General features: G+C 44.7%; 3 protein-coding genes across 14 annotated transcripts; 2 read left to right on the forward strand and 1 right to left on the reverse strand.

The window, feature by feature from the left end:
* The first annotated feature begins 13,507 nt into the window (after nt 1-13,507).
* Nucleotides 13,508-42,346, forward strand: RAD21L1 (RAD21 cohesin complex component like 1). The gene is made up of 14 exons (XM_003273450.2): nt 13,508-13,568; nt 15,818-15,993; nt 17,275-17,404; nt 18,933-19,026; nt 21,492-21,598; nt 25,438-25,608; nt 26,712-26,807; nt 27,721-27,831; nt 30,024-30,250; nt 30,501-30,600; nt 31,450-31,574; nt 33,613-33,708; nt 36,016-36,093; nt 42,114-42,346. Exons 2-14 carry the CDS (start codon nt 15,850-15,852, stop codon nt 42,300-42,302), a joined length of 1,668 nt encoding a protein of 555 aa, XP_003273498.1. The 5' UTR covers nt 13,508-13,568; nt 15,818-15,849; the 3' UTR covers nt 42,303-42,346.
* A 9,572-nt stretch (nt 42,347-51,918) lies between these two features.
* Nucleotides 51,919-93,680, forward strand: SNPH (syntaphilin). 12 transcript variants are annotated; one of them, XM_030826625.1, is made up of 8 exons: nt 51,925-52,025; nt 52,282-52,388; nt 80,249-80,276; nt 81,074-81,215; nt 81,623-81,719; nt 82,351-82,557; nt 85,853-86,002; nt 89,223-93,680. In XM_030826625.1, the coding sequence occupies exons 5-8, from the start codon at nt 81,670-81,672 to the stop codon at nt 90,400-90,402; spliced, it is 1,587 nt and encodes a 528-aa protein (XP_030682485.1). In that variant the 5' UTR covers nt 51,925-52,025; nt 52,282-52,388; nt 80,249-80,276; nt 81,074-81,215; nt 81,623-81,669; the 3' UTR covers nt 90,403-93,680. The 12 variants fall into 12 exon arrangements, with proteins under 12 accessions (XP_030682488.1, XP_030682485.1, XP_030682479.1 ...); XM_030826619.1 differs by having other exon boundaries at nt 81,074-81,719; XM_030826623.1 differs by having other exon boundaries at nt 81,074-81,719; nt 82,450-82,557.
* Nucleotides 93,681-94,326: 646 nt separating this feature from the next.
* SDCBP2 (syndecan binding protein 2) lies at nt 94,327-113,596 on the reverse strand. Its single transcript, XM_030826632.1, has 9 exons — nt 113,553-113,596; nt 104,630-104,702; nt 103,861-103,930; nt 102,583-102,683; nt 97,662-97,820; nt 96,909-97,084; nt 96,659-96,830; nt 95,155-95,246; nt 94,327-94,860 (listed from the first exon to the last, which is right to left on the reverse strand). Exons 2-9 carry the CDS (start codon nt 104,681-104,683, stop codon nt 94,806-94,808), a joined length of 879 nt encoding a protein of 292 aa, XP_030682492.1. The 5' UTR covers nt 104,684-104,702; nt 113,553-113,596; the 3' UTR covers nt 94,327-94,805.
* Nucleotides 113,597-143,522: the final 29,926 nt, after the last annotated feature.

Consider the following 143,522-nt stretch of genomic DNA (forward strand, 5'->3'; position numbering starts at 1 on the left):
TAGTGGAGCTAAGTTGCCCCCCAAAAAACACAATGAGTAAATGGCAGTAGCGGCATTGAATCTCATTGAATCTCAGGTCTATCTCCTGCCTAAGCAGGGCTCTTACTATGATATGATGTTGCTCTTCTGATCAGCCACAGTGGGGGAGGGGTGCCATGAAGAGAGGAAGCAGTCATGTCAGGCTCATAGGATCCCTGCTCCCTCCTTCTGGCAGGGTCTGGGGCAAGACGGTCTCTTAATGTGTGTGAAGGCAACTCTAGGACAACACCTCTGTTATCTCTCCGGTAAGCAAGCAGACACAGAATCTGGTGACCCCAATAATGCACACCCATCCCTGCTCCCAGCATATCTTGAGCCCCAGCTCTCTCCTGTCTCTGCCACCCTGCTTTGTTTTGCCCAAACCCTCCCCAGGTCATGGGGACAGCTCCTGTTTCACTGGGCTGAGGTCAGTTTCACTGGACCAAAATCAAGGTGTTGGCCACACTGTACTCCCTGCTGACTCTAAGAGAGAATTCCTTCCTTGCCTCTTCCAGTTTCTTGTGGCTGCTGGCAGTCCTTGACTTAGGCTGCATAACTTCAGTTTCTGTCTCTGTCTTCTCATAGCCTTTTGCTCTGTGAGTGTTAAATCTCCCTCTGTCTACCTCTTATAAGGAATCACATGATTGCATTTAGGGCCCACCTGGATAACCCAGGATAATCTCCGCATGTCAAGATTCTTAACTTAATCACATCTCTAACGGCTTTCACCTGCCTTTCTTTCCATATAAGGTAACATGGATTAGGACGCGGAGGCCATTTTTCAGTTTACCACAGTAGGTGATCAACAAAAGGGAATTTCCCTCTCATTCCTTCTGGAAAGCATTCTCTGGCCAATATGCAGGGCTAAGAAGAATCTCACATAGCTGCAGATGACCTTGGTCGCTGTCAGAAGAGCTTATGTTTGTTGAACACCTACAATGCACAGGCATTGTAACAGACCTGACCAGTGAGTACGTGTTAATATTTCCATTTGACAGCGGAGACAACTGTGACCCAAGGAAGCAAAAACAGGACAGTTGCAAACAGATGAAACGGAAGGTTCAAAGTTGGGCTTCTGACAAATGTGTTTAGGTTTCGTACGTGAGCCAGCGAAGACTAGGGTAATTACGCTGTGTTTGGGCGTCACCTAGTGGCCATACAGAGCAATTCTTCCGTGATTCAGCCCGTTCCGGGTTGCAGGACTGGCTCCCTCACTATCAGCTTTCCCATTGTGGGTCATCTTACTGGGAGGACCATGGACCAAGAGGCTTTCTGGCCCCAGAGATCTGCGTTTGAACTTTAGCTCTGCCATTGACACAGTGATCTGGGGCCTCCTTCTCTGATCCTTCACTTATCCTTAACTCTAAAATAAAAATGACACCTCTCAGAGCTGTGGAGAGGATGTTGGAAAGTGCTTTGTAACAAATTGGGAATAACTGGAGAGAATGGAAAGAAACATTGTCTGCAGTTGACCAGGCTTGGATTCATTTAAAAATACTTAATGTGCACCTGCTGTGTGCCAGGCACTGTTATGGATGTGGGAATGTCACAACAAATAAAACAGACAAAATTTATGTTTTTGTGTGGTTAATAGTCCAGCATCCCAGTTTTTGAGTCATTCATTCATTCATTTACAAATATGTTTCTGGCACTCCTGTGTGCAGCACTTTCCCAAGCAATGGTCACAGAGGATATCTAATATGGCTGGAACCCAGGAAGCCAGGGGAACGGGATGGAGCGAGTCCAGCTTTGTGGGGCCTGAAGCTTATATGATTTAGGGTATCAATCATATACCCTAAGAGAAAGAATGCAAAGTCAGAAATACAGAATTAGGCTAGAAAGAGTTTTTTTTATAATGAGAGATGAATAAACTTTAACTGGCAAAAATCACAAAACATAAAATCTAGAAAAATAGCACAATGTTAACTGCATGATATGGCTCCATAATAATTTTCTCTACATTTTTGTCTGTATCTTCTTTGATCATCTAGTCATGACAACAATTTTGTTATTTTATTTTCTTCCAAGAGACTGTGGAAATAATTCAGTCTCTCCTCTACAAGATTAATTTTTTTGTGTGGGAACTTTAAACAATTTAAACGTTGTAAAAATGCCATGTATATTTTTAGGATTATTGTCAATTTTGGGGAAACCTCTATGTTCCTTTTATATATGAGCTGTAAGCCTTCTTGTAAAGTGACTAATTTTAACTAGTATTTGAGTGGATGGTACATTAGCCAATTTATTGTTGCTGTCCCTGTAGTAGGGGTGTATTAGGAGTTCTACATTTTCTTCCTGTATGTCAGTATTTCATGTTAAATAATTGAGAAATTAAAACTTTCCCAATGTATTTATATGATCCACTCCTTTTAATTACTTAGATTATCAAACAATCTATGTCTATTAATTACTTTTGTTGCCAGAAAAGGGGGTCTTGATCTAGACCCCAAGAGAGGGTTCTTGGATCTCGCACGGGAAGGAATTCAAGGACAGAGGGCACTGAGAAGAAATAGTTTTAGTGAAAGCTACTCAGTTACAGAGTAGGGCATCCTCAGAAAGCAAGAGGAGAAATACCTCATCTCTAAGTTTTTCTTATAGAGGGGACTTATCTATGTAAAGGCTAAGATATGTCTACATGCTGGTGGACTAACAGCATGACAAAATTTAGTACTTTGTTGATTTAAAGAAAGTTATCCTTGGCATTTTAATGTATACATCCATCAAAATGACTACAATCAAAAATGTCCATCAAGACGACTATAATCATCTTGAAAGCACATATTGTTATGGATAATGGAACATCTGGACTTTCCGTTGTTGTAAGAGTGTGTCCTTGCAGGTATCTTTAAGTTGTTTTCTCAGCTGTAAACGTCTTATGAACATGGGTCATGACTGGCCAGGAATGGGTCTTGCTAGCTTTACAATGGAGTCAATTTTAAAATGGTGTAACCCTGGCTCTCCTATGCTCCTGTTTCCTGACACTTTGGTTTGAAATGTATCTATTTCTCTTAATGAATCACTACTTTTGTTATGATCTGCAGGCTAGTTCATCTGTAAACACCTGACATCGCGAAGGCAGAGATGGCCAAAGAAGACATGAGCCAATACAATGAGATCATAAACATGCAGCTTCACACATGGATGTACTAGCTGTTTACAGCACTGCCGCATGTTTGTGCTCTGTGAACACAAGACTCTGATATCTTCTAGTTTGCGCAATTCCTATTAGAAAGGAAGAAAAAATGTGCAGTGCATTTGTAATTGCATATGTTGTGTTGTCAGACAGATTTCAGGTAGACAGATAGACAGGAAAGAACTTCTGCTTTAACTGGGCTTTGATGAGAACCAAATCCTCTGCTTATAGTTTAATATGTCTGATGATTGGAAGAATTCTTGATAGACTAGTTTCTGACTCTATATGTTTCAAATTTTGTTTCTTATCCAATACATATGTACTACTGATGCTATGCATTAAAACGATTTATGGCCCTGTACCTTCATGTCACAGTGCAGGATGAGGCAGCATGATGGGCCGTAGATGTGTTCCTGGAAGCCATTCCTAACTAAGATAGATAGCAATGACTTGACTATAGATCAAAGTGGCTGTCAACCACATAAATTGATCCCTCTGAACCTGTATTAAATGTACATGTAACTCAGCTCTGCTTCAGCCGCACCCCTCAGCTACTCCATTGCCACCCACACAGTGTGACAGGCAGAGAGTTAAAGTGGAAAGAGACATCCATCTTCAAAGATTACGGTAAAATATCTTATTTTTGAAAACTTTACAAAAACACACACCCATATGAAAACACTGCTGTGCTTCTCCCAGGGCTTTGGGGGAGGGCCTTGCAAGTGAGGGTCCTGAAACTGAAGATTCCTAATTGTTAAGGTAAACCCACCCTCGTGAAATGAAGCCAGAATTACAAGTAAGGGGAAGACCATGTAGGGCCTTGTAGTTGTTAAGAGGAAGTTTGAGTGTTATTCTAAGGACAACAGGAAGGCTTAAAAGGCTTTAAAAGGGAAACCCACTGGTTGTGGGCAGAGGATTACCTAGGTGCCGAGGCAAGAGACTGAAGGCACAAACTGTTTCAGTACAATAAAGATAATAGTTAGAATAAGAATAGTCATAATACAAATTAGACATAGGTAAATAAACAATTACAATCATTATTATAAACATTATTAATCATTAGCTTTTAATATTACTCTTTGTTGCATTACTAATATAACCTAGGAATAACCAGTGGGTATAGGGTCAGGTGCTGAAGGGACATTGTAAGAAGTGACCTAGAAGGTAAGAGGTGAGCCTTCTGTCATACCCGCATAAGGGCCGCTTGGTCAAGCGGTAACGCCAGTGTCTGGGAAGGCACCCGTTACTTAGCAGATCGCGAAAGGGGATCTCCTTTCCTTGGAGGAGTCAAGGAGCACTCTGCTCCACCGGCTTCTTGTGGGAGGCTGGATATTGTGCAGGCCTGCCCGCAGTCATCCGGAGGCCTAAACCCCTCCCTGTGGTGCTGTGCTTCAATGGTCATGCTCCTTGTCCGCTTTCATGCTCCTCCCACACTCCTGGTTCCTCTTTGAAGTTCATAGTAGATAGCGGTAGAAGAAATAGTAAAAGTCTTAAAGGCTTTGATCTTTCTTATAAGTGCAAAGAAGAAAACGCCGTATGCTGCCTTCTCTCTCTGCTTCGGCTACCTAAAAGGGAAGGGCCCCCTATCCTGTAATCACGTGACTTGCTTCATCTTGTCAATCACTTAGAAGATTCACCCTTCTAATACGGTGGCGCCAACCTGGCTGAATAGGAACAGCTCCAGTCTGCAGCTCCCAGCGGGAGCCACACAGAAGACGGGTGATTTCTGCATTTCCAACTGAGGTACCGGGTTCATCTCACCGGGGCTTGCCAGACAAGTGGGTGCAGCCCACGGAGCAGGGCGGGGCATCGTCTCACCTGGGAAGTGCAAGGGGTCGGGGAATTCCCTTTCCTAGCAAAGGGAAGCTGTGACAGACGGCACCTGGAAAATTGGGACACTCCCACCCTAATACTGCGCTTTTCCAACAGCCTTAGCAAACGGCACACTGGGAGATGATATCCCGCGCCTGGCTCCGAGGGTCCCACACCCACGGAGCTGAGTCTTGAGTAGGTAAACAAAGCGGCTCGAACTGGGTGGAGCCCACCGCTGCTCAAGTAGGCCTGCCTGCCTCTGTAGACTCCGCCTCTAGGGGCAGGGCACAGCTGAACAAAAGGCTGCAGAAACTTCTGCAGACTTAAACGTCCCTGTCTAACAGCTTTAAAGAGAATAGTGGTTCTCCCAGCACAGAGTTTGAGATCTGAGACTGCCTCCTCAAGTAAGTCCCTGACCTCTGAATAGCCTAACTGGGAGGCACCTCCCAGTAGGGGGGCGACTGATACCTCATAAGGCCGGGTGCCCCTCTGAGATGAAGCTTCCAGAGGAAGGATTAGGCAGCAACACTTGCTGTTCTGCAGCCTCTGCTGGTGATACCCAGGCAAACAGGGTCTGGAGTGGACCTCCAGCAAACTCCAACAGACCTGCAGCTGAGGGTCCTGACTTTTAGAAGGAAAACTAACAAACAGGAAGGACATCCACACGAAAACCCCATCTGTATGTCACCATCATCAAAGATCAAAGGTAGATAAAACCACAAAAATGGGGAGAAACCAGAGCAGAAAAGCTGAAAATTCTAAAAATCACAGCACCTCTTCTCCTCCAAAGGAACGCAACTCCTTGCCAGCAACGGAACAAAGCTGGACGGAGAATGACTTTGACGAGTCAAGAGAAGAAAGCTTCAGACAATCGGTAATAACAAACTTCTCCGAGCTAAAGTAGGACGTTCAAACCCATTGCAAAGAAGCTAAAAACCTTGAAAAAAGAGTAGACGAATGGCTAACTAGCATAAACAGTGTAGAGAAGTCCTTAAATGACCTGATGGAGCTGAAAACCATGGCACAAGAACTACATGATGCATGCACAAGCTTCAGTAGCCGATTTGATCAAACGGAAGAAAGGGTATCAGTGATTGAAGATCAAATGAATGAAATGAAATGAAGTGAGAAGAGAAGTTTAGAGAAAAAAGAGTAAAAAGAAATGAACAAAGCCTCCAAGAAATATGGGACTATGTGAAAAGACCAAATCTATGACTGATTGGTGTACCTGAAAGTGATGGAAACAATGGAACCCAGCTGGAAAACATTCTTCAGGATATTGTCCAGGAGAACTTCCCCAACCTAGCAAGGCAGGCCAACATTCAAATTCAGGAAATACAGAGAACACCACAAAGATACTCCTCAAGAAGAGCAACTCCAAGACACATAATACTCAGATTCACCAAAGTTGAAATGAAGGAAAAAATGTTAAGGGCAGCCAGAGAGAAAGGTCGGGTTACCCACAAAGGGAAGCCCATCAGACTAACAGAGGATCTCTCAGCAGAAACTCTACAAGCCAGAAGAGAGTGGGGGCCAATGTTCAATATTCTTAAAGAAAAGAATTTTCAACCCAGAATTTCATATCCAGCCAAACTAAGCTTCATAAGTGATGGAGAAATAAAATACTTTACAGACAAGCAAATGCTGAGAGATTTTGTCACCACCAGGCCTGCCTTACAAGAGCTCCTGAAGGAAGCACTAAACATGGAAAGGAACAACCGGTACCAGCCACTGCAAAAGCACGCCAAATTGTAAAGACCGTTGATACTAGGAAGAAACTGCATTAACTAATGAGCAAAATAACCAGCTAACATCATAATGACAGGATCAAATTCACACATAACAATATTAACCTTAAATGTAAATGGGCTAAATGCTCCAATTAAAAGACACAGACTGGCAAATTGGATAAAGAGTCAAGACCCATCAGTGTGCTGTATTCAGGAGACCCATCTCACGTGCAGAGACACACATAGGCTCAAAATAAAGGGATGGAGGAAGATCTACCAAGCAAATGGAAAACAAAAAAAAGCAGGGGTTGCAATCCCTAGTCTCTGATAAAACAGATTTTAAACCAACAAAGATCAAAAGAGACAAAGAATGCCATTACATAATGGTAAAGAGATCAATTCAACAAGAAGAGCTAACTATTCTAAATATATATGCACCCAATACAGGAGCACCCAGATTCATTAAGCAAGTCCTGAGAGACCTACAAAGAGATTTAGACTCCCACACAATAATAATAGGAGACTTTAACACCCCACTTCAACATCAGACAGATCAACAAGACAGAAAGTTAACAAGGACATCCAGGAATTGAACTCAGCTCTGCACCAAGCGGACCTCATAGACATCTGCAGAACTCTCCACCCCAAAACAACAGAATACACATTCTTCTCAGCACCACATCACACTTTTTCCAAAATTGACCACATAGTTGGAAGTAAAGCACTCCTCAGCAAATGTAAAAGAACAGAAATTATAACAAACTGTCTCTCAGACCACAGGGCAATCAAACTAGAACTCAGGATTAAGAAACTCACTCAAAACTGCTCAACTACATGGAAACTGAACAACCTGCTCCTGAATGACTACTGGGTACATAATAAAATGAAGGCAGAAGTAAAGATGTTCTTTGAAACCAGTGAGAACAAAGACACAACATACCAGAATCTCTGGGACACATTTAAAGCAGTGTGTAGAGGGAAATTTATAGCACTAAATGCCCACGAGAGAAAGCAGGAGAGATCTAAAATTGACACCCTAACATCACAATTAAAAGAACCAGAGAAGCAAGAGCAAACACATTCAAAAGCTAGCAGAAGGCAAGAAATAACTGAAATCAGAGCAGAACTGAAGGAGATAGAGACACAAAAAACCCTTCAAAAAAATCAGTGAATCCAGGAGTTGGTTTTTTGAAAAGATCAACAAAATTGATAAACCGCTAGCAAGACTAATAAAGAAGAAAAGAGAGAAGAATCAAATAGATGCAATAAAAAATGATAAAGGGGATATCACCACTGATCCCACAGAAATACAAACTACCATCAGAGAATACGATAAACACCTCTATGCAAATAAATTAGAAAATCTAGAAGAAATGGATAAATTCCTGGACACATACACCCTCCCAAGCCTAAACCAGGAAGAAGTTGAATCCCTGAATAGACCAATAACAGGTTCTGAAATTGAGGCAATAATTAATAGCCTACCAACCAAAAAAAAGTCCAGGACCAGACGGATTCACAGCCGAATTCTACCAGAGGTACAAAGAGGAGCTGGTTCCATTCCTTCTGAAACTATTCCAATCAATAGAAAAAGAGGGAATCCTCCCTAATTCATTTTATGAGGCCAACATCATCCTGATATCAAAGCCTGGCAGAGACGCAACAAAAAAAGAGAATTTTAGACCAATAACTTTAATGAACATCAATGCAAAAATCCTCAATAAAATACTGGCAAACCGAATCCAGCAACACATCAAAAAGCTTATCCACCATGATCAAGTTGGCTTCATCCCGGAGATGCAAGGATGGTTCAACATACGCAAATCAATAAATGTAATCCATCATATAAACAGAACCAAAGACAAAAACCACATGATCATCTCAACAGATGCAGAAAAGGCCTTTGACAAAATTTAACAGTCCTTCATGCTAAAAACTCTCAATAAATTAGGTATTGATGGGACATATCTTAAAATAAGAGCTATTTATGACAAACCCACAGCCAATATCATACTGAATGGGCAAAAGCTGGAAGCATTCCTTTTGAAAACTGGCACAAGACAGGGATGCCCTCTCTCACCACTCCTATTCAACATAGTGTTGGAAGTTCTGGCCAGGGCAATCAGGCAAAAGAAAGAAATAAAGGTATTCAGTTAGGAAAAGAGGAAGTCAAATTGTCCCTGTTTGCAGATGACATGATTGTATATTTAGAAAACCCCACCATCTCAGCCCAAAACCTCCTTAAGCTGATAAGCAACTTCAGCAAAGTCTCAGGATACAAAATCAATGTGCAAAAATCACAAGCATTCCTATACACCAATAACAAACAGAGAGCCAAATCATGAGTGAACTCCCATTCACAATTGCTTCAAAGAGAATAAAATACCTAGGAATCCAACTTACAAGGGATGTGAAGGACCTCTTCAAGGAGAACTACAAACCACTGCTCAGCGAAATAAAAGAGGACACAAAAAAATGAAACATTCCATGCTCATGGATAGGAAGAATCAATATCGTGAAAATGGCCATACTGCCCAAGGTAATTTATAGATTCAATGCTATCCCCATCAAGCTACCAATGATTTTCTTCACAGAATTGGAAAAACTACTTTAAAGTTCATATAGAACCAAAAAAGAGCCTGCATTGCCAAGACAATCCTAAGCCAAAAGAACAAAGCTGGAGGCATCACGCTGCCTGACTTCAAACTATACTACGAGGCTACAGTAACCAAAACAGCATGGTACTGGTACCAAAACAGAGATACAGACCAATGGAACAGAACAGAGCCCTCGGAAATAATACCACACATCCACAACCATCTGATCTTTGACAAACCTGACAAAAACAAGAAATGAGGAAAGGATTCCCTGTTTAATAAATGGTGCTGGAAAAACTGGCTAGCCATATGTAGAAAGCTGAAACTGGATCTCTTGCTTACACCTTATACAAAAATCAATTCCAGATGGATTAAAGGCTTAAATGCTAGACCTAAAACCATAAAAACCCTAGAAGAAAACCTAGGCAATACCATTCAGGACATAGGCATGGGCAAGGACTTCATGACTAAAACACCAAAAGCAATGGCAACAAAAGCCAAAATTGACAAATGGGATCTAATTAAACTAAAGAGCTTCTGCACAGCAAAAGAAGCTACCATCAGAGTGAACAGGCAACCTACAGAATGGGAGAAAATTTTTACAATCTACCTATTTGACAAAGGGCTAATATCCAGAATATACAAAGAACTTAAACAAATTTACAAGAAAAAATCAAACAACCTCATCAAAAAGTGGGCAAAGGATATGAACAGACACTTCTCAAAAGAAGATGCTTGTGCAGCCAGCAGACACATGAAAAAATGCTCATCATCACTGGCCATCAGAGAAATGCAAATCAAAACCACAACGAGATACCATCTCACACCAGTTAGAATGGCGATCATTAAAAAGTCAGGAAACAACATGTGCCGGAGAGGATGTGGAGAAAGGAATGCTTTTACACTGTTGGTGGGACTGTAAACTAGTTCAACCATTGTGGAAGACAGTGTGGTGATTCCTCAAGGATCTGGAACTAGAAATACCATTTGACCCAGCCATCCCATTACTGGGCATATATCCAAAGGATTATAAATCATGCTGCTATAAAGACACATGCACACGTATGTTTATTGCGGCACTATTCACAATAGCAAAGACTTGGAACCAACCCAAATGTCCATCAATGATAGACTGGATTAAGAAAATGTGGCACATATACACCATGGAATACTATGCAGCCACAAAAAAGGATGAGTTCATGTCCTTTATAGGGACATGAATGAAGCTGGAAACCATCATTCTGAGCAAACTATCGCAAGGACAGAAAACCAAACACCGCATGTTCTCACTCATAGGTGGGAATTGAACAATGAGAACACATGGACACAGGAAGGAGAACATCACACACTGGGGCCTGTTGTGGGGTGGGGGGAGGGGGGAGGGATAGCATTAGGAGATATACCTAATGTAGGCCGGGCGCGGTGGCTCACGCCTATAATCCCAGCACTTCTGGAGGCCGAGGCGGGCAGATCACCTGAGGTCGGGAGTTCAAGACCAGCCTGACCAACATGGAGAAAACCTGTCTCTATTTTAAAAAAATACAAAATTAGGTGGGCGTGGTGGCGCATGCCTGTAATCCCAGCTACTCTGGAGGCTGAGGTAGGAGAATGGCTTGAACCTGGGAGGCAGAGATTGCTGTGAGCCAAGATTGCACCATTGCACTCTATCCTGGGCAATAGGGACATGGCTATTTGAGATGGAGAGTGAAACTCCATCTCAAAAAAAAAAGAGATATACCTAATGTAAATGACAGGTTGATGGGTGCAGCACACCAACATGGCACATGCATACATATGTAACAAACCTGCACGTTGTGCACATGTACCCTAGAACTTAAAATAAAATTAAAAAAAAAAAAGATTCACCCTTCTTATCCTGCCCCCTTGTCTTGTATGCAATAAATATCAGCGAGCCCAGCCGTTCGGGGCCACTACCAGTCTCCGCATCTTGATGGTAGCGGTCCCCCTGGGCCCAACTGTTTTCTCTTTATCTCTTTGTCTTGTGTCTTTATTACAATCTCTCGTCTCCACAAACGGGGAGAACACCCGCTAAGCCCTGTAGGGCTGGACCCTACAGCTGGTAATAGGATTTGATCTATATTTTGAGACAGAGTCTCTCTATTGCCCAGGCTGGAGTGTAGTGGCCCAAACTTGGCTCACTGCAATCTCTGCCTCCCCGATTCAAGCGATTTTCCTGCCTCAACCTCCCGAGTAGCTGGGATTACAGGCACCCACCACCACTCCCGGCTAATTTTTGTATTTTTAGTGGAGGCGGGGTTTCGCCATGTTGGCCAGGCTCGTCTGGAACTCCTGGCCTCAGGTGATTTGCCCGCCTTGGCCTCCCAAAGTGCTGGGATTACAGGCGTGAGCCACCACACCTGGCCATGATCTATATTTTTCAAAGACTCCTCTGGCTTCAGTGTAGAGCAGCGGTCTCCAACCTTTTTGGCACCAGGGACCAGTTTTGTGGAAGACAATTATTCCACGAGCCGGATGGGCGGGGGGTCATAAGATTCTCGTGAGGAGCGGGCAACCTAGATCTCTCGCATGCGCAGTTCACAATAGGTTTCGCGCTCCTTTGAGAATCTAATGCCGCCGCGGCTGATGTGACAGGAGGCGAAGCTCAGGCGGTGAGGCTCGCTCGCCCGCTGTTCACCTCCTGCTGTGCGGCCCTGTTCCCACCCCCCGGGGTTGGGAACCCCTGGTGTAGAGAATGGGCTTTAGGGAGGTGAGTGACAGGAAGGAGACCGCTCAGGAGGTTGGAGCTTTTCCAGGAGAGAGGTGGCTTAGACTAGGGTGGAGTGGGTGGAGATCTTGAGAAGGGATAGATTAAAGTCATATTTGAAGGTGGAGTGATGGGTTGGCATTAAAGTAGACATGAGGGTGGCACCAAGGGTGTCTCCCAGACATCCTCTTGAATGGCTGCAGTGACATCATTTCCTGAGGTCGGAAATTGGGGGCTAAACTTCAATTTGAATCCTGTCTCTACGATTCCCAATCATGTGACCCTAGACAGGTTATTTTTTCTCCAGCCCTTTCCTTATTCAAAAAGGAGAAAACCAGTAACTACTTTGTGAGATTGTTTGAAGAGTAAATGAGACAACCCATGAAAATGCCCAGCCAGGAGCCTGAACCTTGTATTGGATGCCATTGCCGCTCCAAGATTTATTAGTATTTACTATCAAACTCAAGAGAGGAAACCAGCCTTGCATCCTGATGCTCTTGCAGGATTTTTCTCAGGTTCTAGCACTTGGCCTTGACTACTGAGAACTGTGATATTCCAGGCTGGAAAATATTTGCTGTCCCCAAAGGGCAGGTTAGTGTGAACAATCTTTTTAATAATAACAATAATAATAATAGCTAATATTTGTAGAGCACTTATTATTGCTTGGCTCTTTACATGGTTCCTTTTATTTATTTCTTACAATACCCTACGGCGCCAGTACTTTTATTATTTTCACTTTACAGATGAGAAAATCTGAGGTTCAAGGGATTAAAGAATTTCTCCAGTGACCTCCAGCTAGTAAGTGGAAGAGAAGAGACTGGACTGCATCATAGGGATGTTCAGAGATCAGCCAGAAGGATCACCTTTCACAACAGGACTATGGGACCCAGGTTCCGTCCCTGTCATGCCCCTGCTCAAGTATCTCAGGTCCGAGCACCAGGACAAAGCCGGAGACTGCGCGCTAGGACCGGTGCGCCTTGCTCACTGTCTGCCTCTATCCCTCCTGCCCCGTCCACTGTCCCCACCAACGCCCTGCGCCCTCGTCCCTCTCAGTCCCGGTCCTCTCCACTCTAGCGCATTGCCCTACTCTGTCCGTGCCCCCAGCCCCCGCCGCCGCCGCGCCCAGTCCCTCGGTCGCTGCCCCGCCCTTCCCCGCCCCCTGCCGCCAGTCCCTCAGCCGCTGCCCCGCCCCGCCCCTCCATACCGCCCCACACCCCTTCAAGCCCTCCACAAATCCCGTCCGTCCGTCTCCATCCCCTGCACGCCCCGCCCCTCGCCCACTGCCCCGCCCCATCCCCTGCACGCCCCGCCCTCGCCCACTGCCCCGCCCCATCCCCTGTCAGTCCCACCCGTCACCCACTGCCCCGCCTTTTCCACGCCCCGCCCCGCGCCTGCAGCGCATTGCAGACGCCCAGCGGCGCCAAGAACCCGGCGTCCCGGACCCGACAAGCTGACTTGGGGACTCCTCGCAGCCCCTTCTCTGGCGCGCCACACCTCAGACCAGGCTTTGAAAGTAGGGCGCAGCCTGAGAGGCCGGCCGGACCCTAAGGGCTGTAGGCGGGCTGGGAGATGGGGACTGCCGCCACCCACATTCCCACACGCATCCGGCCCCGGCGCCTCACGCCCAGTTAGCTCGCGGCGCCAAGCCTGGAGGGTTCCGCCTGAGGAAGAAAGGTCGTCGCCCTCAGCCCAGCTGGGGCTGGAGGCGCGACCCAGGGTCTCCTCGCCCGCACGCGGAAGAAAATGGGCGTTGTGGCCTCAGTTTCCCTCTGTGAGCACCCGGCCCAGAACTCTGAGGAGTCGTCTGTGGAGGAGCCTTTGGCGTCCCCCTGCCCCTGAGGGTGGCCGTCAGCTCCTCCCAGCCCGGCACTTTGCTTTCCCCTCCCTCACCCCCCGAAGGGTCTCGCCCCCTCTGGCTCACCCCTCTCCTCTCTTCCCCACTCCCCTCCCTCCCCACTCGCCTCTCCCAGGGTCCCCGCCCGGTCTCCTTCCGACCCCTTCCTCCCTCCCTCCTCTACCTCCCTGCCACCACCGCCACCCTGCCCTTCCCGGGCCGGTTCCCACGGAGTGACCCCATCCCGTTAGCTTCACTTTGCACGAAGTCAGTTCAATCTGGAGACAGAAATAGCCTCCGGGACGTGGGGCAGGGGGATGGGGGGGAGTTTGTGTGCATATTTTGTGGGGAGGGGAAAAGGGGTAGGTAATATGTGCTCGGGAAAATCAGTGTCTCAGGAATAGTAAATCGCAGGGTTTGGGTTTTTTGTGGTTTTTTTTTTTTTTAAGAAGTCCATCACTTAAAAAGTACACTTTATTTTTCTGAGACGGAGTCTCCCTCTGTCGCCCAGGCTGGCGGCTCACTGCAGCCTCCGTCTCCCGGGTTCAAGCGATTCTCCTGCCTCAGCCTCCCAAGTAGCTGGGATTACAGATGCCTGCCACCGTGCCTGGCTACTTTTTGTATTTTTAGTAGACACGGGGTTTCACCATGTTGGCCAGGCTGGTCTCCAATTCCTGGCATCAAAGTGATCCGCCCACCTCAGCCTCCCAAAGTGCTGGGATTACAGGCGTGAGCCATTGCTCCAGGCCAAAAAGTACATTTTAAAAGTACCTCACACCACTGGGAGCCATTTAAAAAGATAAATAGGAATTTATTCAGAGATAGTGAAACACACAGACTAAAAAGGAAAGCAGTGGAACCAACGCAAGGCACAAGCCATATATATTAAAATCTCCAGCTGCCCCGTAGGGAAACATGTTTTGGCGGATTGCATCACCTTTAGTTGGGGGCATAATGATTGAATTCTTGGGGTACAAATGGACACTGATCGAAGTTTACCTGAGTTTTTAATTCTGTCACCGACTTTGTGTTTGTCTTGGCTCAGTTTTCTCTTTTATTAGTATCTTAAGTATAAAAGAAGCAAAATGAAGCTTCCATAGTGGCAGTGTAAGATTACTTATATGTAAGCAATAATTTGATTCTTCTCTAGAAGTCAACCAAAGTGCTATAACATCCCTTCTCATCTTTAGCTTAGTAATAGAGCCCTACGGTGTTACCAAGAATAGTACGGTTTGTAAAAATGTGCATTAATTCCTTCTCTTTGTTTTAATTGAAGGTTTTCTTTTATCGCTCTTATTTCAAAACATTTAAATTTGATTCTTGTTTCTTCCCTTGCCTTCTAATTATTTTCTTGTAGTTTCTTGTTTTCTTCATTTTTCCACTTTATGGAGTGGAAACTCCACTCCACTTTTTGGAATCCCATGATTTTAACTTCAAAAATTAAAATATTGTTGAATAAACCAGAGCATCTTGAAGAGGGCAATGAAATTCAACACCTGCATATAAATCAATAATCCAACCCTTTTTAAATTCTTAAGTTTTAGAAAAGAGGTGCCCTGTATTAGCTTTTCTTGGTTTTGTCTGCCTTTTCCTACTTTTGTTTCTTTCTTATTTCCATATCTTATATTTTCAGCCTTCCTCCTTTATTTATTTGACCACGTTCGTAAGAAGAGAACTCAAATCCTTTTTTGGATAAAATAAGTGAAATGTAAGAAGAAATCATTAATCAGGATGCATTTAAGCCAGGTGTAGAGGTGTAGTTCACAATTTACTAGAGCTTTGTCGTTAGGTTATAATTTTATATTCTAAATAAGTTTCTCTTATTTACAAGAGAATAACTTGTATTGAATATTTGAATTAGAACATAATCTGAATGTTATTTTGTAGAATTAATAAATTTTTTCTTATAAAATAGCAATAAAAAGTTTTTGTAATAAAATTTTAAATATATTTTCATGTTCTCTCTAGTTTGTTAAATACAAGTAAGGAACACAGGCAACATGTTCTACACACATGTGCTTATGAGTAAACGAGGGCCATTGGCCAAAATATGGCTTGCAGCTCACTGGGAGAAGAAACTCACAAAGGCCCATGTATTTGAATGTAATCTAGAGATAACCATTGAAAAAATTCTTTCACCCAAGGTATGTTACTGATTAAAATGATAGCTTGTATTTACCATGAATTTGGAGGAGGAAAGGCATTAAGATACACTTATATCATGAAATACATTTTCAAGGAAGTTTTACTTGTCAAATGCTCTTTCCTTTAATTCCTATAGCATTTACTGTTATAACAAACATATTGGTTTCTGTTGGTAATTAACTTTTTCATATATCTATCACAGATAGATTGGACCCTAAGGGATAAAGGCCATATTTTATGCATACTCATATTCCTTTCTTATTCACTAACAAAATACAGTAGACATAGTAGGTACTTAACAAGCATCTCTTAGAAAATAATGAACAAATGGGGAGGATAGAAAGAGGACTGGTTATAAATCCAAAAATATGTGAAAATATGTCATAAACAGTAAAGTACTATGTTCATTATAAAACACTAAAACGGTGATTAGAATTTGCATTACAGCATTTAATATTGTTATAAGTTAAGTATTTTTCAACTTTAGAGAAGAACAAATTGAAAGCCTATGGTGTGTTAGGCACTGGGCTGGACTTTATGCCTATAAGTCTATTTAATCTTTACAACAACCCTATGAGGTTGGCTTCTTTTAGCTTCTGTGAACTGTAGTTAGCATGTTTTGAGTTGGTCAAATTTATATTTAATTATTGCTTTATCACTTAATCATTATATTACTTTGGGCATCCTACTTAAAATATCTGAGTCTCAGTTTTTTCTTCTGTAAATAGAGATTGTTGTCAAAATTAAATAAATTAGTGTATGAAAAGCTCTTAGGACAATGCCTGGCATAAAATAAGTATATAATAAATTGTAGGGAGGCTGAGGCAGGAGAATTGCTTGAACCCGGGAGGCGGAGGTTACAGTGAGCCGAGATTGCACCACTGCACTCCAGCCTGGGTGACAGAGCAAGACTCCGTCTCCAAAAAAATAATAATAAAAAAAAGCTGTAGCCATTTTTATTAAACTGAAGTTCAGGAAGGTTAAGTGACAGCCTCAGCAACTGAACCAAGACCTGAACCCAATTCTGACTACAGAGTTTATATTCCTCTCATAATACCAATAATAGTATACTTCACTTAAACGCCATATTAGATTAACTTCCTTGAATAAGAATAAAAAAATCATTTTGCAAGGTGAGGTAAAAAGTTAAGTGATATACTTAAGAATACAAAATATCTGCTTTTTTAAGAGAACCAATTCTTACGATGTCAGTAACTTTCAAAGAATAGGATTTATGAACCTAATCTTTACTCTTCTAATACTTCAAAAATTATTGAAAGGTGAAAATAGCACTTCGAACTTCAGGACACCTTCTTTTGGGAGTTGTTCGAATCTATAACAGGAAGGCAAAATATCTTTTGGCAGATTGCAGTGAAGCATTTCTTAAAATGAAGATGACATTTCGCCCAGGTATACATATAATATTGATTTGTCTCCTTGGTTCCCTTTTGCATTTTAATTGGGGGTGGGCTCTTTTAATACACTTCAGGCTAGTATGGTGAACGTAAAGTTAGTTTTGAATGAATCTGAGTTTCCATGGTTGAGGATAAATTGCATTCATTTCCTTGCTCTTTTTCTATGCCTGCAGGAAAAGGTTATGCTTGCCAAAACTTGTAATGTTCCTGCATATTTATGGAAGACATATACTTAAAGCCACTACAATTGCATAAGAAACTCTGATATTCTGTTTTTAATGGGTCATTTAGTTTGTCATGCCTGTTTTTGCCTTTATAAGATAAATTAGAAATAGTATGATTGACAAAACAGAGATATCAGTAATTGTAATTGTTTTCAGAATTCTCAAGACTCCAAGCAGCTTACTACTTATGACATATCAAAAATTCCTAAGCATTCCAAAGTGCCAGAGATGTACACATGTCATAAATATAATGCCTTCAAAATTTATATGCCATCTATTTCACTTTAAAGACATTTTTTATTTTCTACCTTGTATTATGGCTACTTAGGTATGGATCTTGCCTCTATCACTAGTCTTCAAGCTTCTTGAAGGCAAGGTCTTTGTCATAATTATTTTCTGAATCTCTTCTAATATCTGTCTCAGTGCCTTGCACATACCATTTCCTCAATCAACATTTGTTGAATCAGGATTGACAGATTTTTTTTAATCTTCATTTAAAATATTCATATAATCTCTAGGTGGATTTATATTCATATCAAGTATGGTTCATTTGTTTGTTTATTTTTTTTTTACATATTCCACAAATATTTATTGATTTCATACTTTGTACCAAACACCATGTTAGGCTCTGGGATATAAAGACAAACAAGATAAATAAGATCCTTTTCAGTCAGGTGAGGAAATCAGATAATTAAAGTATTTTTAAAACATTACAGTAATTGTAAATTGTAATTGTGCTATAAAGGAAAATAAACAGAGTGCTACAACAGAAAATAACAGAGAAGTCCACTTTAGTTAAAATAATTGGGAAAAGCCTTTCTGAGAGGACAGAATTTAAGCTCAGACTTGAAAAATGAGAACTACCCAGCCATGTAAAAAGTCCCTGAGGGAATAGCATTCTAGGCAGAGGAAACTGCAAGAGCAAAGGTCTTGAAGTGGAAAAATGCTTGACTTTTTCAGGGAACAAAAAGTCTAGTATGGTCAGTATGGTGAATGTCATTAGATGATGCCTCTTAGGTTTTTAGGGTTACAGAGGCTCCAATTAAAAATTTTGATTTTATTAAATGCACTGGAGAAGTCACTAAATCATTTTAAGTTTTAGAGGCATCTAATCTGATTAGTTTTTTAAAATATTTCTCTGTCTGCTTTATAGAGAATGGACTACAGAAGGGTAGGAGTAGATAGAGGAAAACCAGTTAGAATAAGCAGTAGTCCAGTAAAAGAATATAGGGTTAGTTGGGAGTTCTTTGTTTTATATAGCATTGTTGCTTATTGAGTGTGGTTTTTGATTCTTTTCAGGACTGGTTGACCTTCCAAAAGAGAATTTTGAAGCATCTTACAATGCTATCACATTGCCAGAAGAATTTCATGATTTTGACACCCAAAATATGAAGTAAAATATTTTATTTATTTTCCTTCTATTTAATTTTCTTGATATTTGTTTTTATATTCAAATTTCATTGAGGCAAATGGAATGTAGTTAACAACTGAACAACTATAGATGTAATTGATAAAGACTTATATTTGGTATAAAATCCCAAAGTACAACAATAAAAGTGTGTCATTTTATTTATTGAATATAGTTTGCAATATTGACAGTATATTCATCTATTCATTCAGTAAATATTCACTGGGTGCCTTCCATATGCCAGAAACTGTTCTAGGCACTGAGGAGATAGCAGTGAATTAAACATAGCTGCTGGCCTCATGGATCTTAAATTTTAGTTGGGGTAGCTAATAAATAAACAAATAAATATATGTCAGGAAATGATCACCATTGTGAAGAGAAACAGAAAATGAAATAAATAAACAGTAAGACAGGAAAGGCTTTTCTGAAAACGTAAGAACAAATCTGAAGGAGGTAAAGGAACAAATCAGTAATGTGGGGGAAGAATATTCTAGGAAGAGCAAGTAGAAAGGCCCTAACGCAGGACACACTGGACATTTTCAAGGACTAGCAAGGAGGCAAGTGAGACTCTAGTGGAGTAAATGAGGGGCTGAGTGGTAGGAGATGAGGTCAGAGAGGTAGCAGGAGACACAGATGATGTAGGGTGTGATATACTACAGTGGGACTTTTATTTTACTCAGGGAACACAGGAAGGTTTTGATTAGAGGAGTGATGGAATCTGACTTGATTTCAACATCATCCCTCTGGCTACTTACTCTAAGGGGAAAGGGAGGAATCAGAGAGCCCATGAGAAAGTTATTGTAATAAGAAGTCCAGATAAGAGAATGTAGTATCTATGATCAGTTCTCAGTCATCATCTCACCCAGGTGGTAGCAGTCAAGTTACAGATGTATCTGGAAAGCGAAGCCAGGAGAATTTGCTGATGAATTGCATACAGCTTTAAGAGAAAATGAAGGATACTATATGATTTTTGGCATGAGAACAGACTTAACACTTAATAAGATTAGTATAATCAGATTTAAAGGGGGCAGAGAGAAGGAGGTAAACTAGGTTTTGTATATAAGTTTTGGGATGACTGTTACACATCTGTTATAGTCTAAATGCATGTGTTCCCCTAAAATTCATATGTTGAAACCTAACCTTCAAGGTGATGGTATTAAGAGGTGGGGCTCTGAAGCCAGAATGACCTTTTAGGAACAACAACAACAAAAGAGTTGGAAGTGATTAGGTCATAAGAGAGGTGATTAAGTCATAAGAGAAGTGATTAGGTCATAAGGGCTCCACCATCATGAGTGAGATTAGTTCCCTTATAAAAGAGACCTGCAGGAGTTTTCTTGTCCCTTCCACTGTGTGAGGTCACAGCAAAAAGACACCGTCTATGAGGAACAGGCCCTCACCAGACACCAAATCTGCTGGCACCTTGATTTTGGACTTCACATCCTCCAGGACTGTGAGCAGTAAATTTCTGTTGTTTATAAGTTACCCAGTCTAAGTTATTTTATTCTAGTGGTCCAAATAGACTAAGACAATATCGAAGGGAGTAGGTAAGTAGTTGACTCTCTGGGTCTGAAATTCAGGAGAGAGGTCTGAAGTGGATGTATAAATTTGCAAGTTGTGAGTGTATAGATGGAACTTCAACCATGGACTCTAAGAGATCCCCAAGGTAGTGAGTATACACTTAAAAAAAATAAAGAGAGAGAGGGATCTGAGGACTGAGTATTTGGTCATTCCCAGTAGTTAGTCTGGGATATTAGGAACAGAAAAGGAGCAGGTAGGAAGAAAATCGAGAAATACTGATACCTCAGAGGCCAAGAGAAGAATGTATTCCATGAGGAAGGGAGTTGTTTAGCCTGTTTGGGCTGCTATAACAAAATACCATAAACTGGGTGGCTTATTAACAATAGAAATTTAGTTATCATCATTCTGGAGGCTGAGAAATTCCAGATAAACTTGCCAGCAGATTCATTGTCTGGTGATGGCCTGCTTCCTGATTCATAGATGGCAACCTTCTCACCATATTCTCACATGGTAGATTGAGGCAGCTTCCCGGGGCCTCTTTTATAAAGGCACTAATCTCATTCATGGGAATCTGCCTTCATGACCTAATTACCTCCCAAAGCTCCCACCTCTTAATACCATCACATTGGAGATTAGATTTCAAAATATGCATTTGAGGTGAGGATGACACAAACATTTAGGCCATAGCAAAAGTCAACATCTAAGTCAAGTGCTGTTTGTTTGTGCAAGTAAGATAAGGGACTGAAAATTGACCACTGGATTTGGGAGCCTAGAGATTATTTATATACATGTATATATAATAAACTAGTGTTTATAAATAATACTATTGAGAAAATGAACATTGTTTTAGTTTCTTCACTATATCAATGATATTTTTACAGTATCATTGTTTTCTGTTCTCATGTTTTTCTCAACCTTATATTTCTCCATAGTGCTATTGATGTTTCAGAACACTTTACTCAGAACCAAAGCAGACCAGAAGAAATCACTCTTAGAGAAAATTTTGACAATGATCTACTTCTCCAAGCTGAGAGCTTTGGTAAGAATATTTGAGAACTCAAAATTACAAATTATAATCAATTATATTTGTATTTGTGTATTGAAATAATGCCAGTAGACCTAGTTATAGAATGAATCTTTTGATGTGTAAATGTAATTCCCAATACATTTTTCCTTGCCTTTTTCTAGTATAGATGTCAATGCCAAGACTCAGTCTTAGGATATACTTCTATTTTCAGTGTATAACCATTTACTGAATACCTACTCTGTATCAGGTGCTATCAATAGACAGGGCAGTACCAAAATTTAAAGAAGCAGTTCCTGCCCTCAAGGAGATTCTGGGTGTGAGAGAGACACATAAATAAACAGTTAAGATGGTCAACATACATACAAGATTTTATATGTATGCTGCATGAAATGCCTTCAAAATATATTTCTTCTGGTATATGATAATATCAATTGTAAAATAATGCCTTTTAAATCAGCCTGGGGGTGAGGAAGAGGAAACGCTACCACACTAAATGTGTATATTGATTGTGAAACAGAAACTGATTTTTAAAATGTTAAACTCTTGTTTGGGCAAGGCGATTGTACTTTATTTTTTAATTTTTTTTTTTGACACAGGGTTTTGTTCTTGTCACTGAGGTTGGAATGCATGATCATGGCTTACTGCAGCCTTGACCTGGGCTCACAATCTTCCCGCCTCAGCCTCCTGAGTAGCTGGGACTGCAAGTGCATGCCACCACACTCAGCTAATTTTTTAAAACTTTTTTGTAAAGACAGGGTCTTGCTATGTTGCCAGGCTGGTCTTGAACCTCTAGGCTCAAGCAATCCTCCTGCCTCAGCCTCCCAAAGTGTTGGGTTTACAGGCATGAGCCACTGTGCCTGGCTAGTGTACTTTAAAATGGAAGCAATATGGTGTAATTTAACTATAGAGTATTTGCTCTTTTTTTCTGGCATCTACTACTCCCTGTCTTATATCATGATATTTATACACCTCTTGTCTTGGTCTACAAACTCCATGAGGATAGAATCTGTGTAATGTTCATATTTGAATTTCCTATAGTGCCCAAAACAATGAGTATAGGAGAAAGATGGCCTATGTCTATCTTGGTCGGGGAGGGAAGTCAATAAAGTAATGCTTGAGCGACATCTCTAACCTCAGCTTCTCATCCTCACTCTGCTTCGGTAACTCTTGCTATATCTGTAGCTGTGTTTCTCAGCCTGTGGTGAAGGACCAGTTTTCTAATGTTTGTCCATTTTCAATCTGTATTATATTTTACTTTGTAAAGTACAATAAAATGAATTATTAGAAAAATTAAAAATTTAAAAATCAAAATACAAGGCTCAAGTTTTGTTATTAGAGTCCACATATATAAAATTGCTCTGTCCAATTTCTGTAAAACTTTTTGAACATGTACTTTTATTTCTGTATTCTCTTTCTTGTGGACCAGTACCAGTCCACAGATTATACTTTAAGTAGCACTGATCTCTTACTGGGTATAACCCCAGAGCTAGAATTGTAACACATTGGCAAAGAGGTAATCATATTCCCTACTCCCAAGACACTCTTTACAAATTCCTCTACTATTCTTATTTGGGCTTGAAACTTTAGGATCGCTTTTTTTTTTTTTTTTTAATGGGGTCTTGCTCTGTCACCCAGGCTGGAGTGCAGTGGCATGATCTCAGCTCACTGCAACCTCTGCCTCTCAGGCTCAAGCGATTCTCCTGCCTCAGCCTCTGGAGTAGCTGGGACTACAGGCATGGACCTCTACACTCGGCTAATTTTTGTATTTTTAGTAGAGACGGGGTTTCACCATGTTGGCCAGGCTGGTTTTGAACTCCTGGCCTCAGGTGATCCACCCGCCTCGGCCTCCCAAAGTGCTGGGATTGCAGGCATGACCCACCGTGCCCAGCCAGGATCACTTTTAACTATACTTTCTGTCAGCTTCATACTAGTGCTGGGTTGTTTGTTTGTTTTTTAATTCTGAAATGTCTCTTAGATCTTTTTTCTATTTCCTTAGCCAGTGATATAGTTCACCAGTACCAAAGACCTGGAGTACTGCAATACCCTCCTACAAATCTTCCTCCAGTCTCTTCCCACATTTTATACACCTTTGTAAGAGCAATTGTCTTCAAATTCCATTTTTGATATATCACATTCCTCTGCTTAAGTGCCTTGGGTCCCTGTGACTTACTGTATCACATACCTCTACCTATACTCAAGGCCCTCTGCCAATTTATCAACTTCTTTATTTTATCAGCTTTATTTGTTTTAATATGGACATTTTGCTCTAGTCAAGCAAATGTCTTACCACCCAACCTGTACAATTTAGTTGTTCACATTTCTGTATCTTCCTTTACAATTTTAGAAAGTGGGAAGAACATGTTCTTAGTAAATGGACAGATTTGGGTTTGAATCTGAACTTTCTCTATTGATTTGCTGTGTGACACTGGGCAGATTGCCTAACCTCTTTGAGCCTTACTGTCCCTATTTGTAAAGTTGGGATATAACTAACAACATCATAGGGTTATTCCCCTTATTCCTTCCTTTAATCTTCTTCACCAATATGTGATTTTTCTCTTCTTTAAAAACTGCTTCAAACCTAATGTCCTCTAAGAAATATTTAAAATTAATCCCTCTTATTCTGGATTATAATATAAGATCAAAGGCAATGATTATTTCTTTTTTTTGTATAATCTGATATTCTTGTGATGTTCAGTGCTGAGAATATAGTGTCTTCATAAGTCTTATTCTCTGATTGACCAATGCTGGCTTTTCCTTTGGGAGCTATCAAGCTGTATCTGGATGATGTGAATATATTCTTAGTTTTTGAAAAAGTAATTTAGTCTTTTCTTCTGAGCAATTCTTTAATCCATTGTCATGATAGTTTTTTTTTCCACTCTTCCATTCTAGGAGATTTAGGTCTATAGAAGAATTTTCAATATGGGTAATACTTCATGATTTTCTTTACTGTCTAACACTAACATGGGTTGTTAGAGGGAGGAGAAGACTAACCCTGGACCCCTGGGGTTTCAAACTCCTGCACCTAGAGATTCAAACCCAAGAGAGGGAAATAACTGATTTCTGGTCAAGAGCTGACTTCTGGTCCCCTGGAACTATCAGTATAGTGTTGTGATTGTCAGGATGCAGGCTCTGGAGTCAGAGAGGGCTGGGTTCAGATCCTGACTCTGTCATTTATTATAGTGTGACTGTGTGCAAGTTACAAAACCTTTCTGTGAGTGTGTTTCCTCATCTGTACAATGAGAATTATAATAGTATCTTCTATTACATAATATAATACATACTATAAACACTCAGTTGTTGTTAGCTGACTGGGTTTGTCTTTTTTTTTTTTTTTTTACAGACCTCTATCACTACCCCCTAGCATATTCGATATTTACTGAATAAATGTTGTAAGCCCATTCTTTAATATTTTACCTACGTTTCCATTTCCTAAGATGACTGACATGTTCCTTATTTTCCAAACCTCCACTATGCATGAACACTACAAGCAATTGTCCTTGAAATACTATGAAATATACTTGGTCAAGCTGAACTTACTTACCTAAAATAGAATAAATTATTTTCCATAGTACTTTTACCTTAGGAAGTTATTAAACTATATCACAACTATAAACTCTATGTAATATGTTGGCATTTTTTCCATGGTATTTGAAAGGGCATTAGACTAAAAATCCTGTCTCTACTGACTGAGTGACCTTAGTTGAATAACTCAAGTAAGTCTTTCAGCCATTCTCTTCATCTATAAAATGAGGGTTGGATGACAGGATTATGCTAGATGATATCTGAATTTCCTTCTAATCCTAAAATTCTGTGTTTCTATGAATTAGTATTAATGATATATATTTATTTAGGGGAGGAATCTGAAATTCTCAGAAGACATAGCTTCTTTGATGACAACATATTACTGAATTCCAGTGGCCCTTTAATTGAACATAGTTCTGGAAGCCTCACTGGAGAAAGATCTCTGTTCTATGACAGTGGAGATGGGTTTGGAGATGAAGGAGCTGCAGGAGAAATGATTGGTATGCTATCTGGTCATGTAGAAATAAAATATTTATTTTAATCAAATTACTACAACATATTAGCAGATTTATTATAGCAATCTAAAATTTCAAATATGTTTTTGTGTTATGTAGGTCAATACTTTTTTTAATACAAGTTTTCAAAATCTGTGGCATGTTTAAACATTTAGGCTAGGCCTAAGTAAATAGCCGTCTGTTTAAATATATTTTCTATAGCGGTTATGAACTACTGCTTGTTTTTATTTTTACAAATTCCTAATTTTTGGAGGGAAGAGAGTGAGGTTAGTATATTCCTTATAAAATATACTAGACTATGTACTGGAAAACATTGTTTTCTTTAACATACATTGTGGGGCAACTAAAGTATTTTTCCAGAATTTTGTATTATTATTTTATATTCATATTCCTCTGCTTAAGTGCCTTGGGTCCCCATGACTTACTGTATCAAATATCTCTACCTATCCTCAAGGCCTTCTACCAATTTATTGCCTTCTTTATTTTATCAGTTTTATTTGTTTTACTCTTAATATAGACTATTTCACATTATAAAATAGTCATAGAAATCGGGTAGACAAAAACTGAGAAGTCCAAATGCACATATTTTATTTATTATTATCATTATTATTTTTGAGACGGAGCCTTGCTGTGTGGCCCAGGCTGGAATGCAATGGCGCCATTTTGGCTCACTGCAACCTCCGCCACCTGGGTTCAAGTGATTCTCCTGCCTCAGCCTCCTGAATAGCTAGGATTACAGGTGCCCACCACAACGCCCAGCTAATTTTTTTTTTCTATTTTTAGTAGAGACGGGGTTTCACCATGTTGGTCAGGCTGACCTCAAACTCCTGACCTCAGATGATCCACCTGCCTCAGCTTCCCAACATGCTGGGATTACAGGAGTGAGCCACTGCGCCCAGCCGAAATGCACATGTTTTAAAGATTGTTTATTGACTGTTCCTATCAAATCTTTTTTAAAATTCTCTAGTTCACATTAAAAATCTGATTATTCCTTTACAATGAAATGCATAAAGTAACATTAATAAATGTTTAGTGAACAAATGACAGATTCCAGTCTGTATGAAAAAGTATTCATTGTGTTTTTCAAGACAATCTATTGCAAGATGATCAGAATATCCTGTTAGAAGACATGCATTTGAACAGAGAAATTTCCCTGCCTCCTGAGCCTCCCAATAGTTTAGCAGGTAGGTTGAAATTTTCCTTTATTAGAAAATAATGGGTACTAATGTTTAAATTAAGACTCAGAACTTCTGAATTTAAGTAGCAATATAGTATAGTGAAAGATAAAGAACAATGTCCTTCAGACTCTGTTAGTCTGACTGTAGACAATATAAAATAGGAAATTGGATTCTGGTAAAGGTACATTGAAGGTTATTTAGCCAGGATTGGGTTTAGCATGAGAGAATTCTGCCAAAATGTTGTGCTTTTTGAATTATTAAAATAGTATATGGTAAATGGTAAGAAAATTTATTAACTAGTATGGTTTGATAATCTGTATACAATTTGAGAGAAATTACAAATTGAGGATATTTTCCCTACTTGAAATTTGTATGGAAGTACCTCCGATGATTTGAGGTATTTTAGTCTGATTTTTCTTAAGAATTAAAAGTACGATTAGCCCCATTTTTTATTTGCCACAATTTTTGATGTTATATTTGCTTTCTAAAAACAATAGTAGAAACTGAAAATACAGAGAGCTAAGTAATAAAATTTTACTTATGGTTTTTTATGGATCAACTGATAAGTGATTTAACAGAATACAATTTTTTTTAGCAGACATATAGTCAAATTTTTATCAGTCATTTACTGTAGTTGCCGCCACTGTTTTCACATCTGCTGTGATTTTAGCCCACCCTTAGATGTCTCATGTGCAAAAGGGGATGATGATACTTGACTCACTCGAATATTATGGGTCCCAGACCATATAATCTGTAAGCCTCTTCAACTCTATTAAATAAACGGTTCTAAGAATTCACATGTTCCAGTTAGTAATATAAATCTTCAGTTAGTTTATCTTTATCTTTAATTCTCATACAGTCCTCTAGCCTGCATCCTAACTGGTTTTTTTACAATTACTTTTATGTGAATGTTGATTAGTTGAACCAGATAACTCAGAGTGTATATGTGTACCTGAAAATGGAAAAATGAATGAAACGACATTATTATCAACTGAAGAGGATGGTACCCTTGATCCAATTGATATTTCAGGTCAGAGGCATTTATAGTTTTGTATTAATTTTTAGTACACTGTTAACTTATTTACTTTGAGATGTTTGAATAATCACTGAAATATTATAGGAGGTAGTCAATCTAGTAATAGCACTTGTAACACAATAGAGGAGAAGACCACGAAGGAAATTTTAGATGATCCTTTTGAGGTACAAAGCGGGACTCAACTCCAGAATTGGGGGTTGGACACCGGACCAGATGAGGACTAGTTACAAGGTGGGTGGGGGGAGCTTTAAATCAGACCCACCCACCAGTGTGCCATGTCAGTTTACTGCTGCCATGGCAACACCGGGAATTCACCCTTTTCCATGGCGATGACTCAATGATTACTACTCCTTCCCTGCATAAACCAGCCCCGTTAATCTGCATGCAATTAAAAGTGGGTATAAATATGACTGCAAAACTGCCCTGAGCTGCTTGTCTGGGCCTACTGAGTAGCCCTGCTCTGTAGCAGCAGTTACGGTGCTAGAGCTGTAACACCACCAGAGGTGTAACACTGCCTATTCAATAAAGCTGTTTTCTTCTACCTCTGACTTGCCCTTGAATTCTTTTCCTGGACAAAGCCAAGAACCCAGATGGGCTAAGCTCCACTCTGGGGCTCATTTGTCCTGTATCTCTGTATCACTTGCATTACATTCAGTCCTGTTCAAGCTGTGTATCCAGTTTGGGAAACTGAAAAATTTTAAACTAAGTTCAATTTCGGAAGGTATTGAGCCATTACTCTGTGGTGGGCACGGGAATAAAGAAGACACACACTTTTTACTTTTAAGAAGCTTAGAAAACAATCTAGTCAGGAAGATAAATAGTCATGCAAGTGATATAATATAAGGCAGAATAAAAGGATCAGAAGAGAGGCACAATGCCTTCTAGCATTTAACTTCAAGCATCATGTTTTTAGGGATAAGTAGTAAGTATGAATCTAATATAACTAATGTAACTAATAGTCTAATATAACTAATATAACTAGGTCATTTAGAAACATCCTAGTTGTAGGTAGTATAATTGATATGAATTTCAGTTTATAAACTCAGACATGCAAACAGTAAGGCATTTATTTTACTTTTTTTAACTGAATTCACCACTGAGCCTCTATCTCACTAGGCTGGCAGGAAATTCAATCTGTGTAGCTTCCCTGTGTTATTTCCACCATGTAGTTCCAAAGTTTGGGGGAGGGGTGTGGAAGGTAGAAGGGAACCTCCGGTTATCAGCCATACCAATTTGTGGTTCCCAGTGCTCCAGCTTACATAGCCTTGGGGATCATCACATAGCCAACCTCTCCAGTATCTTGTCTTGTTCCTGGGATTTTACTGAGGCACATCAGCCAGCAAGCAGGGTCCTGTACATTTTGGCTCCATTTGATCTTGGATCTTTATCAATCCTGAGAAATCTAACCCTCTCTCCCCTTTTACAGCCTTACTAAAGAAAAGCTTGACTTCTGCTTTCTGCTTGGTAAAATTCCCTGATGGAGTGAAATCCTATGGACCTAGTTACCTGCTTGGAATGTCTATGAATTTCAGTGGGAGAGGGAAAAATACACTGGACAAATACAAATGAGTGCTGTAGAAAGTTATTCTATTACATAAGCATTTTAAGGAACCTCCAAATTGGTTGACTTCCCTCTTCCCCACATTTCCTCAGTTGCTCACTTAACAGGTAGATCCCTTTCTAAGCACTTCCAAGCAACACCTTACAAAATGTATCAGCTATTGGTTGCTCAGCATAATTTTCAGAGGGGAGAAGGGATTTCCTTTCCAATGCAACACTGTAGGTTGTACTGTGGTAGAAATTTCTTTTCTTCTTTGGAGATAGGGTCTTGCTCTGTTGCCCAGTCTGGAGTGTAGTGATGTGGTCTCGGCTCACTTCAACCTCTGCCACTCAGGCTCAAGGGATCCACCCATCTCAGCCTCCTGAGTAGCTGGGTCTACAGGTGCATGCTACCATGTGTGGCTAATTTTTGTATTTTTTGTAGAGATGGCATTTAGCCATGTTGCTCAGGTTGGTCTTGAACTCCTGGGCCCAAGCAATCCGCCCACCTCAGCCTCTTGAAGTGCTAGGATTACAGGCATGAGCCACTGTGGCTGGCTTAGAAATTTCTTAAGTATTTAGTGCCTACGATATGATTTTAGAAAGCCGTATAACCAATCACATTTGTGCCTATTTCTTATATTTAGACATTGCTGAGAAAAGGAAAGGCAAAAAGAGGAGATTGCTCATAGATCCTGTCAAGGAGCTCAGTAGCAAAGTTATACATAAACAGCTTACTTCCTTTGTGGACACACTCATGGTTTTGGAACTTGCACCTCCTACCCGAAGACTGATGATGTGGAAGAAGAGGGGAGGAGTGTATACACTTCTGTCAACTGCTGCCCAGGATTTGATTCATGCTGAACTGAAAATGGTAACAGTTTCTATCCTTCTACATATGAGCAATGTCTGGTTATAAATAAATAATAAATAAATAAATAAACATATTTACATACATATATAACAGAATTTAAACTTGCGAAGAAGTACTTCCTCATTTTGAATTGATTTTCTGGATTGTGTGTATGAATTATAGTTTTTCCTTTTTAGATATGTGCTTGTGTTTTCTTGAATTGCTTTGCTGGTACAAAAACAAAAAAAACCAAAAATATGTATTTTTACAGTTGTTTACAAAATGCTTTCTGTCCTCTGGCTTTAAACTTGGAAGAAAAATGATACAGAAGGAGTCAGTAAGGGAAGAAGTGGGAAACCAAAATATAGTAGGTGAGACTTCTTAATTCTGTTGATGTTGAGGGGAATGTTGTGGAAACAAAAATTTGATGTTTTAAATTTCAAAATGAAGATGGGATCCAATTCCATATTCTCAAATATAAATGCTAACTCTGGAAGAGTAGTTGAACTTAAATGAAATTACTACTTCAGTATTGCATTTTTCTGCATTTTGGATTAATTTTTGTCCCAGAGATTTTGTTAAAAAGATGAAGTGTATATACTATGTAAACCATTCTTATTATCCTCTTTCTACCTCCTTCACTCCCAACGGCAGTACTCAAAAATCGTCAAAAAAGAAAATCTTTATATCTAGCAAGATAATGTTTCAATGTAAAACAGCTAACATGAAAAGTCATGTAAGGATAAGAACAGCACTTAGTACAGTTAACCTGAGATGGATATTTCTGTCTACCCAAAAGGCACATGGAGTATTAATAATTACTGATTATTATCATGATAATTATAAAGTAATAATAAAACCAATTGATGTGATGAGTGAGCTTCCACTTCCTGATCACCCTTCCTGACGGCATTAAAACCTACTGAATAATATACCACAATGGGCTTGAACTGTCCCTGTTGTCTTGTGAGTGAATGTGTGAGAGCGTGTGTAGAGGAGATGGTTGGCAGAGAATGGGGAGTGGAGGTGATAGAGACAGAGGACAGGAAAGGGAAGATACATATGTGAGACTTGGGAGCAATAAGAAAGTTTGTGTATCCTTTGCTTAAATTGTTGGATCCCAACATGTCTGTCAGAAGTTTTCTTTTGTTACAACCACATCGCAATTCAAATTTGAAAGATATTTTGGTAAAATTGTCTTTATTTCCTTGATAATTCAGAGACATCCATGATGCAAGAGCCAAATTCCCAGCAAGAGTTAAGTAAACCCCAAACTTGGAAGGATGTGATTGGTGGATCTCAGCATAGCTCTCATGAGGATACCAATAAAAATATTAACTCTGAGGTAGGTTATCCAGAGAGAATCGTAAAAATATTTTATTTTCTACAGATAATAGTAAAGGAATGTTGGGACTCTGGTATATTTTCTTACATTAGTTTATATTTCATTTTAAATTGTTTTGCAATTTGTTTAGTAAGTAGCAGGGTAAAACATGATTTTCTTCAGCAGAATTTTTCTAGGAGTTTAGGATGTAAATCACAAGATAAGGTGGTTTCATACTGAACTAGTATTTTGCATGATACGTTAAATCAATGATTGTCTATATGTAAACCTGGTTACATGCTGAGAATCCTACTAGGCCTCATATTCTTTGTGTCATGGAATGTTTTAGAACTGCAGCCAGTATGCCTAAGTTTTCCTTTTCATCATAAATTCACCTGCATATCTCTAAGAATAATATATTTTAGACCCACCAATTCCTTGGCCTTGAATCTGAAAGACTATCTAAAAATCTATGACCAAAACAAAATTTTAAAAAATTTTTAAGATATAATTTTTTATTTGAAAAATATTACTATTTGAAAACATAATTGGAGATAATGTGCTTTGAAATATTTTCTCAATTGTTATTTTATTGGTTGTACAAATATAAATATTATAGCCACACCAGTTAAAAATAAACCAGTGTTTTTCTGGTCCGTTCCATTATCACTGTATTTTGATAACCACTCAGGGAATTCAAAGTCAACCCATGTTGAAACTGAATGCCCTTGGAAGGAAAGACAATTTCACAGTGCATTCAAACAGAATGTATTTTACTAAATATTTGATAATATACTGGATATTGAGATACTGGGTTGCTAGTACTACTTTCTCCCTCACTTGGGCTCAGGCATTTCTTAAAGTGTACCTACCAAAAATTATGATTAGGCAAACCTGTTTAGTTTATGATTTTTTGGAAGGAAAATATAACTGCAGTTATCACAGATATAACAAGATAGATTGTGCCATGGGCTTGAAGTAGAGAGAAGAGAGATTGATGTACCAGTTCTTTTGAACCTTTACTCCTTTACCTTATGCTTATGCTTTAACCTTCAATTCTACTCTTATTCTGCTTCCAAAAATGGTTAACAAATATGAAATATAGTCAAGCATGGAAGCACAAGAACAATAAGGGACAAGAAAATATTGATTCTGATGAATCATTTTCAAATCTTCATAAAACAGAATTTTTATATACCATACCTGCAAAATTGAGAGTATCAAAAATGTAGAATATTCATAGAAATTGAAAGAGAAAAACAAGGCTTCACAAATATGTATATTAAAGAATAAAATGTAACTCCTTATGTTTACTAAAATTTTTTAAAGCTGAGTGAAAAAGCAAGTAAACTATCTTAGAGGAGGCCCTTAATCAAGATTGAGGAAGAGAGCTGGGGAATGAAGTTTGGAGACAGGTTGAAGATGAAAAGGGGTTGATAGCTTCTATACCAATGAGAAGGGAAAGAGAGGATAGGGACTAGGAAATATCTGTCTCTTTTTCTTTCTTCCTTTATGTCTTCACTCCCCTTTCAGCAGACAGGTTCTTCTTCCCTTTTGCCCGTGACAGCTCCAGCAGTGGTGGCAGGAATCCTGTCGTGGTCCTCAGTAGGGATATTAATATCCCTTTCCTCACTCTCACTCCCTCTCTGCTTGCCTATTGCAGATCTCTTTCCTCTGCCACCTGGTATTGGCATGAGAATAGAGGTAGGGGAGTGGGGCTAGATAAAGTGCTTCAAAGCAAAGTGGTCTCAATAGCACAGCAGTAGAGACTTTTAATGTGAGGTCTGCAGCAGAGAGGGAAATAGAAAGGAAAAGGATAGGAAGCAAGGAGGGAAGGGGCATGCAAGTTCTTCCTTTACAGGAGGCATATGGAAAACAGTAACATTTAAGTCAAAGACTGCCTATCCGGGATATTTCAGAGATAATATTTTGAGAATATGGGTAGTATTTTAAATTAGTTTGAGAAATGAGCATTCATGTGATTAAAGCATTTAATAAAATTAGATTGTTCCTGTATAACCACTGGCAGATTTACCTAACTTTCCCTAATTTGCTTCAGCAGGATATTGTTGAAATGGTGTCTTTAGCTGCTGAGGAATCACCTTTAACAAATGACTTATTTGTACAAGAAATTGAATATAGTCCAGTTGAATTGGTAAATATATGTATAGTCTTGGGGATGTTCTTAAAAACTTTATTCCTAAATATTTAACACCTTATTTATCTAAAACTTGGCTTTTACAGCTGTCATGTTACTTTCTAAATTTGTAATTTAAATTTGTGATTACAACAGAGATGTTTGTGAATAGTTTGATAATATTCTGAATTGCTCTGATTTTTTGTCTTTCTTTAATTTCTTTTGAAACTTCAAATACTTTTAAGGGAAAGTGTGAGATTTTTGTGCTTATCAAAAGTAGTGACAGGATTTTAAATGTTGAGAATCACTGTTTTAAATTATTGATATAACATCTCTAAAGAAACAGAACTATATTAAGAGTATGGCCTAGGGCATTTGAAATTGTATCTTATTTACAAAAAAATTGTGGGCAATTTTTCCTTTAACATTGTGTGGCACAAGGCTTGTATCTATACAAGGCTTCTGGAAATCTGAAACAAAATAATCTGGTAGTCAGAGGGCCACATGTCAATAGCAAAGACAGAAGTAAAGTCTGATTTACCTGACTCCCTGCTTATTAACTGTCTTATTTCTCTGGTATTGTCCCAGAGTACTGAAAACATTTTTAAGATTGTAAGGAATTTTAGTAAAAGTTTTTTAGTAAATAATATAAAAACACCTAGTAAGCCTGATGTTAATTTGTTTCTATAAAATTATCTACATAATGAGTTCCAAGACTCTTTGTTTTTCATACAAGGAAAAGAGACCGAATTCTCTAGATAATCTAGGACAGAATAAATTACCTGAACTTTTTACCTGAAGTATCCAAACAGCTGAGCCAGAAGTGGGTTAGTTCATTTTTGCTATTCGCTTTGCTTCTATAGATGCAGGTTATTTTCATACATGGTCAAGCAAACCACAACACAGCACAAGTTCAGCTGTTTTAATAATCCACTGGGCTTTTTACACAATAGATTCAGCTGTAGGGTGTCCAGATAGATCAAGTGGACAGGCTTTAGCGGAATGCACAGACTATTTCTTCTGAGCCTTTCTCTGGTTAGTTTAGTTGTGCATTATAGATGAAGCTAGAGTCTCATGGATCTTTAACAAAGAGGTTTTTACATTTCAAAAACTGCATTTGTTTCTTTAACAATAAAATAAACATTAATAAGTGGGTGTCCTCATTTATCCAAGGACAGACCAGAAAAGAATAATCATAAATTGTAGCTGAAGGGATTTGGAAAACTCTCCAGAATAAAGTGACCGTATTTTCAAATCAGTCTCTTTGGGATATAAGAAAGCATACAGCATAGGCAGGCCCAGGAAGCTGGTATAGTTGGTGGAAATGAGGGCTCAGTAGTTCCCAGGCTTAGTCAAAGAGTCCCTTTAGCCTCACATGATCTAAAATGTCATGCAGAATATTGTGGTGCTTTCTGTAATTGTCTTGGAGTCTATGAAATTGAAAGCACTTTAAGCAAGTATCTGGGCTCCTCTACATGAAGGCTAGACAAACAGTGGACATGTGATGAGAGTGACACAGATGCTGTTGGGCTGCATAGTCAGAATTAGCTTAGGAAAAATTATAAAGTAGGCCAGATTTGTGCCACTTCCCTTCCCCCAACTCTTTGTAAGCCTACTCTTTTATCAGATTCATGAACACCTTTCATATGTCCAGTTTCTGTTCTCACATCATAAGGTGTTAGTTTGTAAGGGATTAGAATACCATTTTTAAATATTGAGGTATTTCTGAAAGTGGTTAAGCCTTAAATACCAAAAAAAAAAAAAAAAAGAATCTATTTAGATAACATGACAGACATGTCCAAGGCACAGATGCCTTGGACAAGGCATCTCAAAATCTGAAAGATTTCTAACCCAATTGTACACAAACTACTGGAGAGCAGTTATGTTTAGAGCTTCCATTACCAGATAAGTTCAGATAAAGGCCTTTACAATGCAGAAATAGCTGTATGTTTACTACTGTCAACTGAGTTCAGATTGACCAGAACTAGGATAACCCTAGGCAAAAGTTGTTGTCTTTGCTAATTTTACTTTTCAAAGTAACGGTAAGGCCCTGGACACATTACCAAATAAAAATGGCAGAATATCCTATTTTGGAGCCTCTTATCAGAAGACTCCCTGGAGAGTACAGGTGTAATTGTGCAAAGGTGGTTTATATTTGTATGTTAGCCTTATTCTTTCTATAAATAATAAAGACTATAAGCTCTTTATTTGGCAGGACCCATTGTAATAATTGTGTTTCTTGTAGAAGTTAACACTATGATGGGCAAGTAGTCAGCATTCAGTAAAATTTGCTTAAATTAAATATTTTATTTATCATTCAAACAGGAGTCATTGAGGAATGAAGAAAATATTGAGACAGAGAGATGGAATCGAAGAATACTTCAGATGTTAAATCGTTTACGGGTGAGATGCTAGGGTTTGTCAACCCTATTTTTATTTTTAAAAATAAGTAAATACTGACTTCAAGCTTCTATATATTAATGAAAATGCAATAAGTTTCCTTATTTTTTTTAGGCCAAATCCCACTAGAGTGCAACGATTTTCAGTAGTATACCCAGGGCTAAATATAGAAGTTTGAGTTTGGTGCTTACATATTCTAATCAACTTCTTACCCACACTCATACCCTTAGATATCTATTCTGTGTCCCATCCTTGTTTTTAGCAGGATACCAACTAATTCTCAATACGAAACTTAGTTTATAGCAGTTCAAGAGTGACAACTCAGGTAATTTTTGAATTTAATTTATATTTTTATCAAAATAATACATGTATATTATTTTAAAAGTTCAATAGTGCCATGCAATAAGGCTGAAAAGACAGAAAGGCCTTTGTCCTACCTCTCCCTTATCCCTAAGTCCTGCTCACCAGAAGCAACTACATTAAGCTGTTTCTTTTAGTATTTATATCTATATTCTTAATAAACATGCGTTTAGTGCTCTTTCTTGGTATTTCAGCTTTAAACTTTATCTACTGAATTCTTTTGACAGAAAACAAAAGTTTAACTTAGTTACCTTCCCCTCCCTGGTATACTTTTAGCATAGTGTTATGTGTTTACAGTGTTATATTTGTAATAGTTATGATGCAGGTTTGATTGTGACAGGGAGCCAAAATATTAGTGGCTTAAAAAAGATAGAAGTTTATTTATCTCTCAGGTAAAGGTTCAATCTGGTATGGCAGCTATGCTGACAAAGTTGTCAGGGACCCGGGTTTCCTTTGTCTTCTCAAGATCTAAAATGGCTAACTACCCACCAGGTCTGTACCCCAATCAGTAGCAAAGTTTCCTTTAAGAGTACAACCCAGAAATTGTATCACTTTTTACACTTCATTGACCAGCACTTAGTCACATTGCGGCATCTAGCTGGGAAATGTAGTCTTTATTTGGTAAGCTTAGTCCCAACTAATTATTCTGTTACTATAGAAGAAGAGAATGGAAATTAAAGGACAACTAGCAGCTGCTGCCATAAATACTACATAAAAATTAGTTTACATTGAAGCTTCATAGCATAATTACATTCCTTGTCAACTTTATGGTTGTTTTGTCATTAGGCTTTCTTCAAGTTAATCATTACCTCATTTTTTTTCTTTTTTTTATTATTATACTTTAAGTTCTAGGGTACATGTGTACAACGTGCAGTTTTGTTACATATGTATACATGCACCATGTTGGTGTGCTGCACCCATTAACTCATCATTTACACTAGGTATATCTCCTAGTGCTATCCCTCCCCCCTCCCCCCACCCCATGACAGGCCCCGGTGTGTGTTGTTCCCCTTCTTGTGCCCAAGTGTTCTTCTCATTGTTCAATTCCCACCTATGAGTGAGAACATGTGGTGTTTAGTTTTTTGTCCTTGCCATAGGTTGCTGAGAATGATGGTTTCCAGCTTCGTCCATGTCCCTACAAAGGACATGAACTCATCCTTTTTATGGCTGCATAGTATTCCATGGTGTATATGTGCCACATTTTCTTTTTTTTTTCTTTTTTTCTTTTTTATTATACTATAAGTTTTAGGGTACATGTGCACAACGTGCAGGTTTGTTACATATGTACACATGTGTCATGTTGGCGTGTTGCACCCATTAACTCATCATTTACATTAGGTATAGTTCCTAATGCTATCCCTCCCCCTGTGTCCAAGTGTTCTCATTGTTCAATTCCCACCTGTGAGTGAGAACACACAATGTTTGGTTTTTTGTCCTTGTGATAGTTTGCTGAGAATGATGGTTTCCAGCTTCGTCCATGTCCCTACAAAGGACATGAATCATCCTTTTTTATGGCTGCATAGTATTCCATGGTGTATATGTGCCACATTTTCTTAATCCAGTCTATCATTGATGGACATTTGGGTTGGTTCCAAGTCTTTGCTATTGTGAATAGTGCCACAATAAACATATCTGTGCATGTGTCTTTAAGCATCACGATTTATAATCCTTTACTTCATTTTTTTTCATTTGCTCAGTGTCTATAAACCCATTTTAATTATTTTTCCAAACTCAGACAATATGACCAAACTCTGACAAAAATACCATTTTTATGGTTTTATAATATTTTATAATATCTCTTATCAAATGATCCATCAGTTCCATTTTTTTCCTTAAAGGTATCTCTCTAGGAGCTCACCATCCTCTTATTCTGATCCAAACCAGCAGCTCTTTAGGTCTGCTCCATAGTTTTTGTCTTGGGATATTGCTTTGTCATAAACATGGGAATTTGTCTATTTCCTGTATGTATTATTTCCTCTGTGGTTTTGGGTGCTTTGATCTTCCTTTATCTTAAATTTTTTTGGTGGTTAACATCCTTTCATAATTTCCTGAGATAAAGAGTTCACGAGAGATAGAGACCCTCCATACCAGCCTGAGCATTTCTTTTACCTTTAACGTGATTGATTGTCTCTAAACTTAAGTTGAAAATATATTTCTCTCAGATGTTGAAGGCTTTGTAACATTGGCAAGATTCTTGTGATGTTATTGAAAGGTCAGATATTGCCTTAGTTGGTGATCCTTTGTAAGTAACCTTTATTTTCTCTCTGGAAGCTTTTGATCTATTATTATTATTATTATTATCCCTGGCACTCTGGAATTTCATAATGTGCTTTGGGTTTTTTTTTTTCTTTCACTTATTGTCTTTACCATGTAGTGTGTTCTTTTATACAGAAATTTCATGTTCCTGAGTTTTAGAAAATTTTTAAAAATTTCTTGGACTTTCTCCTTATTATTGTTATTTTTTAAAGTTTTTCATAGAGTCAAGGTCCCACTGTGTTGCTCAGGCTGGTTTCAAACTCCTGGCCTCAATTTCCTTTTTATTTATCTGTTTTGTCTTCCTGAAGGGCCAGTGGGTCAGATGTTGGATCTCCTGAACTGCTCCTTTAATTTTAATAACATCTTTTATCCTCTATATTAATTTCTTTGTGTTTTTCTACCCTCTAGATTTCTTCAACTTTGTCTTCTAGACTTTACTGAATTTTTATATCTGCTTTTACCTTTTTGTTTTCCAGGAGTTTTTTTCTTGGTTACTAACTATTCTTTTGTTTTATAGCATCATAATATTTTTATTTAATTATTCAATTAGGTTTTTAAAGCAGCTTTGTTGAGATATGATTAACATACAGTAAACTATTTATATTTAAAGTATGCATTAGATAAGTCTTGACATATGTATACAACTGTAAAACCTTCACCACAATCAAGGAGTAAACATATCTCAAACCAGAAGAACTTTCCTTGTGCCCCTTGTGAATCCCTCATTTGCATACCTCCAACTGGCACCCCCATTCCCAAGCAACCACTGATCTGCTTCCTCTCACTATTATCCTAGCCATACAATGAAAAACTTCTTAACTTCAGAGGTTGCACTTCTGCTCCCTGCATTATCTTTCCTTAGTGATTTTCTTGAATGCGTTCCTTTTTGCTCTTTAATATTAGAGATTTTACTCAAATGTCTTATAGATCCTAGGATTATCTGTTTTTATTTAAGATAGAGACACCAAAAAACTGACTGGAAGTTATATACACATGAGTAAGGGTTGTAGACTTATGGTCTTTATACTGAGGTAATTGGGTGGCACTCCTCACCTTCCCTAGATTGTATTATATAACTGGGTTTTGTTCTACCTTAGAATAGTCAGCTTTTCCAGAGTAATCTTTAAGTCTACTGCCTAGGAGATATAAGCATGATGCCAGTGGCTCAGGAACCAAAAGGAGGTAAAGGAGAGGCTGGTTATCTCACTGTTGGCGTAGAATTTCCCTTAATCCCACTGTTTGTGTTATGACACTTCACCATGCACAGCGCTAGTGCCCTAAGTTCAAAGCCTCAGTGCTTGGTATCTCCAGAAGAGCAACTTCACGCCTTCTGCTATGTGAGTAGTGGTCTCCGATTCTGTGAGGTGGTGGAGTGGGCAGAAAGTCTAACTGTTCCTAAGTAGGCTCTCAAGGAATTCTCCTGTTTTCAGCTTCATCCCTCTCCCCAGTTTATGACACACTGATGTCTCCAGTTCCTGAGCTTTTCCTAGGTACTGTGTCTCACTCAAATTGGCTTGCTTTTTGCTGGCTTCCCCTCTGCCAGCACTTAGGGTTCAGTTGTCTCTACTAAGTCAGTTATGTCTTCCACTTTCTTTGTCTTTATCTCCTTCCTTTGTCACTTTTTCTTCCTTTACCTTCGTTTCAGAAGGGTTTCTGAAGGGAACACAAATAAACACTTTTGTTTAATCTTGCATATTTGTCCCTTTAGGGTTTTTCTTTTTTTTTTTTTTTATTATACTTTAGGTTTTAGGGTACATGTGCACAATGTGCAGGTTTGTTACATATGTATCCATGTGCCATGTTGATTTCCTGCACCCTTTGGGGTTTTTCAAAAGAACTCTTGAAATTGAAAAAGCTGTCCTTATTCTCTCCCTGGGGGAAAAGCCATCCAGTTCTCATCTTTTCTCTCAAGGCAGGGAATAAATGTAGGCTGGATATGCCATCTTTGAAAGGTTACTGACTCTGGGCAACACCTTTGGTTAAGATAAACTATGACAAAGTATTTAATTTATTAATTTGTTGACTGTTATGGACAAGCAAAACCTTGTATATGGTATTTCTAAATATGCTTCACGACTATTCAGGGTGTATGATTCTCATAGGGACATTGGCCAGTATTCACTGCAGTATTTCTTTTTTTTTTTTTCTTTTTTTGAGACAGGGTATCACTGTCACCCAGGACAGAGTGCAGTGGCATGATCTCGGTTCACTGCAACCTCTTCCTCCTGGTTTCAAGCAATTCTCCTGCCTCAGCCTCCCGAATAGCTGGGATTAGAGGCGCGTACCACCATGCCCAGCTAATTTTTGTATTTTTAGTACAGACAAGGTTTCACCATGTTTGCCAGACTGGTCTCGAACTCTTGACTTCAAGCGATCTGCCCTCCTCAGCCTCCCAAAGTGCTGGGATTACAGGCGTGAGCCACCGCGCCTGGCCACACCACAGTATTTCTTTTTTTTTTTTTTTGAGACGGAGTCTCGCTCTGTCGCCCAGGCTGGAGTGCAGTGACGCAATCTCGGCTCACTGCAAGCTCCGCCTCCTGGGTTCACGCCATTCTCCTGCCTCAGCCTCTCCGAGTAGCTGGGACTACAGGCGCCCGCCACCACGCCCAGCTAATTTTTTTGTATTTTTAGTAGAGACGGGGTTTCACCGTGGTCTCGATCTCCTGACCTCGTGATCCACCCGCCTCGGCCTCCCAAAGTGCTGGGATTACAAGCGTGAGCCACTGCGCCCGGCCCGCACCACAGTATTTCTAACTAAAAAAGTATACTTCTACTCTGGGACTCTGATTCCAAATCCTAGTCTTCATGAAAAGAGTTATCTTCATCCATAATTAAAATACTTTATTGTACCTCAGTTATTTTCAGTAGGTATACAGATGTCATGTAGTGAATCTGACATCTTTTTAATCTGTGCAAAGAAATTGGGAGTTGTTTACATAGTCATAATCCCCTGACACTGAAACTGGAGTTTTTTATAGTCAACGCCAACTCTAGTACCTTTAAGTAGAAGAAGACTGATCGGCTGATAATTTTCATTGTATTTGAAGCCTCCCAAAGTCCTGTGGATTTTTTTTGTCTCTGCAAATATAGACTAATTGCTCTTTCCACAGGAGCCATTTATGTTAACATCAATTTTTAAAAGGCCTATCATTTGTATAACACATTATAAATTTGTATAACACTTCAGAATTCTTTTGCATGCATGTTCTTCATGAACCAAGCTTGTGTACAGTGACTTCTGTTGTTTTTATGTTTACTAAGGAGTCATTTCCCTTTTTCCATTTAAGGATTTTATAGTCATTTATCCAAAATGTCAATATTTTGTTGTTTATGACGCATTTATAGCCGGCTTTAGTTCTAATGATCTTGTTTCCCATTTCTTTTTTCTTTTCTAATTATTTTCCCAGGAATCTAACAAGATGGGAATGCAGTCCTTTAGTCTGATGAAGCTCTGTAGAAATAGTGACCGAAAACAAGCAGCTGCCAAATTTTATAGCTTTCTTGTCCTAAAGAAACAGCGGGCTATCGAGTTGAGCCAGAGTGCTCCCTATGCAGATATTATAGCTACGATGGGACCAATGTTTTATAACATATGAAGGAAACCCAGACATACAGATTTATGGCATCACTGGAATTTCTGTGTAGATTGTTCAATTTAATGCAGAAGCCATCTGGAAGCAGCCGAAGGTCTGATCCATTTCATAGATAGGCTGACCTATTTCCTCTCTGTAGTTCAGAATAATCATAGCTAGAATTGGAAACCTACATGCTTACAAAGAAATACTTTAAATTCTGTTTTGTTTTGTTTTTTGTTTTTTTAAGGACAAAGGTCTCACTATGTTGCCCAGGCTGGACTTGAACTCTGGGCTCAAGTGATTCTCCTGCCTCAGCCTCCTGAATAGCTGGGACTACAGGCACATGCCACCATACCTGGCTCAGAAATACTTAATTATAGCTAAGTAATTATTTTTAACTTAGCTGATTTGAATATATAGCATTTATCATTTCCCTGACTTGAATGTTGCATTTAGCATACATTTAGGATGCATTTTTAAAATGCTATATGTTTTTGACAAACATTCAAAGATGTTTCTTAAAAGGCTATTTTACCTTGGAGTATTTACTTGAATTTTGTGGGGTTAATGATGAAAACATCATTATTTCTACACAGACAATTTATTTGGCTGCAATGCATATCATCCTTGATTTGACCTAATGCCTTGGTTTTTAATCCAATATTTTAATTGAAGAGTTACAAAGCTCATCTTTGCTTTAAATTACCTACGTGGGTTTTAGTCTATTTATAGGTCACTTAACCTTTTTATTTACTATTTAATGATTATTATAATCACCATTAATATGTCAGCAAAACTAAATCTGCTTCTTATGTTTAAAAAAATTAGCAGACACTTGTTCCTCATGTTGTTTGCAGCTATGCTCTGAGTAAAGATCACCAAAATAAACGTTCTTTTGCTTGGTGTTTACTGAACATTTTTGACATTAAAACTGTTGTTTTCCTTTTTTCTTAATTGAAGTTTGAGTTAGGGCATTTTCATATGATGCTCTGTGAGCTCCATCATACACTGTAAAATGAAGCCTATGGTACTCATTAAAATGTTGTTATATCTGGAATTATGCTGCAAACAACAAATTCTAAATAGCCTCTCTAAATGTATTAACTATAAATTTTAAATGGCAAAATTGCCTTTTTAAAATTTCTTTTATTTTTTAAATTAACATACAGAAAATTTGACTTCTTAATTTTGGTGCACAGTTCTGTGAATTTTAATGTATTTGTAGAGTCCTGTAACCATCTCCACAATTAGGATTCCAGCAGTAACATCACCCTAAAAAATTCTCTGTGTTATCCCTTTGTAGTAACACCCTTCCCCCATATAACATCTGGCAACCACTCTTCTCCATGACTGCACTTTTGTCTTTTTGAAAATGTCATACAAATGGAATCATATAGCATGTAACCTTTGATACTGGCTTCTTTCACTCATAAATGTCTTTGAGATTCATCAAGTGGTTGCATGTGTCAGTGGTTTGTTCCTATTTATTGCTGAGTAATATTCTGTTGCCTAGATACACCACAGTTTATCTATTTACCCATTGAAAGATGTTTAAGTTGTTTCCAGTTTTGACAATTATTAATAGAGCTTCATATATTTGTGTACATTTTTGTGTGGATATAAGTTTTTATTTGTCTAGGGTAAATATCTAGAAATGGGATTGCTGGGCTCTATAGCAAGTATATGTTTAACTTTATAAGAAATTACAAAATTATTTTCCAGAGTGGATGTACCATTTTGCATTCCCAGTAACCATGTAAGAGAGTTCCAGTTGATTTTTTGTTTACTTGTTATTTTGAGATAATTGTAGATTCACACGCAGTTGTGAGAAATAATACAGAGATCCCATATATCAGTTTACCTCCGTGGTAACATCTTGCATAACTTTAGTATAACACACAACTAGGAAATTGGCATTGACACTATCCACCCAGCTTATTCAGACATCACCAGTTTTACATGCACTCATTTTGTGTATATATTAATTCCTTGCAAATTTATCGCATATGTAGGCTTGTGTGGCCACCACCATAGTTGAGAAACAAAATAGTTCCATCACAAGGATCACTTGTGCTACCCTTTGTTAGCCACAGCCATCTCCCTCCTTACTGTTGTCCCTGGCTCCTGAAACCCACTAACCTGTTCTCCATCTCCAAAATTTTGTCATTAATACAGTTAATTTTTATAGATTAACCTTGTATCCTATGACCTTGCTAAACTCACAAATTAGTTCCAGGTGGTTTTGTTTTATATAAATGGAATTGAACAATGTTTCGCTTTTTTTTTTTTTTTTTTTTTTTTTACCCAGGCTGGAGTTGCAGTGGCACGATCTTGGCTCACTGCAGCATCAACCTCCCGGGCTCAAGCAATTCTCCTGCCTCAGCCTCCTGAGTAACTGGGATTACAGGGGCATGCCACCATGCCCGGCTAATGTTTTTGTATTTTTAGTAGAGATGGGGTTTCACCATGTTGGCCAGGCTGGACTCAAACTCCTGACCTCAAATGATCCACCCGCTTTGGCCTCCCAAAGTGCTGGGATTACAAGTGTGAGCCACCACTCCTGGCAATGTTTTGCCTTTTGTATCTGGTCCTTTCACCTAGTATAAAGGTTTCAGGTTTTATCCATGTTTTAGAATGTATCTTTATATCATTCCTTTTTATGGCCAAATAATATTCCATTGTATGGATATATCATATTTTGTTTATCCACTCATCAGCTGATGGACATGTGGATTGTTTCCACTTTTTAACTACTATGAATAATGCTGCTATCAACATTAGTATATAAGTTTTTGTGTATATAAGTTTTGATTTTTCTTGGTTATATACCTAGGCATGGAATTGCCAGGTCACGTGATAACTTTATGTTTAACTTTTTGAGGAGCTGTCAAACTGTTTTCCAAAGTAGCTGCACTATTGTACATTTCTACCAGCAATATATCAGAGTTCCAATTTCTTAATATCCTTGACAATACTTGTTATTGTCCCTTTTAAAAATTATAGCCATCCTAGTGAGTATCTCATGGTTTCGATTTGCATTTTCCTAATGACTAATTATGTTGAATATCCTTTCATGTGGATTTGCTAATAGTTTATTGAGGATTTTTGCATCTGATATTGGTCTGTATTTTTCTTTTACTGTCTTTTTCTGGTTTTGGTATCAGAGTTATACTGGCCTCATAAAATAACTTAGAAAGTGTTTCCTCCTATTCTATTTTTCTACAATAGATTGTGTATATTTGTGTTATTTCTTCTCGAAATAGTTGATAGAATTCACCCATAAACAATGTGGATCTGGATATTTATATTTTGTAAAGTTTTTTTAACTATGAATTTAATTTTTTAAATAGTTGTAGGACTATTCAGTTACCTATTTCATTTTCAATGAGTTTGGGTAGTTTCTTATTTTAAGTAATTGGTCTATTTCATCTACATTGGTGAGTTTATGTGTGTAGAGTTGTTCAGAGTATTCCCTTATTATCCTTTTAGTGTCTGTGGGGTCCATAGTAATAACCCCTCTTTCATTTCAGACATTGTTAATATGTTTTCTCTTTTCAGTTGTGCTAGAGGCTTATTAATTTTATTGATCTTTTAAAAGATTTTCTCTTTTGTTTTTCTGCTTTCTGTTTCATTTCATTTATTCCTGCTTTTACATTTATTATTATTTTCCTTGCTTGGGCTTATTTTGCTCTTTCTAGTTTTATTAAGGTGGAGGCTTAGATAACTGATTTGAGATCTTCCCTGTTTTCTAATATAAACACACAAAGCTCTATGTTTCCTTCTAGGCACTGCTTTAGCTGCATCACACAGATACTTATATGTTGTATCTTCACTTTTGTTCTGTTAAAAATATTTTCTAATTTCCCTTGAGACTTGCAGGTCTTTTACCTGCAAATTATTTAGAAGTATAGTATGTTCAGTTTCTAAGGGATATTTCCAGTAATTGATTTTGAGTTTAATTCCATTATAGTGAGAGAACATACTTTAAATGATTTCAATTCTTTTAAATTCATTAAGATTTATTTTATGACCCTATACTAAGTTGAAAATTTGTGACTACATTTTGACTCCCCAAAAACTTAACTACTAATAGCCTACTGTTGACCAGAAGTCTTACCTATAACATAAACAGTCAATTAGCACATATGTTGTATATGTATTATATACTATATTCTTACAATAAGGCAAGCGAGAGAAAAGAAAATGTTATTAAGAAAATCACAAAGAAGATAAATATATTTTCTATTCATTAAGTGGAAGTGGATCAACATAAAGGTCTTCATCTTCATGGTCTTCACATTGAGTAGGCTGAGGAGAAGGAGGAAGAGGAGGAGTTAGTGTTGCTGTCTCAGAGATGGCAAAGTCAGAAGAAAATCCACATAGAAATGGACACACACAGTTCAAAGCTGTGTTGTTCAAGGATCAATTCTGTTCTGCATTTGTTAGGTGGAGTGTTCTATAAATGTCAGTTGGACCTAGTTAGTTCATAGTGTTGTTTAGTTCTTCTACATCCTTGTTTATTTTGTCTACTAGTTCTATCAATTACTGAGAAAAAGTGTTTGTGTCTCCAGCTATAATTGTGGATCTGGTTATTTCTCCTTTCCATTCTGTCAGTTTTTGCTTTATATATTTTGAAGCTTTTTTATTAGGTGCATATACATATATAATTATTACATCTTCTTGGTGAATGACCCTTTTATTATTTTATAATAATTCTCTTTATTCCTGGTAATATTTTTTGCTCTGTAGTCTACTTTTTCTAATATTAATATAGTTATTCCAGCTTTCCTTTGATTAGTATTTGTATGGTATATCTTTTTTTATCTTTTACTTTTAGCCTACCTATATCATTCATTATAGTTAAAGTGAATTTCTTATAGACTGCATCAAATAAAGTCATTTTGTTATCCATTCAGATAACCTCTATTTTAATTGAAGTGTTTAGATCACTTATATTTAATGTAATTATTGACATTTTTGGATTTCAGATTTTATTTATTTAGGATTTTTGGATTTTATTTTTTTTTTTACTGTTTGTTCCCTTTATTTTTTATTCCTCTGTTTTCCCCTTTCTTGCCTTCTTTTGGAATATTTGGAATTTTTTGGAATTCAATTTTTATTTCTTCTTCTTCTTCTTCTTTTTTTTTTTTTTGGACAGAGTCTCACTCTGTTGCCCAGGCTGGAGTGCAGAGGTGCAGTCTCAGCTCACTGCAACCTCTCCCTCCTGGATTCAAGCAATTCCTGTGCCTCAGCCTCCTGAGTAGCTGGGATTACAGGTACACACCACCCCACTCAGCTAATTTTTGTATTTTTAGTAGCGACCAAGTTTTGTATTTTTAATAGAGACCTGTTGGCCAGGCTCGTCTTGAACTCCTGGCCTCAAGTGATCCACCCACCTCTACCTCCCAAAGTGCCGGGATTACAGGCATGAACCACTGCACCCAGCCTATTGTGTTTTTTTTTTTTTTTTTACTATATTTTTTGTTATAGATTTTAAAAATAGCTATTCTAGGGGTTGCAAAATACATACTTAACTTTTCATGCTCTACTTAGAATTGATATTTTACCACTTCAAGAGGAGTGTAAAAATCTTACACCATATAGGTCCCTTTATATTGTAAAGGAATATACATACTCCTCCTTTATATTGTACTTGTCTTATCTACATTAAACCCCCATCAACAATTGTTGCTTTCCACTGTCAAACATATTTTAAAAGATCAAGAGAAGAATAGCCTATTAAATTTACCCAAATATTTACCATTTTTGTTCTCCTTCCTTCTTGATGTTCCAAATTTCTTTCTAATATAATGTCCCTTTTGTCTGAAGAACTTAATTCAGTAGTTGTTTTAGAGCAAGTGTGCTGGCAATGGATTATCTTCATTTTCCTTAATTGGAGAATGTGTTTATTTCACTTTCATTTCTGAAGGATATTTTTACTGGGTACAAAATCCTGGTTGACAGCTCTTTTCTTTAAGCAATTTAAAAAAAATGTTCTGTTTTCTTCTGCCCTCCATGGTTTCTGATAAGAAATCAACAATTATTTAAATTATTATTCCTAAATTTTTTTTTTGACACAGGATCTTGCTCTGTCACCCAGGCTACAGTGCAGTGGTACAGTCAGTCATGGCTCACTGCAACCTCGACCTCCCAGGCTCCAGCAATCCTCCCACGTCAGTCTCCCGAGTAGCTGGGACTACAGGCAAATGCCACTACACACAGCTGATTTTTGTATTTTTTTATAGAGGTGAGGTCTTGCCATGATGCCCAGGCTGGTCTCAAACTCCTGGGCTCAAGCAATCTGCCTCTTGGCCTCCCAAAGTGCAGGGATTACAAGTGTGAGCCACTGCATCCAGCCTATTCCTGTGTTATTAATGCATCACTTTTCTCTGACTGCTTTAAAGATCTTGTTTTGTTTTTAATTTTCAGCAGTAACTGAAAACCATTATTATTATCATTATCATCATTTGATTTATTCTCTCTGGGGTTCACCAGAATGCTGGAGTTTGGAGCTTCATTTACTCTGTTCCGCTTTGCTGTCTACTTTCCACAGTTGAACTTGCATCTGGGACCAGGAGGTAGGAGGACAGAGACAAAAAAAAACAACAGGGGCTCACCCTCCCTCAGGACTACAGCTACTTTTATTGAAGAAGTTTCTCCTCCCTCAGAGTTTTAGGCACCTGTGCGTTCCTGCTGTCACAGACACCACTGCAGGATGGCCTAGGGCCTGGGTCATGAGACAATGGAGAAAAGATTTGAAAGGAAAAGAAAAATGATATCTCCCACATACTCTGAGCATCAGAAGTCCCTTTTCCTGATCTTCAAGTCAAAACTAGGGAGATTCTTTGGGAGCTTTCTCTTTATTGAGCCCCAATTCCAGATTTCGATCTGCCTTGAGACCAGGCCAGGAGTTATAGGAAGAAATAAAAATGATAAATTCACCACTAGTTCAGTGGTAGGGTATGTCAAATTCTGGCTTCTTCCCCAATGTGCCTGCTAGTATTTTGTCTTCAGAATCCTCAAATAGATGCTACGTGCATTTTGTTCAGGTTTTATTGCTGCATTCTGTGGGAGAGTATGCTTAGCCAGAATTGGAATAAAATTGTTTTTGAAACTAAAAAAATTTTTTATGTATTTTCAACTAGTCCAAAACAAAATAAAATCACTGATTTATTAGGAATAATTTTGTTTTATACTTATAATCCTCATTTGTTGCAATTTCCATTATAACTAAACACCAGTTCTCTTCTCAATCATCTGCTTCCTGATGCTAAAGAGAATACTTTACTAGCTAACACCATTCCAGATAGGAGTAATGTGAGTGAAGTCGCTCTCTTGCTTTGGGGAAGTTCCTTGTGGAGATTTCTGGGAAATGTAGTCTTCTAAGTATCAAGCAAAAAAAGAAAACCAAAAAAAAAACAAAAACAAAAAAACAAAAAAAAAAACCCACACAAAACTCCACACACATACACACATGAGGATGGGACAGCCAGGCATGGTGGCTCAAGCCTGTAATCCCAGCACTTTGGGAGGCTGAGGATTGCTTAAGCCCAGGAGTTGGAGACCAGCCTGGGCAACGTAGTAAAGCCCCACCTCTATTAATAAACAAAACAGCATGGGAACAGACAAAAAAATATTTTAATGACAATCTCAGAAATGTTCTCCTTCTAAACATATAATAATTACATGCCTTCCTTTGGTTTCACTTTAAGTGTAAAAATGTCACTTTTATAATTTCAGTGAGCATTAGAGCAGATAAAACATTTTATCAATTAACTTGCTAATATAGCATTAGGTGTTTTGGACAGAAGGCCTCAACATTTCACATGGCTTTTTCAACTAGTTTCCTATTCCTGCTACCATTGCTCTGCCATGTTTTTCTAGAAAACATAATATAATAATGGCTATCTGATAGGATACAGTTTAACTGAATACAGGAGAAAATAGAATCAATGTCCTCTCCAAAATGTATTAGCATTTGTTGCAAAAAAAGTAATGGATTTATTGCAGCTCAGAGATATAGGAAAAGATTTGACTGTGAAAAGCAACAGTAAACTTAAAATAATTATTTTTTCATGTACATTATCAATATTAACTATTTCTCACCAGGCCAGTACTGCAGAGTCATGATGTAAATCAGTGAATTCACTTTACAAATTCTCTTGGAAAAGTCAGCTTGGGGCAGAGAGTAGAGGGTACCAAGTTAAGCACCGGTGAGAGTAAACAGACTTAAGGACTTAAGAGCCTTAACAGACTTAAGACAAAAGGACTTCCAGGATGGCATCTGGCCCAGTGTTCCCATAGAAGACTGGGGCCTGGCACAATGTGTGCTTGCTTTCTCATTCACTTAGTCAATATTTATTGAGCTCCTACTATGTGTTAGGCACTGCTCTGGGCACTGGAAATACAGCAAGGGAAAAAAACAAAGTTCCTTCCCTCATGAAGTGTACATTCTAGTGGGAGTGATAAATGACACATAGTAAATATACACTATGTCAGCTGGTAATTAAATACAGCAGAACTAGGGGCAAAGGAGGTGGAGAGGAGGGAGTTAGTATTTTATGTAGAATGGTTAAGGAAGGCCTCTCTGAGACAGTAACATTTGAGCAGAGACCTGGAGGAAAGGAAGGATTGAACCATGTGGCTTTCTGGTGTGTTCTAGGCAAAGGGGACAGCAAATGCAAAGGCCCAGCAGTGAGGCCTCAGCAAGAAGGACAGCTTGATGGGAGAAAAGTGAGTGATGGGGAGAGCCACGCAAGATGAAGTCAGAGCTGGAGTAAGATGAGGGCAGGTGGTGGAGAGCGATACAGAAAACCACTGGATGGTTTAGAGCAGAGTAATGACAGATCAGACAGGCCTAGTTCAGAAAGAAGGAGCCCATTCCCACTCCACCTACTTCCCACACATGAAGCAGATAAGAAACCAAGCCCAGAAAGTGAGTTAACTTATCTAAAGTTGTATGGCTAGAAATGGAAGGGCTAGGCAGAAAATCCAGTTTTTTGGACTTTTTGGTCTTCTTGTTTTCCCTGTGACAGATGGAAGACAGAGGGAAAAGAGCCACAATGAGCATTTTAAGTTGTGATTACTTATCTCTCCGAGATCTTTCCAATGATTCACCTTTTTACCACTTCAGAGGAAAACATTTCCATTTTCAGACACTTAAGTTTCCTGAGATCATTGTTAGTAGCCCAAGTGCTTGCCATTCACATTAAATAACCCTGGTACTCAGACTTGGTTTGGGCAATGAAAAATGTTCCTAAAGGCTTTTAGATAAAAATTACTATTTGACTAGAACCAACTATGTGCCAGGGAGTGAGATTGGTATCATCACCCCATGTTACAGAAGAAAAAGCTGAGGCCCAGAGAGGTGAAGGGACTTGCGCAGGGTCACACAGCCGACCAAGACGCTTTCCACCACGCCCAATCGATCGCCCAGCTCAAAATACCCGCTGGTGTGTAGGTGGGAGAGGCCCCCGCTCCCCGTGTGCTCGTTGTCTCTGCTCCCAGGCCCTCTAGAGCAAGATACTAACTATCTCTTTAAGAAGGAAAGTAAAGACGGGCCGCTTACGCAGCTGCCGGCGAGCCGCCGACTGGCTGGTCCCCTCCATCCACCTCACCCTCCCCGCCCCTCCCTCCCGGCAGCCCCAGCCCCGGCGAGCACCCAGCTAGCCGCCTCCTGCAGGGGCTCGGGAGAGCAATTCGGCGGCCCCGGCAGGGCAGCTGAAGCCATGGAAGCCTCCGCAGGTGATGACAAGGACCCCGGGGACCTCCGGGCCCACCGCCCAGCTGCACCCGCGGCAGTCCAGAGTGCCAAGTGCCAGGGGGTGGGGTGGGGGCCGCGGGCCGCGAGGAGGAGGGGACGGAGCACCCGGCAGGCAGCCTGCCCTCCAAGCCTTCTGGCTGCAGCGGCCCAGCTGTCAGCGGCCGGGGGCTCAGCTGCCCGGGTGTCCTCCGCCCGCGCTCACCCGCCCCGGTCTATCTCTTTTTCCAAACCCCGCAGGTCGCTGATCAGGGCCAGGCTGCTGCAGCAGCCACTGCAGAGGCGCTGCGCCAAGCCGGGCCGGAGCGGTGCGAGCCGGCGGGGCTGCGGAGGGCGAGTGGACTCAGGTGAGGAGGCCGCGGCGGAGCGGGGAGCTGGCCCTGCGCTGCACCGCGGCAGGTGGGGGCCGCTTGCAACCGCTCGCTGCGGTAGAATCCCTTGGAGGGCACCAGCCTGAGAGGGGTTAATCGTGACTCATTCTTACCCTCCCTTCATTCCCCTACATCCCTTTAAGCGCTTCCCTCCCTCCCCCTCCGTGAAATGTACGAATTACAGGGTGCTGATTGCAGCAGAGAAGATTTCCAAAGTGGGCGATTAGGAGGTTTTTAGGGAACCCACCCCCTAATTTTTATTTGTCTTCCTCTTCTGGCATTTGGCAAACATTTAAGCTTCTCTTTTCCTTCTTGGAGGAGGAGCAGAGGTACCTGGAAGTGGGAGAAGGATGGAACCCCACACCCACCCCAAGGTCAAGTGCCAATGACTGCTTCCATCCCATCTTTCCGTCTGAGAAGCATCAGGGCCCTGCAGTAGATCTGGGGAGAAAATGCCCATAAGTCTTAGAGTGGACGATCTGAGCCTCCGTCTCCCCGGAGCTTCCCTGGGATATGAAGCCTTCCACTCCCCAGTCCGGAGCTGGGCTGTTTGCAACACCTACTAGCCTGGGGATCCCCATATTCCCTTCCCAACCCTGCAGACTGAAAGAGAGGCCGGTCACATGCTGCCTGTTTCCTCTGCCTTCTCTGCCCATCTGGTGGTGTCGGGATGGGCTGGAGGAGCTTCTTAGAAAAAGGTGATCTCTGCAGGCAGAGTCGTGTAAGGAAAGTGCCAGAGATTGGGGTTCTAGGCCCTTAACTTGCTAGTTGGCCACAAGTAGCCATTTTAAAATTCTTTAGGTGTGGGTGTCTGTCTGCTCATCTGTTAAATGCAGGAATTGGATTAAATGATCTGTATAATTTTAGTATATCACTCGAGCAGTTTTTACATGTCAGGGGGACCCCTCTGCTAAGGCAATTTAAATTTAGGTTCATGAAATAATTGGGGTTTCCTCAGTTGATCTCTTTCAACTCTGACTTCTTAAGTGAAACACTGACCTTGTGGGCCTCAAGGAGCTGGAGGTGCCAGACAGTCCTATGTTGACATCCCTGAGCTGCCAAGTGACTTCCCTTCCCCCAGCTTCAGTTTCTCCATCTGTAAATCTAGGGGTACAGCCCGCAGAGGGCTGATGTGAAAATTAAATGAGATGTATGTGGAAGGACCTAAAATAGTGCCTGTGCCTGGCATATAGTAGGTTCTCAGGAACTCAGGACTTGGGAGATAGGCTGGGGGAAGACAGGAAGAGATGACTGCTTTTAGTCCTCTTCTCCTCCCCATCCCCTGCCTGTCTCTTCCACACCCCTGCAGATGGTGTCCCTGCCAGGGGTAATGAATGCTGAAGTATATTGGGCCACCAGGCTGAGGGCTTAGGCAGGCAGCAACATTTCCACTGCAAAGGTTGTGACATCATTGTAGCAAATGATGGTCCCAAGGAGGCCTGTAGCCCAGCATTGGGTTTGGAAAATCCTGGCATCCAAGGGCGGAGTCTCTGAGGGAACAGAAGCAGCAGAATCTTGTGTGCTGGCAGCAGGGCAGGGTTCAGGTCTTCCGGATCTCACAGGAATCCCACTGTGGCTCTCTTGCCCTCCCTGGAGTGTCTCCCTAGAGTCACCCTGAGGCCAGGCAGTCAAGTTTTTGGTGCCTGTATTTTCGATTCTTTATCTTCCTTCCTGCTGTCATTTTCAGCCTAGCACTCAAGCCTTTCTCACTCCTCTTTATTCCATAGATACCTCCTGCCTTTTGACAGCATGATAAAGGAGGTTCTCCATAGGGTTGGGTGGGGAATTTTGCTGCTGCACCATTTGGGCCAAAAGAAGTTGTCATGTCCCCCCACCCCCACCCTAAATTCCTATTTGGCAGAGGCCCTATCATTTTCCTTTCTATATCTCCAGCCTCTGGCCCATGAGTAGGCCCAAAGTAGGTGCTCCGTAAGTGTTGAATGAAACAAACTTGAGGAAATTATGTCCCTAAGCCAACTAGGTTAGGGAGAAACTGTAGGAATGTGTTGATTGTGTAGGTGAAGGCCCTTTTAAGTGTAGGACATCGTCCAGGTTGTTGGTTGTCATTATTATTGCTATTACAACTACTGTTATTATTGCTATTGCTGGTGATTAACAGATGCTTTGCCTACTCCTCTAGGGCTCCTGACTAGACCAAAAGGGGCCAGATGTGCCTGGGAGGGTGGTGATGTTGGCAAAAAGGGATCCAGATGGTGCTGGCTGGTGTGAGATGACTGTGAAGGGAGGAGGATTGGGAAGGGAATGATTCTAGCCATTTTCTGTGTTTGAGGGAGGGGAGCAGATAATTAGAATCAAGTGGGACAACATGGATATGCAGTAGAAAGTCAGGAGACCCAGGTCCCATGTCCCGTTTAACCACTGCCTTATTATGTGACCTTGGGCCAGTCAGGCCTCCCCTCAAGGCCTCTGTGTGCCCATCTATATAATGATGGGACTGGACTAAGTGATTTCTAAGACCCCTTCTGCTTCTGACATTCTGCCGAGTGGATTTTGTTAAATAAAAATCGGACAGTTATTATTACCCTCAACATCATTTATGAAGTCCCAGACCACTAACTATCTCAGGTAATCCTTAAAGAAAATTATGACTGTTTCAAAGATGAGGAGACTGAGGCTTGGAGAGAATAAGTGACTTGCTGAGGATTGCCCAGCTAGAACTGTTGTCTGACACCAGGTCTGTCTGGATCATCCTCTTCCAAAGTTTCGCTGCCTCTTCATGCATACCTTGCTGATGCTGTGAGTTGTGTGTGCACTTGCAGGTGTGAATAGGGGTTTGGAGAAGAAAAAGCTGTGAACAATTTATTGTGAGCGATCAGGCATTTCTCCCAGGTGATTGGTGCAGGGTACTTCCTGGTTGAAAACTGTGTGAGCCAGGAATGGAGAGTTTTCCTTTCACCATGAGCCCTGCTTTGCTGATGGTTGGTGGATGCCCCTTTACCGAGGATAATGGTTAGGCCTGAATGACAGTCAGGATAGACACACTTTTTTAGTCTTCTTATGTGTTGTGCTCTGTTTTATACAGGTTCAATAATTTACTCCTCAGATCATCCCATTATGTAGGCACTATATATAAATTTACCCATTTTTATAAGTGAGAAAGCCAGGGCAGAGAGGCGAAGGGTCTTACCCAGAGTCATACAACCAGTGTGTCATAGAACCTAGAAAATGTTTAGCTGGAAGTGCACTGGACTGGGTGTCCAAAGAGTTGCTTTTAGTCTGAGCCCTCTCAATGACTGAGTAACCTTGGGTCAGCCGGTTTCGCTCCGAGAGTTCCCATACCTCAAATGATCTGCATGCATCTACTGGCTCCAAAAGGCCTATATGCACCCTTGTTCCAGTATTGGAGGTGGAGGGGATTCCTTAACTTGCTAAACATTGATCAGCATTTGTCCTTATTTATTAGCTAGGCCCTGGGCTAAGTGCATAGCATGCAGGAAAGAGTAAATGGTGAGTCCTAGTTTCAAGAAGCTCATATCTAACAGAGGGAGACAGATACCTAAACGTGTAGATATGAGAAAACATCTGGAAGCTATAAGACATACTGATATGTGTGTGATGGGGTGGCGGGACAGAGAGAGGGGAATGATCTTTCCTACTGAGTGGGTCAGGAAGGCTTTAGAGAGATGATGCCATTGTCATCTCTATTTTTGGCATTGAGCTTGTGAATAATAATTTAATAATAATAGTAAAGGGTTCTATTTGATTTAGAATGTAAACAGCCCTAAAGACTTGTTGGCTCCTGTCCTCATTGATCCAGAAGGTGGACACAGAGTCTTGGGGACCATCCGAGCTCACTCTGTAGCACAATTTTGATGGAACTATCCGTTTGTCCCAGGTAGACCAGAACCTTTCCTGTCCTTAGAGGCTTCTAGAAGTGGGATTTTGAAATTCCTCTGACGAAGACTGTCTTCTGCCTATAACCATCTGATAGGCTTGAGGAATTCTTCTTCATGCCTATTCTAGGCATCCCACCTGTCTGTCTGGAGGAACACCTAACACCTAAGAGGTGAAGTCATTCGCCTAACATTACTCAGCAGGGCTTGGTTCATAACTCTGGCCTAACGGGGATTGCACTTCTAAGCCACACGGGGTCTTTCTACATCTAGGCCACCAGAGGCCCCAGGTGCCAGTTCACAGCTGGTGCTGAGGGAAGTCTCAATGCAGGTGATGTGAAGCTCAAGCCAAGGGCCTTGGAGAGGCTGAGGCCTGTGCACCCCAGGCTGCTTTGCATTAATGAACAGATATTTATGACGTGTTTGTCGCATACTCAGCACTGTCCTCTGAATTGAGGGGCTGAGCCAACCAAAAGGGAGTGGCTGGAAAGCAGCCTGGCGCAGCAGGAAGAGCCAGCACCGAGGAGTCAGGAGACTTGTGTCCTCACCCCAGCTCTGCCATTGACCCACTGGGTGGCCTTAGATCAGACCCTTTGCTTTTCCATGCCTGCAAAATGGGAGTCAGACGTGATGATATCTAAGAGCCCTTCTAGCTCTGAGTGGCTAACAATTCAGAAACTCTTTCTTCTTCTTCTTCGTTTCGTTTTTTGGAGGCAGAGTCTTGCTCTGTCACCCAGGCTGGAGTGCAGTGGCACGATCTTGGCTCACTGCAACCTCTGCCTCCCGGGTTCAAGTGATTCTCCTTCCTCAGCCTCACGAGTAGCTGGGACTATAGGCATGCGCCACCATGCCTGGATAATTTTTGTATTTTTAGTGGAGAAGGGGTTTCACCATGTTAGCCAGGCTGGTCTCAAACTCCTGACCTCAGGCAATCCATCTGCCTTGGCCTCCCAAAGTGTCTTTCTTCTGTTCTGTAATGACTTTAGGGGGTAGAAGGGTGGATAGGATACATATAATTGTAACTTGAGGAAGAATAAGATAAATATAACAAAAGGCATGAACAAATGCTTTGTGGATTTGCTAGGGGGAGAGGCGTTGGGAAAGACTCAGTTCAAAAGCCACCTCTTCAAAAATAGAATGATGCAGATATGGTTAGATGAAGTTATGAGTTTTTGTTTTTTGTTTTAATCAAGAGGAATAACAGAAGATTGCTGTCATACTGGGACAGGAAGTCTGTAGCAGAGCAGTGGGTCTTGGACTTAGATTTCACAAAGACCAGTGCATTTGGGAATCCATCCTCGGTTCGCTAGCCTTTTATTTTACCAGATGAGGACATTCAGATGACACTTAGGGTTCTCTTTACCATCACTATCATATAATAAGACAAAGAACATTTTAATATTTCTATTCCCCCAAGAAAGAAGGCCATGTTATCAGGGGAAAAATGGCATCCTTTCAAATTGAATACATTTTGCTTTGTTAAAAACTCACTGCATTGTCTGTGTTTTCCTCATTTTTGCCACAGACTCGTGTTCTTGTGTTTGGCTCTCAAGTTGGACTGCTGAGGTTTGAATCTTGGCCCAGTTATTTTTTCCCTCAGAGCCTCTGTTTCCTCATCTGTAAAACTGGGAAATGATGTTGTCTCCTAAGGTCATTAGGAAGACTCTACACCAAAATGAAATATGTTAAGCAAGGGATGTCAAATGTAGTTGTCTACAAAGGTAAAACAGGCTGGTTGGTCTGTTTGGGGATTGTAGCACATTGGAAAGTACTTGCTTGAAAGAGGCAGCTGCTGTCCTGCTCCCACCATTCTTGCCTACAAGAACATGTGCCCAATGTTGTCAGATCTTCTGATTTATAAGCTAGAAATCTGCCTATTTGTTTTTGACATCTCCTAATTTTTAAAATGTAGCTGATTAGACAACATTTTTAAATGCACATATTAAAATGTGTATGTGGCCGGCCATCTGTCTGTGACCTCAGATGTAAAGTTTTAGATGCTGGGCACATAGTGCTCAGTCATTATTGGCTGGCCCACAGATGAAGGCAGAGAAAGGAAAGAAGGCTGGAAAGGCAGCCTAGGCCAGGGAATGCCTTGTTTGCAAGGCTAGGGCATTTAGCCTGACTTTGGCAGCTTGTGATCTTCTGCTTCTGGCTCCCCCAGCTTCAAAGGCCCTCATGGTGCCCCTTCCCTTTCGGCAGCACTGTCAGGATTGAGTCTGTGGGGACTGAGGCCTCCAGATACCTCTGTACCCCTTGAAGCTGGCCCTAGCCATGCCTCCCTACCACAGGGTCTCTGGAAGCTTGGTCGGCAGCTTCAGAAGAGGGAACTTGGTTGGTGGCCTGTGCAGCCTGACACAGAAGCCACCTTTGAGAAAGAGGGGTGCAGAGAGGCTCCTGGCAGGTCCTCAGTGGGTGGGGTAGTTCCTGTTCTTTGGAAGCCACACCGGCCTTGCAGCAGAACTTCTGCCGCCCTCTCCTTGGGTTGTCCTGTGGTCTGGACAGCAAGCAGTCTCTCTGTGGACAGCTCTGACACATGGTCCCTGCAGAGGAAAAGTTGGGATCTGGTTGCAGAGACAGCCTAGAGTGTTCTTAGTGAAGGACCTCAGAGGAGCTCTTAATTAGCAGAAGGAACCCTACCACGGTTTCAGGGCCTTCTAGGATTCAGATTAAAGCCACTGATGACAGTTCACATTTTTTGTGGCTCCAGTTAATCAAATATTCATCAAGCACCTATCATGGTGAGGTTTTATTCTGGCCACGGTGAAGGAATTCAAAGAAGTATTTACAACCATTCATTCAACCAACATATACTGAGAATCTGCTGTGCACACAGGCACCAAGATGTGGTCCCTACCCTCAGGGAGCTGTTTAGGTTGGTTGGAGGGAAGGTATGTGGGTGGTGCACAGGGCCTGGCACATAGAAATATTAACAACAGCTGCCATTTGACTGTGTGTCTTCTGAGTATGAGGTGCTAGCCCTCACAGCACCTGTTTTAGAGGGTGAATGGGAACTGAATGGAATCTTCATCTGAAGCACTCAGCACTGTGCCTGCCACACAGTGATATAGCTGTGTTATTCGTAGCCTGGAATACTGGGCAGATGCGAAAGAAAGGCAACATAAAGATGGGTCGAGAAAAAAAGAAGCAGTCAACCAATTCAGGCCCACTTAGCATATGTTATCCTTGTTTTATAGAGGAAGACACTGAGACTCAGAGAGGGGAGGAAATTTGTTCAAGGTTACACAGCGACTGTGTAGCAGAGCCTACACTTAGATGCCAGTCTCTTTGGCATCAGAGCTGCGTTCTTCCCTCTAAGCCATACTGCCTCTAAAGAAGTGATTGGTGAACAAAAAATAAATTAAACTACCATTTGTTGAACACACACAACAGGTGAGGCACTGTGCTGCTTGGTAAGATAGGAAGTTTTTTAATAGTTGAGAAAACTAGGACCACTAGAAAGAAGAAACTGGCCCAAAGTTATATAAGCACAAGTGCTGTGGTGGGGACTCCCACACAGGTATACAGGATGTGGCTTCCCACACTGTAGTGACAGGATAGCAGTTTTCAGGGGTAAAGGTATTCAAAGTGCAGGCATGGGAGAGTGTGGGCTTCTGCGTGCCCTGAGAGACAGATACCAGACCAGTCCTTGCAAGTGCCAGCAAGGAAGGCAAATTTTGGCTCAGTTCAAGGGATAAAAGGGAGAAAATTCTAAAAACAAACAAACAAAAATCTAGTAACAAAACAATGTGTTTTGAGAGCTGGCACCTCATCTCTGGGCTGCTCACATAGGACTGGATGTTCTAGGAGGAATTCTCGCCATAGGATGGAGTTTGGAAAGGCTGTGCCTGACAGCTGTAACCCAGAAGATCTGGAATCCTAGTATAGGGCTGGCCACAGGTGAGGCAAGCAGTGGGTGCAACTGGCATTCCCAGAAGAAAGAATAGCTGTAGGTTGAAACTATATGAGAAGGCTTCCCGGAGGAAGAGGAGGAACTAGAACAGGATCTAAAGAGCTGGCATTTGGGAAGGGAGTGGAGGAGGACTGTGTAAGAACAGTGAGTCTGAGGACACTGAGCTCTCCAGTCTGGCTAGGCCATCGGTCTGGTGCCCTTCAGCAAAGGGCAGCTCCCTGTCCTTCCTGGCTTTTAAAATGGTGGAAACAGAGGCACAGTAAATCCTGGGTCCTGCGTCTTTCCCAAAGCCTCATTAGGCAGCCAGTTTGGCACCACTTCCCCCGTCTTACTTCCCACACATCCCCTCTGTCTGCATTGTAAGATTCGCCTCCCTTCCAGACTCCCTTTCAGAAGTGGCAGACTTTGGACATCAAGCCCCAGAGGGAGAAAGGCTGTGCTAAACATCACCTCTGCTGTGAGGCAAACCTCATGAGGCAAACTACGTCTTCTGACAGTAGCCACCTTCCTAACTTTTGGGGCTCAGAGCCAAAAGGGGAGGAGCCACAGCTCCATCCACTTAAGCCGCCCTGGGCCTTCTGGGAGCCACTCGCTGTTTCAGAGTCAGGCCTGGCTCATTTCCAGTTCTGCCACTTGTTAGCCTGGGACTTCAGACAAATTGTGTTACCCCCTGGGCCATTTTCTCATCTGCCAAAGAGAAATCGATTATTCCTGCCTGAGAGGAGATGGGATGATCTGTTGCAGTCCCCTTTGGGAAAGAGCCTGGTATATAGCAGATGTCTCCACAAACACTGCTTCCTCTTGTCTCTATGGGCCTCGATTGCTTTTCTGACCCTCTAAGTCCCGACTCTTGTCAAGGTTAATGATAATAGCTACACTACATGTCGGGCACAGGGGGTATGTGACCTTATAGCATCTTCCTGACAGCCCAGGTAAGGAAAGCATTATTATAGAAAAGGAAGCTGAGTTATAGGAAATTTAAGCAATTTGTCCATGGCCCACAGCTCTTACATGCTGGCTGAGCTACCAAATACCTGATTCCAGGGCCCAAACTATCCCTGCCCCTCATTTTACTTTCTCATTCTCTTCCTCTCCCCATTTCTGTTCTCTTAGGCCTGTGAATGGGCATTCCTTCCTCCTCAAAGCTTAGCTGGGCTCTTACACTAAGGTTGCTAGCCCTGGACCTGATAGGAGTGAGGTGGTCTAAGAGCAAGAGAAGGACATTTTGATAGTTTATGACTTCAGAAAAGTCCCTGAGTGACCCTTGGACGTGTTCTACCCCAGGTCAGCAGTATTTCCTCCCTGCCATTCCTTTCTATCTCAATTACTTTTACTTGCCCTGTTCCCTCTGCCTGAAATTTTCTTCCTACTACTACTGCTATCTCCTCATGTTCAGATCTGTCTCAACACCCAGCTCAAACACTGTCTTTCGGGGGACCCGCTTCCAACTCCCACAGCTCCTTCACAGAGCCCAGGCTCTCAGTCACCAGCCTAAGCTCTGTGCTCTCAGAGGATGGAGAGGACCTGACCCCTCCACACCCTCCTATTCCCTGACTGCAGAGACCAGCCCTCCCTGAGTGGCACCCAGGGCCCAGATTGGAGCTGTAGACCATTTGAGCCAACTGTCTGTGGCTTCCTTCTGGAGAGCCCCTTCCCCCTCCACAGGAGGGGGGCTCCTCACTCTGGGTCCTTGTGTCTGAGAGAGAAGGCCTCAGAGGTTGTTAGGCCTGGCGGAGGTCGGTGTTGTAAGGAATCCCTGAGGCCAGCCGTCCAGGTGAAAAAGCCCAGGATCTAAGCCTAGGCAGCACCAGCCCCCTTGCCCTGCTCTCTGAGTGGTTGGGAACAGAGAGCGCAGGTTGGAGTTGGATACACTTGGACTGCTGTCTTGGTATCTGCCATGGACTGACTTTGGGACTGGGCAAGTCACTTAATTTATCTGACCCTTAGTACCTCAATAGTAAAAATGGGCATCATAATCATAACCCAGGCCTCCTGACAGCAAAGCTGGCATGAGAATTAAACTAGATTAGAAATCTTCTGTGTGTAAAGCCCCTACCTAGCCCAGGGGCTTTATTTATTAAACACAGTAGGTGCTTAATAAATGCCAGTACCCTTCCATCCGTTTTGTATAGGAATCACTTTATAACTTCCCTACTTCCCCAAAGTGCCAACACATCTTCATTTGGTAGTGAGCTCCCTCCTCACTGGAGGTATTCAAACTGGGTCCGGGTGACTGCAGAACAGGAATGTTATTCCGAGAAACAGAACTGCAGTCAGATGGATGTTAGGCTTTGAAACCTTCAGATTCTTTCCTGTCCAGAATTTTTGCGATTCTATGAAGACTTGACTCAGATCTCGTTGGTCAATTATTAGAAATCAGTTGGGGTTCAGCTGGGATGTCTGTTTTGCACAGATAAAAGACAGACTTCTGCTGGAGTTGTGAACTAATTGAAGGCTTTCTCCCAAGAGGTGGCAAGGGTAGAAACAAAATCAGGCCCAGGAGGAAGGACCCCAAGGGATCCTGTGAAGGGAATCTGGCTGGGATATTAGGAGCATGTGGCGAAATGTTTAGGTTGAATTTGGGGAAGGCTATACCATGGATGCTAGAAATAATTTCCTGGGGCAAGGATTGTTTGATTTGTCTCTGAACCCCCAGTACCCAGCACAAACCAAGTACACAGGAAACATTCTAGAAAAATGTTGAGTAAATGACAAGAAGCTTTGGTGTCCCTATCAGATGGAATCCTGGGTTGAGGGATTCCTTGGGACTAGAGGCCATGTGGGAGTTTCATACTCTGTGTGTGTATGTGCCTGTGTCTGTGTGTGTCTGTGTCTGTGTGTGTCTGTGTATATGTGCCTGTGTGTGTGTCCGTGTGTATGCCTGTGTGTCTGTCTATGCCTGTGTATCTGTGTCTGTGTCCGCGTGTGTGCCTGTGTGTGTGTCTGTCTATGCCTGTCTGTCTGTGTGTGTATCTGTGTGTGTGTTGTGTGTCTTTGTGTGTGTTTATGTGTGTGTCAGTGTCTGACTCTGTGTGCCTGTGTTTGTGTGCCTGTGTGTGTGTCTGTGCCTGTGTGTCTGTGTATCTGTGTGTGTCAGTGTGTGTGTCCGTGTGTGTGCCTATGCTGGTGTGTCTGTGTGTGTATCTGTGTGTGTGCCTGTGTGTGTGTCTGCATGTGTGCCTGTGTGTGTGTCTGTGCCTGTGTGTGTGTATCTGTGTGTGTGGCGTGTGTCTGTGTGTGTGTCAGTGTCTGTCTGTGTATGTGTGTCTGTGTATGTGTGCCTGTGTGTGTGTCTGTGTGTGTGTGTATATCTGTGTGTGTCAGTGTGTGTCTCTGTGTGTGCCTATGTGTGTGTGCCTGTGCCGGTGTGTCTGTGTGTGTATCTGTGTCTGTGTGTGTGTTCGTGTGTCAGTGTCTGTGTGTGTGTATCTGTGTATGTGTGTCAGTGTCTGTGTGTGTGTGTTGTTTGTGTTGTTTGCCTGGCTTCCTAAGACGACTCCTGTTTGCTATGCTTTCTGTTTTCTTTCCTCCACTCTTTCCCATCCTCCTCCTTCTAGCTTTATTGAAATATAGTTGATATACAACAAGCTTCACATATCTAAAGTACAGTGTGGTAAATTCTGACATATTTCTATACTGATGAAACCATCACCACAATTAGGATAGTGAACATCTCCATCGTCCCCAAAAGTTTCCTCCCCCATCATCCTCAGGCAATGACTGATCTGCTTTCTGTCAGTACAGATTATTTCACATTTTCTAGTAGTTTATATAAATGGAATAATATGTACATTTCTGGTTTGGCTTTTTCACTCAGCATAATTATTTTGAGATTCAGGTTGTGTATACCAATAGTTTATTCCCTTTATTTTCTTTTTTGTTGAGACAGAGTCTGACTCTGTCACCCAGGCTGGAGTGCAGTGGTGCGACCTCGGCTCACTGCAACCTCCGCCTCCCAGGTTCAAGCTATTCTCCTGCCTCAGCCTCCTGAGTAGCTGAGATTACAGGCATGCGCCACCATGCCCAGCTAATTTTTTGTAGTTTTAGTAGAAACAGGGTTTCACCATGCTGGTCAGGCTGGTCTCGAACTCATATTCCATAGTATGGAGAAAGGATAAATCATCATTTGTTTATACATTCATCTTTTTGTTGATGGACATTTAGTTTTTTCCAGTTTTTTGGCTATTACAAGTAAAGCTGTTACAAATGTATGTGTATAAATCTTTCAATGGACATACACTTTCCTATTTTCTTGGGTAAGTTCCCAGAAGAAGAATGGCTGTATCACTTGGTAAAGATATATGTAACTTTTTACTGCCCATGTGTTTCCAAAGCATCTGTACCATTTGACGTTCCTACTTGCAGCATTATGGGAGTTTCATCTCCTCTGCATCCTCATCAGTACGTGGTATGGTTAGTCTTTTAAATCTTAGCCACTCTAATAGGTTTGTAATGGTATCTCCTTATGGCTTTAATTGGCATTTTCCTAATAACTAATGATGTTGAACATCTTTTTGTGTCTATTTGACAGCCACATATCCTCTTTGGTGAGGTATCAGTTCAAGTATTTTGCCCATTAACTTTTAAAAACTGGACTGTTGGCCTTCTTTCTGAGTTGTATGAGAGTACTTTATACATTCTGGATATAAGTTCTTTGTTAAATATATATTTTGCAAATATATTCTCCCAGTGTGTAGGGCTAGCCCTAGGGGGCCTTGTGGAAGTTTCATACTCAGTGTGTATGAGTGGGTGAGAGAGACACTGATAGAAAGACTGGTTTCCTGAGAGACTCCGGCTTCTTCTTCTTCTTCTTTTTTTTTTTTTTTTTTTTTTTGAGACAGGGTCTCACTCTGTCAGTCTGTCACCAAGGCTGGAGTGCAGTGGCACCATCACGGCTCACTGCAACCTCCACCTCGTGGGCTCAGGTCTTATTTTGCAAACAGGGAGGCTAAGTCCCTTAGATGCCATGAAGGTTTAGCGTCAGAGCCCACAAACAGCTCTGATGTCCAGAGAGGCCTGGCTGGCCCTTGATGCCTTTTATTCCTGTGACCCTGGGCGAGTAAGGTAACTTAGCATCCCTCATCTTGTGAAGATGTACACAGCAGTGCCTTCCTGTAGGTGAGAGACTGGAGTAGAGCTCTCCAGCCGACCCTCCCAACAGCAAGGGCGAGGAGTGTGTGTCAGCACCAATGCCATCAAAAGTCCTTTTGGAGGCAGAGATGGAGAGGCTAACTATTCAGTAAGGAAGGTTTGTTGAGCTCCACACTGACCAGATTGGGGGATGCACTGGCCGGAGCGGTGCCCACAGCTTTTCTGCTTTGCTCTGAGCTGTGTGGAGCCTGGATGAGGACCTTGTGACTTCTTCTGCCAGACCTCTTTCTCAGCTCATCAGCATCACACACACATGTGTGTGTGTGCATGCACATATACATGTAGGCTCAGTAACTCCCAAAGGGTGGGAGACTGGTCTACAGGTGGGGATGTGTGTAAACAGCCTGTATCCTATTGGTGCACGATGTGCTCTAGCTGTGAATTCTGTCTCCCTTGAGGCTACACACAAGCATTCAGGCCTGGATTGAACTTGGAAAATAAGTAGGCTGAAGAGGCTTGGGAGAGCTTTCCAGGAAGACAGCACTGCATAGGCAGAAGTCCAGTGAATTTTCAAGATGAATTGCAAAGGAGGTGTGTGGGAAATGAGGCTGACAAGGCAGAGGTCGGGTTGTCGCAACTGCTCTATGAGGTGGGATGTGTTATCTCCACTTTATAGATGGGCAGACTGAGGGACCCAGAGGTCAAGAGAGGTATGCCTTAGGTCTGAGTCATACTCAGTGGCAGAGCTGAGTGTCCTGGCCCCAAGTACTGTGGTCTCCATACTGTACCAGGCTTTGTCCCAAGACAGTGAGAGGATGGAGCTCCTTCAGGGGCCCGCTTCCTGGTTCCTGGATTGATGGAATGGGGTTCTCAGAACTGTCAGGTTATCTGTTTGGCTGCCTGACTTCCCTCAGCAGGTGTTTACTAAGCCTTGATTCCGAATCCAGCTCTGTTCCTAGCACCTGGGAAGACTCCAAGCCTCTGAAGGCATGATGCCCATTCCTCTTTTAGCCCTTGCAGGATAGCAGACACCTAGCCAGGTTCCCAAGCCCAGAGTGCTGCTGTTCACAACTCACAGGCCAGAACTGTCTCTGCAACTCTGGGTGGAGTGGGGGATGTGTCTGTGTGTTTTAAGGTGGATATATTGCCACCCCTGAATAGGGTTCTATTATTGAGGGAGGAGGGATAGAATATTGGGTAGGCAGCGAAGCTAACCCACACAGAGGCCTGGGTGTCATCACAATTCTTCCCTTTCCCTCATTCCCTACAGCTTATCTCTTCTGGGGACCCTCAAGAGTCTACTTCCTAAATTTCTCTTGAAGCCACCTTTACTTCTGTCACCTCCTCACCTCCACTCTCATTTTAACTTCTATAGCCTTCGTTAAAACTTCATCATCCCTGACCTTCTGTCCTGGTGCTTCTCTTCATCTCTTCCCAGTCCCTCCTTGGCAGAGCTGGTACAGGGTTATCTTCTGTAATATAAATCTGACCTTGAGGCTTAGGCCTGCCTTGACCTTGAACTGTAAACCTGACTTTGACCTTAAACTTGATCAGAACTTTTTTCTGTAGGCTCAAAAGGCTTTTTTCTGCAGGCTCAGCCCTTCTCTCTACTCTCCCTATGCCCCTACACTGTGTAGTCTAGCAGTACCCAGCCCCCTGTAGCTCTCTTACTCTTCATGACTCTGTAAATGCTAACCCCTGTTCCTGCACAGAATGCTCCTTCACAGGCAGCTCCTGGGTACCTGGAGAACAACTATGCACCTGTCCTCCAGAGCTCTGCTCAAGGGCACCAGCTTCTGAGTTCTGCAGAGGAGTCCCTCTCTCTTCTGCCCAACCCTCACTGACACGTGCTTTGATTATGGGACTATTGGCAGAGGAGGAAGTGGCACACAATAGACACTTGGTAAATATTGACTGAAACAGCCATGCCAGAGCTGCCACACAGATAGGAAATGCTGTAATTAGAAGGGGGAGTAGCTTTGGGAGGCTTGCTTTCAATCTGGGAGCTGGGCCATTTCTGAGCTCGGCCTCAGTTCCCTGCCTGCATTACCATGGGGCAGAGGGTGGAGGGTGGAGGGTGGGGGCGAAGATACTTGCCACAGGGCCGGAGAGACATGGAAAAATCATCTTGGATGATTTGTATGTCTGAGCTTGAACACTTTGCCTTTTAAGGCTTTGGCTAAGTGCTGGTGGTTTGATCAAGTTGAAAACCCAGCTAATAGGTGTACATTACGGGTGGGAGAACCAACAGGCAACCTAGCCCTTTGGGAAAGCAGTTTGGCAGCACATTCATACTTTTCGACCCTATAAATCCATTACCAGGGAACCAGCCTAAAGAAATAATTCCAAATACAGGAAAATAATTATTCACAAAGATACCTATTGTAACATTATTTTTGATAGAAAGTCTAAATGTTCAACAGAGAGGGAGGCTAAATGAACCATGACAGACCCATCAAATGGAATACTATACAGCCTATAAAATACTTTTTATAAAGGATATGCCATATGGGCAATTCTTAAACTATGGTACATTTTGAAAATATACAAGTTATATTTTTGCCACGGCTGTAACTGTGTAAACATAACAACCCTTCTCCCCCTAAAAGTATCTGTGCTTAGAAAAAGGCCTGAGAAGGGGCAGCAATCAAATTAATCAGTGGTTTATCTTTGAGTAGCAAAACTGGAAGGCTTTTAAATGGGTATGTACTACTTTTACAACTATATTTAAAACTTTAAAATTACCCAGTTGGAGCTAAGGGAGCCCATTTTAGTTTGGTACCTTTCTGGTATAAGTTATTCATTTGTCTCTGGGCCTTGGTTTATTACATATGGGAAAGAAATTACTGTTCATCCAGCAGTGTGTGTGCCAGGCTCTTTGCATGCACCACTCAGTTCAGTCTTCACAACTGAAACCCCATTTTACAGATGAAGTTAAAGCTCGTCTCAGCCCTATGCTAAGAACTAGGTTTCCAGCTTGATTCTGCCCTAGGACAAAGCTCCCTCTCTTTACATCATATCGGGGGCCCCTAGGATGCCTGCTCTGGGGAAAGGGGAGTGAGAGGGACCCTTGAGAGTGCTATGTCAACAGAACCAGTGTAGGCTGAGCCTTTCCCCTGAGTTTATTTCACAAGGTTGGGGAGATCAGTGTTTGCCAGCAAGTGGGAAGAAGAGAGGTTTTAGCTGCATGCAACCAGAGATGGTGCTCTCTGCTTTACCTCCCTGGCCCCACCAGCCTTTTCCTGAAACGGATTTCCCCCTCAGCCCAAGTAGCCCATTCTTCTTACCTGACAGCTGGGAACCAACCAAAAGAACACTGCAAGGCTGCATTCTCAGCCTCCTTGTACATCCCAGTGCCCTGGATTCAGTTGTAAGCCTGGGGTTGCAGTCCTGGCCCCACTGCTGATTTACTTGGGGCCTTGAGCAAGTGCAACCCACCCCCACACTGACCTCAGATCTTCTACCTATAAAATGAGACTGGACTAGAAAAGAGATTCCAAGCTCCAATGCCAGGCCGCTAACAAACAACACAGACCAGTTATAAGAGCAAGAGCTCTGGTAAGAACTCTGACAGAAAGGAACAACTTCTCAGTCTCAGACAATCATTGCCATGCAGGAATGCACGCACAGAGCTGAAAGATCTTTTAATTTGTTTGAGACAAGCCAGAAAACATGGATTTTAAAAAAATATGAAATCTCTCAGTTTATAAATATTGACTGAATTGGAATACATATACATGCAGGTCTTCAAGCACGATACAGCCGTGGGCTGCCAGTTTGGAATCTCCGTAGTCACCTGTCTCTGAGCACCTTCCTACCCCGACCCTCTGGTACCTGGACTCCTGGTCTACAAACACTTGCTAGGGCCAGTGCTGGGCAGAATAGGACCCAGGGCTGTGACAGCAAGAAGGTCAGTCTGCTGAGAAGGAGGAGAAGGCCCTAAGTTTGCTTTCCTGGACCCCCAGGCTCGCCTTTGCCCAATACTTAGCCTTCAAAGGCTCTGTCCAGCTACCTTCTAGAAATCCCAGCTGTGACATGCACCATGTACCAAGGGCTTGCTGTATATGCTCAGCAGCACAACCTCCCTTCGTTGTCATGGCGATGATTAATCTCATGTACACACAAGGAAATTGGTCCTGATACTGATGGGCCTGAGGGCACACAACTCCCACCTGAGCTCTTGCATATAGTCATTACAGCCCTTAGAGGGGACCCTCTGGTGCTATTTTTTCAAAGATGAATAAAACTCTTCCAGCTCATAACCTAGCAGGAGAGACAAGCCCACTAAATAGGACACTGTGTGCAGAAAGGACTATAATAATATAAAGTACCACAAAGCTTTTTTTCCCCCCCTTTTGTTGAATTGCTAAGAAACCTACACTTACTTGGGTGGTGACATCAACCCAAATCAGTGCAGACCCCCTTATTCATTCAGCCAAGATTTATTGAGGGTCTGTGGTGGCCTGACACTAGTCTAGGCACAAGGGACTAAATAAAGCATTAAATGGGCATCTATCCTTACCTCTCTGGAGCTTATATTCTAAAGACATAAAATAAATACATACATAAATGTGTTAGCTGTTGCTAAGGACGGTGGAGAAAAACAAAGCATGGGAAGAAAGAGGAGTACTGTAGGAGGAGGGGTTGTATTTTAAACACAGTGGTCAGAGAAGATTCACTGAGAGGGTGACCTTGGAGCAAAGACCTGAAGGGGGAGAGAGAATACACGGGGCAGAGATCTGGGAGAAGAGCATTCCAGGCAGAGGCCCTGATGAGGGGATGTGCAAGAAGGCAGGGTGGCTAGAGCAGAGGGAATGAGGGCGAGAGGTGATGAGGTCAAAGAGATAAGCGGGGGTCAGGGGAGGGATGCACAGAACTTTACATCAGCCGAAGAAAAGGCTTTAGCCTCTATTGAAAGGAAGGACCGTTGGAGGGGTTTTGAGTAGAGGAATGACCTGATCCAATTTGTGTTCTAAAAGTATCCCTTTGGCTGCTGGGTAGAGTTTGTAGGAGATAATGAGACCTGCATCATCCAGGAGAGAGATGGTGGTGGCTTGGACCAGGGATGGAGCAGTGAAGATGCCGAAAGGTGTCAGATTCTGCGACTGTGTCAGCCTCAGTTTCCTTCTGTAAAATGCATACACTGTGCAGGGAATAAAAGCTGACAGGCTTTTCTGATAGACGTGAGAGTGTTGGCCTACCCGACTGGAATGATGGGATTGCCATTAACTGAAATGAGGGAAGCTGCAGGAAAACAGATTTTTTAAGGCAAAATCAGAAATTCATATTTTGGAGGTGTTAATTTTGGGATAGTCTGTTAGACCAAAGTGGTGGTGTCTTGAAATCCTGTTGTTTTGTAGACAATGATCAGTTTAGGGTTTTTCTTTCCTTTTCTTTTTTTGCAAGTAGACTTAAGAAAGCATAAAATGAATCTGTAGTCAGGAACCTCTCAGATACAAACAAGTATAGTATTTCAGATTAAGATTTTGGACAGGGAGAAAAATGTAATATACATGAATAACATTGAGAATAAGAATATATTCAGGCGAATAAATAATTACTGCTATTTGCAGAGTGCTGTCCCTATGCCAGGTCCTTGCTAGGCATTTCACGTATGTTATTGCTTGTTGTGATTATACTCATGCACAACTGTAATTAGCCCCATTTGAGAGATAAGGAGAATGAGGCTTAGAGGAGTAAAGTGGCATTCCCACTGTCATAAAGATGGTGGAGTTTGGAATTCAAATTTCCAAATCCAGTCATGTTTGATCTAAAATTCAGTTACATTCGATGCTCAAGCCATGGCTTCTTTCTGTCAGGTTAGTCTGCCTGTCAGCAAAAGGGGAAAACTTGTTCTGAGATAGATAAAGGGTGGCCGGGTGCGGTGGCTCTTGCTTGTAATCCCAGCACTTTGGGAGTCCGAGGCAGGCAGATCACAATGTCAGGAGTTTGAGACCATCCTGGCCAATATGGTGAAACCCCGTCTCTACTAAAAATACAAAAATTAGCCAGGGGTGGTGGCGGGCACCTGTAGTCCCAGCTACTGGCTGAGGCAGGAGAATTGCTTGAACTTGGGAGGCGGAGGTTGCAGTGAGCTGAGATCGTGCCACTGCACTCCAGCCTGGGCGACAGTGCGAGACTCCATCTCAAAAAAAAAACAAAAAACGATAAAGGGCCTTTAAAATAGGACGTAGTTGTTTGTAGAATCTCCCTTTTAAAACATTTTAGAATGCTTACTTTGGCTAAATTAAGAGGTAGGGCAGCTTCTCCAGAGAAGGAAAACTTATTAGGAGAGGCATTTATTAATCACCCACCCTCTTCCAGCAAGTGTGAGCCACATTGGGCATTGTTGAGGCCCTGGATCTTATTGAAGGTGAAAGAATTCAGCATGGCATGGGAAGTACCACTGGGAATCAGGTGGACAGCGATCAGCTGCTGAGAACAGCAGGGCAGCTGCAGCTGGAGAGGGAGAAGGGAGCTAGGGGGAGAGATGAAGGAGCTGCTATGAGATAGGCTCCTGGGCTAAAACAGGCACGGTTGGGTGCGCTGGGCTCCGTGTCTCCCTGCTGAGCCCCTGGGAGCTGCAGGAAGATAGATGAACCTTGGCTTCCAACAGGAGCGGCATGCCTGGAACTGTTGGTGGGATTAGAATGAGCTGGCCCTGCTTCTATGGCTCCATTGTGGCCTTTGGCAAGTCTTCACTTTTCTATCTAGAAAATGTGGCAGTTGGGACTCAATTGTCATGAAATGCCAGGAGAGCGAGAGAGAGTGTGTGTGCACAAGTGACAGGGAGAGAATGCAAGTGCAAGAGACACCATGAGTGGTTTTATGTGGTTTCTTGTTTTGTATTACCAGGAACGAGGAAGCTCTCTGATCTCAGGTTGGGTGGGGGCTTTGTCTGTGGAAAGGGGCTGTCGTCGCAGGCAGAGCAGATGACATCTCCACATCCCTTTAGTCCTTTGGTCCATGTGTTCCATGTGTCCTTCAATCTGACGTGAGCAAAGCACAGCACACACAGGGCAACTTTGGGGAGCTCTGAGGGCACCATCTTTCCTTGGGACCCACTTTGTAGACTCCCAGTGGACCATCATCTTGCCCTGCAGCCAACCCCATGCAAAAGTGTTCCTTTTAACATTCCTTTTAGGGAGATCTTTATTTCTCCCAAAGAACCAATTTTCTTCCTGCCCTCTCTCATAACCATGAGAACAATAAGACTGAGCATACTTTCCCTTTTGGCATCAGTGGCCAGGAAGCTTGGAATTGAATCTCAATGTCATTATTGCCACCATGTTTTTGTGGTCAGCATGGATATTCCCTTCTTCCCTGGGCCTCAGTTTCAATGCATATTTTATTGCATGTCATTTATGAGCTGCCTTAAAATGGTCAGGACTTCTCCGGTCATAGCCCTAGGCCTTCATTCCAAGATTTCTTTACTTGAAAAGATACCCTTTGTTCTTTTTTTTTTTTTTTTAATTTTTGCCCTGGTGAGGGCAAGGGTTGTGGTACAGAAGCCTCACTGATAGATTCAGGAGTCTAGCCCCAAGCTCAGGCTCTGTCCCTGACTTTCTGGGTAACCTCAGGCAACTGACATGCTTTTTCTGGGTTTCAGTTTCTTTCTCTATAGAATGATAGGTTGTGATGAGGTCTACTCCAGATCCTTTCCATTCTGATTCTGAGAGTGTGTTAGTCCCTGTTGGTACTTGGGGTAAATGCCAGGGGATTAGGGGCATGACTCCAGGATCCTAAGAATCAAGGCAGAAATCTGGAAAAAATGAGAATTTATAGGGATGGAAGTCTCACCATTTTCCTCATCCTGTGATGCTTTAGAGCTGGAAGCTTGGGAGAAGGGGGAGGGGAGAGAAGCCGGACTGAGGCTTGACAGCTCTATCAGTCAGGAAGCCCAGGGAAGCATATGCTGTGGCCAAGGTTGCTGAAGGGCCTCCATCTGCCAGGAGCCACTTGCCAGGCAGCCACCAAGCTGGGGCTGGCACCACTGCCCCTCCGTTCCTCACATTTCTCCATGGATGTCTGCAGAGGGGCAGCCATGAAGCAGCTGGGATGGTGGAAACATGGGAACCAGTGTTCCCCCTAATACTCCCTACCCAGACAGGAGGCCTGCCTGACATTGCCCTCGAAAGCCAGCCCAGGTCAGTTGGCCTAGTAGAGTTTGCCAGTCATTTCAGAGTCACTCACGCCTGGGCCTGCTGATGTCCCCTGAGGTGATAAAGCAAGAATTATTTCTGAGGAAGGGAAAAAGAGAGATCTCCTTCGACAGGCAATAGTGATAGCAAGAACTGTTCAGTCCTCTAATTTCCCAAGAACTGCCCCCATCCCTCCATTCATTACCTTGGTTGGATCCCAAAGAGACAGGCAAGGCCAGGAAGGTGGCGCCTTCCCGAATGAATGCATGAGACAGCTGAGATGAACTGAGGTCAAAGACCCAAGGTCACCAAGAGGGACAATGTGATATAGCTCAGAGGAGCTGAGGGTCTCTCAGTGGTGGGCTTGCACAGCAGCTGGGCTGCTGGGTGGGACACAGCAATTGTTAGAAGAGGCAGGAGCAGTGCTCCTCATGGAAGGGGCTTTTCCTTTGCCTGCGAGGCTGATTCTTAGAGGAACAGGGAAAGTCACTAGTTAGGGAGAAGGCACATGAGGAATTTCTTTTTTTTTTTTTTTTTGAGATGGAGTCTCCACTCTGTCGCCCAGGCTGGAGTGCGATGTCGTGATCTCAGCTGACTACAACCTCCGCCTCCCAGGCTCAAGATATTCTCTTGCCTCAGCATCCCGAGTAACTGAGATTACAGGCACTCACCACCTCGTCCAGCTAAGTTTTCTATTTTTAATAGAGACAGGTTTTTCCATGTTGGCCAGGCTGGTCTTGAAATCCTGACCTCAAGTGATCCGCCCACCTCGGCCTCCCAAAGTGCTGGGATTACAGGTGTAAGCCACCTTGTCTGGCCAAGAATTTCTTTTTAAACAACTTTCTGTAGCATGCTTACCTCTTACATCTGTGATGTCCTGCTTTTATGGAAGTATGACCAGCCCAAAATGCAGGTATATACCTGCTCATCTCCACTGTGGTATCTTAGAGTCTCATGGAAAAGTAGGTTTTTTCTTTTATGCAGCAGAATGATAAGTGTCCCAGGTCTACTGTATTATGAGACCTTCATGATGCAGTAGAAATGCAGGTGTCCATGACCTGGAAATCCAGGGTCCAGCCCTTGGTGACTCTTGTAACCTCTGGGGCTTCAGGTTTCCCATAGATCAGATGGACTAGTCTCTACCTGGCCTCCCTGTATGGGGAACTTGTGTGAGGATTCAATGAAGTTGTGAATATGCAAGAGCTTTAGGGGCAGCCTCAGCTACCGGTCTCCTCCAGGCTGACCCAGAGTCTGCGGAAGCATCCTGGGCCCAGCTACCTGAAGTCAGGTAGAGGGGGGAGCACTGGCTCTTGCTCCCCTTCTGCTGCAACTTGCTAAGCCATTCTGGGAGAGTCCCTACCCCTTTCTGGACCATGCCTGTCTTTTTATTAATACAATGGTTCATTTAAATACACACACACACACGCATGCACACACACACGTGTGTGTGTGTATATATAATGGAGTCAGGGGCATGGTGGCTCACACCTGTAATCCCAGCAACTCAGGAGGTGACGCTGGTAGATTGCTTGAGGCCAGGAGATTGAGACCACCAAGAGCAACATAGTGAGACCCCACCTTTAAAAAAATAAAAAAAAAAGATTAGCCAGGTGAGGTGGCTACTGGAGAGGCTGAGGCAGAAGGATCACATGAGCTCAGGAGTTTGAGGCTGCAGTGAGCTATGATTTTGCCACTGCACTCCAGCCTAGGTGACAGAGTGAGACCCTGGCTCTAAAAAAAAAATTATATATCACATGTATTTTTAAAAATTTGTTTTTTATTGAGATATAATTTACATTCCATAACATTTATCCTTTTAATGGCCGGATGCAGTGGCTCACACCTGTAATCCCAGCACTTTGGGAGCAGGGAGGCCAAGGTGGGTGGATTGCTTGAGACCAGGGGTTCAAGACCAACCTGGCCAACATGGAGAAACCCCATCTCTACTAAAATATACAAAAATTAGCCAGGTGTGGTGGTGCATGCCTGTAATCCCAGCTACTTGAGAGGGTGAGTCATGAGAATCACTTGAACCCAGGAGGCGGAGGTTGCAGTGAGCTAAGATTGTGCCACTGCACTCTAGCCTGGGTGACACAGTAAGACTCTGTCTCAGAAAAAAAATTAAATTTTTAAAATGTACAATTGAGGGATTTTAGGATACTCACAAAATTATATAACCATCATCACTATCTACTTCTAAAACATTTTTTATCTTCCCAAAAAAGAAACCCCGTTCCCATTACCAGTCATTCCCTGTTCCTTCTTCCCTTCCAGTGTGTTTTCTGCCTGTATGCATTTGCCTGTGCTGGACATTTCATATAAATGGAATCATGCAATATGTGGCCTTTCGTATCTGGCTTCTTTCATTTAGCATAATGTCAAGGTTCACCTATGTTGTAGCATGGATCAGTAATATTTCATTCCTTTTATAGCTAAATATTCCATTGCATAGACGTATCACATTTTATTTATGCATTCTTCTGTTGATGGACACTTGGGTTGTTTCCATCTCTTAGCTATTGAGAATAGTGCTACTGTGAACATTCTTATACAAGTTTTTGTTTGAACATCTATTTTCCATTCTTTGGGGTATATACCTAGCAGTGGAATTGCTGGTTCATATTGGCAATTCTATGTAAACATAGAATTTTCGAGGAACCACCAAACTGTTTTCCATAGCAGCAGCATCATTTTACATCCCCACCGGCAATGCATGAGAGTTCCAACTTCTCCACCTCCTTGACAACGCTTGTTATTGTCCATCTTTTTTATGCTAGCCATCCTAGTGAATGTGAAGCAGTATCTCATTGTGGAAAATAAGTATTCCATAGATTTTTAACCTGGAAAATCCTTTTTAAAAAGTAGTCTTACTTCACACCTTCCATATGTAGAACACATAGGAGAGGAGCCTCTTCAGGTGAAATGGGGAAGAAGGCCCAAGCCACCCCTCCCAGTAGGTGCAGAGGCAAGTCCTCTTGGGTGGTTTGAAGACCTAGGCTTGATGCCCTTCAGCTCTGGAATCTGAGTCTAATCACTGGAGACACGTCCTGTGTAGCAGCTGCCTCAGCCCTCAACCTATGCTGGTTGCCTGGGGAACCTCCTCACAGCATTTGGCCAAGTTGTGGGTCTGCCTTGCTGCTATGTTGGGGTTGCCACAGTGAGAAGAAGTCGGATGGCGCCTCATCTGTGGTCCCAGCTTTGAGGGTGGCTTGTGTGGGAAACAGGAAGCAAGCTGGAGAAATGCCAGCAAGTCCTGGAAGGAAGATCCTAGGTTTTGTTGACAAAGGAGGAGCAGAGGCGCATAGTGGCTGATGAGGCCATAGCCAGTGCAGGGTTTACTGAACTCCTCAGCTGTGAATAGCCGTGGTAGTGCTAATCTTCTGAGATCTAGAGTGCGGCTGCTGGAACACTCCCAGGCCTGTCTTCTATTCCCACCTCTCTGCATTAGCATTCTAGGAGCACCAGGCACTCTGCTGTCTGATGGGTGGAATGTTCTACGTTCTAGTGTTGCCTTGGCAAAGAGAGGATCCCTCCCAAGTTCTGCTCTGTTGATTGCAATGCTCTGCTTTCCACAGCTGTCAGTGGTTTGAGTCATCAGACACAGATTGTTCTGTTCCCTCGGATTTTAGGATAGCTTTCTTCTTGTATCAATGGCTAATTCTTTGAAAGAAGATAAATTATAGTACATACAGGGACTTTTGCTTAGCTGGAATATTAGATTAACCCAAGCACCTGGTTTTTCCCCCATGACTGTTGATTGAGTAAAATGCTATCATGTCTCTTTGAAGAATGGAGCTTCCTAATTTTACATATGTGGAAACTGAGACCCAAAAGTCCTAGTAATGAAGGAGAAGGAAGCATCAATTAGAAGCCCATAATTTCATTGACAGCTCTAGAATTAGAGAATGTTAGATCCAGAGCACCTTAGAGACCATCTAATCTGACTGTTTGGTCTATTCAATGTGCTTGTTTAAACCATTGTATTACCAACAGTTGTGTGTTGATTGTGTTTGTTTTTATGAAATTTCCCAGGGGATGGTGTTCGCTGAGTTTTAGTCCAAGGCATAGCATGCTAAGTGGTCAAGACAGTAAGTGATAGGAGAAGTCACTGGTGGAAAGGCTGTGGGTGGGTCCTAAAGAAAGAGTGCAATGTATGCTTGAGGACAGGCAGGGAAGATACTGCAGATGGGACAAACAGCCCATGTAGAGGCAGATTTGGGAGTGACTAGCCGAGGTCTCCTGGATGTCTCAGAGAGCCAGTTGCAAAGGATGTAGATGGGAGGGCCTTAAACACCCACATCAAGAGCTTTGCTCTGATTTCTACCTAATCTGGGACTTTCAAGGAATTTTGAACAGGATCCAGGCCCTTTTCTCCATTGTTCCTGCCATGACCCTGGCCCAGGCCCTCCTAATTTCTCCCCTGGTTGGTAACCTCCTAACTGGTATCTGGTATCCCTCCCTCTCCACACAGGCTCCCTATCAGGAACTTTCTAAAATGCAAATATGATTGTGCCCCTTTCCTATAAAGCACTTGCATGGCTTCCTGTTGCTCACAGGACAAGATCCTGGCTTAAGTGGCTCTGTGTGGCCTGCCCCCCTCCTTCTGCAGCCTCACTCCCACTGTACTTCTGCCCTCAACAGGCTCCCTAGTTTCTGAGCAGCCAGCTGTCACTCACTGCCTGTGTCCAGCCTTCTCCTTCCCTCCCATTTGCTGCTGCCGCCTGGTGAACTCCTATTCATCCCTCAAGACCCAGTGCAAATTTCTTGTGTAGAGAAGCGTTCCTGGATCCTCCTGAAGACACTATTATGCCTTGAATGTGTTTCTGTTTTGAAGCTCACTTCATGTTACTTCCAAAATACTGGCTGCTCCCATGTTTTAGTGTTTATTGTGTGATAGGCACTGACCCAAGCCCCATACTCACCTTATTTTATGTTATTCTCACAGTAACCATATGAGGTGCATTCATTACAGCCCCAGTTACAGATATGGGCACTGAGGCTCAGAGAAGTGGGTGACTTGCCCAAGGCATGCAGCTGAAGGGTGATAGCTGGCATTTGAGCCCAGATCAGTTCATATCGACTTCTGCAGTCGTTAGTCTCATGCTCCCTGGACCCCCATTGTCTGGGGGAGGTTAGGAAGTGCTGAGCATTTGAGGGAGCAGTCAAAGGAGTGGATGCAGCAGGGTTGCTATGGTGTGGACAAGATGGGGAAGTGGAGGGAAGTTCAGTGAGGGCAGAGGCTAGGTTTACTCTGGGGTTAAAGTGATGAAAGACTATCAGCCCAGCTTCCCACAGTTAAGGGTTTTCTTTCTACCTTCCTTTCCAAGTGGCAGCCTATGGCCACCTGGGAAGAAGCCTGCGGGACTCCAGGCTAAGCAGGTGGCATGGTGACAAACACCATGGCAACCTGCCTCCTTGCTAGGGCCTAGAAGGGAGGGAGGACCTGAGACAGCACAGGGTGCACACTGAGTTTTCTGAGTAGGATCCTGAGAGGTGGCTCCCTTTGGGCCTGGGTGGCTTCTGCCCTCCCATGAGGGACCCTGCCTGCAAGGTCCCATCCCAGCAAGGGAAATGCCTCTTCCACCTTTGTCCCTGATGAATAGCTGGCTCTGGGTTCCCAGGAGACTGTTAGCTGTACCCAGGTACAAATGCCACCCCCTTCCCTCCCCCAGGCCAGGGAGGAAGGAAGAGGGAACTCAAGAGGAGGCAGGTGTGGGGTTGCCAAGCAAGATAGTGGCAGGGACAGCTGGGACAAGGCCCTCATTGTAGCAAGGCCACACGCAGCTCCAAGACAAACCAGGCATTTTGCCTGCCTCCCAGGACTGCGCCTAGCACTCTGCCTGGACTTTCCTGGCTCCTTAGAACACTCACTCACACTGGCTTGGAAGAGCCCATCATCAGATCTGAGTCCTGCCTCTGCTGGAAAGTCCTCCTGAAGGCTCAGCCTCCTTTTTGCATCCTCCCAAAAGCCAGAAGGGCAGGGGTGATGGTGGGAAAGTTGTTGGTGAAGACAGGCTGACCCGGGCCGGAAGCCAGAGCATGTCACACCTGCAGCTGTGTGACCTTGGGCCCAAATGCAGTAACAAAGGCAGCCTTGAAGGATTGCTGCTTCAAGTAATGGACCAAGGCAGACGAGAGCACTCAGCATGGCCACCTTACCACTGAAGGATTCAGGCAATGGCAGGTGATCCTTGGAGCCCTTGCCCATGTGCCCCTCTGCACCGTAAGCTGTTCCTGGTCAAGATCCTCCTGTGCCCAGGAGGCAGTGAGCCATTTATGGCCATCCTCACAAGCGTGGAGGAGCACTGATGTCCTCTCAGTCCCAAATCACCCCTCCTCCATGGTTCCTGCTCTAGGGGCCAGCCCTACAGTTCCAGGAGGCCCTGCCTGGGTGACTGGGGCATGATGAGTGGGAAGCATTGCCAAGCTGGGGCAAGCAGCTCAGGTGACAGGTGTGGTGTCGGCAGGTCCTGCAGCCCAGCACCCAACACCTCCAGGCAGACAATGCTGGCTGTGTCCAGACCCTCCAGGGGAACAGGCCATGTTCTGTGTCCCTGCCAGGAAACAGGCCATCTGAGTAGTGCCTTTGTCCACTCAGGAGGCAGCCCCGCCACTGGCTGGGATGACCAGGCTCCGGGGAGGCCCTGACTGGGAAGGGGGTGGTCCTCGGGCCAGAGACCCTGGGGTTTGAGATCCAGCCCCTCAGCATCTGATGTTGACCTGGTTTCGATATTGGCTCTGCCACACACCTGGGATGTGACTTGGCCAAGTCCCTTCCCTCTTGGTGGCTCGATTCCTCATCTGTAAAAGGGGACTAATCACAGCACTTCCTCATAGGGTTGTTGAGAGGAGTCAATGGCATAATGTACGTAGCGTGGTTGGCACGAGGTCTGGTGTGCAGTGGGGCTGGGTGAATGTTTCCCTCCAGCATGGGGAGAGGTCCAGGCATGACATCCTCAGCCAAGTCTCCTGTAACCCAGGCTGCTGTCCTCAGTCCCTGCTGTTACTGTGGAAGGAGGGGACTGAGGTCTCTGGAGCTGGCAAAGGACCAGCATATTGGCTGCAAAGAGCCCAGGTTCCCCACTCTGCCCCAGACTCCAGTAACTTTGGGCTAATGCCCAGTATAGCCCTCCTCACAGCAGCCAAAATCCAGCCCAGCATGGGGCCTCTCCCCTCCTTAAGCCCTGGAAAGGCTGCCCTTGGAGCCCAAGCCTCTACCCAGGAAAGAAGCCTAAGGACTCGGGGGCAGGAATCAGGGGCTTGAGTCTACCTGCCCACTTAGCAAGAGGCCCAGTGATGGGTCTCTCTAGGCATGAACGCTTCCTCCTGGGCCCACTCACTGGGACACCCCCAGCGGAGGGCCTCTGCTCCCATCCACCCCAGTGCTCATCTGCTTTAAGTTTGTACCCCTACATTCCTGGTAGATGCCAAAACCAGCATGCGCATTGCATGGGTGGGTGCGGACATGCCTGTGTGCCGCATGGGTGCGGGAGGGCCTGGCTGCATGTCCTGCGTCATGGGCTGGCTGCCTGAGCACGTTCATGGAGACACGTGTGGCATGTCTTGGAATGGCAGGGACATGGTACCTTCTCGTGTTGGTGTGTATCCATATGTCTTTCTACACATGTGCTGGTATGTTGGTCTGTCTTGTCTCCCCTGTAGACGGGAAGCCCCGAACCACGCGCCAACTGGGAAGGTGATGGTCGGCGAGACCAGCCCATCCTAATTCGGGGTTCCTGGTCCTGCTCCAGGAGTCCTGCGGCCTGCAGCCCCTACCAGAGAGGGAGGACTGAACAGCAAGGGGGTGTGTGGGTCTGAGTATCAGGGTCCTGGGGAAGAAGCAGGCCTGGCTCGTAGAGTAGAAGACTCGGTGTCGGCAGTCAGGAGGCCCTGCTCCTGAAGCCTCTGTGACGTTGGGCACGGCCTTCACTCTGTCTGGGGCACATTCACTCATCTGGAGAACACAGGGTTGGACTGATTATTTTTAGCCACTCCTGACAGTCGTGGTTTTAAGTTGGGTGGTGGGAACCTGTGCACCAGCCCCATTCAATTCATTGGTGGAGGCAGCCGTGGCCTGCCAGGCCCTCGCTCCTGGGGTGTCCTGCTGAAGGGTGAGAAGAGAAGCCATGCCGGGCAGCGGCCCCAGCGAGAGGATGACGTGGCCTGGCCCGGCCTTTTCTGCGGGCCCCCCAACCCGCCCTCTCTCCTCAGCCCCCGGGATACCGCCCATCCCACCCCTTACTCGGACCCGCAGCCTCATGGCCATGTCCCTGCCGGGAAGTAGACGGACCTCTGCTGGATCCCGCAGGTGAGTCTCCCCCTTGCTCACAGCCTAGGCTTCGGAGGGCGGGAGGAGGGCGCATGGGCCTCTCTCCACCTGCCACCAACTTGCAGTGTGTCTTTGAGCAAATCATTTCCCATTCCCCTCTTTAAAATGGGCTTGCTAACACCTGCCTCCTCCTGGAACTATTTAATGGCTCAGATGACACAGTGGATGTGAGAGTTCTCGGAAGGCGTAAACCACTGGATTTCTACCAGCAGTAGCCTCATCAATATTGTTTGATTCTCACAACGACTGGAGGGGAATCTTGCAGTCATCCACTTAGACGCACTTGGTGTCCCTTGGTTTTTACCCCCGTTTTTACAGGGTCCTCCTCCTGTCCCCACCCCTGTCTGCCCCGTTCTTCTCCACCTCTGTCTCAGTCTATGCAGGGATCTCCTCTCCTGGGTTTGGGGAACCCCAGAAGTTGAGGACCTTGATAAGAGCATATGAGGCCCCACCCTTGCCCCACAGCCCTGCCGGCCCCCATTCTTGTCCCTGGGGAGCCAGGAGGACCAGCCTTCTTCTGGTTTTCCATCTTGATTTGCACTGTCTGTTCTGTCACCCCTGTCTGTGCGTCTCTCTCTCCCTGCTTCTCTCCCCTGTGGTGACCCCAAAGCGGGGGCACTTTGGGCCGCAGCGGCCTGGCAGTGTTCGCCCAGTGTCCGCAGCTGCCCGCCAGCCAGAACGAGCACCTGCCTCTTCTTCCTGCCTCCAGGCGCACCTCTCCACCTGTGAGCGTGCGGGATGCCTACGGCACCTCTTCGCTCAGCAGCAGCAGCAATTCCGGCTCCTACAAGGGCAGTGACAGCAGTCCCACGCCAAGGTAATTGGCCCCTCCTCTCTGGGCCTGGCCCTGCTGGCTGGGAACAGGTTGTCCTGGGGTGGGAGAGGTAAGGGAGCAGGGTCATGTTCTAACCACCCCCGATGCCAGCATAGCCGCTGGCTGTGTGACCTTGAGCAGATCATTTCTCCTTTCTGAGCCTCAGTTCCTGTCTGTAAGATGCATATGATAATATACAGCTGTACATAAAAAAATACAGTGGCTTAAACTAGGGGTGATACTTGCAGAAAAGGAGCCAGGGGTCAGCAGCTCCCTGAAGTGTCAGGGACCCCATGTCTTCTCCTGCTGCCCCACCATCCTTGGTGTACAGCTTTTGTCTTTGTCATCACAGGTGGCTTCTGTACCTCCAGGCATCAGGCCCGCCCTCCAGGAAGGAACAGGTGGAAAGGACCAAAGCCCTCCTCAGAGGTTGTTTTTCTGAGAGGGACACCTTACCCCCAAATCCTGCCAGTTCTTGCTGGCCAGAACTGGGTCATGTGAATAACTCTAGCTGCAGGGCCAGTTAGTGTCTTCCCCAGAACAGCACCACCCCAGACAAAATGGGGGTTCCGCTAGGAAGAAAGCAAGATGAGTATTGGGAAGCAGCCTGCAGTGTCTACCATCAAGCACTTCTCAGGGCAGCCCTTTGAGAGTGGCAGAGGTGGAACTGGCTTGGAAGGCGAAATGTTACGAATGCAGCATATGCCAAGTTGTAGTCTTGGGTGAGGTGAACTCGGACTCACAAAGCAGGATCATGTTGGAGAAGCACGTGTAGGGGAGCTGTGGGTTCTTGAAGACCAGGAAGCAAGCGCTGTCATGGTAGGCCTTGTCCTGCTTCCCCAGCATTGAAATACAAGTGGGAGGTTGGGGCGTGTGGGGAGCCAGCATAGGCTCTGGATTTGGTCTCATCCTGTCTTGAGCCTCCATTTCCTTTCTTTAAAGTGGAGCTAATAACTCGGAAGCTTCAGTGACTTGATATCTACACACCGCCTGTGCATCCTAGTTGGCCAATAACTGATATCTCCTGTTGTTAGAGCTTTGATCTGACTTAAGGCCAGGAGATGCCTGGCCTGCGGCCCCCATGGCTGGAGCACCTCCTGGGAGGGCTCAGTGGAGAGGATGTCATTTGTGTGAAGCGATGTCCAGAGCCACCGAAACAGCCGCTCTTAGATTTCCATCGTGACACACGTGATGGGTAACACTCATGTGCAGGACCCATGCCCCAGCATCCTGGCTATAACACCACCCCAGATACTGGGGGACATAGGAGTAAAGTGTTAATTTACATTTTGAAAACTATATAATTGGCAACTTTAATCTTTTCTATTAGTAACAGATTTTGTAACACATCTCGTAACTGCAGCCCATGGAGGTGATCCCAACCCCAGGGCTGAGAATTGCTCCCAGCGAAGGGTCTTCTTCCCCACAACGAGGGTTGCTGCCCCTGGGTGAACAGTGGGGCTACAGTTAGGTCCCCTCTGCAAATAGCCAGGCTTTCCAAGGCAGGAATAGCTGAGAAACATGCATCATAGCATATTTTTTTTCTAATTTTAGTGTGTGTGTATATATATATATACATACACATATACATATACACACATACATATATATATATACACATACATGTATATATATTTTTTTTTACAAAGAGCTAGTGGCTAAAAATATATATGTGTTAAATTTTATATCAGGGAAAAATACTCATGAAAGCAAAATGAAAAGAATGTAAAATAGTTACTTCCTTTCTAATCCTCAATCCTTACTAGTTTAGCTAATCTTGGTTCCCCCACTCCTACCACCCCTTGCCAAGCAGAGAGGAGACCTGCGTGACTTGGCTTGAGTTGACCTAGGGGCCATGAGGTGAGTACATAGAAGAAAACCACTTCTCATTCTACTTCTATCACCACTTTCTCTTTGACAGTTTACAACTTACAAGTACTTTTTCCTCAGTAAACACTATACAGCTTCCATGGAACTTTTAAAACTGCCTCCAGCTTGGCTGCTTCAGCAAATGGGCCTCACCAGGGCCTGCCTTTTCCAGGCTCATAAAGGGGCATTGCCCCTCCCTAGACCTGCTAGTCACTCTCCCCTCAAGGAGCAGAGTTGGATGGCAACAAGGCCTGAGTCTCGCGAGATACATGCCCAGGTTTTAAGCCAAGATCCAAGGTTTCTTTATGAGCAAAACAACCAGCAGCCAGGACGCTGAGAGTAGAGCTGGTTGGGCCATAGTCTGTTGTGGATTTGGGGCATTCTCCTTCCCACTGAAAGCCTGGCCCTCCCTCCCCCACTGGCAACTGACTGCCCTCGGGTGGAAATTCCTTCCCCTTTGCCCTGGTAGGGCACCATGTCAGTGCCGCCCTGTGCCGGGAGCAGTGCACGTCCAGCCTGCTGCCACCCCAGAGTTCTGCAGTGGACAGGTCCCTGCCCAGATCTAGCAGGTGTTCATGTGTGTGCTCCCATGTGCCCCCGGAGGTGAAAGTGTGAACATGTGCCTGGGCTGGTGCCCTAGTATGTGTGAGTACCCGCAAGGCACAAGTGTGTCTCCACGTATGTGGGCATGCAGGTGCGAATGGACTGGGAATTGACATCCCAGGAAGCGTGCGTGCATGTAGTGCGCACCCACATGGACACAGTGGGGATGAGGAGTGAGAGTGCCAGGGCATGTATGGAGACAGCTGCGCCTGTGCGTTTCTGCCCTCCCTGTCCCCAGGCTGTGAGGGATCTCAGCTCTAGAGAGGAGAGCTTCTGCTTCCACTTGGGAGATGTTTCCTCCTCTGTGGGGGTGAGTCCTTGTCTGCCATGCAGACCCAGAATCTGCCACTTACACCTCAGTTTCCAGCCTTCAAACTCATTCTCTGGGTTGGAAGACGAGGTATCTGGGTTCTGGGGTACACCACCAGGATTGTCTGAGGGGCTCGGGGCAAGAGCTAACCTCTTTGAGGCCAGCGGCCCCTCTAAGAGATGAAGACAGTCCCTACTTCCAGGGCTGCTATAAGGATTGATGGCATTGGTCAAGCGCTTGGCCTGGTTCCAGGCTTACACGTGTGCTCTGGGATATATCTCCCCACCCAGCCCTAACTAGAGGAGCCCCGAAGCCTGCATCCTGACTTAGAGGAACTCTACTAAAACCCGCCTTCCAGAAGGCTGAGGGTTCTCCTGCCTTGTGTGGGAGACCTGGCTTGGAGCCATCTGGTGGCTGGGGATGGTGAGGCTGGCGTCCCCTTGCTCCCCAGAGGTAAAGCACCTGTGCCTTGCCTGACCTCTTCCTCCCTCTGTGATGATGGGCATCCCCTTGCAGGCGCTCCATTAAATACACGCTGTGCAGTGACAACCATGGCATCAAGCCCCCGACCCCGGAGCAGTACCTGACCCCCCTGCAGCAGAAGGAGGTGTGCATCCGGCACCTGAAAGCCCGGCTGAAGGACACGCAGGACCGGCTCCAGGACCGGTGAGTGGGTGGCCACGAGCAGCCCTGGGGGTACCCCACCAGCTCCACACAGGAAAACCAGGGCTCTGGGGTACCTCTTGGAAGGAGGAGTGGCTGGGGGTCTCCCAGCATCCATGTGCTCTCTTCTTCCTAGCAAAGCCTCGTTTGAGCCCACTTGCAGACCCTCACCCCCGGCAGCTACTCACCTTGACTGCTCCACGAGGCTGTTGGGGGCCAGGCGGGAGCGGTTTCCCATGAGGGCCTGCCCTGTGGGGCCTCCCGCCTGTGCAGTCCTCTCCCAACTTCAGCCTGGCAGCCCCTTTGGCTACTTCTTTTCCTCTGGCTCCCGTCTTCCAGGAGTTGGAGCACAGGGCTTCTTTTTGACTTAGTTGTCTCTTTTGGGGGAGAAACAACTCTATCCTTCCTCGCTTCCTCCCGAGTGAGTCGCCAGAGGGCTTGCGGCCAACCTCGACTTCAGGCCCCGGAAGCCATCTACTTCCTGCTGTGGAGGAATATCATGAGAAGCCTCTTGCTGAGCTCCTCCCCAGCCCAGGTGTCTCCCAGGAGCCCCCGCAGGCCCATCTGAGCTCATTCTCAAGTGCTTGATCCCAACCCTCCCAGCCTCTACCCTCTGGCCCAGTGGCTTCATCTTTGTGATCTACACTTCAGGGCGTTGATCTCCCGTTGTCTTAACTATCCTTCTCTGGACTGTGTCTATGCAAACGTGCAGCCTATTGTGGGCTGGCCAAGGTGCTGCGTGGGGCTGGAGCTCAGAGCAGGCACGATGATCGCTCCTTTTTTCCTTGTTTTTTTTTTATACAGCAGCTTTATTGCAACGTAACTTACATACCATATAGTTCACCTATCAGAAGTACAATTAGATGATTGCTAGTATAATCACAGAGTTTTGCAACCATTACCACGATCTAATTTCATAAATATTTCTATCACCTCAAAATAAACCCCATTCCCATTAGCAATCACCCCCAATTTCTCTCCAACCACCCTAGTCCCTGGCAACCACTAATTTTTCTGTCTCTATGGATTTGTCTATTCTGGACATTTCATATAAATGTGATCACGCTGGATGCATGACCACATCGTTCTTGACCACAGCTCTGCCAAGCAGCCAATCCGGTTTGGATTTGTTGTGGTTTTAAACTGCAGGCGGTTACGAGCAGCATTCAGTGAGCTTCATTGTCTGCAGAGGGAGGGTTTCTATTTTTATTTTCCCTCATCTTCCCAATGATGCCCAGGATCTGCGTGGCCTTTTGCACTAATGCCTCAGGGAGCAGATGGCCCATCTCCCAGCTTCATTTCTAGGGCCAGCCCCATGGCTTAGAGCAGACCATCTGCCCTGTGTGGTTTGGGCAGGATGCCCTGGTGTGGGTGTGCTCACACCTTGACTCCCTGGTCACTGTCTGCCTGTTACTCCCACAGGAACCTATTGCAGGTCTTTACATGAAATATTGTCACTCTCCCCACACTCTCTCCATATCGAGTTTCATGCCTGTGCTTCCTGCAGTGGCCCACCTTCTGTTCCTCAAAGACACCATGTGCTTTTTGCACCTCTGTGCTTTCGTATCTGTGTCCCCACTACTTGAGATGCCCTGCCCTCTATCTTGCTCCCTGGGCAAACTTACCCTTCAAGACGCACTTCAGATGTGATATCCACTGAGGCGTGGACAAGGATCAAAGCCATGGCTCCCTGGGGTTTGGCTGGGCCCCAAGGAGAGAGAGGCAGAGACTGGCTGAGCGGATCATGCCCAGTTCCTTCTTTCAAACTCACTCTTTCTCCCAGGGTGAGGTGTGCGTGAGGAGCAGGGTGAGAGGCCAAGAGGGTTACCTAGAGTGGGCCCCCCACCTGGAGGCAGGAAGGGTGAAGGCCAAGTATCTCCCGCCCCTCAGTACCTGTTGCCTTGTCTGTTATTGGCACTCTAAGCAGCTCCAGCTGTGTCCTGATGGGTAGGTGGGCCCCTTCTAGGTGATACCATTGCTGACCTTCGTGGCCGCTGCATCCCCTCAGCCCCCAGTCCCTCCAGCATATTGTGGAATGAGATTCCTGGGCCCATTTCCTGAAGGAAATTTCTGATCTGGCTTTGAAAAGTATATGGTGCTTGATCTGGGACGATCATTCTGCTGGGCTGATAAACCCCAGAGTGACAGGCACGGGCATTTGTAGATTTTACTGATGGGAATTTAGGGTTTAGGCTGAGGGGGCTCATGTGGGCTGCCACTAGGAAGTGAGTGAGAATGCCCGGGACAGGGTTTGATGTCTCCTGGATGATTTTCCTTCTTCCTCACTAGTGTTAATCAGTCGCCATTCTGTCTCACTCTGGTTTTACCTCTAGACCTGATGGCATATTTTTCTAACTTATCTCCCTCCCCTTGCACCCCTGGATTCATCTTTGACTCAGGAATTTGAAAAGCCTGAGCATTTCTGGACAAGAGTCTGCCGACTGTCTTGTTCACCTGGTGCTTGCTCCCATCGCTCAGGAGTAACTCTGTGCCTTTCTCGTTGATCTTTTCAGCCTTTCCTCTTTAAGATACAAGATACAAGGAGATACAAAGATACAAAGAAGAAGCTTCTAGCGTGGATAGATGAGAGCCACCCTGTTCTCATCACTCTCCTCGTTCCACCCACCACTTCTCATCGCTCTGTGTGAGGGATGATGTAAAATCATCAGCCTCCTCCAACATTGAAAGCTGTCATTTCTCTCCCCAGGGGTCTCTGGCCAAATATTCCTCCACTGAAACTTTCTGCAACCTGCTTTAGTGGGTACTAGGAGGCTACATCACTTTCTATAGAGCAGAGATTTTCTGCCTAGTTTTTGTTGTTTCACATTAAGATTTTATTAGGTTTTTATAGCAGTAGCTACAAAACTTATAAGTATCTTTGTTGTCTAGTCTCTTCTCTAGATGATGGATTTGAATGTTGAGAGTCATCTAAATTCTGGGGGTGGGGGGTGGGGGAGGGAATTCGAGTGGTGTCTCCTCCCGACCTTTCTTCTCTCTCCAGGCAGAGGCTTCTCCTGTCTTCACCCCTCAGCCCCTCTCCCCGGCCACTCTCACTCCCTACTATAATAAAAAGGCGTTGAGTTTGTCCTTCTGTTTTGGGTTCTGAGCCGCAGCAGCACAGGGCCCTTCATCCTTGGCAACATTGTCCTCTTCCTGCCTCTACTTGGCGGTGACAGACCAGGCAGGCAGGCAGTGAGCGTGTGTGTGTCTCCTTGGCTCGCAGGGACACAGAGATTGATGACCTGAAGACGCAGCTGTCACGCATGCAGGAGGACTGGATTGAGGAGGAGTGCCACCGCGTGGAGGCCCAGCTGGCCCTGAAGGAGGCCCGAAAGGAGATCAAGCAGCTCAAGCAGGTCATCGATACTGTCAAGAACAACCTGATTGACAAGGACAAGGGGCTGCAGAAGTACTTCGTGGACATCAACATCCAGAACAAGAAGCTGGAGACGCTGCTGCACAGCATGGAGGTGGCCCAGAATGGCATGGCCAAGGAGGATGGCACCGGGGAGTCAGCCGGTGGGTCCCCTGCCCGCTCCCTCACCCGCAGCTCCACCTACACCAAGCTGAGTGACCCAGCCGTCTGTGGTGACCGCCAGCCGGGTGATCCCTCCAGCGGCTCTGCTGAGGATGGGGCAGACAGTGGCTTTGCAGCAGCCGATGACACACTGAGCCGGACGGACGTGCTAGAGGCCAGCAGCCTGCTGTCGTCAGGGCTGGACTGTGGCACCGAGGAGACCTCGCTGCACAGCTCCTTCGGCCTGGGCCCCCGCTTCCCCGCCAGCAACACCTATGAGAAGCTGCTGTGTGGCATGGAGGCTGGTGTGCAGGCCAGCTGCATGCAGGAGCGTGCCATCCAGACAGACTTCGTGCAGTACCAGCCTGACCTTGACACCATCCTGGAGAAAGTGAACCAGGCCCAGGTCTGTGGGACAGACCCTGAGTCAGGGGACAGGTGCCCAGAGCTGGATGCCCACCCTCCAGGGCCCAGAGACCCCAACTCAGCAGTGGTGGTGACAGTGGGTGACGAGCTAGAGGCCCCAGAGCCCATCACCCGCGGACCCACCCCACAGCGGCCTGGTGCCAACCCCAACCCTGGCCAGTCGGTGAGCGTGGTGTGCCCCATGGAGGAGGAGGAGGAGGAGGCTGCTGTGGCTGAGAAGGAGCCCAAGAGCTACTGGAGCCGCCACTACATCGTGGATCTGCTGGCTGTGGTGGTGCCAGCTGTGCCCACGGTGGCCTGGCTTTGCCGCTCCCAGCGGCGCCAGGGCCAGCCCATCTACAACATCAGCTCCCTGCTGCGGGGCTGCTGCACTGTGGCCTTGCACTCCATCCGCAGGATCAGCTGCCGCTCGCTGAGCCAGCCGAGTCCCAGCCCAGCGGGCAGCGGCTCCCAGCTCTGAGGGAGCCCATTCCGGCAGCGGCGCCTGCAGCCTGACCACTGATTGTAGGGATGCCGTTCCCCCCTCCCTTCTCCCATGGGCATCGTCTTATTTATTTAGTTTTGGGTGTGGAACTGTTTTTTTTCAAGGTGTTAAAACAGTCTCGTGGCAGGAGCAGGGGTTGGAGAAAGACATCCCAAAGCTTCGATGGAGAGCAGGGAAGGGGGACCCAAGGCAGGAGGCACACCAGCTGGACAAATTGCAGGGAGGGGAGGGAGCGAGGGCCAACCCGGCCCCTCTCTCCCCCTGGCCTTTCAGACAGGGCCAGCCCTGCTCAGGAAGTCTCTGGCTGTCTTCATCTGGGGAAGCCCGGCTTGAGTTGTCCACAGGCCCCTGCCCTGCACTGTCCTGTCCAGTGCCCTGCTCACTCCATGCTGTCTCTTCCAAGCCACCTTGCCCACAGCCCAGGCTCCTGGGCCAGCACTCTCTCCTCAAATGGAGGCAGCAATGGCCTGAAGTGCAGATCACTGACCTAGGGCTCAGAGCAGAGGCCAGAACCACTGGGCCGGCCGGCGTTCCAGCCTCCCCAGACCGCTCCCCACCTTGGGACTCAGGAGCTCGGTCAAGGTCACAGGCTGGAGGAGAGACGGGGCTGGGCGCAAGGTGGCAGAGGGCAGTATGGGTTCTGTGTCTGTCTGTTCATCCCAGGCCTTCCCGTCATCCCTTTCCTCCTGGCACTTCTGGGTGTGTCAGTCATTATTCCTGTGAGGCAGCTAAGCCCGGCAAGCTCAGTGCTGGGGTAGGAGGGCCTGCCTGAGTCCCAGCTCCCAGCTGGAGAATCCACCAGCACAAAAAGAGGAGGCAGAGGCAGAAGCCCAAGGGGGCTCCCCCAGCCTTCCAAGGTGAGGCCATCTCATCTGCAGGCTGGGAGGCAGGGCTGGACTCAGGAACCCACAGCTTGCTGAAAAAGCCAGAGGCCATGACTGCCCCCAGAAACTTGCCCCGAGTTTCTCTGGGGCCCTCGGGCCCAACTTCTGCTTTGCACTATGTTCACTTTGGGGTTGGTTCTCAGTCATCCAAGGGTCTCCAGTGAGGTTGTTGCTTGCTGTCTGAGATGAGGGTTCCTAAACCTTAAACCTCTCTGCCTCTGGAGGAGGGTGGGGGATTCTGGCAGGATGAATCGCAGGATGGCGCGTACTGAAGCCACGATGTTCGTCCAGGCCAAAGCAGGGTGTCCTGGGATAGGTTTCCCAGACAGGGGCGTGGCAGAGCAGGCAGGTGCCCTGCAGCCTCCCTGCTCCCAGCCCAAGGCCAGTCGGCCTGGGAAGTTCACTGCCCCAACTCTTTTCCCGGGACCATACTGAGTCCCCCAGCCACGCTGCTGACATTCTTATTACCATTATTATTTTACCAAGTAAACTCACTCCTCTTCCCCGACAGGGGTTACACCCATCTGGTTGTCCCACCCACTTTTCAGAGGCTGGGCCCCACATCTTGGGGGTTGGAGGGACCCTGTGTCTTACTCGCCCCTCTGGCCTAAGGGCCACACTGGTTCTCTGCCAAGGTTACTTGCCCTCACCCCAATGCTCCAACAGCCATTGCCTGACTCATGGGCTCTGCCCTTCTGCTTGGTGCCCTCCCCACGAGGCGGGGCACCTGCATGCACTGGGAGGGGTCGGCTGGCCCAGCCCTCGGGGCAGGAGCCCCCTCTGCCACACGCTTTGTGCCTCCAAAGCTCCCCCTGCCTTGGTCAGGGCCTCAGACCAGCCAACCTTTGTGGAATATGCCCCAGCCCAGCCAAACCAAACCCAGATGCCTGAGGCCTGGCTGGGGCTGTCCGCGCAGGACACTGTGGCCATGCCACGGAGGGGGCAGTGGACAAAACCAATCCAAAGCCAAGCCGGGACTGGCCGCGGACCCAGCCTCCTGTGCCGCGCACTCATGGAGCTGCGTAGTCTCCTTAGACGTAGTCAAAGCTTTGCCGAGAAAAGAAATCTATGAACTATATTTGACAACATAAAATCTCTCTATTTTTCACCACTGGAATTTAGTCAAGCTTCAAGCCCCCCTGCTCCTGTCTGTGTCTTGCGTCTGTGGCCTTCCTATCGTGTCTTGTGTTTTGGTGGATGTGACAGGGCTGGGGCCACAGTCTACTCTGTCTCTGCTGCTAGAGAAGCCACCTGTGGAGAAGTGGACTGTGGTTGGGCCTGAGGCCTGTGGAGGAGGTGAGTGTAGCCAGCAGCAGCCCTCTACTCCTGTTCTGGCCTGAGACCACCGGTGTGGGTCATGAGGGCCCTGGCCCACAGTGTTGAGGGTCCTCTCTTTCAGGGGTTCTCCTGGGGCCTTCGATGGGCTTTTCTTCTTGTCAGTGGAGGGAGCAGCTCCCCACTCAGCCCTGGGACAGGCCCTGGGACTGTGGCGGCTGGTGGCCCCGGTCCAGCTCTGGAGTGCGTGTGTGTGTGCTCAGATCCCGCATCTATGCAAAGGTGCAGGCTGCCTGTGCGGCTCCAGGTGGTGGAAGTGCGGCAGCTGCTGCTCAGGTGCCATTCCCTGAAGAGGTAGGGTACAGATGAGGCTGGGAGGGCAAAGATGGGGCAGGGCCTCCCCCTGAGAGAGCCTCACCCTCCACAGCGACCCTTTTCCTTCCTGCCTAATACCTCCTCCCGTTGGGCTGCGACCTTTTCCTCCTGCCCTCAGCCTCTGAAACAGAAATCTTTGGGGCCTCCCCTTTCCCCAGTGTCTGGCCAGAGCTGATGAGGTCCTGAGGAACAGAGTTCCCAGGAACCACATTCTGGAGCCTAGCTGCCAGACGTGGCTTCTTCTGAGTTCTAAGGCTCGGGCCAGAGTGGCCCTACTGCCCGGCCAGTCCAGGCTCAGGCAGGAATCAGACGCTGGGGCCTGGGCTCTGCACAGAGAGCTGGGCTTGAGTGGAGTTTATTGTAGATTTCTCCCAAGGGGATCACTTAGCTTCTCACTGACACACCCTTCCCATTTGCCACAAGCGCAGGCTATCTTACAGCACTTTGGGGAGGGGTGGGACAAACTGCAAGGTTCTGGGGCCAAGGCCTACCCAGGGGCCTCTGCCCAGAGAACTCACAACCCCCTCTCTGACCTAGGGGACAATGCAAACGGGTCACAGTGCACTCCCATATTAGGCCATCCCCTTCACGAAGAATTCAGGGGATGTGGGAAGTGGGGAGGCGGGGAGGGATCTTGACTCTTGTCTCCTTTGTCCTTTTGTTCAGACAGAGTTTTACCTGCAGCAGTCAACTCTGAATTAAAGCATGAAAACACAGCAAGCCCCTTGGCCTGTTTTCTTTATACTGGGTGGTTTCTCTAAGTGGGGCAGTGGGAGGGTTCACACCGTCTTCCTCCAGTGCAGGGGTCACAACACTCGCACAGGAAAAAGCCACGCGGGCAGCGATCATCTCTGACGTGCAGGGAAGCAGAGAGCTGCGTGGGGCTGAGGCACCACTGCCCTCTTGGGGTCAGGCTCAGGGTCTGGAGCCACCTCCCCCTGACCCCACATGGCACACCCTGCTGGGCACCGTGAGCACATCGCGTTTCACCCTCCCCAACACCCCCTGAAGTGGCTTCTCATGCCCACTTTGCAGAAGCAGAAGCAGCCACGGTCACACGGGGGGTGCCCCAAAGCCAGTGCTCCCTCTGCCAGCCCCGCTGCCCCACAGTCCTACCCCGTCCCCACAGTTCCATCCTGTCCCCAGTTCCAGTCATCCCCATGCCAGGCTGGCAGGCGGCACGTGACAGAGGCAGAGCCGAATCATGGCTCTCAGAGGCCACGCGTAGAAAAGGCCCTGGTCTCACCAAGGTTTAAGAGGAAACCAGCCCTGGCACGTCAGGGGACCAAGGATTCCAGAATTTTCAATTACCTTTTTATTTTATTTTCGATAGTTTTGGGGGAATCAATTACCTTTGCGGACAGGGTTTTGTTTAAAATCAGGTCTTTATTCAAAAGATAGTCAAGGCTGACAACTTATGCAGTCTGTGACAAAGAGCAAGTCAAGGCAAGGAAAAAGCTCTCACAAAGAATGTAGCTCTGTTCTCTTAAAATGTGTGACCATTTTCCTGGTAGAGCAAAATTTCTTGAAAGGGGCCCAGTTGCAACTTTAAGCAGTGTTTAAACAGCCTGCCTCTGTGTCCAGCATTTAAATCAGCACAAGAGAATCGGCTGCCTGTGGGCCCTGCCTGAGCCTCAGCCCAGCTTGGAGTCTGAGGCTCCAAGGAGGCCTGTGTGTATAAGCGACAGACCCACGCCATCCCATGGTCACCCTCCTGGACACGCCCCCCTCATGGCAGCCCCCACCTTAAGCAGCAGGCCGGCTGCAACCCATCATCCGAGGGTGGTTGCCCTTTGCTGCAGGAGGGCGGGAAGCCCGCCCTGCCCGCCCTGCCCTCCAGTGGCTTCAGGCATCTGGGATGGAGTGGTCCATGGTGTGGTGGAGCAGGATTGGAGACAACCTGGATACAGCAACAACGGTGGCCAAGTTGGCAGCTCCTTCTCTCTGCCCGCCAGCAACCTCCACCCCCTTCTGAGCCAGTGCATCCCATGTGGGCCTTCACTCCCAGTTCTAAGACTTTTGAATCACCAGAAGCCACAAGCTACCTTGGAGGGAGGGGAAGGGAGGATGGAGCTGGCTGAGTCTGTGCCCTGTGTCAGCGCTGAGAAAGTGGAGGTGGCTGAGCCAGGTGCACCTGGGAGGCCAGGAGGTGAGGGGGATGGCAGAGGAGGGGTAAGGAGGGGTGCAGCCTTACCTTTTGACCATGTGCTCATAGATCACACTGGGGATGATGGTCAGGGTGACAACGTTCCCAGCCGTGGCCAGAATCTCCATGATCTTTTTGTCCTAGAGAGGAGGCAAGTAAGCGATCACCCTAAGGAGTGGGGACCAGGGGCAACTCTACAGGCCCCTCTGTGGAGGGGTCAGCATGGCCACTGCTAGAGGACACCACTGATGCCTGACTGCAGGGCAGGGCTGTCTCGGACCCCGAGCCTGTCAGATGAGGGTCCCAGCAGACTCCCAGGTAAGGTCTTGCTTGAGTGAGAACATGAGTCTCCCACCTAAGGATCTCCTTGGTCACATGAGCATGCCTCTTCCCACCCTCAGCTTGAAGGCCAGTGGTGTGAGCCTGACGCATAACAGGGCCTCATCAATGCGGTTCTCCTCCCCCTTCCAAGGGCTCCCAGAGACTCACCAAGCCCACAGTCACATTTGAGTTCTGGCCTCAAAGCATAAATACCTCCCCATCCTGGGGGAGGTATTAGGCGTACCCATCCACCCTCTGGCTCCTGCTGCCACCAGGGCCATAAGGGTCCTCCTCCTCTTACATCCTCTTACATTTGCTTGCTTGATAAAAAGAGATGGGCCTGCAAACACCACTTAGATCATGGGAAGAACAAGAAATTAAAAGTCTCTATGCAAAGCGTGCCAGGCAGTCCAAACACTAACATTGTGGCCATAGAAGAGCCTCTGGCCCTTACTCAGAGCCTATTGACCTTTACTTTACACATGTATGTAATCTGGTTATGTGTTTTCTTGGTTGTTCGAAAATAAGTGTGAGAAGATGTGCTAGACAGGACTAGTGATGGCCACAGGTGGAAATAAACTTTGAAAAGACAAATGATCTCAAGAAGTGTGGCTGGCTGGGACAAACCCAGTTCTGAAGAGCCTCATGACTCTATGGATTTCTGAATAACAATTTTCTAAAACATTCCTACTACTGAACATGATCCACTATGCCAAAAAAGTGCCATACAGAGCAAGGCGGTGCCCGTGCAGCCAGCAATAGCTATTATTTATTAAGCACCTACTATGTGCCTAGCACTTTTTTTTTTTTGGAGACAGGGTCTCTCTCTGTTGCCCAGGCTGGAGTGCAGTGGCATAATCATAGCTCACTGCATCCTTGACCTCCCAGACTCAAATAGTCCTCCCACCTCAGCCTCCTGAGTAGCTAGGACTACAGGCGTGCACCACCACGCATGGCTAATTTTTTAGTTTTTTTTGTGGAAAGAGGGTTTCACATTGCCCAGACTGGTCTCGTACTCCTGGACTTAAGTGATCCTCCTGCTTTGGCCTCCCAAAGCACTGGGATTACAGACGTGAGTCACCGCACCCAGCTCTACGAACACCGTCTTACTGAACCCTCACAGCAACCTTAGGAAGAGGACACTGAGGCTCAGGTGGGGTAAGCGAGCTGCTCAAAGACCTGAGCCCTCCCACCACCCGGCAGTCCCTCCCTGGCGCGGCCACCAGCCTACCTTCAGCCCGATAACATTCTGCCCGTCCACCTCACACACGTAGTGGTTGGTGAGGAGCCCGTTGCGGGCTGCAGAACTCCCTTTGACCAGAGAGACAATCTTCCCCTTCCTGATCACGAAGCCGACGTGGCCCATGCTGTCCTTGTGCATGGTGACAGTCCGCTGGAACGGCCTGGCAGGAGGGACAGTGAGCTGTCCTGGGGACATGGCTGGGGTCAGACGCAGAGGCTGCCCGGGCCTGGCTACTCACCTGTCCCGAACCACCATGACAATCTTATCGCCCGATGCCTTCTTCACCACCTGATGGGCTTTGTGTGAGCTCCACCCAGCACAGTCACACCCGTCAATCTGCAGAATCTGGTCCCCAAAGCGCAGCCCCACAAGGGATGCGGGGGTGTTGGCCTGGACCAACTGCACAAAGAGCCCCTGGGGGAGGCAGGGCCCCAGAGTCAGCGTCCCTGGCCCACCCTAGGCACAGATCCCTCTTCCAAGCTGTTGTTTTCCTCCTGATACTCCAGGAGCCTACAGGGTGCCAGGGACACAGCTCTGCATGGCAGGCACCAAGGTTACCCCATTTACCGGGGAGGAAACACTCTAGGCCTCATAGTTAGGAAGCAGGTGAGTCAGGATTTCAACCCTGGCCTGGGGCTGCACTCCGAAACACTCTACTGTACCATTCACGAAGGCATAGGCTTCCCTGGCGTCCGCTGTCTACACCGTCGCCTGGAAGCTAGATGCCCCGGGCAGTGAAGGGCAGGTGGGGAAGTGAGGCTCCTCCGAGCGACGGAAGCCCACGGAGAGGCCGGTAGAGGGCCCTGCGCAACCCAGCACCAGCCCCGCCCGGGTCTCGGGGAGGAGGGACTGGGGGCAAGAGCCTGGCCGCTGTGGTTAGGAGGCCCGCTCTGCACCTTCCTTACTGTGGACCGGACCTCGGAGCTCTGAGGCCTGGCGGGAGAGTGCGTGCAGCTCGAGCTCCTCTTCCCACCCAGCCCCTGCGCCCTACCTGGTCGACCTTCCGCAGCCTCAGCCCGGTCTTGCCGCGCTCGTCCTTGCACAGGTGGATCTCGCGCACCCCTGGCTTGATCTCCGCTCGCCGCACGCCCAGGCTGTACCCGGATACCGGTGCCACCATCTGGCCGGGCCCGGGGCCCGAGACCGCTGTCTGCAGACACCAGGGAGCAGGGGGTCAGCCAGGCCCGTGGGGACCCTGTGCCTCAGGAGACACCGGAGTGGGGGTAGGGATGGGGAAAGGAGGATGGAGCCGTCCCCGGGTCCCACCACATCCCCAGTCCACACTTCTCCCCTAGGGGCAAGAGGAGACGTGGCTCCACGCGGCCACTAGGGGGCGTCAAAGTCCATGACCCTAAAAAGCCAGGGAAATGGGGAGAGAAGGGGCACGGATACAGGAAGATGCCCTTCATTTTCCAAGGGAAACTGGCATCAGGAAAAGACTCCTTTAAAACCCACTTAAAATAGAAAAAGTCACAGTAAATAGTGAGCAGCAGGGGATAAAAGGACTGGATTTTTGTCTTAAAAAAATGTAAAAATATAAAAATTAATGATGCAGAAAAAGGCAAGGAACTTCACTCTCCCAACACTGTTAAAGATGGTACTGGAAGACCTAGCCAGCACAGCAGGCAAGAAAAGAGGGGGGATCACACAGATCAGAAGAGAAGAAATAAAACGGTCCCTATTTATAGACGGCATGATGGTCTACTAGAAAATCCCGAAGAATCTACAAATAAACTCCTAGATCAAATAAAAGAGTTTAGCAAGGTCCTGGGATACAAAATTAACATATAAGATTCAATTGTACTTCTGTATACTAACAACGAACACACGTAAACTGAAATTTAAAATACAACACCAGGCTGGGCGTGGTGGCTCATGCCTGTAGTCCCAGCACTTTGGGAGGCTGAGGCCAAGGTGGATCACTTGAGCTCAGGAGTTCAAGACCAGCCTGGGCAACTGTTGAAACCTCCTCTCTACTAAAAACACAAAAATTGGCTGGGCTGGTGGCAAGCACCTGTAGTCCCTGCTACTCAGGTGGCTGAGGTAGGAGAATTACATGAACCTAGGAGGTGGAGGTCGCAGTGAGCCAAGACTGAGCCACTGCTCAGTCCAGCCTAGGTGACAGAGCAAGACTCCACCTCAAAAAAAAAAAAAAAAAAAAGAAAAGAAATACAATACAATACCACTTACAATCACTCAAAAAAAAAAAAAAAAAAAAAAAAAGAGGCCGAGCTCAGTGGCTCACTCCTGTAATCCCAGCATTTTGGGAGACCAAGGCCAGAGGATTACTTGAGGCCAGGAGTTCAAGACCAGCACGGGCAAAAAAGCAAGACTCCCATCTCTATTAAAAACAAAAACAAAACAAAACAAAACTTAAAAATAAGAACAACAAAAAGAAATACGTATTGTGTAAATCTAACAAAACATACAGAAATTGTATGCTGAAAACGACAAAATATTGATAAAAGATATCAAAGAAGACCTAAATAAATGGAAGATTCTCTGTATTCACGGGTTGAAAGAATTAGTAAAGCTGTCAATTGTCGCCAAATTGATATACAGATATAACACCATTTCTATTAAAATCTCTACAAGATGTTTTGTAGATCCAGGCAAGGTTAATCTAAACGTCATATGAAAAGACAAAGGAATTTAGAATAGCTGAAACAATTCTGACAAAAAGAATAGTGAGAGGAATCACTACCAAATTTCAAGACTTATTATATAGCTACAATAATCAAGACAGTGTGGTATTGGTGAAGGGATAGACAAGTATCGGTGGAACAAAGTAGAAAATCCAGAAATAGCCTCAAATGAGTAAAGTCAACTGCTTTTTGCAAGAGTGCTTTCAACAAATGGTGTTGGCTGGGCGCAGTGGCTCATGCCTGTAATCTCAGCACTTTGGGAGGCCAACACGGGGAGATCAGCTGAGGTCAGGAGTTCAAGACCAGCCTGGGCAACAGGGTGAAACCTCATCTCTACAAAAATACAAAAATTAGCCGGGAGTGCTGGAACATGCCTATGGTCCCAGATACTCAGGAGGCTGAGATGGGAGGATCACTTGAGCCCGGGCGGTGGAGGTTGCACTGAGCCAAGATCATGTCACTGCACTCCCGCCTGGGTGACAGAGTAAAACCCCATCTCAAAACAAACAAACAAACAAAACAACAAAAAAAGCAAATGGTGCAACCATGGCAAAAATATGAACTTTGACTGAAACCTAACTCCTTACAAAAAAATTAACTCAAATTCAATCATAAATTTAAACGCAAAACATAAAACTATAACCATTTTAGAAGAACAGGAAGGAGAAAATCTTCCTGACTTAGGGCTTGTTAAATATTTATTTACAAAGTATGAGCCACAAAAGAAAAAAAAAATCAATAAACTGGACCTCATCAAAATTCAGAACTGTTAAGCTACAGACAGAGAAAATATAAACCACATATCTGACAAACGCCTTTAGAATATATAAAGAACTCCCAAAACACTACAAACAAGCCCCAGCCTGGCCAACATAGCAAGACCTTGTCTCTACAAAAAATAAAAATAACAATAATAAGAGAAAATTAGCTGGGCATGATGGTGTGCACCCGTGGTCCCAGCTACTCGGGAGGCTGAGGCGGGTGGATCACCTGACCTGGGAGGTGGAGGCTGCAGTGACCTGTGATTGCACCACTGCACTGCAGCCTGGACAATAGAGTGAGACCCTGTCTCAAAAAACAAGAAGAAAACAAGCCATTTAGAAAATGAGTAAAATATATGAAGAAACATTTTACCAAAAAGAATATGCAGATGGTAATAAGCACACGAAAAGATGGTCCACATCATCAGGTGTCAGGGAAATGCAAATTAAGACCATGATGAGCCATCACTACACCTATCATAGTGGCTAAAATATAAAATAGTAATAACACTAAATTCTGGTGAAGTCATGAAGAAACTGGAGCACTCATGTATTGCTCACAGCAAAGTAAAATGGTACAGCCACTCCAGGAAATAGTTTGGCAGTTTCTTCTTGAGACAGGGTCTCTCTCTGTCACCCAGGCTGGAGTGCAGTGGTGTGATCTTGGCTCACTGCAGCTTCCACCTCCTGGGCTCAAGCAATCCTCCTGCCTCAGCCTCCTGAGTAGCTGGGACTACAGGCACAAGCCACCATACCTGGCTAATTTTTGTATTTTTTTTGTAGAGATAGGATTTCACCCTGCTGCCCAGGCTGGTCTCAAACTTCTGGGCTCAAGTGATCCACCTGTCTCAGCCTCCCAAAGTACTGGGATTGCAGGCATGTGCCACCACAACTGGTGGCAGTTTCTTTAAAAAATTTAAACATACACTTGTCATACAGCCCAGCAATTGCACTTTGGGCATTTATCCTAGAGAAATGAAAACGTTATGTCTATACAAAAACCTGTATAAGAATAACTTTGTTTATAACCACCAAAAACTGGAAACAACTTAGCTATTCTTCAACAGGTTAAACAAACCCTGGTACATTCACATCGTGGAATACTACTCAGCAGTAAAAAGGAATGAACTATTATTGACACACACAACGGCCTGGATGGATCTAGAGGGTACTGTGCTGAGTGAAAAAAGCCAACCTCAAATGGTCACATACTGCATGATTCCACTTATATAACATTCTGAAATGACAAAATTATAGAGATGGAAAACAGAGGGCTGGATGCCAGGGATTAGGGAGGGTGGCGAGCAGGTAGGCATGACTATACAGAAGCAGCCTGGGAGGGAGGTGGTTGTGGTGATGAACTAGTTCTTATAGATTGCGGTATTGGTTACATGAATCTACACACTGATGAAATGACATAGAACTAAAGACACACTGTACCCGCGTAAGACTCCTGGTTTTGATAGTGTACTACAGCTATGGAAAACGTAACCATTGAGGAAACTGGGTGAAGGGTACTAACAACTTCTCTGTACTCACTTTGCATCTTCCTGGGAATCTACTGTTTAACAATAAAAAGTTAAAAGACATACAAAATTTTAAATTATAAAAATGTATTCATCATCTTATATTTTATCAAAATTAAGGTTGAATGCATTTATATCTTAATTATAGGAACAAAGAGTGATGACAGTGGGGCTGCCTACAGAAGGACCTTCTTTGCTTCATGTCTGCCTTTCACAGCACGACCATGAACGGGGGCCACTGTGGAGAAACACTCCAGGGTGCCATCAGTTCTTCTCAGGGTCCCACATGGCCTCATCCTTGTGGATTTTCTCCTGTCAGATCCTTGTTTTGGCAGTGGCTTTGTATGTGTCTGTGACAGTTCTCTATCATCATATCCATCAACTTCATGAAATTCCCCAGCCTTAGAAAACTTTGCAGTTTGTACTTTCAGTTTCATTGGCTCAGGATGAGCCTGGCAGGAAGACTGACAGGTGGGACGCAGGGATACTAGAGCTAACTGGCAAGGGGCTTAGGTGGGGACTGGTTTTACATGTAAATATGTTTTCAGTAGCATATATTTCTGTGATGGTGTCTTTTGCTCCCCGAAGCCATGTTGTTTAATTTGGGGACCAGAGCTGGGTGACGAGCTCCTGCCCTCTCGGCTCTGCTTATCCATGCAGGCAGCCCTGCTTTTGATGCCCCCAGGTTCACGCTGGGCTTAATGACCTCCCTTCTCATCCAGCTCAGGCCCAAGGTCAAAGGGCAAGCCCTGGTTCTCCAGCCCCAAGGCTTGTGGGAAGATCTGAAACCATGAAAGCCCACAGTGGTTTTCATGAAGCCTCAAAATGAATGGTGCCATCGAGAAACAGAGCCACCAGAGTGCTGGGGAGAGGGGAGGTCCAAACACAGAAAGAAAGAAGATCTGTTGAAATGGCAAGACCAGGAAAGAGGGAGGATTGGGAGGTTCTGTGCCTGCAGCAGGCAGAAGCCAAATACATACACTGTCACCCTCCGGAATCTGAAGCAGGCTCTGCTGGACTTCTTGGCTGGAGAGGGAAAGACCCATATAATTTTCCAGTTCTGCCAAGTTTGGGTACAAAACTGATAGGGAAAGAAGGAAGAATAAATGTGTTATTCGAAGACATGTGCTTCCCTATACCTGCCTGGCTCCCCTGTGGCTGCTCATTTTTATTAAGAAATGGAGCCTGGGAATGGTGTTTATTTCCAAGACTGCGGGGTATCCCCAGGAACACTCACTGGTGAACGCTCCTCAGAGGGCCCAGGTGCAGGGTGGGACACCGAGTTCTCATGCACCACTTTGCTATTCAACTCCACTGACTTTATTTGACACCCAGAAACCTCTGCATCCCTCAGCGAATGGTTCCCACCAGGACTGGCAGGGTCCTAATCCCTTCTTATAAGGATTTGTGTCCTTATAAGAAGAGAAAACAGAGGGTTCATGCATGCACTCTCATGCTGTATCTCTCTCGTGTTCTTGTTCTCTCTCTCTCTCTCTCTCTTTAGCAAGTGCACTGAGGAAAGGCCATGTAAGGACTCAGCCAGAGGGTGGCCATCTGCAAGCCAGAAAAGGAGCCCTCACCAGAAACTGAACTGGCCAGAACCTTGATCTTGGGCTTCCAGCCTCCAGAGCTGTGGGAATATACATTTCTGCTGTTGAAGCCATCCAGCCTATGGTATTTTGTTACGGAAGCCTGAGCTGAATAAGGCAAGTGGGGTTCTGGCCCCTGGTCTCTTTAAGCCGCCATCTGCCGTCCACTTCTCCCCCACCTGCCCCCACCCCAGGCCAGCCACAGTTCCAGCAAGGAAGTCTGACAAGTGTGGTATTTCATTCCTGGGGGCACATGAGATCGGATCAGCAGAATGGTGCTGAAATGCTGATTTGAGGTGACTCAAGTCGTTTATATAGACAGAGGCCCCACAAATGATATCACATTCTCAAGGTAGCCTTGCTGGGGGCATCAGAGAAGCCACAGCTTCCCTAACTTGAGCTGGGTTTGGAAGGATAAACAGGGGTTCGCCAAGCAGTCAAGGAGGGAGGGGAACAGCATGGGCACGGGCTCTGGAAGGTGAGGTGACTCAGCCCAGGTCACCCAGGCAGTAAGAGGTGGGTGGCAACTGGAAGCCTGGTCCTCTCCTCCCACCATGTTCAGTCCTTAACCCTGGAGCCTCCCATACCTTTGGCATTGCCAAGCTTCCCTGATGACCTCTTCCCTGAAAGGACTTGGCACCCAAGAGCCCCTCATCCCAGCTCACTCACCTGGTGGTGGGGAAATGGCTGCTGCCTGGACTGGCAGGGCTGGCATCTTGGGTGAGGCTCTGGCCTGGGCCTGGGGAGGAGCAGGGAGCACTGGTCAGCTGTGGCCAGGACCCCAGGAACCCCAGAGCCTGGAGCTCCATGAGGCCAGGGTCTGTGCATTAGGAGTGTGAGTGGGCCTGGGGTGTGGGGGGAGTGTCCACCAACCCTCAGCGCTCAAGATCACGTAAACGTGGCCTCCGCAGATGTGTCTTTTCCTGGGAGGAAGCTCTGGGGGACTGTGACCCACCCTATGTCACAGCCCATTTACTGCCTGCAACAGGCAGAACATCAAGGCCCATCTCCCAACCAAGTTCTCAGCTGAAAAGTCTCAATTTCTCAAAACCCACTGGAACCACAGAGTGCTGGGATGGAGGAAGAAGGGGGCTTCTGGGGGCTGAGCAGACCAATGCCTATGCCCACTAGTCTTGCTTCCTCTGAAAGCCTTAGAGCATGGGGCCTGCCCATCCTGGAGGGAGGGAGAGCTGGGCCTGGGCAGGACAGAGCGGGCAGGAGAGAGGTATGCGTGCGCTGCTTGGTCTTTTCCATTCTTGCTGTAACGCCATTGGCATTGCCCCCTGGATGTCTTCTCTGCCCAGCAGGCCCTGCAGTGGAGACCTACATGCCCTGAGGCCTACAGGAATCTCCAAGTGGCCCCAATACCCAGCACCTTCCAGGGTAATCCCCAAAGTCCCTTTCAGGGAGTCCAGGCCAGTGGGGCCTGGCGACTTACCTGAATGGCTTGGTCCACTTTTAGGTCCTCTAGAGATGGGTACAGGGATGACATGGCTGATTCTCGGAACACCCTGCAGAGTGCAAAGGGTGGGGAAGGATAAGGATGCAGATGATGCCCCCTTGAAAGGAGGCACAGACATCCGCAACAGCAAGTGGGTTGGAACTTAGTATTCAAATGGAAAGGCAGCAGGGCACTTAAAATCCCTCCCTGATCTCCGCCCCTAATCCCCTCTTGATATTTGAACTCTGCTGTATTCCACCCATCTCCAGCCTCACTGTCAACTTTTAATCTTGGCCACAATGAAGTAAGACCAGTAGGAAATTTATAAAGACTCTCACACAAACTGTAGCAGAACTTAGACACTCAACAGGGCACTGCTCCAGAGGGAGGAGGGAATGGGGGGCGGGTGGAGAGGCACCATGAGCACTTATTTACTAAACACCTTCTCATTGTCCCAGGGAGAATCAGCAGGACCTCTGAGCAAGGTGCCCAGAGAAAGTGAAAGGAATGATGATCTCTCAAGAAATGTTTTATTCCCTTCCTGATGAAATGTGGGGAAGGAGCAGTCTGCCTTTCTGGGTTCCTTCCCTTTACCCACTAACCACTGGCTCTGTCACACCTCCAGGTTTCGCTGAGGCAGTCCACTCCAACTGGAGCCCCTGCCCAACCTCCTTGTCACCCTCGGTTCCTGTGGGACATGCCTCCCCTGGCTCCCAGGCAATACGGTCACTGCCCCTCCCATCCAGGACCCTGCCCTCCGGGACAGCACTGGGCCAGCCTCTTGCCTGAACTCACCACTTGTCCTGACTGCAGTTCTGAGGGGTCAAGGTGTGTCCTATTCACCCCACTGAACGAACATGTGATAGGTACACATGATAAAGGAATGCCCGCTGGTGGCGCAGGAAACTGAGGGTCCTGTGCCTGAGTGATGTGACTCCAGGCTTCCCAGGATCAGATCCGCTGGGCACCTCCCTGAGTGACCACAGGCGCGCTGAGGTCATCCTCATCCATCACTGCTCCTTCTCCTCCCTCTGCACCTGCTGCCTTGACCCCTGTGTCATCCTTGGCCCCACCCCCACTATCCCTTCTTATCTGTCATCAAATCCCATCTCTCCCACATCCCATGTTGTGCAGGTCCCCATCATCTCCCTGGCCCTCTCCAGGTGCCACAACACCCTCCAAACATGCTGTTGCCTCCCCTCTTGCCCTCTTGCTGCTCTCCAGACAGCAGCCACCAGGCCCTTTGTGTACACACTTGGGAAGTCATGCCCTGGCTGAAAGCCCCTCAGTGGCTCCCCTGCCTTGGTAATGTACTCTCCTTAAAGTGGCTCACAGGGCCTTCACGATTCCACCAGAGATTGGAACTGGTGGGCCCAGGGCCAGATGGAAATAGATTTTATTTGACCTTGTGGAGTACTGTAAACGTTCAGATTGGCAGCTTAAACACAAAGCTGAAGGTACTGGATTTAATAATCGAATTTCCCACTGCTCCTGAAAAACAGGAAGCTTTGGCAACCCTAGGCTGTAGCAGAGTAGCTACAATTGAGTAGCAGCAGACTCCAGGGTGACCCAGTCCACCATCCTCTATTGGCTGTTACACCCAGACCATTGTAATCGCTGGTGCCAAGTCCCAATAGATATTTGTTTGCAACCCTTGTCTACCTCTCCAGCTTCATTTCTTGCCTTATGTCCTTTCAGCTGCTACTTTCAGCTCCAGCCACAATGAGCTACTTTCACGTCCTTGAATGTGATTCCCTCCTGTCTCTTTTGCATGTGTTATTCCTTCTATCTGGAATACCCCTCCTCTCCCTGTTCCTTGCTTGGCCAACTCCTAATAATTTTCAAGTCTCACATCAGCGAGCTCCTCTTACAGGAATCCTGCTTTGATTTGTGCTACCCTTAGCCCCTGCTCCATGTCCTACCCCTGTTGCATATTCACCACTCCTGTGATTGCCTCTTTACTTGTCTGTCTACCTCCTTAGGAGTTCCAAGATGGCAGGAACAGGGGCTTCTCATTTGCTGTGAAGCCTCTAACCCTTAGCATGGAGGCTAGCTCAATAATATTGCCAGAAGCAACGCATTCTACCTGGGCTTCCACTTTTCTCCTTGTAAAGTAAAACTCTACTAACCTAAGAACACCCACCTTCCTGGATGAAACAAGGACCAGAAGTCCCAAATGTGCCTCTCACAGTCCTGTTTTATTATTATTTTGAGACAGAGTCTCACTCTGTTGCCAAAGCTGGAGTATAGTGGCGCGATCGTGGCTCACTGCAATCTCTAACTCCCGGGCTGAAGCCATCCTCCCACCTCGGCTTGCCAAGTAGCTGGGATATAGGTGCATGCCACCACACCTGGTTAATTTTTGTATTTTTTGTAGAGACAGGGTTTCAGCATGTTGCGCAAGCTGGTCTTGAACTCCTGGGCTCAAGCAATTTGCCCGCTTCGGTCTCCCAAAGTGTTGGGATTACAGGCGTGAGCCACTATGCCAAGCCTTTTGTTTTTAAAATCTGAACTAGTGCCAATATTTAAAAATCTGGAAATATAAAATTCGTCACTTCTTACTTGTATTGAAAAAATATAAACATTTGGCAAGGCAAGAGCTGGAATAGTGCGTGGCAACACTCAGCCCGGCTGAGTCACAGCCTCCCTCGTAAATGGGGCTGTACGTGCTTTCCTGTTTCCCCAAGTGCCCATCAGCTCTTCACTGATTTACGTTGCCTGCTTGGTTCCTGGAGGCAGCCAGTTCCAGACCCTTGCCCTAGCCTGGCCTTTGGGGTAGAAATGACCATCCCAACAGGACAGGAATTTCCTAGGAGGGGAGGGAGTCTGGCTCTGACTTCCTTTAGACCACCTGGGGGAAGAGACCCCTTTGCTTATGGCCTTCTCCGCTGTGTACACATGCTATGAGATTTTTAATCTTGGGACAGTCCTCAGCAGCTATCATCTGCCAAATCATGACCTGCCACCAGGACCATGCATGAACAGCAGATGTGAAAATAAGCAGCCACTCCTGCCCTGATTTTCCTAACATTTAAGCAGTAGAGCACTTATATTTTTGTCAGCTGTCCCCTGGGAGAGCAGGGAGTCAGAGATCCATTTCCTGGAAATCACTCCCGGGCCAGATCACATAACCCTTTTTCTGTGTCTGAGACCCTTTCACCACTGCCACCTTCTCTGGGTCCCATCTCAGTGCTGGGATGCGGGGAAGTGAGAAAACAGGTACAGTCGTTCCTTGGGCTAGGTTCCAGGACCCTCACTCCCCAACCCTTGGATACCAACATCCACAGATGCTTACGTCCCTTACATAAAGTGGCATAATAATTGCATATAACTTATGCACATTCTTCTGTATACTTTAAATCGTCTCTAGATTACTTACAATACCTAATACAATGTAAATGCTAAACAAAGTTATACTTTATTTTTATTTGAATTTTTTGTTGTATTTTTATTTTTTTATTTTTAAATATTTTCTGTCTACAGTTGGTTGGATCCATGGATGCGAAACCTGGGGATAGAGAAGGCATACTGTATCCCCTGCCTTGTAGCAGCTCACAATATAGTGGGGAACGGTTCCCTGCCAGCGAACATGCTGTGTTTCATTCAATCGTTCAAAACATTTGAGTGTCCACTGTGTGTCAGGCGTGCTGGTCCCTCTGCTTTGCACATCATCCTCCTTGGTGTGATGTTCCTTCAAGGCTCAGTTCAGATGCTACTTCTCTGCTTGGCTTTTCCAGGCTGCATGATACCCAGGCTGCCTGGCTGGGTCTTCCCGTGTATTCCACCCCTGACCTGTACTGCCCCTGTTGCCAAGCTATTTATCATATTATGTGATTAATATCTGGGTATTTTCTTACACTGGACCTCACTCATAAGGGCAGGAGCTCTCTCCCGTTCACACACGATCATTCCCCACCACGACACTGCCCAGCTCACGTATGCTAGCAAAAATTATTTGAGTGAATACATCAGTGGTTTTCCAAGGAACAGATTGGAAATTTATGTGGGCTTTTTTTTTTTTTTTTTTGAGACAGAGTCTCGCTCTTTCGCCCAGGCGGGAGTGCAGTGGCGCGATCTCGGCTCACTGCAAGCTCCGCCTCCCGGGTTCACGCCAGTCTCCTGCCTCAGCCTCCCGAGTAGCTGGGGCTACAGGCGCCCACCACCGCGCCCGGCTAATTTTTTGTATTTTTAGTAGAGACGGGGTTTCACCGTGTTAGCCAGGATAGTCTCGATCTATATGTGGGCATTTTGGGGTGTCACAAGACTGAGAGGACAGTCATATCCCTGTCGGGGGGAGCAGGGATATGAAACTCCTGTAATGAATGGGACAGTCCATTACAGTCACCATAACAAATGGTCCTGTCCCGTACAGCTTTCAGATATCCTGCCAAACCTTCAAGTAAGCAAAAAATCTGTTATAATTGGTTGTGTATACAATCACAATGAATTTTTCCCTAGTTTTAATACACACTAGATTGTCTGGAAATGCATACATCAGGTTGATTGTGGGGAGTTACACTTTGCTCACCATTCTGGAAAATCACTGCCCACCCTGCTCACCACGGGTGAGTCACCTGAACAGCATGCCCACGTCTGTGCGCATGTGTAGCTGTTACAGTGACTCCACGCTTTTATATAAATATGTTTAGCCTTTGACTCAAGATTTCAGATACAAACTGTTGGCAAAATTCAGTTGAATATTGTCTTCTAGTAAATCTAAGCTGACTCCTAAGTTGGGTACAAGCATGATCGGGTGTAAGCCAGCCTCAGCTTTTACAAAGTGAAATGCATATTCTTTTATTAGAAATTACTTTCATTTCCCTGCCTTCTCCTTTATAAAGAAAGGGCATCATATTGATTTTTTACCCGGGGAACCATCACCTAGGCTGCAGCCTCAGGACGAACCTGTCCCTTCCCTCGGCCTCAATTTCCTGCTTTGGGAAACAGGAGCCACGAGCCACAAACTCCATCCACCGCGCCACAGGAGAGGTCCAACGCAACGGTCCCTAGGGCCTGCCTCCACCCCAGCCTCAGTTTCCCATCTGTCACATCGTTCCATGATCTCGAAACGACTACAACCCTCTTCGCAGCCTCAAACCAGCCGGAAGCGACATCTTCCGGTTGCTACAGGTTACGGCGGTTGCTATGGGCTACGGCGCCTGCGCAGAAACCCCGCCAAGTGACGCGGCAACTTCTACAGCGCATGCGTTTCGCCCACCCGGGCCCGTGCGCGGTTAGGGGTGACTCCCACGATCCCTAGCGGCTGCGGAGTGGAAAATGGCGGCCTCCTTGGCGCTTGGGTTACTGGAGTCCACCCGGCCTCGTGCTTTCTCCGGGCGCCTGTAGCTGGCGCCGGCATCCACAAAAATAGATCAGGTAAAGCAGCAGAGTAAGGGATAGGAAGGGAAGGCTCGGTCGGGCTCCGCGGCCCCTCTTTACCGGATTGGAGGCTACGCGGGTGAAATCGAGCTTTAAACTCCCCTGGCTTCGGAACACCATTTGTAGCCTCCGAAGGAGGAGGACTTATAAGATTCTGTACTAAGGCAGCCGTGGGAAGGGAGGAGAGCCAGGTCGGCCCACGCGCACCCGGCTGCTTTTGCTCTCCCTTTGGTTTCGGAAGCGTCAAGTCCCGAGGTATTTCCTACCAATTCTGACGTCACCCTTCCTCCCACCCTTTCTCACCCGTTTCCTGTCTGGCCGTGACTTCTGACCCAGTGTTGAGCTAAAAATGCCCCGCCCCACTCTACGCAGATTCACCCCGGGTCCCACCCACCAGTGACTGGGTGATTGGGCTTCTGCTGCCTAGGGAAGGGTTCTTGGCTTGGCCGGGCAGATCAGTTCCCACAGCAAAATCAGACCGAAAGCCTGTTATGAGGGACTCAGGCAGTTGGATTTGGCGTATAGGAGGAAGGCTAGGGCAATCAGGAAGGTCTCCTGGAGGAAGGAAGAAGACCTTGACTGGCCGTGTAGGATGGATGTTCAAGTGGGAAGAGAGTGTGCTATTCCAGGGACAGGGAGGCCCAGGCCTGAGAGTCCAGTTGCCTTCTGGATCCCGTTTACCTCGCAGATTATCCAAACTGGACTCATGATTTTCCCCAGCTGTGCCACGCCTCCACAGCAGTCCCACTAAATCCACCCATGGGCTGTGTCAGAAATCTGGGAGTTATCCTCAGCTCCTCCCTTTCCCTTCTGAAGCCATACCTGGTTCTTGCCTTCAAATCTCTGTGACTTGACTTCTGGTAATGTTTCTATTCTCACCACCTCATTCTTCTGCACACTCATCATGAAGTTCATTTATTCCAGACTACTTCAGGTTGAGTCCTAAAACTCAGCCTGCTAGTTCATGCCTCCATGCTTTTGCAGGTGCTATTCCCTCTGTCTTAAGACTCATTCATGCCTTCTCTCTTTTCCTTGTTGTGAACTCTTCCTCCAGTTCAAAGCTTTCCCCGACAGGTACCCATGGAGATTGGCAAGCCTCCCTTCCCTAGACGACAGCATTTGTTATATTTGCCTCTTCATCATATATTCCACAAGTGTTTATTAATCACCTACTATGAGCAAGGCCTTCTGCATTTCCTGGGTTGGATTTCCACTGTGCTGTGTTTGTTTGCTCATCTCTCTCACTGGTCAGGAAATGTCACTCATTTGTTAACCCCCGTGCTGAGCACAGGGCCTGGCACACAACAGGCGTCCCATTACTATTTCTGAAAGGAGTGGAAAGCAGGCATTCTAGAGAGAAGAGAAAGCCTGATATCCTAAATATACAGTCTTTCTTCCCATGCCTGTCTGTGTTTGCAGTCAATAAGTGGAAAGTCTTTCGAAGAATAACCTGGGCCTGGAAAGGGAGAGAAACCATGGCCCTAACGAGTTAGATTGAAAGGCTGCCTGGCTCCTATAATCTGACAGTGGAAGTTTGCTCAGTTCTGTGCTGAGGGCTTCCCACAAGTAATTGGCTCCTCTGAAAGGAAAAGAACCCACCTAACCCCTCTCTCCCAAAGGAATTTTCCTCTCCCACAGCCCTTTCCAGATTTCCATCCCTGAGCTTCTGTACTTTTTGATATTATAAGCAATAAAAACACCCACAACAAACCAATAGTTGGGCTTCGGAGATCAACAGGGCTGACAAGGGGACTTCAGCCCCCATCTTTGAACTTAGAGTGAGAACACTCTTTGGAACACTTTGTTCCAAAGAGCTGAAGTGATGGGACTCCCACTCGTTCCTGTGGACAGCTCATCCATCCTTTACAAGACAGTGCGCGGGAGGGAAGCGTGGGTTAGAGTGTTAGAGGAATAGCTCCTGGAAGGCCAAATTAGCCCAGGGATATGGTGAGTCTGAATAGAAGAAGCTGTTGCTAGGCCACCAGCATGTACCCCCGCTCCTCCTCTCAGGGCTGCACTGCGTGCTGGAGAAAAGCTGTGAATTCCTCAAGCAGACACGCCTGAACCCCGGCCCAGGCAGGGCAGGGTTCGGACTGACTGCTTCTGACTTGTGAGAGCACAGCATAGGCAAATCCCCTTTGAATGTCATTTCTTCCTTTGTAATCTGGATAACAATAGTTGCATCACAGTTGTCTGGAGACTGAAAGATTTTTAAAAAGAGATAAGGTGTATATGGAAAGCATTTAGCACAGTACCTAGCACATAATAGGCATTCAGTAAAAGCTGTTTATTCATTGTTTCAATGCTTACTCAGCATCTACTAAGTTTGAGTACTGTTCTAGGTATCAGCAGTGAAGGAAAGAAGAATTGGTCCCCAAATGTACTGTCTTTGGGGGAAGAGCTGGATAAATAGGCTCTGTGACTTTGTGTGCTGTGTTAGATGGTGGGAGGCACTGGAGAGAAAGAGCTGGATGGAGGATCGTGTCAGGAAGTTCAGAAGCCTTGCTGGCTGGGTGGGGTGACATTTAAGGAAAGGCCTAAAGGGTGGGCACGGCCATTGCAGAGCCTCTGGGAGTTGGTGTTGTGTTTAGAGGGCATCTGCCAGTGAGAAACCAGTTGTGCAGAGAGGGAGTAAGGAGGAGTAGTGGGGAGGGGGCTGGAGAAGTGAGAGGGGCCAGATCCTGGAGGGCCTGGAGATCATGGTGAGGACTTTGGCATTTACTGTAGTGAGATGGGAGCCACTGGGGGATTTGGAGCAGCAGAGTGCCAAGGTCCAAGGGTTATTTTGACAGGCCTCCTCCGGCTGATGTTTGGAGGATGGGCTACAGGGCAGGAGTGGGAGCAGGAGCCCAGGTGGGAAGTGATGGTGGTGGAATTGTCATGAGCTTGGGCCACTGTATGTGAAGCTGCCTGTCTAGTGCCCGCCCAGCCCATACCAGGCTCGTTTTCTGCCCCATTTTCTGAGACCCTGCTGAGGAGAGCATGCACTGGCTCCTGTGTCCAGTATGTCATTCCATTCTCCTGACTTTGTGGGCTATTTTCAGTCTCCAGATGAAGCCAGTTCTTAGAAAGGTGAAGCCCCTGGCGCAGTTCCCCAGCAGGTGTTTCAGTGCTGTAGCAGGAAGGTTTTTTGATAGAAACAGCCTCAGGCCAGAGAAGTCGGCCTGAGCTGTGGATTCCTTGGGAGAAATGGGCTTTTTGCCTGCCTGCAGCCTCTGGTTTCTGCTGGAATTGGCTTTTCAAGGAGCAAAGTGTGGGTCTCATCTCCTTGAGCACAGTCATGGGCAGTCAGAAGGCATCGGGGGCCCTCATGATGTCTGGGTGAAGAAAATCACTCAGCCCTCAATCAAACCTGGCCCAGGGCTGGGATCAGAAGAAGAAACCCCACTTCACACTTGACTGCCTGGAGTGAAGCACTTCGAAAGGAAGCTGCCTGGGAAGTCCCAGAAGGGAAGGGGCAGGGAGGCAAGGGGACAGGGTGAGAGCAGGTCTCACTCATCCCAATCCCAGCCAGGATTGGGTCAGGGCCCCCAGCGCTTACCTGCAGGCCAGGTGCTGCTCCACGACTTTTTCCAGCTGCTGCCGCTGCTGAATCTGTTTCCCTCCCTGAAACATAGCCCTGTCTCAGCTGGCTTCCTGCTCTGGGAAGGGTGGTGCCTGTCCCCTGTTCAGCTGACTCACCTTGGACTGGGATGGGCACAGGTGAGGGCTGTGGCTGGGTAAACAAGGCAGGTTGCCAGCCCAGAGGAGGCCTTTGGCCTTAGTCTAGATTTGGAGGTGGGATTAAGGCCCTCACAGCTGCTGTTCAGAAGGTTATGAACCAAGACTTCTTGGCCTTTTCTTAAATAGCTCTAAATTTGGGTTGGACACCTAGTCCTGCTGATCGAGGCAGTTGACTAGAGGGTGGTTTGTGATAGGTATCTAGGGGTCTAGGCCAGGATATTAAAAAGTGGTCATATTCTGTGACCCAGCATTTCTTCTAGGAATTTGTTATAGTGGAGTCACAGGGCCCATCTGCTTCTAGTAAGGAAAATGTAGAAATCCCAAATGCCCATCTCTGTGGTCTGCTTAAATAAATCATTGTCTGTGGAAGATCACAGAGCTATTAAAGTCATTTAAGGAAGAAGATATGAGGAAACACTTCTGAGATTCTAGTGAGATGTTGAAAAATCAATGTTGTGAATCTCCTCTTGCATTTTGTTTTCATTTTTTGTAGAGTGGGTGTGCGTTGAAAGCAGTCTAGGAGGACATAGGCTAAAATGCTGAGTATCTCTGGATGGCGGCATTGAGGGTGAGGTTTTCAGTTTGTACTTTTGTGTGTTCCAAGGTGGTTTTTTTTCTTTTTAAGTTAGCTTTTGCTCTGAATGCTCATGACTTTTATAAGGGGGAAGCAATTAAGTTTAATTATTTTAACAGGAATTTAGATTGGTTGTCTCCTGGGAGCAGAACTAAGGAGCTGTGTGCTGAGGTAGAGATTTTTTTTTTTATGGCACGTTTTTGGTGTCTTAAATTTTGAAAAGTTTAAATGTACTACTTATTCCAAAAATAATTATATAAATTTGAACACAAAAGGAGGAAGAATTTAGTTTAGATCCTGGTGGGTTTCATTGGGTGAGGGTGCCTGTCCCACTGGGTGCCTGGGGAGGGATGAGGGACTCGTGTGCTGGGCAGTCCCATGAGGATTGACGCTGTAGACACTCAGGGTGTGTCAGTATCTGGGCTGCTCCCCGGGCCAGGCAGGCCTTCGTCACAGTCCCCATGACCCACCTGGCAGAGTTGCACTAGCCTTGGGTGTCAGATCTTGTGCCTGCCTATGAAGAGCTTACAGCCCAGAGTCCCACACAGGAAACACACAATAGGAATAATAACAAGAAAGACATTTGCCACTAATTCAGCACTTACTCCCAGAGAGCACAGAGATTCTACCCCCGGCACTTTAAAGGCATTATCTCAATGGCTTCTCATGCCGTCCCTGCAGAGTAGGTTTGACTCACCATTCCTCCAGGTGGGGAAACTGAGACACAGAGGCAAAGTTTCTCTCAAGTTAGCTGGAAAGTCAGCCAAGGCCATGTCTTCTCTTCTATGGGACACATATGCCCCTGAGGTGTGGGGCATACCTCAGGGTAAGCTGTGTGGGCCTGAAGCTGAGGTAACGTGGGTGATGGACCCACCTTAGGTCAGGTGTCCAAGGCCAAAGCAAAGTGGAAAATAGAGATCCTAATTGAACCAAGCGACTCCTCCCCCACCTCACTTCATTCAGTCATGACCTGAAAGGGCCTTTAGAGAAGAGGGAGGAGGAAGCAGGCCCTTCCAGGTGAGGGGCTTGCCTGTGGTCCCAGCATGTCAGCATGGAGCCCAGGTCCCCTAACTCCCACCTATATAATACATACAGGGACTCTCTTTCTATTCCCTCGTTGGATAGTTGCCACCCATCACTGACTTCCAGCCACCTAGAAATACCTTTCATTGGGCATGCCCTTGCTCGAACTCTTCAGTGGCTCCCTCCTGCTTCAGGGTCTGGACTAAACTCCCAGGGCTGACACGGAGACCTCCACAGCCCACTCCCTTTATTACCTTCTCAGCACTCCCCCAGCACCTCTGCCTCAGCTGGACTGGGAGCCCCACCATTCCTGCCCCACCGCACACCCACTTCCTACCTGCCCTGACTCCATACCTTTGCCTGTCCTGCTGCTGCCCCTGGAACACCTTCTGCCCCCACCCACCTAGCCAAATCCACCACTGAGCTCCTCCAGGAAGCCTCCGGGATCACCCACATCCATGTGGCCTCTCCCACCTCTAACTCTGAATCAGATTCTCCTGTTCCATTCTTTAATAATAATCATCTTGTATTCGTGTATACCTTAAGGCTACTAGTTAGACCCTAAGTTCCTTGAGGGCAGGGCCAAGTTATTAGCTCTACAGTGGTTACTCTTCTTTTGAGACAGCATTTCGCTTTGTCACCCAGGCCGTAGTGCTGTGGTACAATCATGGTTCGCTGCAGCCTCAACCTCCCAGGCTCAAGGGATCCTTCCACCTCAGCCTCCCTAGTAGCTGGGACCACAGGTGCACACTGCCACACCTGGATAATTTTTTTATTTTCTGTAGAGATAGGATTTTGCTATGTTGCCCAGACTGGTCTCAAAGTCCTGGGCTCAAGCAATCTGCTTGCCTGAGCCTCCCAAAGTGCTGGGATTACAGGTGTGAGCCACCACGCCCAGCCAGTTACTCTTTTCAAAATAAGGAGTGGAACTGTGCTCTGACCAGACTATATTTCTGCGTTATTATATATTTGTATGAACAAGTCCAAAACTTTGGGTGGCCAGTAAACAGCACACACTCAGAAACTCCCTGATAGCACCCATGGCAGCCTGAGTAATCAACCACTAATGTCCTTCCTGCTGGGCCCAGAGGCCTCTCCGGATCCTCTCGTCATAATGCTGCAGGCAGCTACTGTCACCTAGAGTTGGCTCATGAGGTGAAGTCTCCATGCCATCTGGAATGGGTGCTCCATGATGGCAGGGGCTTGTCTTATCCCTGAGGCCTGGTACTATGCCTGGCACACAGCAGGCTCACAGTAAATTTTTTTTTTTTTTGAGATAGGGTCTTGCTCTGTCTGCCAGGCTCAAGTGATCCTCCTGTCTCAGCCTCCCAAGATACTCCTGCCTCAGCCTCCCACAATCCTCCTGCCTCAGCCTCCTAAGTAGCTGGGACCACAGGCGTATGCCACCACAGCTGGTTAATAATTTTGTATTTTCTGTAGAGATGGGGTTTTGCCATGTTGCCTAGGCTGGTTTTGAACTCCTGGGCTCAAGGGATGTATCCACCTTGGCCTCCCAAAGTACTGAGATTACAGGCATGAGCCACCACACCTGGCCTCAGTAAATATTGACTGAGTGAATAAATGCCTCTCCTAGAAAAGTCAGTCACAGTTAGAAACTTAAATGGCTGACCCTTATTTAAAAGATGGGTTGGGCTGGGGCATCAGATCTGAGTCCCAGCTCTGTGATGTTGCACATGTTACTAAACGTCTCTGAGCTGTAGTTTCCACACCTGCCTTCTTTATAGACTTATCCTGAAGACTAAATGAAGTAATCATGTGAAGTACCTAGGACACGCTGGCATTTAGTAAATGTTAGTTTCCTACTTTCTTATGGCTGCATGTTACAGAAACAGTCATCTGATTGGAGTGAAAATAGAGATGGTCTTCCCAGAAGAAGAGAGAATGTTGGCTGGGCAGAGAAGGAACTGCTCTACACTCCAGCCCTCTGTGTGGAATCTGGGTGGTGCAGCAAGACCCTGGCTTATGTCATCACAGCTTTGTTCCTACTGCTGAATGATAATAACAGGAAGTGTAGCATTTGTTGAGCTCCTGCACACTGGATGCTCTGCTGGGCACTGGGCATATACTGATCTCATCTGTTCACCATAATTCCCAGCTTCAGAGTGAAGCACTTTGCCCAAGGCAACACACCCCAAGAGTGGTAAGGCCAGGCCTTGGCTCTGAACCTCTAGGAGCCTCCTACCCTGGTGCAGCTGAGTCACAGATTTCTCTTTAAGAAACCCACAAAGATGTCCTTAGGTGGCAAATTTTGATCACATGGCCACATAGAGCTGCGTGGGAGGCTGGGAAATGGAGGCAGTCTATTGTTAGCAGGTTCTGTGCCAGCCTCTACTATAGCATGCTGTCAAGCCCCTGCCCTCTCTGGGCCTCATTCTCCATATTTGGTCAGGGAAGAGTTTGGATGGATTTTCTCTGAGGTTTCCCCTAGCTGTACTAAGGCCCCACAAAGGGCCAACTCTATTGCCACTTCCAGTCCCTGCTGAGGCGTGAACACCAAAGATGTCCACTGTGAGCATTTGGTCTCCAGAGACAATGTCCTTCATGCTATTTCTGAGCTCCGTCTTGGTTTTGCTTTTTGGAGATGTGTGCGAGTTAAGGTAGGCCAGGTTATGCTGCAGCAACAAACAACCCTGAAATCTTAGTGGCTCCTAATAGGAAGTGTCTTTCTCATGCCTCATGCACACTACTACCAGTCGAGGGCTGGCAGGGTCCCCATGTCTCCTTACTCCAGGACCTGGGGGTGATGGGGCAGCTGCCATCTCAAAGGCTGTCAGAAGCAGACAGACGGGGAAAAGCAGACGGCAGAGGGAAAGAGATCTCTATCTGGCAATTAAGTGCTCCAGCCCAAATGACAAATGTCACTTCTCACATCTTATTGGCCAGGTTACCCTACCTCCCAATCACAAGGGAGCAGGGAACTGCCATCCCACAACATGCCTGGAAGGCAGAGAGTAGGAAATATAGGAGGATGACATTAATAACAACCTCAGGCCTCTGTTCCAGAGTGTCTGCCAACCGGCTCCGATCACCTGTGTCGGGGTAGGGGTAGCAGATGTGGCCTGGGAGGCTGCACCAAGCCCTGCTGGGACCTTCATGGGGAGTGAGGGGCTGAAGAGATGGAAAGACATCTGACATTCTGGAGTCTGGGGCTGAAGCTGGACAGCACAACCTCCCACTGTAGGTAGAATTCCTATGTTGAAACGGAATCTCTAATGTGACAGTACTAAGAGGTGGGGACTTTTGGAAGGTGATTACGTCATTAGGGCAGAGATTAGGGCTCTTATACAAGAGGTCTGAGGGAACTTGTTTGCCCCTTTACGTGACGATGCAGTGAGAAAATGTAATCTTTGAAGCAGAGAGCACCTTGATCTTGGACTTCCCAGCCTCCAGAATTGTAAGCAGTAAATTCCTGTTAATAAATTACCCAGTTTAAGGTATGCTGTTACAGCACCCTGAATGGACTAAGACACAGTCCCAGCCAGGAGCGTTAGTTTCCACTTCTGTAAAATTGGGGCAGTATTTCCTAACCTGCAGAATTTTGGTGAAGATGAAATAGATGAGTAATGGTGGGGAAACGCCTCTCTACTCCCAGCAGCCTTCTACGGAAGGCAGACTTTTCAGCAGAAGACTGCCCAGCTGAGCCCTATGCCGGATTTGGGTGGTCAAATTTGAGAGCAGGAGCTTGGCAAAGAGGGGCTTTGGGGAGGCAGTCAGTTTGGAGGGGGCATATTGTAAGACTGTGTGCTTACAAAAGCACAATATATTCCTAAGATTTCTTTGGGGTGACTTTATTTGGGACAGTTTTGGGGGAGTTGATGGAGATGGGGGCACTCTGGCCCCTGATGCCTTCCCCCATTCAAACAGACTTGGGGGTTCCTGTGGCAGTGCACAAGATGGGGGTGCAAAAAGGGGGCAAGAGAAGGAAGGCAGCATGATGGACGGAGGCTGGACCAGTATAGTGACCCCCAGGGAAAGTCCCCTGGGAGGGTGAAGGCAAGTAGGAGGGTACTCTGAGAATAGGGTTAGGTTCTGAAGCTGTTGCCTTCCTATGATGCAAGCCCCAGCTCCTCCTCCATCCTCAAATCTTCAGTAAACGCCCTCTGTTGACGGGACGTTGGCTACTGCACAGTGGGCGCTCAGCGTGCTACTTTGTGTCATCTCGTGTCATGACGTGTCATGTCAAAGCCAGCCTGTGGACACACAGGTCCTCTCAGCTTCCCTCAGGTGGGGGTGGGGAGAAAGCAGGTCAAAAGCCCAGCCTTGGTGGGAACGTAAACCTGTACAACCACTATGGAAAACTGTATGGAGATTCCTTAAAGAACTAAAAGTAGAACTACCATTTGATCCAGCAATCCTATTACTGGGTATCTACCCAAAGGAAAAGAAGTCATTGTATGAAAAAGATACATGCACACACATGTTTATAGCAGCACAGTTGACAATTGCAAAAATATGGAAACAACGTAAATGCCCATGAACCAATGGGTGGATAAAGAAAATGTGATACATATACATAATAGAATACTACTCGGCCATAGAACGGGACAAAATAATGGCTTTTGCAGCAACTTGGATGGGGCTGGAGGCCATTATTCTGAGTGAGGTAACTCAGGAATGGAAAACCAAATATCATATATTCTCTTGGGTTTTTTTTTATTTTTTTGTTTTTGTTTTTTAAGATGGAGTCTCGCTCTGTCACCCAGGCTGGAGTGCAGTGGCATGCGAACTTGGCTCACTGCAACCTCTGCCTACCAGGTTCAAGCAATTCTCCTGCCTTAGCCTCCCAGGTAGCTGGGACTACAGGTGCACACACCACCATGCCCGGCTAATTTTTGTATTTTCAGGTAGAGATGGGGTTTCACCATGCTGGCCAGGCTGGTCTTGAACTCCTGACTTCGTGATGTTCTCTCTTTTAAAGTGGGAGCTAAGCTATGAGGATGCAAAGGTGTAAGAATAATATAATGGACTTTGGGGACTCACAGGGGAGGGTGGGAGAGGTTTAGGGATTAGAGGCTACATATTGGGTACAGTGTACACTGCTCAGTTGACAGGTGTACCAAAATCTCAGAACTCATCACTAAAGAACTTATCCATGTAACCAAAACCACCTGTACCCCAAAACCTATTGAAATAAAAAAGCCTAGCCTTGGTCCTGCCGAGCGCAGAGAGACATGAAGCTATGACTTGGATTTACTCTTCCAAAAGCCTCAAATAGCCAGCCCTGATCTGCTGACACAGTTCCCCTTCTGAGCAGAGAAATGGAGAAGAAGCAGCAGAAAGACGAGAAAGAATCTCCCCTGAGATCAGGGGCTGGCTCATTAATCATGCCATTTTGGAGATTAGATAAACCGAGCCCCGGAGGGGTAAAATGACTCAGTAATGCAGCCAGCCCATGGCACAGGCAGGGTGAGGAGCCACATCTGCCTTCCTGTAGCCACCAGAGAAGGGAATCAGGGGCACAGAACAGTCATGTAGCAATTCAGTAGCAGAGCCAGGATCCAGTGACCCCAAACCCAGGTCTCTCCCGACTGCTAGCCTGGGAATGTTGCCCAGCTCTTTCACCCACTTTTGGCCTTGCCTCTTCACCGCACCTGAGGATCCAGTGACCCCAAGCCCTGGTCTCCTGGCTGCCAGCCTGGGCACATTGCCCAGCTTTCACCCACTTTTGTCATTGGCTCCTCACCACACCTCTGCCAGTGGCTGTCTGGGTTACTCTGAGTCGTTTGACTCCTCCAGGGCTCAGTTTGTCTAATCTCCAAAATGGCATGTTCACCTAGATTGAATAGCTAGCTTCTAATCTCAGGGAAGTGTCTATCTTGTCTTTCTGGGGAGAGGCAGCATGATCTGAGAAATCTAAGCCCCAGACACTAGAGGCAGAACTGGTCCCCCCTGCATCCTGTCTGGAAGCAGCATTTGAAAGCTGATACTGAGTGAGACAACATGAGGACAGCCATTGTCACTGTTGCACGCATGATCTTACTTAACCCTCAGGTGGCCCTGTCAGGTGGGTTCCTTCGTTGTCTAGTTTTTCCATTGAGAAAACACAAGTAGGATTCAGTCTGAAGACTGGTAGTTCAGTGCTCCCAACAAGGGGCAGGAGGGGCCTGGCTGAGCACCCTGAAGGTGGAGTGGGGGCGGGTACCAGAACACGGATGCTTTCCTGTCTGGCTGGAGCTGCTCCTGCCGTATTCCGGAGCAGGGCAGAACAGGAAGGCAGGAACAATGGGCAGCCGGCAGTGGTGGGGTGCTGGGGTTCCTGAGCCAGGGGTGGGGAGGCTTAGGCCTGGTCACCACCACGGCTGGGGGTGCAAGTTTCCTGTGCAAGAGACTAACAAGATTAGCCAGTAACATTTTTGAGCACTTACTGTATGTCCGGACCTGTGTTAGACACTTTAGATGAATTAGCCTCATTTTACAGATAAACAAATTGGGGCACAGAGAGTTTAAATGAAATGCTCAAGGTAAGTAAGAGGTGAAGGATTTGAACCCAGGCAGACTGGCCCCAGATCCTTATGCTCTTAACTACTATAACTTTATACATGTATCCATACATATATAATTATATACATGTTATACATACTTTCTCATAATTTTCCCCTTTCACTTAATTTATCATTGCCAGTTTTCTATGTCATCAATATCATCCTTGTTTAAAGTGCTAACATGCCAGGAAGACCTTGTCCGTGTGTCCTGGCCACATCCTAGTCTGTTTTTCCCATTACCTGAGGGGTCTGGATTTCCACTATTGGTGCTGTCATTGAGTTAAGGTGTGGTTCCTCTCGTTTAAACTGGTGATAACAATGGTGGCACCAAGGGGTGGGTTGGGGGGTGCTTAAGCCCCTTTTAATCTCTATCGTAATAACTCCGTTATCCAAATAAACACCATCTACATAAAATAATGTGCTTTTATGCAAACAGTACTTCAAGACAGGCCTCCCTCCCCAGCTCAATCAGATTGCTGGCATCCAAGCATTCCCACGGAGAAGTCCCCCAGGCAGCCTGGCTGGTGGGTTAACGCCAGAGTGGTGCTGGCTCTGAACACAGCTGTGGGAGCACTGCTGGTATCTTAGGAGCTGGTGGGGTGGAGACTAGGAGCCCAGGAAGACCCAGCCTGACCTGGTCGTGGTGGCTTCAGAAAGAGCTGGAGAGGGTAGAGGCTCTTGCCTAGGGCTCTTACTGCATTTTATGTAAGATGAAGGCCACAGATTGGTGCTGTCAAGACTGGGAAGGCCTGTGGGACTCAGGACTCCAGGGTAAGACTGACCTGCCCCTCCTTTCACCTGAGACAGACTGGGAGCTCCCAGGGCATTGGGGGCAGGGGAGTGGAAGGCGCTTGTTGAAAATACTCCACCATGGCAGCTAGGAGAGCCTGCTGGAGCCGCTCCTCCGGGGGTGATGAAGCAGCTGGAGGACCCCTCCTGGAACCCCCTTTTTGCCCTCACAAGGCCAGCTGGGAGCACTGGATGGGGAACGAGACACCTGAGTTTTGTGTTCTAGTTTCATTGCTACCTGTGGGTGGCTGTGTGGCCCTGGGCAAGTCACTCTCCCTTGGTAGCCTCTGGCTTCCCTCCCCTACCATACCAGGGAACACCGTGGACTCTCCCCTTCTGCCAGATGGTCTAACAAAGATGCTTTCCCTCTTAGGTCACCCGGGCTGGCAGGTGGGTGATTCAGAAGTCACCTTTCTGAACCTCCAATTATTATTACATATTAGTATACATTTACATAATTACCTTCCAAGTATGGCTTTTGGGGGTCACCTGTTATCCACTTCCCCTTCTTATGGTAGCTGTCCTCTGTTTTCATCTGGGGAAGCCTCCTCTCCTCCACCTCAGCCATGTGCAGTGGATGGAGTCGACTCTTCTTCTGGCTCCAAAAGGGAAAGAGAGGCTTGCGGATCTGTGCATTCCATTCCCCAGACCTCAGAGGAGTGGGGGTTGGGGTGGGGCATGTGACCCAATTCCAGCCCATGGCATCAGGCTTAGAACTGGTCCTGATTATGGAGAAGTCTGGAAGCTTCAAACCTGAGGGGATTTGAGGTTGGAGTTAACTGGCAGCCATCCTGCCCCCATGGAGAATGGAGCCATTGCAGAAAAGGCGGAGCTGGGGATGGAGAGAGAGACCAGGGCCTCGTGATGCAGCTTAACCCCTCAAGTCCAGCTGTGCGTGAAGCCAACTGCTCACCCTTAGGCTTTTCAGGTACAAGACAATCAAATGCCTTTTTCACTGAAGCCAGTTTGAAGTGGGTTTTCTGTTGCTTACAGCTAGAAAAAGCCTGACCTTTGTTGATGTTACTTAATTCTATGATGCCCTCAAAGGTACGATGATTTTTTAAAGGAAAATGTTAAATCTGCTTAATAACAGGTTATTTTTATTTTTATTTTTTTGAGAAGGTCTGGCTCTGTCGCCCAAGCTGGAGTGCAGTGCCGCAATCTCGGCTTACTGCAGCCTCCGCTTCCTGGGCTCAAGGCATCATCCCACCTCATCCTCCCAGCCTCCCAAGTAGCTGGGACTACAGATACGTGCCACCACACCCTGATAATTTTTGTATTTTTAGTAGAGATGATGTTTCTCCATGTTGCCCAGGCTGGTCTTGAACTCAAGCAATCCACCCACCTCGGCCTCCCAAAGTGCTGGGATGACAGGCCTGAGCCAGTGCTCCTGGCCTAATAACAGTGTTTTTTTTTTTAATTAAAAAGATGTAAATCAGGTTTCCCTGGTAAAAAAAAAAAAACTGACACTAGTGTATTTTTACTTATAAAATTGCATACCACCATCTCCTTTGGTGATATGATCAAAGTTCTTCACATCTAGAGTCTAGACTGTGAGAAACAAACTCACCCGTCCAAACCCAAAGAATGGACTCAGAGACACGGAGAACAGCGGAAGTGAGACTTTTAATACAGTCTTGCAAGATCGGGTGTCTGGTGGGCAGGCATGCCCCGCACGGTTACAACAAGCAATTTATCCTCTAGTGTGCAGGTCCCTATCCTGGTTCCTCATAGGCTGAGTATTATGGAGTCACAATCGTCCTAGACGTCACCTGTTGGTTGTTGAGTAGGGTTGTTTTTGTTTGTTTGTTTTCTGAGATGGAGTCTCATTCTGTTGCCCAGCCTGGAGTGCAATGGCATGATCTTGGCTCACTGCAACCTCCACCCGCCAGGTTCAAGGGTTTCTCCTGCCTCAGCCTCCCAAGTAGCTGGGATTACAGGCGCCCACCACCACGCCCGGCTAATTTTTGTATTTTTAGTAGAGACAGGGTTTCACCATGTTGGCCAGGCTGGTCTCAAACTCCTGACAAGTGATCCATCTGCTGCGGCCTCCCAAAGTGCTGGGATTACAGGCATGAGCCACCGCGCCTGGCCAGGTAGGGGTTTTGGATGTTTTCTTTAGGGTTGTCTCGCTGCATTTTGTTGCAGCCCATAATGCATTGCAATTATAGTCTGCTCTAGGGCTTTTTAAGTATTTAACCTATGACCTAAGTAGTCAGGCAAGCTGATAAAAGAATAGATAAAGTGAGCTATTTTGCAGGCTAGTAAATTTTCATTCTAGACTCAACTCTTAGGTTTGGATGAGAGCAACTAAGGGCGCCCAAACAAGCAGGCTCCAGCTATTAAAGAAAGGGCCTAGTATATTCTGTCCTTCTGTAGTTTGCAGACCCAAGCCTACTTGAGGCACTCTGTCTTGGAAATGGACCACCATTTACATATTTCCTACATAGACTCTGGAGGTGTTTAGCAATTTTTACTTTCCTTTTTCTTTTCTCTCTTTTTTTTTTTTGACAGAGTTTCATTCTGTTGCCCAAGCTGGATTGCAGTGGCATGATTATAGCTCACTGCAGCCTCTAACTCCTGGGCTCAAGTGATCCTCCCATCTCAGCCTCCTGAGTAGCTAGGACTGCAGGCATGCACCACCACACCCAGCTAATTATTGTTTGTAGAGACGGGGTTTTGCCATGTTGCCCAGGCTGGTCTCAAACTCCTGGACTCAAGTGATCATCCCACCTCAGCCTTCCAAGGTGCTGGGATTACAGGCCTGAGCCACCATGCCCAGCCTTCTCTTTTAATTGCATTGTCTGGCTAGCAATAAATCGGTCTTCTGTGTACTCAATATAATCTGTTGTTTCCACGTGGCATCATTTTAAAAGTCATTTTAAGTGATAGTTAGGGAATCGGGTAAAATTCCACTGGACTTGATCACAGCCACCCAAATAAATGGATAGCAGATAGTGACAACACCTAACTCCCCCTCTGCCTGCTGGCTGGCAGATTTCTTGGACATCCATTCTCGGGCACACCCTCATTCAAGAAACTTTAAGATGGTGCTGATGGGGAGGTAGTGTGTGAGAATGAGTTATGATCCTCGTTACCATTTCTTTGAAGCATTCCAAATTGCTAGCAAACTTGAAACAAACACCCCTGGCTGAGTCTGGGTGTGTTGGGGGCCAAGTATGTAACTGGAAGTTCTCTGGATTAATGTCTATATATAATACAATGCTTATTACAGGTGGTTTTTAAATGTGCTAATACCATATTAAAACTTAACCATAACCACAATGATTTGTTTAGAACTGAAGACTAACAGAAGGTTTTTTGGACTAATTTAATCACTGACTTTGAAATTGCCAGTGCAGTGATACTAAAAACAGACCTACTTTTGGTGGTTTTCTTGTTACCTTCAACCTTTCTGCAGACTACGTAGCCCTCATTGCCTGTACGAGGTGGGTCTCCCACTGCCCTATTGTGCTCAGTAAATGTTTTGATGATCATAAGGAGAGGTCCTTAATGGGCATCCCCAGAAAGGAGTGAATGAGGGAGTGATCCCGGGACAGGGAGCCATTGCTTCTGAGTCTTAAGCCTGACTCAGTTATAATATGCTATGTGTCCTTAGGGAAGTCACACCCTCTCTGTGCTTCAGATGGGATATCCTTTCCCTGCTCTGCTTAGCCTGGATGATGGAGATGTCAGGCCTTGGGCGGAAGTGAATGACAAATGCTTGCCTGCTCCAACCCTGGGCACCCATCTAGGAGTCAAACACATGCTGGTGCTGGGCCAGGTCAGCCTCATCTGCCCATCCCCTTCTACCCTTGCTCCCCAGCTATCCTTCTTGCTCCCCAGCTATCCTTACACCTAGCTAGGCCTTTTAATGCTTAGTAGGGGCCTCTCACATGAAGGGGCTGATCTCTGATGCTCTCAAGGACCCCTGTTCCTGGAGTTGCCCCATGGCTGCCACTGGGCGCCTCTTCCCAGCCTGTGCAAAAACAGCTTCTCAGTGCCTCGCTGCTGCACTGGTTTCACAGCCCCGGGCTGTGGCCCCAAAGGACATCTTCCAGTCCTGTCACTCAGCCATCCAGTGAGTTATACTACAGCTGAGCTTGGTTAAAAGGCAGCCTCATTCCCGCCTGGAACTTCTGCTCCTTTCCCACTTTTAATCTGATGGCAGAGTCTGACTCACTGCAGGGCTGTGAGGACAACAGATGGCCCAGAAGAGAACAAATGCGCTCACACACACACACACACACACGCGCGCGCGCACACGATATATATACCCCATGTTTCACATTACTTTAGCTAAGGGTAGTGAGATGGCCACAGAGCAAGAGCAGACGCAGCCAGTCATGGCCTGGCTTTTGACCTTCCCCAGTTCCCTGTTCTGTGGTTGCTACTTTCTCTGAGTAGGTAGGATCCTTCCAGAACAGGGTAAAAGGCTGAGTTCCTGCTATGCCACAAAGTCTTTTATACCCAGTTTCCATCACTTCCAGAAGAACGTACATAACAATGAAGGCCTGCCCTTGTAATGTTCACCAAGGTCGAATTTCCCTAGTTCCTAAAGCTTCAATATTACCATTCCAGTCTTCCCGTGACCTAGATAACTCTTCCAAGCTCATCTCGCCAGTGTCCTGAGTCCATTATTTCCATTGAGGGACCACCTCATATCCATCAAACATGATAGGAGAGGTCTGAATGCCATTGGTTGGCAGAGATTGTTTCTTCCCTAGTTCTCCCCTGTCAAGACTGAGAAGTGGTCAGTCTGCCAACATTGAGAGACAGCTCGGGAGGTTTTGTCTGCCTGGTGTATACAGAGGAGTCTGTGATGGGTCACATCTAATGTCTTTCCAGAGCAGAGAGGAGCCCATGATGGGGATGTCCCTGTCCTGACAGGTGAGGGGCAGGACACCCAAACACATATGCAATGCATACACTGGAAGTTGAGGTCCATGACGACAGGGACTGTTTTGTTTACTATTGTGTTATAGGACCTCAATAAATATTTCTTCAATGAGTCACTGGAACCACACTTACAGTATATTAAAAATATGCATAGAACGGCCGGGCACGGTGGCTCACGCCTGTAATCCCATGGTGGCACATGCCTGTAGTCCCAGCTACTCGAAAGGCTGAGGTGGGAGGATGGCTTGAGCCTGACAGGCAGAGGTTGCAGTGAGCTGAGACTGCGTCACTGCACTCCAGCCTGGGTGACAGAGCAAGGCCCTGACTCAAAAAAAAATAATAATAAATAAAAGATGATAACATTGTTTTGGTGATAATGCAGGAACATATGCGCTCCTCACTGCTAAGTGGGCAACACTGCCACATACAGTGGCACGGGCTATGCACTGCACAGCTGCATAACTGTAAGAGTGTTACCGGTGGAGGGTGTCCAGGTTCTTGGCGTCTTGAACAAATAATTGGACAAAACGCTCAAACAAAGCAAGGAAAGAATGAAGTAACAAAAGCAGAAATTTATTGAAAATGAAAGTACACTCCACAGTTTGGGAATGAACCCAAGCATAGGGGCTCAAGGGCCCCATTACAGAATTTTTGGGAGTTTAAATACCCTCTAGAGGATTCCATTGGTTACTTGGTGTATGCCCTGTTTAAATGAAGAGGATGAAGTTACAAAGTCATTTACTTGGTGTAGGCCTCATGGAGAGGATATTTCCTGTCATAGCTGAAGTGTGAATTGGCCTTATGTTCCCTGCCTCCAGACCCTATTTTCCTGCCTCAAGAGGAAGACCTGATGGGATTTTGATAAAATGTATCAAAAGCCTGAAAAATGTACATACTCTTTGAACCAAGAGTTCTACTACTTCTAGGATTTAGCTCTAAGGAATAACTGTGAGGTGAATGAAGATTTAGCCAAGGATCTTCATCACGTCGTTTATAGTAGTGAAAAAAAGTCTAGGTGATTAAAAATAGTGACTGACTAAGGAATGTCACACACACACTCATATAGCAGATCGCTCTTCAGGAATTTAAATGACACTCCAAGAATAAATTTAATAACCCAGGCAAGTAGTGGCATGTGCAGTAGAAACCCACTTTTAAAAGGTGTGGGTATATATATGTATATGAATTTTTATGTGTGTGCACAGAAAAAAAACCTAGAATAAACCTAGAATAAATAAATCTGGGTTAAGAATTACAAATGCTAGTAATTTTATTGATTTTTGTTTTTATCTATTAAATAATTTTTCCAAAATGAATATGCATTAGCTACATGTTTTATAAAATTAAAAAAACCTTATTTTAAAAATACTGGAAGAAAATACAATAATGAATTACTACAAGTTGTTTTGGAAGGGATAAGATTTTGAATTCTTCTATACCTCTCTTTTACTATAAAGCTCTAGTAATTTTATAATGGAAAAATAAACTTTTAGAAGAGAAATAGGAGATTTGGGGATCATGTGGATAGATTAGCACGTGCTAAAATCTATCTTTTTACTTGAAAAACACAAAAATGATAGAAAAAAATTTTAAATATATACATAAATATAAACATATACACTCATTCTCAAAATCTTTCTCGACCAGAAACCAAAAATAAAGGTCCCACTGTTGGAAGTAGCGATTGAACCTCAAGACCTGCGGGAGCTGGGTCTAGAAACAGGCTTTGGGCCTGTGGTAGCCAGCCTTCAAGATGGTCCCAGATGACCCTTACCTCCTAGGTATTCATGCCCTTGTGTAGTCTCCTCCCACAGTGAATCAGGGCTGATCTGTTCCTAGTAGAGTATGATGCAAGTGACAATGTGTGACTTCCAAACTGGGTTATGAAAGGCACTGCAGCTTCCATGTTGGTCTTTTGGATCACTGGATCTGGGGGAAACCAACCACCATGTTGTGAGGACACTCAAGCAGTTCTGTGGAGGCTCACATGGAGAGGAAAGAACCGGGGGACAAGCTGCCCTGCAAGTCAACCCTAACAACATGGTTGATGACACAAAGACCACAAAGGAAAGAGTACATGAAGCAGGGCCCTTTGAACCTATGGAGCACAGTTTCGCACTATGTACCAATGACACTTTTGTTTTAATTAATAAACCAATATTGATACATTATTATTAACTATAGTCTATATTAAGGTTCTCTTTTTTTATTGTACACATCTGTGGGGTTTTGACAAATGCGTAATATTGTGTATCCACCATTACACTGTCATACAGAATAGTTTTACTGCCCTGAAAAGCCTCTGTGCTCTACCTATTTAACCCTCTGCCCTCACACCAAACCCCTGGCAACCACTGACTGACCTTTTTACATTCCCTATGTTCTGCTTTTTGCAGAATGTCATAGCAGAAATCATACACTATGTAGACTTTTCAGACTGGCTTCTTTCACATAACAATATGCATTTGTTTCTTCCATGTCTTTTCTTAGCTTGCTAGCTCATTTCTTTCTGTTGCTGAATAATATTCCATTGAATGGATGTGCCAGACTTTGTTTATTCATTCACCTGTTAAAGGACATCTTGGTGGCTTCCAGTTTCTGGCAATTGTGAATAAAGCTACTATAAATATTCACGTGCCGGTTTTTGTGTGGACATAAGTTTACAGCTCAATTGGGTAAATATCTAGGAGCGCAATTACTGGATCATATGGTGCAAATATGTTTAGTTTTATAAGGAACTGCTGAACTCTTCCAAAGTGGCTGTAGCATTTTGCATTCTCACCAGCAATGAAAGGGCATTCTGTTGCCAGCATTTGGTATTGTCAGTTTTGTGGATTTTAGTCACTCTAAAAGATATGTAGTGAAATCTCATTTTAATTTGCAATCTCCTAATGACATATGATGTGGATCTTCATTTCTATGCTTATTTGTCACCTGCATATTTTCTTTAGTGAGGTGTAATTTTCAGAACTTTTGCCCATGCAAAAAATTAGGTTCTTTTCTTATTGTTGAGTTTTAAGTGTTTATAATTTTGAATACCAGTCCTTTATCAGTTAATGTGTTTTGCAAATAACTTCTAATCTTTGGCTTACCTTTTCATTCTCTTAACATTCTTTCACAGAGCAGAAGTTTTTAATAAAGTTCAGTTTAAGAATTTTTTATTCCATGGGTTGTGCTTTTGGTGTTGAATTTAAAAACTCATCGCCAAACCACAAACCACCTAGATTTGTTCCTATATTAGCTTCTGTAAGTTTTGTAGTTTTATGTTTCACATTTAAGTCTAAGATCCATTTTGATCTAACTTTTGTAAAAGGTGGAAGGACTGCCTGGATTTTCCCATTTGTTAAAAAGATTATCCTCTTCCCTCTTCCTGCACTGAATTGCCTTTGCTTCTTTGACAAATATAATTTGACTATATTTATGTGGGTGTATTTCTGGGCTCTCTATTCTGTGCTGTTGATCAGTTTGTCTGTTTTTTCACCAATACCACACATTCTTGCCTAATGTAGATTTATACTAAGTCATAAAGTCAGGTAGTGTTAATCCTCTGACTTTGTTCCTTTTCAGGATTGTGTTGGTCATTCTAGGTCATTTGACTTCCCATATTAACTTTAGAATCTGTCAGTATTCACAAAATAACTTATTTGAATTTTATTGGAATTGTGTTGAATCTATAGATAGAGTTGGGGAGAATTCTCATCTTAAAATTATTGAGTTTTGCTATTCATGTACATGGACTATCTCTCCATTTATTTATATTTTCTTTGATTTTTGTCAGCAGAGTTTTCTATGTTTCCTTATATTGATCCTGTACATATTTTGTTGGATTTATGCCTAAGTATTTCATTATTTTTGGTGGTAATGTAAATGGCATTATGTTTCTAATTTCAACTTCCAACTGTTCATTGATGGCATAAAGGAAAGCACTAAACTTTTAAATATTAACTTTATATTCTGTGAACTTCGTATAATCACTTATTAGTTCCAGGAGTCTTTTGTTGTTGAATCTTTGGGATTTTCTATGTAGACAATCATGCCATCCTGTGCACAGAAATAAAGACAGCTTTATTTCTTCTTTCCCAATTGGCATGCCTTTTATTCTCTTTTCTTGTCTTATTGCACTAGCAAGAAATTCTAGTGCAATATTAAATAGGAGTGGTGAAAGGGGACATCTTTGCCTTGTTCCCAATATTAAGGGGGAAAACATCCAGTTTCTCATCATTAAGTATGATGTTAGTTGTAGAATTATTTTAAGTCCCGTTTGTTAATTTGAGAATGTTTCCTATTATTCCTAGGTCGCTGCGAGTTTTTATTATGAAAGGGTGTTGGATTTTGGCAATGCCTTTTTTGCATCCATTGATATGATCACATGATTTTCTTCTTAAACTTATTGATTTGATGAATTACATTAATTGATTTTTGAATGTTGAACCAGTTGTTCATGCCTGGAATAAATCCTGCTTGGTCAAATCATGATGTATAATGATTTTTATACATTGTTGGATTTGATTTGCTAATTTTTTAAAAAAATTTGGGATACATAGTAGGTATATATATTTATGGGGTACATGTGATATTTTGATTCAGGCATTCAATGTGTAATAATCACATCAGTGTAAGTGGGGTATCCATCACCTCAAGCATTTATCCTTTCTTTGTGTTACAAACAATCCAATTATACTCTTTTAGTTATTTTAAAATGTGCAATAAATTTTGTTGACTGTAGTCACCCTGTTGTGCTATCAAATACTAGATCTTAATCATTCTATCTTAACTATATTTTTGTACCCACGTACCATCCCCATTTCCCTCCCTACTTCCCCAACTACCCTTCCCAGCCTCTGGTAACCACCATTCTACTCTTTATCTCCATGAGTTCAATTTAAAAAAACTTTTAGCTCCCCCAAATAAGTGAGAACATGCGAAGTTTGTCTTTCTGTGCCTGGCTTATTTCACTTAACATAATGACTTTCAGTTTCATCCATGTTGTTGCAAATGACAGGATCTCATTCTTTTTTATGGCTGAATAGTACCCCATTGTGTATACGTACCACATTTTCTTTATTCATTCATCTATTGATGGACACTTATATTGCTTCTAAATGTTGGCTATTGTGAATAGTGCGGCAATAAACATGGGAGTGCAAATATCTCTTTGATATACTGATTTCCCTTCTTCTGGGTATATACCTAGAAGTGGGATTGATGGATCATATGGTATCTCTATTTTTAGTTTTTTGATGAACTTCCAAACTGTTCTCCATAGTGTTTGTACCAATTTACATTCCCACCAACAGTGTATGAGGGTTGTCTTTTCTTTACATCCTCATCAGCATTTGTTATTGCTTGTCTTTTGGATAAAAGCCATTTTAACTGGGGTGAGATGATATCTCACTGTAGTTTTGATTTGCATTTCTCTGATGATAATGATGTTAAGCACCTTTTCCTATGCCTGTTTGCCATCTGTATGTCTTCTTTTGAGAAATGTCTATTCAGATGTTTTACCAATTTTAAACTCAGATTATTAGATTTTTTTTCCTATTGAGTTGTTTGAGCTCCTTATATATTGTGGTTATTAATTTCCTATCAGATGAATAGTTTGCAAATATTTTCTCCCATTCTGTGGGTTGTCTCTTCACTTTGTTGATTGTTTCCTTTGCTGTGAAGAAGCTTTTTAACTTCATGTGATCCCATTTGTCCATTTTTGCTTTGGCTGCCTGTGCTTGTAAGGTATTACTTTGCCCAGTCCAATGTCCGAGAGAGTTTCTCCAATGAAAACATTGGAGTAGTCTCATCGTTTGTGGTCTTAGATTTCAATCTTTAATCCATTTTAATTTGATTTTTGTATATATTGCAGGAGATAGTCTAGTTTCATTCTTTTGCATATGGATATCCAGTTTCCCCAGCACCATTTATTGAAGAGACTGTCCTTTTCCCAATTTATATTCTTGGCATCTTCGTTTAAATAGATCAGATGGATTTGTTTCTGGGTTCTCTGTTCTGTTCCATTAGTCCGTCTGTTTTTATGCCATTAACATACTGTTTTGGTTATTATAGCTCTGTAGTATAATTTGAAGCCAGGTAATGTGATTCCTCAAGTTTTGTTCCTTTTGCTCACAATAGCTTTGGGTATTCTGGGTCTTTTGTGGTTCTATATAAATTATAGAATTTTTTTCTATTTCTATTAAGAATGTCACTGGTATTTTGATAGGAATTGCATTGACTCTGTAGATTGCTTTGGATAATATGGACATTTTAACAATATTGATTCTTCCAACCCATGAACATGGAATATCTCTCTTTTTTGTGTCTTCCTCAATTTATTTTACCAATGTTTTATATTTTTCATTGTAGAGACCTTTCACTATTTTGGTTAAGTTTATTGTTAGATATTTTATTTGTGGCTATTCCCAATGGAATTACTTTCTTGATTTCTTTTTTAGATTGTTCATCCTTGGCATATAGAAATGCTACAGATTTTTGTATGCTGATTTTGTATTCTGCAACTTTACTGAATTTATCCATTCTAACAGTTTTTTGGTGGAGCCTTTAGGTTTTTCCAAATAGAAGATCAGATTGTCTAAAAACAAGGGTAATTTGATTTCTTCTTTCCCAACTTGGATGCCCTTTATTTCTTTCTCGTTTGATTGCTCTAGCTAGGACTTCAGTACTATGTTGAATAATAGTGTACTGGGCATCCTTGGCTTATTCCAGATCTTAAAGGAAAGGATTTTAGTTTTTCTCCATTCAGTATGATACTAGTGATGGGTCTGTTGTCATATATGGGTTTTATTATATTGCAGTACATTCCTTCTCTACCCAGTTTTTTGAGGGTTTTTATCATGAAGGGATGTTGAATTTTATCAAATGCTTTTTCAGCATCAATTAAAATGATCATGTAGTTTTTGTCCTTTATTCTTGTTGATAAGATGTATCACTGATTGAATTACATATGTTGAACACACCTTTTATTCCTGGGATGAATCTCACTTGGTCATAATTAATTATTATTATTATTTTTTGAGACAGAGTTTCGCTCTCGTCGCCCAGGCTGGAGTGCAATGGCGCAATCTGCAATAGCTCACTGTGACTATCGCCTCCCAGGTTCAAGCATTTCTCCTGCCTCAGCCTCCCAAGTAGGTGGGATTGCAGGCCCCTGCCACCATGCCCAGGTAATTTTTGTATTTTTAGTAGAGATGAGGTTTCACCATATTACAGGCGTGAGTCACCATGCCCGGCCATGAATGATTTTTTAAATGTGTCTTTGAACACATTTGTCTTTCAATTGAACAAATGTGTCTTTAAACACAAAAAAATATCAATGTTTTTGCTGAGGATTTTTGCATCAATGATCATCAGGGATCCTGGCCTGTAGTTTTCTTTTTTTGAGGTGTCTTTCTCTGGTTTTGGTATCAGAGTAATACTGGCCTTGTAGCATGAGTTTGGAAGTATTCCCTTCTCCTCTATTTTTCAGAATAGTTTGAGTAGGATTGGTATTAGTTCTTCTTTAAATGTTTGATAAAATTCAGCAGTGAAGCAGTTGGGTCCCGGGCTTTTCTTTGCTGTGAGACTTTTTATTATGGCTTTGATCTCATTACTTGTTATTAGTCTGTTCAGGTTTTGGATTTCTTCATGGTTCAATATGGGTAGGTTGATTTATCTATTTCTTCTAGATTTTCCAATTTATTGGCATATAGTTGCTCATAGTAGTGTCTAATAATAGTAGTGTCTTTGAATTTCTGCAGTATCAGTTTTAATGTCTCCTTTTCATCTCTGATTTTATTAGAGTCTCCTCTCTTTTTTTTTCTTAGTTGGGCTAAATTTATCAACATCGTTTGTCTTTTCAAAAAAACAAATTTTTGTTTCATTGATCTGTATTTTTTAATTTCAATTTTATTTACTTCTGCTCCGATCTTTATTTCTTCTACTGATTTTGGGTTTGGTTTGCTTTTGCTTTTCTAGTTTTTTAAGATGCATCATTAGATTATTTGAAGTTTTTCTACTTTTTTGATGTAGGTGCTTATTGCTGTAAATTTTCCTCTTAGTGCTGCTTTTGTTGTATCCCACAGGGTTTGGTATGTTGTGTTTCCATATTCATTTATTTCAACAAATTTTTTTCTTTTTTCTTATTTTTTTCTACTTGTAAATTTTTTACACAATAACAAAATGTTTTTCACTTTCCTTCTTAAATTTCTTTATTGACCCACTAGTCATTTAGGAGCATATTGTTTAATTTCCATGTGCTTGTACAGTTTCCAAAATTCCTCTTGTTATTGAATTTCTAGTTTTATTCCATTGTGGTCAGAGAAGATACTTGATAGTATTTCAGTTTTTTGGAATTTTTAAAGACTTGTTCTGGGGCCTAACATATGGTCTCTCCTTGAGAATGATCCATGTGCAGAGAAGAATGTGTATTTTGCAGTCATTGGATAAACTGTTCTATAAATATCTATTAGGTCCATTTGGTCTATAGATGGAATCTATAGTTCAGATTAAGTCCAATGTTTCTTTGTTGATTTCTGTCTGGATGATCTGTTGAATGCTGCATGTGGGATGCTGAAGTCTCCAGTTATTGTACTGGAGTCTGTCTCTCTAGCTCTAATAATATATGCTTTATATATCTGAGTGCTCCAGTGTTGAGTGCATATAGGTTTACAATCGTTATATTCTCTTGATGAATTGACCCCTTTATTATGTAATGATCTTCTTTGTCTCTTTTTATAGTTTTTGTCTTGAAATATACTGCTCTTTTTTGGTTTCCATTTGCAAGCAATGTCTTTTTCCATCCCTTTATTTTCAGTTTACATGTGTCTTTAAAGTGTGTTTCTTGTAGGCAAGACATTATTGGGTCTTATTTTTTTAAAATCCATTCAGCCACCCTTCCTTCCTTCCCTTCCTTCCTCCCTCCCTCCCTCCCTCCCTCCCCGCCTGCCTGCCTTCCTGCCTGCCTGCCTGCCTTCTTTCCTTCTTTCCTTCCTTTCTTTTTCTTTCTTTCGATGGAGCCTTTCTCTGTCACCCAGGCTGGAGTGCAGTAGCACAATCTTGGCTCACTGCAACCTCCAGCCTGCAGATTCAAGCAATCTTCTTGCCTCAGCCTCCCAAGTAGCTGGGACTACAGACACGCCATGATGCCTGGCTAGTTTTTTGTGTTTTTAGTAGAGAGACGGGGTTTCTCCATGTTGGCAAGGCTGGTCTCAAACTCCTGACCTCAGGTGATCCACATACCTTGGCCTCCCAAAGTGCTGGGATTACAGGTGTAAGTCGCTGTGCCCGGCCCACTTTATGTCTTAACTGGAGAGTTTAGTCCATTTATCTTCAATGTTATTATTGATAAGGACTTACTCTTGCCATTTTGTTATCTGTTTTCTGGTTGTTTTGTAGTCTTCCTTCTTTCCTTCCTTTCCATCTTCCTTTTAATGAAGGTGATTTTCTCAGGTGGTATGTTTTAATTTCTTGCTATTACTTTTTTGTATCCATTGTATGTTTTTTGATTTGAGGCCACCATAAGGCTTGCAAATAATATCTTGTAACCCATTATTTTAAACTGATGACAACACTGATTGCATAAACAAACTAACAAGCAAAGAGATTAATAAAAACTCTACACTTCAACTTCATCCTCTTGCTTTTGACTTTTTGTTGTTTCTATTTATATCTTATTATACTGTCTATGTCTTGAAAAGTTGTAGTTATTATTTTTGATAGGGTCATCATTTAGTCTTTCTACTCAAGAGATCAGTAGTTTACACACCATAATTACAGTGTTATATTCTGTGACCTTCTGTGTACTTATGATTATCTGTGAATTTTATACTTTCAGATTTTTTTTTTTTTTTTTTGAGACAGAGTCTCACTCTCACCCTCGCTGAAGTGCAATGGAGTGTGGCTCACTGCAGCCTCAACCTCCCAGGCTCAAGCAATCCTCTCATCCCAGTCTTTCAAATAGTTGGGACTTTGGGCACATACCACCATGCCCAGCTAATTTTTACTTTTTGTAGAGATGGGGTTTCATTATGTTACCCAGGCTGGTCTTGAACTCCTGGACACAAGCAATCCCCCAACCTTGGCTTCCCAAAGGGCTGGGATTAAAGGTGTGAGCCCCCAGATGATTTCTTATTGCTCAATAACATCCTTTTTGTTTTTTTAATTGAAGAAATTCCTTTAGCATTTCTTGTAGGACAGATCTGGTGTTGATGAAATCCCTCAGGTTTTGTTTGTCTGGGAAAGTCATCATTTTTCCTTCATGTTTGAAGGATATTTTCACTGGATAAATTCCAGTATAAAAAGGTTTGTTTTCCTTTAGCACTTTAAGTATGTCATGCTAGTTTCTCTCCTGGCCTGTAAGGTTTCCACTGAGAAGTCTGTTGCCAGATGTATTGGCTCCTTTGTATGTTATTTGTTTCTTTGGCTGCTTTTAGGATCCTTTTTTATCTTTGACTTTTGGGAGTCTGATTATTAAATGTCTTGAGGTAATCTTATTTGGGTTAAATCTGCTTGGTGTTCTATATAACCTTCTTGTATTTGAATATTGATATCTTATATCTCTAGGTTTGAGAAGTTCTCTGTTATTATCCTTTTGAATAAACTTTCTACCCTAGTCTCTCTCACTACTGCCTCTTTATGGCCAGTAACTCTTAGATTTGCCCTTTGGAGGCTATTTTCTAGATCTTGTAAGCATGCTTCATTCTTTCTTATTCTTTTTTCTTTTGTCTCCTGACTGTGTATTTTAAAATACACTGTCTTCAAGCTCACTAATTCTTTCTTCTGCTTGACAAATTCTGCTGTTAGGAGACTCTGATGCATTCTTCAGTATGTCAGTTGCATTTTTCAGCTCCAGAGTTTCTGCTTGGTTCTGTTTAATTATTTCAACCTCTTTGTTAAATTTATCTGATAGGATTCTGAATTTCTTCTGTTATCAACATGATTTTGTTGAGCTTCAAAATGGCTATTTTGAATTATCTGTCCAAATATTCATAAATCTGTGTCTGAGATTGGCCCCAGGTGGGTCCATAGATGTCATCCAGAAGGCAGGGCCTATAGTTGGGAACCTTAGGAGTCTACCTGATGCTCTATTCTACTGCGGCTGAGCTGGCATCCAAGCCAAAAGACAAAGTCCTTTCCGCTATTCCCTCCCCTTTCCTCAAGCAGAGGAGTCTCCCCATGGCCACCACTGTCCTAGGCCCATGGTGAGTACTGCCTGGCTATCGCCTATGTTCATTCAAGACCCAAGGGCTCTTCAGTCAGCTTATGATGAATGCTTGTAGTCCTGATTCTCTCCTTTCAGGGTAGTGGGCTTCTCTGTGGCCCAGTACAGGTCCAGAAATGCCATCCAGGAGCCAAGATCTGGAATCAGGACCCCAGAGTCCCACTTGGTACTCTACCCAACTGTGGCCAAGCTGGTACCCAAGCTGCAAGACAAAGTCCCCTTTACTCTTCCCTCTCTTTTTCTTAGGCAGAAGGGGTCTCTCCCTGTGGCCACCATAGCTGGGAATGTACTGGGTCACACATGAAGCCAGTGTGGCTCTGAGTCTCACCCAAGGCCTGCAGCCAGTACTACTTGGCTAACACTGCTGATTATTCAGGGCCAAAGGGCCCTTTAGTCAGCAGGTGATGAATTCTGCCAGAACTGGGTCCTTCTGTTCTGGCAGTGGGTTCCTTTCTGGTAAGTTTAGAAATGTCATCCAGAAGCTAGAGCCTGGAACGAGTGCCTCAGACCTCTGCTTGGTGTCCTATTCTACTGTGGCTGAGCTGGTATCCAATTTGCCGAAAAAAAAGCCCTCTTTACTCTTCTCCTCCTCTCCTCAAGCAGAGGGAAAGAGTCTTTCCTGGAGCTGTAAGCTGTGCTGCCTGGAGTTGGGGAAGAGATGACACAAGCACTCCCTTGATCACCCCAGCTGGTGTCTCACTAGGTCACATGCCTCCCAAGTACACTGGCTCCGAACACAGCATAGCACCAGGACTTGCCCAGGAATTGCAGTCCTTCTGGCCCAGACTGCCTTCCAAATTTATTTAGGACCCCAGAGCACTTTAGCCCACTTTGGCGGGGTTTGCCAGAACTCAGGTTCTGACTGCTGGGATGGATGATTTGCCCCTGGCTAGGGCATGGGCACTCACGAAGTTGTGCCCCGTTGCTTTCCACTGTGAGAGGGCAGCACTGAGTTCCAATGCAATGTCCCACAATCACTGTGCTCTATCCCAGAAGTGCACACATTCTCTCTCCATACCACACTCAGTGCCTCTTTCTTTAATGTGATTTTAATATCAAGTACCGTAATCACTTGTCTGAGTTTTGGCTCCTATGAAGGTGCTTTTTTGTGTGGATCATTGTGCAATTTGGTGTTCTTGCAGGGTAGACAATTGCTGGAGGCTTCTTTTCAGCCATCTTGCTCCACCTCCTCCTGATTTGCTAATATTTTATTGAGGAGTTGTACATCTATGTTCATGAGAGATTGGTTTTTAATTTTCATTTATTATAATATCTTAATCTCGTTTCGGTATTAGGGTAGTGCTGGCCTCATAGGATGAGTTAAGAAGTATTCCCTCTGCTTCTGTTTTCTGGAAGAAATTGTAGAGAATTGATACCATTTATGGTGAAACCAGTGAAACCATCTGGGCCTTGTACTTTCTTTTTTTGGAAGGTTACTAATTATTAATTCAGTATAAAACCAGCCTTGCATTCTAAGAATGAGTGAGAGGCATACAGTTTAATTCCATCACAACTGATCAGAAAACATACTTCATATAACTTCAATTATTTTAAATTTGTTAAAGTTTGTTTTATGTCCCAGGATATGGTCTATCTTGGTAAATGTTCCACGTGCACTTGAAAAAAATGTGTATTCTGCTGCTGTTGGATGGAATGTTCTATAAATGTCACTTAAATATTGTTGGTTCATGTTGTTAATTTCTTCTAATCTTTGATGATTTTTTTTTTGTCTAATGGTTCTATCAGTTAGTGATAGAAGGATGTTGAAGTCCACGCTGTAATTGTGGATTTATCTATTTCTTCTTTCAATTCTGTCAGTTTTCACATTATTTTATAACTTTGTTGTTTAGTGCATACTGTTTTAGGGTTGTTATGTCCTCTTGGCTTGGGATTTGCTCAGTTTCTTAAATCTGAAGATTTACATCTTCCACCAAATTTGGGGAGTTTTCAGCTATTATTTCTTTAAGTATATTTTCAGCACTGCACTCTTTCTCTTGTCCTTATGGAACTTCAATAGATCTAAAGAGTATTTAGATCTTGGAGTATTTTCCCATAGGTCCTTAAAGTCCTATTCATTTTTTAAAAATCTATTGTTTTTTTTTCCTCTGTTCGGATTGTATAACTTTTATTAGTCTTCAAGTTCAATGTTTCTTTCCTCTGTCATCTCCACTCTGCCATTGTGTCCATCCAGTGAGTTTGTTTCTGTTATTGTATAAATATATATTTTTTAAGTTCTAAAACTTCCATCTTGGGCTGGGTGTGGTGGCTCATGCTTGTAATCCCAGCACTTTGGGAGGCTGAGGCAAGCAGATCACTTAAGTCCATGAGTTTGAGACCAGCCTGGGCAACATGGCGAAACCCCATCTCTATAAAAAATATAAAAAATTAGCTGCGCATGAAGGCATGTGCCTGTAGTCCCAGCTATTCAGGATGCTGAGGTGGAAGGATCGTTTGAGCCCAAGAGGTGGAGCTTGCAGGTGAGCCGAGAGATCATGCCACAACGCTCCAGCCTAGGTGACAGAGACAAACCCTGTCTCAAAAGAAATAAGTTAATAAATAAAAAATAAAATAGGCTGGGCACAGTGGCTCACACCTGTAATCCCAGCACTTTGGGAGGCTGAGGCAGGCAGATTGCTTGAGCACAGGAGTTTCAGAGCAGCCTGGGCAACGTAGTGAGACCCTGTCTCTATTTTTTAAAAAAATGATTTAAGATAAAATAAATCTTCCATTTGGAGTTTTTCTTTTCTTTTCTTTTCTTTTCTTTCTTTTTTTAAGACGGAGTTTCACTCTTTGTTGTCCAGGCTGGAGTGCAATGGCACAATCTTGACTCACCACAACCTCCGCCCCCCGGGTTTAAGCGATTCTCCTGCCTCAGCCTCCCAAGAAGCTGGGATTACAGGTGCACAGCTCCATGCCCAACTAATTTTGTATTTTTAGTACAGACGGGGTTTCTCCAAGTTGGTCAGGCTGGTCTCAAACTCCTGACCTCAGGTGATCACCTGCCTTGGGCTCCCAAAATGCTGGGATTACAGGCATGAGCCACCACACCCGGCTGGGGTTTCTTTGTATCTTTTATTTATTTATTGAAACTTTGTTTTTTGAGTGTTCATAGTTTCTTGTTAAAAGTTTTTTTGTTTGTTTTCAATGATAGCTGCTTTAACAATCCTTGCCAGACAATCCCAACATCAGTGCCATCTTGGTATTGGCATCTGTTGATTGTCTTTTCTCATTCTGGTTGACTTTTTCTGTTTTCTGACATGACAAGTAATATTCAATATTATCAGTACTTTGGGTATTATGAAACTCTGATTCCTTTTTATATTTTCTACTTTAGCATGCATTCAACCTGCTTAAATTCAGAATGCACATCATGACTCACTTGTGGTCTGTGAGTTTGAATGTCAGTTTGGTTTCAAATTCAGCGTTATCTTGGTCTGCTCTGCCTGGGTGCTACCCAGAGACCAGTCTGAAACCCGAGTGGTATTCCACATCATAGCTCAGTTCTTAAAGCTTTTGCTGTGTTAATTCTGATGAGTTTCACACATAGGCCACTTGGGGATGTGCACAAATTGAAAGACGCTTTTTCTGCAGCTCCCTCCTCTGTTATTCTGCCCACACTCTCTGTGAGGGGTTAGGTGCTGCCTCTGTTACTGCAGGGCAGGCAGTAGTCAACAGGGCTCTACCCTAGAGTCCCCATAGCATCCCATGGGAAGAAGGAGGAGGGAGGGGGTGTCACCTCTTATCACATTAGTGCAGGATGGAGCTCATTAATAGAGCTCCACTTGTCTCCAGTATCACTGGTGAGGAAGGGGAGTGGTGCCCCCACATCAGTGCACAGCAGGGATGGTTCACCGAGCTCCACACCAGTCTCTGCAGAGCCTGTTGGGGAGAGGAGGGCTATGGCTTCTTTGATGGTGTTCACCTGGAGTAGAGCAAGATTGTCAAAAGGGTCATCCTTGGAGGTTGCAGTGAGCTGAGATCGCACCATTGCACTCCAGCCTGGGAGACAGAGCAAGACTCCATCTCAAAAAAAAAAAAAAAAAAAAAAAGCCATCCTTCATTACTGTCCTCTTCTAAGTCCTTTGACTAGAGAAAGCATTTTCCTTAGGACTTTTGTTGTCTGTGCTTGTTGGTCTTTTCGGATTGTGCCTTCCTCTAGTGCCCAGGTTGAAATATGTGAACACTGTGAAAGCCTCTGGGAACTCCCTGCCCGGTCATCCCTTGACACTCAAGTTGCCTAGCCAGTCTGCCTAGTTTACTTCACCTTTAGAGGTTTCTGATAGTTGCTTTATGTATTTTGTCTAGTTTTTAGCTGTAATTAGCAGAAGGAATAGGGTGGAATCCACTTACTTTATCTTGTGTGAACATGGAAGCCCCATGTATTTTTTTTTTTTTTTTTTTTTTTTTTTTTTTTTTTGAGACGGAGTCTCGCTCTGTCGCCCAGGCTGGAGTGCAGTGGTGCAATCTCGGCTCACTGCAAGCTCCGCCTCCCGGGTTCACGCCATTCTCCTGCCTCAGCCTCTCCGAGTAGCTGGGACTACAGGCGCCTGCCACCACGCCCGGCTAATTTTTTTTTTGTATTTTTAGTAGAGACGGGGTTTCACCGTGGTCTCGATCTCCTGACCTCGTGATCCGCCCACCTCGGCCTCCCAAAGTGCTGGGATTACAAGCGTGAGCCACCGCGCCCGGCCGTATTTTTTTAATAAACTTTTTGAGGTATAATTTACATGAAATAAAATGTATCCATTTAAAGTATACATTTCCATGAGTTTGACAAATGTATATACCCATGTA

Source organism: Nomascus leucogenys, chromosome 13 (genome assembly GCF_006542625.1).
Source record: "Nomascus leucogenys isolate Asia chromosome 13, Asia_NLE_v1, whole genome shotgun sequence".
Lineage (NCBI taxonomy): Eukaryota > Metazoa > Chordata > Mammalia > Primates > Hylobatidae > Nomascus > Nomascus leucogenys.

Coding starts and splice junctions, on each gene's coding strand:
- RAD21L1 (XM_003273450.2), top strand. CDS start 15,850: ATGTTCTACACACATGTGCTTATGAGTAAACGAGGGCCATTGGCCAAA. Junction 30,251..30,500: donor TTCATGCTGAACTGAAAATG/GTAACAGTTTCT, acceptor GTATTTTTACAG/TTGTTTACAAAATGCTTTCT. Junction 33,709..36,015: donor AATATAGTCCAGTTGAATTG/GTAAATATATGT, acceptor TCATTCAAACAG/GAGTCATTGAGGAATGAAGA.
- SNPH (XM_030826619.1), top strand. CDS start 81,538: ATGCCGGGCAGCGGCCCCAGCGAGAGGATGACGTGGCCTGGCCCGGCC. Junction 82,558..85,852: donor GACAGCAGTCCCACGCCAAG/GTAATTGGCCCC, acceptor ATCCCCTTGCAG/GCGCTCCATTAAATACACGC. Junction 86,003..89,222: donor CAGGACCGGCTCCAGGACCG/GTGAGTGGGTGG, acceptor CTTGGCTCGCAG/GGACACAGAGATTGATGACC.
- SDCBP2 (XM_030826632.1), bottom strand. CDS start 104,683: ATGTCATCCCTGTACCCATCTCTAGAGGACCTAAAAGTGGACCAAGCC. Junction 96,831..96,908: donor GTCATGGTGGTTCGGGACAG/GTGAGTAGCCAG, acceptor CCCTCCTGCCAG/GCCGTTCCAGCGGACTGTCA. Junction 94,861..95,154: donor TATGAGCACATGGTCAAAAG/GTAAGGCTGCAC, acceptor TGCTGTATCCAG/GTTGTCTCCAATCCTGCTCC.